At 33.3% G+C, this 110,656-nt stretch overlaps 14 protein-coding genes, 1 long non-coding RNA gene and 1 other non-coding gene across 18 annotated transcripts in view; 10 read left to right on the forward strand and 6 right to left on the reverse strand.

The window, feature by feature from the left end:
- The first annotated feature begins 12,388 nt into the window (after window positions 1-12,388).
- Window positions 12,389-21,751, forward strand: LOC123015433 (mycosubtilin synthase subunit C). Its single transcript, XM_044415150.1, has 12 exons — window positions 12,389-12,506; window positions 14,693-14,834; window positions 14,883-15,167; window positions 15,218-15,373; window positions 15,424-15,713; window positions 15,758-15,968; window positions 16,015-16,566; window positions 19,160-19,372; window positions 19,421-19,556; window positions 19,606-19,869; window positions 21,283-21,466; window positions 21,518-21,751. The coding sequence occupies exons 2-12, from the start codon at window positions 14,705-14,707 to the stop codon at window positions 21,677-21,679; spliced, it is 2,583 nt and encodes an 860-aa protein (XP_044271085.1). The 5' UTR covers window positions 12,389-12,506; window positions 14,693-14,704; the 3' UTR covers window positions 21,680-21,751.
- A 2,607-nt stretch (window positions 21,752-24,358) lies between these two features.
- LOC123016039 (negative elongation factor A) lies at window positions 24,359-26,566 on the reverse strand. The gene is made up of 6 exons (XM_044416230.1): window positions 26,322-26,566; window positions 25,936-26,190; window positions 25,710-25,887; window positions 25,315-25,659; window positions 24,949-25,268; window positions 24,359-24,897 (listed from the first exon to the last, which is right to left on the reverse strand). The coding sequence occupies exons 1-6, from the start codon at window positions 26,529-26,531 to the stop codon at window positions 24,571-24,573; spliced, it is 1,635 nt and encodes a 544-aa protein (XP_044272165.1). The 5' UTR covers window positions 26,532-26,566; the 3' UTR covers window positions 24,359-24,570.
- LOC123016041 lies at window positions 25,804-27,534 on the forward strand. Its single transcript, XR_006413420.1, has 2 exons — window positions 25,804-26,205; window positions 27,324-27,534. It is a non-coding gene; the product is annotated as an uncharacterized LOC123016041 (long non-coding RNA).
- Window positions 26,625-42,371, reverse strand: LOC123016038 (vacuolar protein sorting-associated protein 13B). The gene is made up of 27 exons (XM_044416229.1): window positions 42,232-42,371; window positions 42,092-42,185; window positions 41,863-42,040; window positions 41,727-41,817; window positions 41,497-41,678; window positions 41,102-41,449; window positions 40,661-41,053; window positions 40,382-40,616; window positions 39,682-40,337; window positions 39,497-39,634; window positions 39,239-39,449; window positions 39,017-39,195; window positions 38,575-38,741; window positions 38,233-38,524; window positions 36,772-38,185; window positions 36,391-36,718; window positions 35,327-35,491; window positions 32,886-35,274; window positions 32,569-32,830; window positions 32,149-32,521; window positions 31,940-32,101; window positions 31,507-31,890; window positions 29,126-29,417; window positions 28,835-29,070; window positions 27,597-28,784; window positions 27,272-27,458; window positions 26,625-27,221 (listed from the first exon to the last, which is right to left on the reverse strand). Exons 2-27 carry the CDS (start codon window positions 42,176-42,178, stop codon window positions 26,653-26,655), a joined length of 11,106 nt encoding a protein of 3,701 aa, XP_044272164.1. The 5' UTR covers window positions 42,179-42,185; window positions 42,232-42,371; the 3' UTR covers window positions 26,625-26,652.
- Window positions 42,372-42,513: 142 nt separating this feature from the next.
- Window positions 42,514-44,366, forward strand: LOC123009295 (ribosome biogenesis protein BRX1 homolog). The gene is made up of 4 exons (XM_044405500.1): window positions 42,514-42,684; window positions 42,732-43,008; window positions 43,290-43,573; window positions 43,623-44,366. The coding sequence occupies exons 1-4, from the start codon at window positions 42,577-42,579 to the stop codon at window positions 43,932-43,934; spliced, it is 981 nt and encodes a 326-aa protein (XP_044261435.1). The 5' UTR covers window positions 42,514-42,576; the 3' UTR covers window positions 43,935-44,366.
- LOC123009286 (choline transporter-like 1) lies at window positions 43,932-47,075 on the reverse strand. The gene is made up of 10 exons (XM_044405488.1): window positions 46,843-47,075; window positions 46,413-46,795; window positions 46,198-46,364; window positions 45,922-46,151; window positions 45,706-45,873; window positions 45,514-45,652; window positions 45,181-45,466; window positions 44,969-45,131; window positions 44,700-44,921; window positions 43,932-44,649 (listed from the first exon to the last, which is right to left on the reverse strand). Exons 1-10 carry the CDS (start codon window positions 46,948-46,950, stop codon window positions 44,515-44,517), a joined length of 2,001 nt encoding a protein of 666 aa, XP_044261423.1. The 5' UTR covers window positions 46,951-47,075; the 3' UTR covers window positions 43,932-44,514.
- Window positions 47,076-47,196: 121 nt separating this feature from the next.
- Window positions 47,197-48,173, forward strand: LOC123015029 (mediator of RNA polymerase II transcription subunit 19). Its single transcript, XM_044414447.1, has 3 exons — window positions 47,197-47,437; window positions 47,490-47,746; window positions 47,798-48,173. The coding sequence occupies exons 1-3, from the start codon at window positions 47,257-47,259 to the stop codon at window positions 48,071-48,073; spliced, it is 714 nt and encodes a 237-aa protein (XP_044270382.1). The 5' UTR covers window positions 47,197-47,256; the 3' UTR covers window positions 48,074-48,173.
- Window positions 48,174-48,464: 291 nt separating this feature from the next.
- On the forward strand, window positions 48,465-52,696 carry LOC123008964 (RNA-binding protein cabeza-like). The gene is made up of 9 exons (XM_044405049.1): window positions 48,465-48,590; window positions 48,775-48,948; window positions 49,213-49,314; window positions 49,365-49,422; window positions 49,945-49,973; window positions 51,266-51,384; window positions 51,582-51,843; window positions 52,048-52,405; window positions 52,455-52,696. Exons 1-9 carry the CDS (start codon window positions 48,581-48,583, stop codon window positions 52,498-52,500), a joined length of 1,158 nt encoding a protein of 385 aa, XP_044260984.1. The 5' UTR covers window positions 48,465-48,580; the 3' UTR covers window positions 52,501-52,696.
- Window positions 51,875-52,006, forward strand: LOC123016112. Its single transcript, XR_006413427.1, has one exon. It is a non-coding gene; the product is annotated as a small nucleolar RNA SNORA26 (small nucleolar RNA).
- Window positions 52,697-53,321: 625 nt separating the features above from the next.
- LOC123015513 lies at window positions 53,322-54,131 on the forward strand. The gene is made up of 3 exons (XM_044415278.1): window positions 53,322-53,493; window positions 53,552-53,827; window positions 53,884-54,131. The coding sequence occupies exons 1-3, from the start codon at window positions 53,376-53,378 to the stop codon at window positions 54,051-54,053; spliced, it is 564 nt and encodes a 187-aa protein (XP_044271213.1). The 5' UTR covers window positions 53,322-53,375; the 3' UTR covers window positions 54,054-54,131.
- Window positions 54,132-54,555: 424 nt separating this feature from the next.
- Window positions 54,556-55,923, forward strand: LOC123011513 (epidermal retinol dehydrogenase 2-like). 2 transcript variants are annotated; one of them, XM_044408974.1, is made up of 6 exons: window positions 54,556-54,662; window positions 54,712-54,874; window positions 54,920-55,074; window positions 55,123-55,300; window positions 55,354-55,724; window positions 55,778-55,923. In XM_044408974.1, the coding sequence occupies exons 1-6, from the start codon at window positions 54,655-54,657 to the stop codon at window positions 55,848-55,850; spliced, it is 948 nt and encodes a 315-aa protein (XP_044264909.1). In that variant the 5' UTR covers window positions 54,556-54,654; the 3' UTR covers window positions 55,851-55,923. The 2 variants fall into 2 exon arrangements, with proteins under 2 accessions (XP_044264909.1, XP_044264919.1); XM_044408984.1 differs by having other exon boundaries at window positions 54,590-54,662; window positions 54,718-54,874.
- A 31-nt stretch (window positions 55,924-55,954) lies between these two features.
- LOC123011507 (sterol O-acyltransferase 1-like) lies at window positions 55,955-58,732 on the forward strand. Its single transcript, XM_044408963.1, has 6 exons — window positions 55,955-56,116; window positions 56,166-56,324; window positions 56,378-56,526; window positions 57,600-57,733; window positions 57,786-58,220; window positions 58,268-58,732. Exons 1-6 carry the CDS (start codon window positions 56,082-56,084, stop codon window positions 58,697-58,699), a joined length of 1,344 nt encoding a protein of 447 aa, XP_044264898.1. The 5' UTR covers window positions 55,955-56,081; the 3' UTR covers window positions 58,700-58,732.
- A 1,393-nt stretch (window positions 58,733-60,125) lies between these two features.
- Window positions 60,126-61,470, reverse strand: LOC123013623 (leukocyte surface antigen CD53-like). The gene is made up of 5 exons (XM_044412290.1): window positions 61,368-61,470; window positions 61,128-61,316; window positions 60,904-61,077; window positions 60,675-60,851; window positions 60,126-60,629 (listed from the first exon to the last, which is right to left on the reverse strand). Exons 1-5 carry the CDS (start codon window positions 61,425-61,427, stop codon window positions 60,534-60,536), a joined length of 696 nt encoding a protein of 231 aa, XP_044268225.1. The 5' UTR covers window positions 61,428-61,470; the 3' UTR covers window positions 60,126-60,533.
- Window positions 61,471-61,527: 57 nt separating this feature from the next.
- Window positions 61,528-63,673, reverse strand: LOC123013621 (23 kDa integral membrane protein-like). Its single transcript, XM_044412275.1, has 6 exons — window positions 62,644-63,673; window positions 62,412-62,597; window positions 62,200-62,361; window positions 61,957-62,151; window positions 61,878-61,904; window positions 61,528-61,683 (listed from the first exon to the last, which is right to left on the reverse strand). Exons 1-6 carry the CDS (start codon window positions 62,701-62,703, stop codon window positions 61,615-61,617), a joined length of 699 nt encoding a protein of 232 aa, XP_044268210.1. The 5' UTR covers window positions 62,704-63,673; the 3' UTR covers window positions 61,528-61,614.
- Window positions 62,713-63,967, reverse strand: LOC123013612 (23 kDa integral membrane protein-like). Of its 2 annotated transcripts, none has more exons than XM_044412261.1 (5): window positions 63,773-63,967; window positions 63,586-63,723; window positions 63,305-63,490; window positions 63,060-63,254; window positions 62,713-62,940 (listed from the first exon to the last, which is right to left on the reverse strand). In XM_044412261.1, exons 1-5 carry the CDS (start codon window positions 63,830-63,832, stop codon window positions 62,863-62,865), a joined length of 657 nt encoding a protein of 218 aa, XP_044268196.1. In that variant the 5' UTR covers window positions 63,833-63,967; the 3' UTR covers window positions 62,713-62,862. The 2 variants fall into 2 exon arrangements, with proteins under 2 accessions (XP_044268196.1, XP_044268186.1); XM_044412251.1 differs by having other exon boundaries at window positions 63,538-63,723.
- Window positions 63,968-91,261: 27,294 nt separating this feature from the next.
- Window positions 91,262-110,656, forward strand: part of LOC123015528 — a 106,798-nt gene continuing 87,403 nt past the window's right edge. The window contains 2 exon segments of the mRNA XM_044415296.1: window positions 91,262-91,397; window positions 101,964-102,016. Coding sequence (XP_044271231.1) covers window positions 91,388-91,397; window positions 101,964-102,016 — 63 coding nt within the window. The 5' untranslated portion in view covers window positions 91,262-91,387.

Below are 110,656 nucleotides of genomic sequence, written 5' to 3' on the forward strand. Positions count from 1 at the left end.
AAGATTAATGCTACAATTTCAAATCAATTTTGTAATTACAACTTAATTTTAACTTAATTTACGTAATTCTAAAATAATTCTCATAATTTCAAGTTAATTCTCGCAATTTTCAAAAGAAATTATCTCCGATAATTCTAAAAAAAAATCAGTAATTCAAGAAAAAATTAATTAATTCACAAAAAATAATTATAGTGATTCCAGACAATCCAAAAATAATTAAAAATTTGTACAAGTAATTCTAGAGTTAACGGCTCCTCGACGAACATCAACAGTCTAAGTTTTAATAAAGAATTGAAATGTTGGTTTAACAGCTACAACTTTTTGCTAATGTATTCCAAACTTTCGAAATTCCATTAATATTAGACTCAAGAAAGTGACTTTCAGAATTTTAACTCTTAAACTCAAAATTCTGAGATCTGATCAAAATCTTAAAATTTAAGTAGGTAGAAATTTTTGAAATACAATTTTTTTTATTAATTTATATTTAATGGTATATTATTATGTTACTAAAATCAATAAAAAAACATACTCGTAATAAAAAAATTATTCAGCCGAGTCACATGATCCCTTTTTTATTCCGAATAACATATACTATTTTATCCGCAAACGTATTCAGATTGAGAGTAAATAGCAATATTATAATTAGCAAGTAAATGAACAAAATAATCAGGACGCTTTGCAATTAAATCAAATAAAAACTTATAAACAAACATCACGCGACAGTATCGGAATTTGTGTTAAGATTTTCAAAAATGTTTATTAACTAGTGTAGTTAGTAGAGCAAAACGTCAAATGCTGATGACTTCCAGAAATTGCTGAAGCAGCAAAAGAGACACAAGAAAGAATTAATATTGGTAAATGTCAATAATTTCATGGTAAAAGTAAAAACGCTTAGGCGCAAAAATAGAATTTTTACTCCATGGCTGAGAACTAAAACTTTTACTTGTGACATTTAGTCATAAAAGTAGTCACTTTTGTCACGTTTGTATAGATAAAAACCTTTTCCAATGTCAGTTAATTACTTTATTTACAAGTGAGAAAATTAATATTTGATATTCATTTCTAAATTCACCGTCTTTTAAATTCGGAGTACTAAATTAAATTCGCAATAATGAGTTTCAAAAGCTTGAATTTCTTATTTCCCTATTAAAATTACATATTTTTAATTTAAAATTTCCATTTTAGTAAACAAAATTTTGGGTTTGTTTATTTTCGAATTAAGTTTGAAATCGTTTTAGTGTTGACGTAACAGCAGTTTCGTAAAGTCCTATATGCAATAATTTTAAAATTTTTGTCTCGTAGTTAGTACGAATTTGTTTTAGCCATTTTAGAGTTTCTCTCTGATCCCTGTACCAATAAATAACCATACAATGGAAATGGTTGCACAACTGAGAAAACTCTCGTCTGATCTCGTTTCCTGCATACTTCATATTGGATTTTTTTTTTCAGTAATTGTATAATTTTCTCCTTATTTGTTCTAACGAGCAAGTTGAAACAAATAAATAGCTTGCTCGCTCCAAAACGGGCCACTAACCATTTAAATTTGTTCTTTTAAAAACACTGCCGGTTGAATTATTCCATCCAATTCTTAACAAATATGTTCTTCAACATAAAGATCGGCAAAGCACCGACCATTATTACATCTTCCCTTTACTCCCTTTATTCCACATAATAAGCTCTTCGTGTAAGCTAGCGTGGGTTCCGTTTTGCATCCTTAATTCGCAGTAACAATCTTTTCAAATTCAAATTAGGCGAGATTATGAATTTTTCTCCTCGAACCCTTGCCCAGCTCAAGTCCTGTTTGATATTCCGGAGATATTTATTAATAATAGTTGAGGTTTCGTCACAGATGTCCTCAAACGTGATTTGCTTCTTTTAAGGATAATTCAATCTCGGACGCCCACTTTGCAATTATTCAGCCCACAAATATTGCAAATTAAACAAACATTTTGAAAGCTCGTCATTTTTCAGTTTCCCATGGCATTTGATCGAAGAAAAACAACAAATGGTAGTGTCGCACTACCATAATAGTCCTGCTTTAAGGTTTCTTTGTAGTGTAAAAATACACCCACATTTTGAAAAGCGAAAAATCAATAAGTGGTCACCTCGAGGTAATTTATGCACTACATCTGTCAAGTTTCCCGTATTTCGTTTATTTTAAATTTGAAAATGGGATGAAATATAGTGGTCTGCTACTAATAAATGTCAAGAAACCATAAAATACAAGCGTTAACACATTTCTTGTATAACAAAATAGATACAAGGATCATTTTTGCTGCATGTTTTTAATGTATGTGTGAAACCACCCATTTGATTAAATTACGAGCTCGAAATGCGAATCGTAAAAAAGTTATCGGGTCATAATTTAAGGAAGACTGCCCGCTGAGCAGTCCGAAGAGTCTTTAAAAGCTTGAAAGGAATACTAAAGTAGGAAATATTATTCTGCGATTTGACACTTTTAGCCCGCTTCAAAAGCGACATCATTTTATTACAAGATGGAAGCTAAAACTGTAAAAATTTTAATATATTACTCGTTTACTTTTATTAATTTGTATTGAGTTCGAAATTACATAATTTAGAAGAGAATAATCAATATTAAGAAACAAAGAAAGTACTTGTAAATTGTAAAAAGAGCACAAAATTTCGATATAGAAATCCAAGTTTGAAAAAAAAAAGTTAAATATTTGAATATTTTAGTTTGAAACCATAAAATTAAAACAAAATAAATTCAAGACTCAAAATTTTCTTGAAATTGAGGCTTTTAGTCTCCAGTTTTGACCATTTTTTTTGCCAAAATCGGCATTTTCGTTAGATAATTTTCAGCAGACGGTAAATTTTCAGGGTTAAAATAAAAATCGGGTTAATAGCAAGTGCTAATCCGCTCAGAACGAAAAAGGTTTCCACTAACACAGCATGTATTTATACATAACAGGATTTGATCAGCAGGATAGAGTTCGAGCACTGCTGGATAAATTTCCTGCATTTCTTTACTTAACAACTGAACCAACAACAAGCTTATACTCTATTAATATTTATATTTAACAGTTACTAAATAATAATTGTGCTCGAATAAACTGCGACTCGTAGGTGGATAATTTATTCTACTCGAATATTAAATTCGTAATAAAAATTTCTGACTGGCATATACAGAGTGTAAAAATTATTTCGACCAAGTTTAATTAAATGGAAATTGTTTGTCCTGTATGTATGTTAATGTTAATCTCCTTGTGTTTTAATGGTTGCAGCATTAGGGGAAAAAGAAGAGACTTGTTTGCACAATTACGATTCTTTAATAAAATTCCAGCTTGTTTTTTTAATTAAATTTTTACTAATTAATTTGTGCAACACGTAAGTGTGGTAAGTTGTTTATTGTCATGTATTAAGTCTTATTTATTACCTTGTTATTAAAAATTGCACAATTTTGTTGGGATACGCATCAGTAATGCAGAACCTTTCCCAAGAAAACTGACCTTTCATAGACATGCAAATTAAAATGTATTCACTGTTATTTCTATTTTCCAAGCTTCCAGCTTGCAATTAATTGACTCGAGAAAATTACATATTGTCATATATGGGTACTTCATTTACATAAAATTTCCAGTGATGGGTTCACGTTTCAGCGAAACTGTCATTGCCAAATATTAGTTATTTATAACATAATAAAGCGGAATATGGCGTGTCAGGGTTATAAATATTTGAATAAAGATTATATTAAAAGTTTTCTCCCTTGCTTATCGTCTTTTGTTTTGCTGTAATGTAAACAAATAAAAAGAAAAGTGTTTGCTCTCTGTTGAGCCACTGTTTTAGTTGGTATCACTGAACTGAATTTTCAGTTTTCTTTATGACACTCAATTAATATGTAAAACGTGTCGGAAAAATTCTAAAGTCCATAATATATGATAAAATTAGTTTTTGTATTCTCCCCGCTGTTTCACCAAATGGCTGCACTGGGTGAAATTGCTGTTCGGTGAATCCCCAAACATTGTGCATATTTAATTAACTAAGCCTACTGCCAATGCTGTTGCTAAGTTAAGGATCGTTTCGCGATTATTATAATGCCTATAATTGCCCTCCATTGCAGTAATTAAATGAAAACGCAAAAGAAGTGGAGAAAACTATTAAGTTTTATATGACGCAAGACACGGCGGAATTGCAAAGATAGTTTTACCTTAATTAGAATGAGACTCTCTACGACTACTATATAAATATACACCTTTACAAGATAACATAACAGCAATTGTACTAAAAACTTCGAGTTAAATAGAAGGTTACTAAAACTAAAAAATATACAGAGTGTTTTACATAATTTTACGAGGCCTGCACCTGTAAGATACAATCAATAATACATATTCCGATACGAACTCGGTTACAAATTTTGAAAAATATGATAATCTTCTCTAGTTTGTTCACCCTTTCAAAAATTACAACATTTTTAGTTAGTTAGTGGTTAAGATAGATAAACTAAACTGAAGTTTATGACCATTAATGAATCAGTGGTTAGTTTGACAACTACTGTCATGGGTTTCCAAAATTTAAATAGTTAAATGTGTATTTTTTGTATCTAGTGTTTTGTGAATTTTGTATATTTGGGTGCGTACATAGGGCGCAAGCCTCGTAAAGTTGTGTGAAACACCCTGTAGATTATAAAGCGAGATTTAAGTTGTCACAAACTTTATTTGCACTAACAAAAATTTTATTTGCTAAAGTCGATTTCAACTCCAAATTTATTTTGGTCTTCTTTAGACGAGTGGAAATTAAAATAATTAGATTAAAATTTATGCTCGATAAGTTTAAAACATTTATAACCTTGAATTAAATAGTCAAGATTTTAGTAATAAGTGCTTATTTGATAGTTCTACGTTTTATCTAAAGAAATTTAAAAAATGGCTTGAGAATTTAAAAAAATCTGTTTCAAAGTACTGCTCCATTTTGTACCACATAAAAAACATGTAGGTTTGTTGGTGACATTGCAACATTTTTTAATTTATATTTTGACAACATAACATTTACTTGTAAAAAATTCGAATTTTAATATCACTGGTCATGTATTTGAACTTAAACTGATGTTTGCATTATAAAAAAATATATACTGGATGTTCGGAAAATAATGATGAAAAGTTTTGCGGGTGGTTTTCTAAGTCAAAATAATAAAAAAATCAATCTAGTTAAGGCGTAAAATTTTGCTTTAGAAGAAGTTTTTTTGAAATTTTTTTGCAGATTCGAATTTATTGGCCACTTTCCTTCGTCGAGTTACTGCTCTAACACTTTTAGAAATAAGTATTTCCGGGCATAGGTATATACCTACATATTGGTCAAGGCGTTTCCTTTTTAGTTAAAAAAATGTCAATGTCAATTTTTTCAAAAGTATTGGGGAAATTGAGATTATCTACAAATACTGTTTTAAAAAATCAAGGCTCGCAAAAAAATATTCTTAAAAAAATGTTCAAATGTAAATACATACAGAACTCGCGCCCCAGAGAAAATTTTCAAGTAAGGTAAGATACCAGGAAAATGAAAAAAAATGTTTAAAAAATTCTATCTGTCAAAAAATTTTGACATTTATTTTTTGACATTTGACATTTTTTATATATATTTTAGGATACTGATGATCTCGTATATGTTTTTTTACAATTATTTAGTAAAGGGACAAAAATTTTGCCAATAAAAGCCACAAAAAACATTGAACAGAGTTACAATTTAGGATACAGCTTCCTTGATTCCTCTTTTACTAGCGCCTATAGCAAAAAACTTGGAAAATTATTTTTCCAACAGAAATAAATAGAGTCAAAGTGCAAACTTTAAACCCTCATAACTTCGAAATTTTTATAGATAAAATTTTTATAACATTTTTTCCATGTTCCTGGTATCTTACCCTATATGGCATTTTTCTCTGGGCCGCGAGTTCTGGCGCACCCTGTATAAATAGACTGTTGCAAGAAATATCGGCTTAAAAACTTCAGACGTGCAACAAAACTGAAAACTTAAAGAAATTCTCAAAAATAAAAAACCGGCGCTGCAAACTGAAGTTGAGGAGTCTTAAGAAGTTGCCAGAGAAAAATCTTTTTGCTGAAATAATGTCATTTTTAACGATGCGTGGAAATTTAATTTGTTACATATTTAAGATGTGTTATGTGAATTCCAAAATCTTGTATAATACGTCGTGTTTGGGCTTTTTATTTATTTGTTGGGTAATTTGAGAACAGCTGGTAAAACTGCAAACTTTTTTAGATGCCTCTGCGACCACTTCAGTAATGTTCTAGACATATTTCACGCCTTTATGCAAGATTGCAATTAGCTTTTCAGCGCACCATTTGAGTCTCTGAAATGAAAAAAAGCCCGATTTCCATGTAATTTAGATGTAATCTGTAAATGGCACAATAAATTGAATGCCGCGAGTTTGAAGAACATTATGTCGTGTCTGTTGGCGTTCTAAAAACAGCGTAAACTTTGTTCCATTTCAGCGAATGCAACTCAACCAATTATTACAGTTTCCATTTCTCGTCGCGATATTTTAAAAGTTTGAGCTTCAATCGAGCGAACTTTTCCCACACGACATAAAACCAAATATTTTTCCATCGAAAGAGAAGATTGTTGTTTTAGAGGGAATCGCCTAATTTCACAATGAGGGCCGCGAACACCTCGTCATCTTCACAATCAGAAACAAACCGACTGGAAGTAAAGATTCGGGCAGGAATTGAGGGGTGAAAATTGGTAAAGTGCGTGCGGTCTTTCACCCCAAATACACATCAAGAGTGCAACGGACGTTTGTCTATTATACTTGTTGACCCACATATAAGATTGCATCGATAGAAAGAAAGAAAAAAACAGGCGCGGATCGGCGCATTTCAAGCCCCAAACGGCCGACTTGTCACATTTCAGGCCCCAAAACGGCCGCAACTCTTTGGCAATTCCATTACTTTGTGCTCAAATTCTATCAAATTTTCACAGCCGATGTTACCGATTTGCCTATTTTACTCCAATATTGGCCAAATCCGGACCTGTGCAGGTCCCTAATCTGTACTTAGATGCGAACAAATAACTGCGCTCTTTGATTACATCACGTACTTGTCGGCCATAAATAAAAGCGACAGAAATGCAATGAACGATCATACAGAAATATCGCCCAAAATCGCCTTTTTAGACCATTTCACCGAGTGATATGGCAGTTTACATTTCTATATAAAGTTTCCCTCAGAAAAAACCCTTTAAGCTCCTATTACACTCCTGGAAAACTTAGCGCAAGGCCAGATGTTCACGATCACACACTGTACATCCTGATTCAAGCACAAAAACACAACAGATGTTTTATTAGTTGTATTACAACTGATTTTTTTATACAACCAGTTATACAATTATTAATAAACTGAGCGAAATTAAAACTGTAACATTCTTTCAAACTATAAACAATAACCACCTTCGAGTGTATTAATTTTTTTTCTGAAATTAAAAAGAAAAGATGGAAAAATTGTTGCATTTCTAATGTCGTTGAGTGTAGATATGTTGTTTGGTATAGATATAAAGACATCTCGAGTAGAAACGGATGTATTTTAGTCTAATCAGCTTTGTTAAGAGATTATTTAAATTATTAAATGGAACGTTGCGAGCATATTAGAATTACTTATTCATTGCAATTTTCTTAGATCGTCACGTTTATTTTGTGAATAATTGAAACGTTTCTTCAGGCTTTTATCCATGTTATAGTGGACTATAAATAATTCATAAGCATTTGCAATAAAAAATATTGGTGTTTGCGCTCGTTTATTGGGATTATAAACAAGTTGGGAAGCACTGGTTAAGCCAAAGTTGAATAAGACGATAATATCTAATGCACATATATTTTATTAGATTATTGCCAAGACATAAACACAAGTATTTCCACCGACGGTCTAGACATCATCGTCATCGTTTGTGGATGTCGAAGCAATCAAGCAGAAAAATTGAAAAAAAATTCATTAGTTTTGCTAAATTAGAGATTTCAGATTGATTGTAATGTAGTCGATGAATTGACGTTAATTAACTTTTTTTGTTGCCTTGCGACCTTGGTTGAAATTAATTAAGCTGGTACATGATGAAGATACAAATACAAACATTTTTGCACTCCTAAATAAATCTGCAAATAATAAATATAAATTAGTTAAATTTGTATTGTAGTTTTAATTAACATAAGCAATGAAGTCAAGGTAAGGTAAATGTCATTAGTTCCTCTTTGGATTTATTTAAATTCTCTCTGATTTTTTATTTATTATATTTATAATTTTTAGGCATATTAACTCAAAATTTTTAATTCAAATGAATGCAATTTTGTAACATTTTGAAGTAAAATTGGTTCTTTCTTATAAAAAAAAATTAGCTGTTTTTTCGATTTTAATGTAATGATTTATTAGCGATGATTATACAGGGTGTTTCAGAACTCGTTCCCATATGCCATGTAAGGTAAGTAAGTTATCAGGAAAATAGAAAAATTCTGTCTGTGTTTAAATTTTGCACAAAAAGAGAAGCTACTAGTAAAAATTCCAAAATTTTTTACATTAGATATTTCCATGTTAATTAAATTTTTTTTGTTTATTTTGATCCTCCTTAAATATTTTACAATCTGTTTTTAACACCTTGTATTGTAGGAACGAGTAGAATAGCAATGATAATCTTGTATACAAATTTAATAAACTTCTATTTCGTGGGTTTTGCCGCCGGTTTTTCCCCACTCCCGAATATTTAAAAATTTAGATTAAATAAATAACTTCTCAGAAATAATCAATTTTGATGAAATATGGTGACAGTTTCTTATCTATTGTCACAGTGCATACCTTCTGTTCCATTATAACTGCACCTGATTTTTATCTAAATGAGAAATAGAGGGTGAGCTTTTGTAAGCTCGATGCTGTAATAAATATCTAATGTAAAGGATAAATTCCCGTAAAGTCATAAAGACGATAACAAAGCATTCTTTATCGATCTTATCTATCATATTTTATAGAATCAGAAATTGCATTTTAATAAAAATTTTCAATTCTGAAATAGGCAATTAGTTAGTCGGAAACTGATCCCGGAAACAAATTTGTTCTTATCAACAATAATTAACAGAAATTAATAGTAAGCGTTGAGAAACAGCAAGGCTACCTCAATAATTACACCACACAATGTCGTGTATATTTTTATTCAAAAAATAGCATTCGAATGTTTTTATGGTCACAATAAAATCAAGTCAAATATCGTATAAACGCCGAATTATTGGGTCATTTTCCTGACTTTTGATTTAGGAAAATCTACTTACTGGAGAATCTTGTTTCAACTAAGCCGAGCTCTCTCGAGAGAGAAAATTGGCGTTGATGGAAACGTTGTAATAGTAGTAGCTCATGTTAAACGCAGTAAAATGTAAATTAAACGGGAGAAAAATATGAGCTACTGGAGTAGGAAATCCCGCCTCAAAGGTCATCGCAAATTATGTAAACAATGATTTCTTTGCATTTTATCAATATTTCCAGTCCCCTCGTCTTGAAATAACACCAAGTGTCCTGTTTCCAGAGCCCAATTACCATTCTGATTTATAATTTCGCTTTAATTTGTTTGCTTTTCCTTTCGTCAAGCCGATTGAATTTCATTGAAATAATTACATTGATTTTCGTGGTTGTTTGTCCTTAAATGGGTTCATTGGCTCTTAATGCTCTTGTTTCAGGTGTAGATTAATAAGTCACCTTGTGTGTACGCGCGTTTTAACGTGGCAATTATAAGCCGTCCCTCACATTTCTGGCTCAGCCTTGATGCAAACAACAAGCGAGTCAAATATTCTGAAATGAGCAATTAACCAGGTCAAGATTTAGAAGTGCATCGGAGAGGGCCCACTGATTGCGCTATTATTTCGTTAATTAAATTAAAACAGGACGACATTAGTTAATTATTTGCAATTTTCCACTTCCTTATTTAACTAAATTTAAAGTTATGAGAGTTATTAATAATTATAAATTCATGGCGAACGTTTGTGCGAATGGATTTCTCGCAATTTACCTTGGATGGGAGGCAATTGAGAAATCAGTCAATTGTGTAACAAGACCATTCGCTAATATTTGTCAGGAAAATAGAAATTCTGGCATAAGCAAATAACCAAAACAATAAAACACATATTTTTTGAAAAGTCTCAATTGACATTTTTTATAATTCTCTAATGTTTTTTTTAAATCAAGACTTTTCAAGCCAAACATGTATAAACTTGAGACAAAAATTATACGTCGTAAAGACATTTTAGATTCAAATTTGGTTTTATATTTTAAAAATAGTTATTTATGTGAATTCCGGATTAACTCTTTTACTAAAGTAGATTACATTTTTTTATGTTATTTTTTTTATTACACTACCCAAAATTTTGTATTTTCTGTCAGGACCGCTGACATACTCAGCACGATATAGTTTTAACTTCTAGTTTCGATATTAAAGACGTTTAAATGATTTAATAAAAATAAAATAAATTTTTCATATGCTGTTATGTGTTTAAAAAGTTTTCAAGACAAATTTGCATTTTTTACTTGATTTTAAGTAAATTTACTAATCCAAGATAATTTTTAAAATTTACCAAAGGCTTTAAAAGTATAAAAAATATAGAACTATATAAGTATTGATGAAAAATATTCCTAAAAATTGCTTAAAATTTCTAAAATAGTAGGTTGTACAAGAGGTAGGTAGTAGGTTGTAATACAAATTAATAATTTTCAGTTGATTTTTCGTTTAGGAAGTGGAATTTCATGAAAAATTTAAAAAATACGAACTTATTTCGTTGCAAATAAATAAAAAAATAAGTGTAAAATATTACTTATTTGTGAATATATCGGGTGAATAAAAAGTATGGAATCAAGCGTTCTTTGCATAAACTAATTACTTTATGAAAAAAAATTATTAGTGCTGTTTAAAGTGTACTATAAAAGTCGTTTTTATAAAATAAAATTTAGCAAAATTCCTTTTAGTTTCCGAGTTTTGCAAAAAAAAATTAAATAGCAGCCCACCATGACAATTTTTTAATTAAAGATTATGATCTAAAAATGACCTCTAATTAAAAAAAAAATGTTTTCAACCAGTATTTTTTAAAATAAATTGTAGTCTCCTACGTCCAAATGCATGAAGCGACTACAAAAAGTCTTCGTGAGCTCGGAAGGAAATTTTAACAATTTATTAAAAAAAAAAAACTTCTCAATAAAAAACAATTTTATTTAACTAGAGGTCATTTTCAGATCATAGTTTTTAATTAAAAAAAATGTCAATAGTTCAAAAAACTAAAAGGAATTTCGAAACAATTTATTTTTGAAAAACAATCACATTCTTATAGAGGGTAACACTACACTACACTAATTATTTTTTTCGTAAAATAATTAATTTATGCAAAAAACGCTTGGTTCCTTGCTTTCTGTTCATCCGGTATAATGCATTACCACCTATAAAAATTGCATTATATCTGGACAACGATGTGTTGTCATTTCTTTAAAAAAAAATTGAGTGGCAAAAGTATTTTAAATGAAAAAAATTAAAAAAAATAATTATCAAAAGAAAAAGTCTTGAAACCATTTTTTTGAATAGATGGCCCGTATTTTTTGTTTTTGATCCCCGATTTGGCCTCTTCAAGGTCATATTTCGTTTGCTAGAATTTTTCAAAAAATTCAACATGAACAAAACATATTTTAAATGCGAATTTATAAAAAGTTTAAAGCAATTTAAATTGTTAATAATTTGCAAAATTTTATTTATTCTACAAATCACAAGATACATACATCGTAGAGACTTTTCAGCATATATTTGGGATTTTTTGCCCTGTGTTTTTTTTTTTTGTCTTAAAACAAAAAATTATATTTAGCAATGATTTGTTGACGAGTCGCCACTGCCTGAAAATCCTTCCCCCTTTCCAAGCTCTTGAATAGGCTGTTAATCAGGCGGTCAAGGAACCTTTTTGCAAATTTTGAACGCTCCGTAATCAGATGGAGCGAGGTTCGGCCTCGAAACTCGCATCGGAATTGAAAATCGTTGTGATAAAGCGGCAATGTCTCGTCCCATCAATCTTATCGACAATTTTGAAACAGCTCGAATAGTCAAATTATCGAGTCATCGCTCACGAGGCAACATCCCTTCATAAATCCTTCTCCTCAATTGCCATTTATCCTGGACCTAATTCCAATAAAGCGCAATGTTTCAATTATTGCATTGTGGCAAAAAATGGATTTTCCTGGGTCAAAAACCGGAAGATTGTCCCTCGAATGCAACTTCCAATAAGTGAATGAGTACAACAGAAGTCGTAATATCTCGGTGTGGGTTTTTACTCAAGAGGGGGACTACACGGTTTATTCAAAATTAAAATTAGTCCCCACTCTAAGTCATTTAAACAATAACCATCTCTTTTTATCACAGGGACCTTTCAACTTGTGTTTATATATTTTGCACATGGCAAGCCGCGCTTTTAGTTACCTTTTAAACCAACGGTCATCTTGTTCTTGTGTTAAACCAGTCTTGGATACTACACCGTGACCAAAGAGGTATTTATTTACAAAATTATTCCCCAATAAAAATAATTTCTAAATCTAGGTAAAGGCCGTTGCATTTGCATTCTATTCTATTACACCGAGTATTACACAGAATTTTTAATTTAAAAACAAATATTTCTATTTATTTCGAGTCAAGGTAAACACCCTTAGGAAATGTTACACAATTAATAATTCCATTTAGTTTTTCAACAATTCCTTTAATCCAGCAATAAACTCTTTGTGTTTGGCCCATTTCACAAAATGGCAAAATGTCACTCCACTTTTATTTGCTATTAAATCGCAATCGATCCAGAAATGTGTTTTTTATTGCCGTGCCGTCGTGAAATGAATTATAATGTGTTTGATATCAAAATTTCGCCGCTTATTGATGGCTTAGATAAAGGTGGCGAAATTTAATTATTGCCCTTTTCGAACGAAAGACAATGATTTGTAGACGTGTAATTAGTGTGGAATTTGACAAAAATTTAATTAGAGTGATAAGTTGTCGCTTCGATTTTTTTTCCGTCATTTTCTGTGTCAGATAAGTTTAATTACGGAGAGGTATTTACGATTTACGACCCGACTTGACTATTTTTCTATGGTAATCATGCTACTAACAGTCGTAAATTAATTAGTAATTACACCCAAGTGTAAATAATTACATTTGATCAATTTCTATGGATTGAGCGATTTTTATCCGAGATCTGAGACCTTCATAAAGTGGAATTAACTCTTAAAACAGCCACACACAAATATTTTTCAAATTTCATTTGAATCAATTTTTTTATATAAGATGTTGTATTTTTGACCTTGGGATGCCGGGTTTGTAGTTTCGTCTCCAAAAAAACACGAAAGAACTCAAAGATTTATTTATGAGGGGCCCGAAAGGTACAACTTTTTTCATTATGTATGGTGTAAAAATCTCATTCCAAGCAACGTTAAAAAATAGTGAAAAAAAATTTTTTGAAAAATATTAATACATACCTACTGAAAACAGTCATTGTTTAATAAATTAAAAATATATTTAGAGAGATTTACACGTTTTTGTAAAACTATAAAGAAAATAAAATTTTCCCTTTGTGATAAAACACCAACAGGAAAAAGGGTTTGTTTAAAAATCGTAGAAAATGTCAGAAGTACCTACCTGAAAATTTTTGCAGACTCACCCCGTGTATTTTTTGTCCTGATTTACTAAATTATGTTTTAAGTTTTAATAAAATTGTTTGTTTCTCACATTTTATTAACATTGTAGAGAATAAACAAAAAAGTAATAAAAACAGTTTGTGTCACATTTTTTGCAAACTTTGCACATAAATGATTCCAAATTACTATAATTATGTTAAAAGCAAAGGATATAAAGGTGGGGTTATGAAAATTATTATGTAAAAAGCTTTTACACAAAAGATAAAAAATAAAAACATTCCACAAACAAATAAAAATTTAAAAATAACAATATTAATAAATAATTTAACAATAGTAATTTAACAAACTAGTTTCTTAATTGGAGCAAAATATAACATCCCGGATATATAAGATTTTAATATTTAATTGAATTGTTTTTTTCTTTATTTTTATTCTTTTCTTCATAAAAAAAATAATTCTGAAAATCTTAAAAAGAAGGCTCTACTCCACCACTACCAAAACAAACATTTCTAAAACTTAATACGCATAAAATTTTGTTCTTTATTTCCATCAATTTGTGACGTATTTAATTTTTTTTATAAAAACTAAGCAAGTTATTTATTAAACTTATTACACTTATTTCCGGTGTAACCGTATTGACGTTATTTTTAGTATACTAATGTCGAAACGTAGTTTTCTACAAGGATGTTTGAAAATATATCACGATTCAAAAATTTTGAGCAATTTTGAACCATTTTAATATAGGATAGCGCGTCAGAAGAAACACATTAGAAAACATCCATTTTATAGCTGCATATTACTGTAATTATGTTAAAAGCAGAAGATGCGGTTATGGAAATCATGTAAAAATCACATTACACAAGCGATGACAAACAAAAACATTCCACAAGTAATTAAAATCTATTTAATAATTTTCTCAAAAAAATAGAAGCTAATTTTTTATTGCCACTCAAGGTCTAAGTAGTAACCTTCTACTTTTTAAAATATCGAAACTATGATTATTCTCGCCTTGATTAATTGCAATAAATCATTAAATTTTTTGCATAACAAATTAGTTACAGAAAAAAATGGGTTCCCTTCCCCAACTGTCAATCTTAAAGGGACCAACCCGGCCTTTGGTGGCCACCCAAGTGGGCCGAATTTTCGAAAAAGTTGCAGCCGGTCCTGCAGCCAGCAACATTGCCCTCATCTTCGAAGGTATTTTCCCCTCAAGACAATTCAAAATTTCATAAAAAAAAATTGCAGAAAATGGACAAATCCGGCAATTATCATACGCACAAGTCGACCAAGTCACCAACAAATTCGCTCGAGTTATATGCGAAACAATCAAAACGAAAAACCTGAAACCGAATTCGGATGGCGATCATATAATCGCCGTCAATATGCACCCTTCTGATCACTTAATCCTGGTTTTGTTATCAATTTGGAAATCCGGCTGTGCGTATTTACCTCTGGACCATTCTTTCCCGGCCTCAAGAATTGACCACATAATCCAGGAATCTAAACCTGTCATGGTTATTTATGACGAAGGTAAAGCCACCCCAAATCCTGAATATTTTCCCTGACGCAGTTATTATCAGATAGCAAAAATTTCCCGACAAAGCTGTCCTATCAGGAATTGTTAACTGCAAGTGACGGAAAGAGTGATAAGAGACTCGAGGATAAAGAGAAAATTTATCAAAAAGACGACCTGGCCATAGTTTTGTACACGTCAGGGAGCACGGGAATTCCCAAAGGTGAGAGCAGTGCTGAAAGTGATTAATATTCAAATTAAAATCGATTTCAGGAGTGAGAATCCCGCATAAAATTATCCTCAATCGGTTACAGTGGCAATTCAAAACATTCCCATTTTCTGAAACTGAAAAAGTTTGTGTTTTCAAAACGGCCCTTACTTTTGTTGACAGTGTTTGCGAAATATGGGGGCCACTAATAAGCGGACTTTCGATTTTAATCGTCCCCAAAAGTGTGACCCTTGATCCGGAAAAACTTATCAAAAATTTGGACAATTACAAGATTGAAAGACTAGTCCTGGTACCCTCACTTTTACGATCAATTCTGATGTGTCTCGAGTTAAAGGTACTGAAAATTTTTGGTCGAAATGACCTGAAATTTCTTTTCAGAAAAATCGCAGTTTGCTGAAAAACCTGAAACTGTGGGTGTGTTCCGGTGAAACTTTGACCACGAGTTTAGCCGAGGAGTTTTTCCGGTATTTTCCTGAAAATGATTACAAGTTGTGCAATTTTTACGGAAGTACTGAAATCATGGGTGATGTGACCTTTTACATAATTTCAGGGATGCAACAACTGAAAAATTTGCTCACGGTTCCCATTGGTACGTCCAAACTAATAAAGAAATGTTGTAAATTTATTTTCGATAGGTGCTCCGGTTGATAACACAATTATTTATTTGTTGGACCCGGAATTGCGTCCTGTGAAATCCGGTGAAATAGGCGAGCTCTTCGTCAGCGGTTTAAACCTGGCTTCCGGATACGTTAATAACCGCGATAAGGAAAAATTCTTGGAAAATCAGCTCGCCATAGACCCAATTTTCTCAAAATTGTACCGCACTGGCGATTTTGCTCGTTTGCAAAACGAGATTTTGTTATACGAAGGAAGAACCGACTCCCAGGTGAAAATCCGGGGTCACAGAGTTGACCTATCCGAGGTCGAAAAGGCGGTTAGTGGGGTCGAAGGTGTGGAAAAAGCTGTTGTTCTGTGCTACCAACCCGGGGAGATGAATCAAGCGCTTTTAGCATTCGTCAAAAGCAGCGCTTTGATGAACGAAAATCAAATCGAGAATATTTTGAGGACTAAGCTGACTTCGTATATGGTCCCGCAAGTTATATTAGTTGAAAGCATTCCTTTGTTGGTTAATGGCAAAATCGATAGACAGGCCCTGCTGAAGAGCTACGAAAATACTAACAATAACGGTACGTATGAACCTTGCAAAGAAAAAATAAAATCACAAAAAATAAATTAAAACAGGAAAATAAAAATGAATAACAATACCTGCTTGAAAATTTAAAAAAATTACATTTTCCGACTTAAAACACGGTTTTTTACACAGTTGTAATTATTATTGTTCAATAAAAATTTTACTACATATTATTCAAAGGAATTTCTAAAATCACAACAAAAGTGATTTCAAAAAAATCATTTTTTTGCTGATTCCCATACTAAGTTTTCAAACGTTTTTTGAAAAATTGTTAAAAATACAAACAAATACCTATACTTGTGTTTATTTAATGCGTTCTACGGAACTTACTAGATTTTTTCATAGCGAGTACTTTAATTGCCTAAATTATCAATCGCCGTATAATAAACGAGTTGTAATTTATTTTTCCTTTGACTGATTTGTCATTTTTGCTGACTTTTATACTAAACTATTAAACTTTTTTCAAAAGTTGTTAAAAAGTTCAAAAAATACCTATTCCTATGTTTATTTAATGCTCTCTGCAAAATTGATACTATTTTTTTAAGCGAGTGTGTTAAATTGTCTAGATTATCAATCGCCGTATAACAACGAATATAACGAGTTGTAGTTTTTTTTTTAATTAATAAGTCATTTTCTTTGTGATCCTTAGTATGAAAAATTGTTAAAAGGTACAAGAAATACTTACCCTACGTTTATTTAATGCGTTTTGCAAAATTTACTAATTTTTTTATAGCGAGTGCTTTAATTGTCTAGATTATCAATCGCCGTATAACAGATGAACTGTAGTTTATTTTTCTTTTGACTGATAAGTCATTTTTGTTCTGACTTTATACTTTTTTGGAAAGTTGTTAAAAAGTTCAAAATAGATGACAAGAGTTTTATAGACAGTTTAAGAATTAAATAATAGACCTAGATTTTTTAACTATAAAACTTATGTTTTGAAATTTTTCCCAACACTAATATTGAATAGAAATTTTACTAAATTTAGAAATTCTTACAAATAAAATTGTCAAAATAATGTCAAAAAGTCAAGATAAGAGTATTTTATGTATTTATAAAATACGTTGTGATTGACGACGTATTTTATAGAAAAGCCTATACAGGGTGTATGAGAAATACGAGTGTTAATTTTAACATGTAACACATCTCGATAATAATACATTTTTTCTATTTGTAATTTTTCAATAAAAGCTTTTAAATTTGATTTAAAATTTGGCAAAGATAACATATCAAAATGTATACCCGCCTGGGCATGGGTACCAAATTAAAAATTCCGAAATATTTTCGTTGTGATAGAAACGGAGCTATATTAAAAGAACTGCATTGTTGTGATTATTTAATAGCATTGAACGGCTCGTTTACACAACATTATGGGGAAAAACAATTAATAAGAATTTTGCAAAATGTTATATAATAAAGTTGTTTTACTTGGTAAGTTCTTGCACGTGGTAAAATTAATACACTTATTTCTGATACACCCTGTACACAGGCTGGATTATAAATAACGCCCAGAGTCATAATTTCATTACTTTTAAACACGTTACAATACTTCTTTGATCAAATTTGAACAGTTCTTTGTTATCACTGTTATCAGTAACGACTGCTAACAGGCAAACGTGCTTGTCTTAGATAAAATGAATAAAAATGAATTTTTAAATTTTAAAAAATAAAAAAAATAATAAATGGTGAGCTTATTGAAAGACAATTTAACGAAAAATATAAAAATAATAAAATATAAAGGGTGTTTCATTCATGTTTCATTCAAAAAAAAAATTGAAATCGATATCAGTTTTGGTGAAACAGGAAATAGCGTTGATTGAGCATTGAACGCAAAAAGTAAATGACAATAAACTGTGCAACTTTGTTATAGAAAGTATTGTCATTTCTTTAAAAATAATGCAGTTATGGCTTAGGGCGTTTTTCATAATCCAAGCTCTATTAACGACAATATAAGAGCTTAAATTAAAGAAAGAGTATAAAATATTAGTGTTGGAAAAAATACATATCCCTATGTTGATTTAATGCATTCTGTAAGATTTACTTACTATTTAGTTATTTAAAATTTAGACACAAAAAGATTGAATGCAAGATATTCTCGCAAATGACTTCAAAAGAATTGAAAAACTTTTTAAAAGGACTTTTATTAATAAATCTAATCTAAATACGTATACTCATACCTACCTATTTTTTCTAGTATTATGGATAGTTTAATTTTTTAAATCTTTGATTAATTAGCACTTTTATTCCATTTCACATTTTAATTATCGTAATTATTAATTGATAAAATATTAAATTTTAAAGTTTCAACAAAAAGAATTGAACTTGAATAACATCCGATTTTTAATAAAAGTCCGAAATCAGGTAAAAAAAGATAAGGAAACAATGTGTGAAAATTAAATGTTTATAAAAAGATAATGCAAAACACAATTATTAAAATATGAGGTAATTTTATATAGTATTGTATTATTTCTGGTTTAGTAACCAGAAATAAATTTGCATGTCAATCCAAACAAGTTTTGAAACTTTTTTTTCGAAAAAAATTATTAACATTAATTAACGATTTTTTATAATGTAAAAACCCATTTTAGACGATTCTTGTGTGGAAATCGATATCGACTATTCCGGCGTGAAGCCGTCTCAAATGGCCGCAGCTAAAGTTCTCTTCGATACTGTGGCTTCCGTTTTAAATAGATCGGCTCGTTCGGCGATTTCCCTCGATGCAAACTTTTACGAAATTGGGGGTAACTCACTCAACTCCATTTACACCATCACCCGACTCAACGAAGAGGGATATCACATAAGTAATCACAGCTTGGATTAATCGAAATTTCGCTCATTACCACTTCCAGGTATCGGAGATTTCCTATCAGCGATTGATTTAGGAGAAGTTTTGGAACGTATGACTTCGTCTAACGACATTCATTGTTCGCCGCCGACCTACACGGCCGAACTCCTCAAAAACGAGCACAAATCGGCGGTTCTCGAGTAAGATTTGAGTGAGTTTTTGAGTGAGGGGTTGACGGAATTGTTTTAGTATTATTACGACGAGTTTTCACCAAAAGGCCGACTTGGAGCAATGGCTAATGCCCGATATTTTCGAGTCAGACTATAAGGAGCTTATGGACGCTCTTTGGGAGCCTCTCGTTGAGAAAGCTTTAAGTTTCGTGGCGAAAGCAGAGTCGGGGAAAATAATCGGAGTGGGACTGAATTTCGATGCAAGGGATGAGCCCGATGTACAAATTACTTCGAAATTGACTGTGATATTTGAGTTCCTTGAAGCGGTTGAGGGTCCCGTGAGGTAAGCTTTTTTATACATCTAAACCATCCCACTTTTATCTACTCCAACTATTGTCTCACTTATTTTCAATCAATAATTGGAAAATGCGAATTTTTTAAATCTTATCTGCGCTTACACTGCATCTGAATTGATTTTGAATCCATTTTCCGGTTTTAGAAATTTTTTCAAAAAGAAATATTTTCCGGTTCTCTTGTCACCAATCAACTTCCCGCAACACTTTTCATAAATCTAATTTTTATAACGCTTTGATTGGTTTAGCCGAGAGGCTAAACAACTAATTCCAATTACAACAAGAAAAAAATCCACCAAAATTTTATTGTTTTTAGATTAATTTCTGTAATTCCAACTTAATTATCATAATTCCAAAATAATTCCTGCAATTCCAAATTAATTTCGATAGTTTTAAGAAGTTCAATGTAATTTTTAAAAGAATAAATTATCTCCGATAATTCCAAAAAGAATTCTAGTACTTCTAAAAAAATTCTAATAATTCTAGAAAAAGTTTAGTAATTTACAAATATTTAATTCTGGTAATTCAAATCCAGTAACTCTATTATTTCGTCGTAATTCCATTGGTTTTAGATTAATTTGTATAATTTCAAATTAATTTCTCTAAATACAACTTAATTCCAACTTAATAATTCCAGTAATTCGAAAAAGTTTTTTAGTAATTTCAAAAAAAATTAGTAATTCATAAATAATTACGATAAGTAATTAAAAAAAAATTGTCAAAATTTTTCAGTAATTCTACTGATTAGAAGTCGATATTGATTAATAATGGATTCATTCAAATTCAGTAATTTTATTAATTTTAAATTTTCAGATTAATTCCTAGACTTTCAAATTAATTCCTGTATTTCCAACTTATATTTCGTAATTCTTCTAAAACAATTTCTGTAATTTCAAATTCTTTCTGATAGTTTTAAGTTCAGCGCAATTTGCAAAAGAAATTATCTCCAAAAATTCTAAAAAAAACTGTAGTCATAGTGATTATAATTATAGTGATTCCAAACAACCCAATAATAACTTTAATAATTCCATAAATTTCCAAATTATTACAAGCAATTACAATTAAATTGAAAAAATTTGTATAACTCAATTCTCAAAATTTCAACGAATTGAAAACTTTTTTTTTACTATTTTTTTTCGTAAACTGTGAGCCTTATGATGAAATCCTTTTAGTATACATATATGTGCTCAGTTTTCTATCGAATTATAAAAACTCGTGGTCGAACAAAGCTATACTTTGCGTGGGCGAAATAATTTCAAAAGTAGAAAACCAATTTTCCGATTAGGTACTTAAACTAAAAATCCTCATGTTTTCTCACACAATTTCGCATGAGAAACCCAAAAGCGCATTTTGTAGGATATTAAAATAAAACTTAATATTTTTTTTATTTATTTAATTATTAGAGACAAGTATCTTCCTGGCGCTAAGGGCAAAATCCTGCACTCGTTTATGATGGGCACTCATTCAAGTTTATCGCCCAAAGAGAATGTAGCGGTTATGCAATTTATGGAAGACGAAGTGCTTAAGTTGGCGACAGAGAGACACTTCGAGGGAATATTTACGACGAATACGAGCCCTTTGACTCAGGTAAAAAATGATTTTAACTTATTTTTCGTCGTTTTTGACTCCAAATTTCAGCAATTGGGAACCGACGTTTATCATTACCAGACACTACTTGACTATCAAGTTAATCGATATGTTGCTTCGGATAATACAAGGCCGTTTGGAATGGCACCGGATTCGCAAAGAGTAATCGTGCATTGGAAGCCAATTAAAAGTGACATTGTGGTAGATGTTTAAGAGGATTCTATTTATTTTCAGTATTTTTGTGTATCTCAGACCACTATTGTAAATAAAGGCAATTAGTTTAGACGAGTAGTTGACTTTATTCGAAAAACTTGTCCCAGACTTTGATAAGAGCTACTGAAAAGTGGTTCTACAAGTGAGCAAACCGGGGTTTTATTTCAAGGTAATTTTGTCTTATTCAAGGAAAATGGCTGAAAATAAGTTTTTAGTAAAAAATTTATGAAATTGAAGACCTTGGCTGACGATTTAGAACGTTTCGATGAGACACTAATTTATGCAAAGGTTAAGTAATTGCCAAATAGTGTTTCAATGTCATGAGAAAATTCAAACAAAAATACTACTAAGTTCCCACAAATGACTTATGAAACAAGTTTTTTTATGAAGTTTTGTATTTTGCGCGTTTTACATCTTTTTTTGACATAAAAGTCAATTTTTCAAAATTTAAACTAAATTTTTAACTTTTGCCTTAATAAGATGGTGGTTGGTAATAAATGTCACAAAGTTTAAAAAATTCGTTCTTCGAAGTGTCAAGTCTCGAATAATTATCAAAAATTTGTTGAATTAACTATGAATACTGCAAATATTTCATGCCAACCACCTGAAATGAGAGAAATGCCCAAAACACCGCTGAAAATCACCATTACCAACTTCTAGAAACTAAATTGTACTAGTCTATTTCAGCACAAGAATCGGTGTTAAAATGGCTCGGTTTTGGTATGGAGCTTTCTTTCGGACGCAAAATAGAAAAAATAAGTTTTTGTAGCCTAAAATTTCGTGACTGTGTACATAATAGAACAAATGTCAATTCAACGAATCGATTTGGTGTCGAACAATAAACGAAAAGTATCACTTTCAAATCCGGTTATTTATAAGCTCCCAATAAGCTTTTTATTGAAGAAACTTTGATACAATCTGAAAGATCAATAAAGTAACAGTCAATTTTTTTGTTTCTCCTTTTAAACCCCGTTTATCTAATGCTCCAAATCTCGGAAAATTATCCACGTGTGCATCTTCCACAACCCTCGCATGGATTTTCTCCATTCAGAAGTGCACTTAAATAGAAATAGGGCAAATCCTAGTGCAACAATAGAGCATAAAACGTTCTCGCTTCACCCCATGCATTACGATTGTTATTTCCACACATACATATTTGCAGATGGAGGAGATGTTCGAGTTGAAATTTGAGACGGGCAAAGTGGTTACGTGACGTTGTTCACCACTAGAGCATCAGTGTTTTTAAACGAAACAACGGGAGATTTAGCTTTTATTACAGGAAAATCGACCAGCAGTGTGGGCGAACACAAACACAACTCTTATTTTGAGCAATTGTGTATAAAATAAAAATAAACAGTACGGAGAAGTGGCTAATTTGTGCGAATAAATAATTTCGCATGTGGGTGCTTGTATTCCGATCGAACGGTCTTTATGGCGGAGGTGCCGGAATACTATTAAACTTTCCCCTTCAAACTCCGAACTAACTGATCGTTAGATTTACAAACTAATTTTTTATCTCAAAATTTCGGAATTTGTAGCGATATTTATGTCGCAGTAAGGGTGCAAAAGCCAAACTTTATGAAAACACTTGGTGCGTCTAGACTACACCATATCTTGGATCTGTAAATTTCGCCAAGCCACAGACCTGAGAAATCTGCAATATGTGACTTCGCAACAGAAATGTACCCCTTACACACCTACAAAAATTCGCAATTAAGTCTTTGCTGTGATTTATCACTAAAACACCCCTTGTAATTAATTACACGTGGCTTAATTGTAAACTTTAGAGATGTTATTGAGTTAATAGAATTGTGACGATCGATGAATTGTTTCCACTTGATTGCAGACGACGAAGTTTATATAAAAGGAATAAAAGATTGTAATGAGGAGAGATCGACTCTAGCTTTGCGCTTATCACAAAATGGTGGCTTTTTAGGGAAAACTATGGGAGTATTATTAATTAAAAATTGCGTGGGGAGGAAGGAAAGTTTGAGGTACTTTGACTTCTTTTGCACTATTACAACTTGTGATATTGCATAAAGAAGCAATTAAATTGTCCTACGACAAAATAAAACTACTATAATCCACCCCAAACTCTCATTTTTTCCGCTAAAACAAATATCCAGAATTTCAAACTTTTGTCGCTAAAAACACTCCCTACTCGTAACAGCCCGAACTTTTTTGCCATAACACCCCGAAATATCATTTCGCTTTTTAGCATCGGAATAATTCGTTACATAAATATCAAAACGGGTCATCGAGGAGGCTTTTTGTCCCTCATTTCACACTTTTTACTCTCGTTTCATTTATTTTTTAGTTTTTTTCAGGACGAGTGTGCTTTATATCTGAAATGCAGTTTGTTGCGTCTACACCAAACAATGCCGTCCCCAGAGACACATATTCCATTTATGTTTTGTTCTGGTGCACATTATCGTCGCCAGTGTTTACATTTTTATCGCATTAATAAATTACCGAAAAAATAAGTAAACGACTTACAACCTTGAAATTTATTGTTGTTGTAATGAGTTCATCTTAATGGAAAATTTAGGTTTTACATGGGATGTGGGATGCTTGTGTCCCGGTGGGAGTCAAACTGACGGTTTGTGATGTTACTTCAAACGAGAAAATGGATGTTTCTTGTTAATCTTTTTGTGTGAAGTGTGTGAAGAAAAATCAAAATGGCGCTTAGCTTTTTATTCAGTTATTTACAAATTAGAATATTTACAAAATATGTACAGCAAACTTAACGTCCAGTTTATCAAACTGGTCACCTAACATAACGTTACATTCGATTTTTTTTTAAACTTTATAAATCGTAAATAAATATTTCTTTCTTACGAATTACAATAAAAAACACAATTCTTATATTTAAATAAATAACAAAAAATCTCTTAATTCCCAATGACAGCAGGAGCTGGTGCATTTTGTGGCATCTGATTAACAACATTATCAATATGTTTGTACTTTTTTATCCTTTTCCACTCTCCATTATTGTAATTCATCTGGAAATGAGTCTCTGCCACCATAGTGAGATAAGTATCGTCAGGTTGCAAGACATTTTCCTGATCCTCTGACAACTTAATAGTAACAATATTCCCTAAATGAGGACAAGGATTATCCCTTGATCCTGCCATGAATCCCAAAATCAACGCCTTCTCGGGTCTTGTCACTTTGTTCGCAGTTCTGAACATATCCTGAGCTTCCAACATTTGCTCCCTCTGGTGAAAAAATTCAAGATAGAAATTTTTTGACACTTATAAAAAACCCACCGTTAAGGCTAGCCCCCGCCTTTGCAAAGCATTTGACGTCGTCTGTGGCTGAATCCTGATATGCGTCACAGTAGGCGTGGCCTGAGTCGTCCTCTGCGCAATCGCAATATTTGACACTTGTCCCACAGCCTTCACGGATTGGTCCGTTAAAATCGTCCTCTGTCCAGTTGGCGTAGTTGCCAATAGTGGCGGCACAGGTCGCATAGTTGGCAACTGTGTAGCCGCCACTGTTGCCAGTTTTACAGTGGGTGTTGCAATTTGTGCCGTCGTTACTGTGGTCACTGGCGCCGTTGCCACAGTTGTCAAAATGGAAGACGCGGCTGGAGATAAATAAATTGATGGAAAAACACACTTGATTATACTTACTGGTCGGTGTGAGAATGGGTTGTGGCGTGGGAGGGGCGTATGCCGGGGTGGAGCTTAGGCCAGCTGCGTAATCGGGAGTAGTGGTAGTGCCTGAAACAGGCGGGGGGCTTTGTAAGGCAGCGTTTTCTGTGTTCTTCTTCGCATCTTCAATTTCTTGCATCTTTTTGCGTTTTTTAGCCGCAGCGTATCCGAGAGGTTGATCAGCGATGTCGAGAAGTTTAACTCCGCCTTCTTTACGTCCGGCCGGGGGGCGGGCCAATGGAGGCCGATTGTTTATATTATTGTTTAATGCGCCGGATCGGAAGCCCGATGTGGGGACTCTACTTGGGATTCCTTTCAGGGGTGCTATAAAAAACAATGTTACCAACTGTCTATCAAATGACAGTCATACATACTTGTATCAGTCATTTTACGCGGCATGCCTCTTGAACGCACTGGAATGACCGGAGCTGACGACTTTTTGAGATTAGATGCAGCATCTGATGACTTTTGTAATAAATCAGCTCGTAAAGTCGCCGATTTTTGTTTCTTTTTGATGGTGAAATGTTTAGTAGGCTCTGGTTTATGACCAACCTGACAAAAATAAAATTATAACAGTGACAAGTGACGTATGTCACTTACAACAGAGACAAGGGCTGATTTATTTAAATAGTGGCACTCCATTGGTAGCATAACATTCTCAGCTTGTTTGCGAACTAGTTTCCGAAGATCTGTAACTAAATCTGTGAAGATTGGTCTCACTTCGTCCAAATCTGAAATTTCTGTGTTCAAAGACCCAGTCGAAGGATACGTCTTTAAAGCCTCAGCTAACATCGCGACCCACAATTCCGAATCTGCGACGGCCACATCGAGGATTTGCTCCAACTCTAACTTCCACTAAAAAAACAGCAGGTGAGTACGTCATAACCTCAAACAACTTTATTTTGATAATAAAGTTAAAAACAGCACAACTAAAGGGTTAATAACGACAAATGAAAACTGTGAGGGCTTTTATTTTGTAAACATACTTCTTCGAGGTTCCTGCGCGGGATGTGAAAAAAGCTCAACAAAAGCTTTAATTTCACTTGTGTTTGAAGATCGGGAAAACAGTCTTTGATATTGCGTAACACTTCGGCGTTCAATTGCGAGCATATTGAGCCCCCCGTCCAGGAATCGTTCGAAATTCCGAGTTTATTGTGTAACCATAAAGACGTATCGCTGTCACGCACATTCGCCATTTTGCGTTTGGAGCAGTGCTACCGCCACCAGCTGACTAGCACCAAAACCACTACATCAACATTTCCTACAGCGGGAAATTTAAACACATCAATTAATTCGATTTTTTTTTATTAAAACAATTTATAACACGGGAAAATTGTAATTACTGTTCATTTGTTTAGCTAGTGACAGCAGACAAACAAAATAATTCCGACTTTGCGGATTCACATAACAATTAATCTGTTCGTTGATATCGTCCATAATTACGGAATGTTGGTTAACTTCAGGAAGTTGCAACAAACTCGCTGTGCTTCTAACATAATCGGCGACCCGGGCCCTCGACGCCGGGTCCATCTCAATCACACACTCCTCTTCACACTTTTGTTTCATAATCCTGAAGGATAAATAAGTGGGGTCGTTATCACTCGCAACGACTTGAATTTGCCCTAAACTAATTATCCGTTTCACATTATCATCATCAAGATTCACAATAATCAAAGCATCGAGTGTTAAAACCAACCCAATTCCTTTGAAATCTGAATCGTTGAAAATCGTTGCTTCAGTCGCAAAAAGCACATTTTTATAAGTCAGTGAGTTTAGTAGTTTCCATTCGTATTTTAACACTGAGTTTGAATCTAGGAGAGTCAGGTTGCTGACAAGGTCACTCCTAGGTTGCGGTAGGGGGTTCCAACCTGCTCCTTGCAATAAACCTGCAATCGGAATTTTTAATTCCAAAACTGTAAATATAAAATCATTATACCTTGACCAGTCAAGGCCACCAGTTCGGCAGCCCCACTCAAAGGCTTTGTTAGAACTCCCACTAGCCCCAATCCTACACCTGCTGCGAGAGACCGCGGCGATGCCCCATCGGCCATTATACTCTGAAGCGGATGATGAGCGATGCCTCCCACAGCCCCCAAAAGACTGATACCAAGCCCGGTCAAACCCTAAACAAAAATTGTAATACTTTTGTTGTATTCAAAAATTCTTACAGAAATTATAAATAAATGATTTTTATGCCTTTTTGGTTTCTTATTTTATGGGATACAGTTTAGGGGGTTCCCCAATTTAAATAATGAAAATACCTGCATAAATCCTTGAGTCACCCCTTGGGGCTTCTGCCTCCTCTGTTCCTCAGTCCGTCTCAAATGTTCCTCATCTAGAGTCAATCTGTCCAAATTCCTTGCAACACTAGAAGCCAATTTCGTCACAGATTGCAACGTTCCAGCTGTCACGTGTTTCATAAGGGAGGCCGAGCCATGCGTCACACCAGTAAGAAAAGCCCAGGGGCCCTGTATAAGCCCTCGATAAGGCAAATTGATAAAGTCGCGAAGTCCTATACCCATAGCGCGGGCAAGTCCACTGGGACTTCCAAGCAGTTCTAGGGAACTGACGACCCAACCGGCCCCAAAAATGGCCCCCGAAAGGTAATGCATGGTCATTGCGTGCCCCAAGCGATAGGGGGTCGTCAAAAGTCGGCGTCTTTCGAAACGGGCAAACTGGAGAGGGGACTGGTCTAGGGCTATATACATTTTTAGGGAACAATGGACGGACAAAAGGAGCGACAATGGCTCCACTGTGATGTTTTTGAGACTCAAAGGCCTCGCGATTACTGAAGAGTTCCAGAAAACCAACTCGGGGACTCTAACTGAGACGCTTTTGGACGTTGCTTTGGACTCTAGTTTTGGCCCCCCTGCCAGTCGCATGGGAAACAAATGAGTGAAATACTCCACCAATTTATTAATATACAAATCTTCGACGTATATAGAAAGTGAATTTAATTTCACCTTAACTTCTTTTACTCCTGTCACATTTTTTTTTCGCAAATCATCAAACCAAGTCTCTACTATCAGATCCAAAATCAACACACTGTCACTGTCTCTGATCAATTCTTTCGCATTTTTTTCTATGATGTTGGTACTACTTTTTGGTTTTTGGTCCTGACCTACCACAACCACCGGAAAGTCGAATGATTCTTTCGAGTATAACTCATTGTCAAATTGGATGTCTAGTACAGAAAGTGACACTTTCAAATCGTCACTTTGCCGAAGCTCAACTCCCAAATCGTCAAAACTAAAACTCGCAACTCCTTGCTTTTCTAAATCATTGTTATGATCAGCGAGAAATACGAGACTGAAGGATTTAAGAAATGCGAAAATTTCGATCGATTCCCAATTATTTTGCAAAGGGAGAGTTGGTTTGAATAATGACTGGTAGAGAGATAAATTTGGGAGTACTTTTGGTGAATTTTGGTAATTATCAGTGACAACACCCTAAATAAGTTAAAATAAGTCAAGTGATTTAAGTAGGCATGGAAACTTACTTTGTGCCGATTGTCATTTTTTCCAAGTACTGTCTCCATTTCATGGCGCGATAAGCGCCCCCTGATGTCAATCGCGTTAATTTCGACCTCACTTACCGACTCTATCGACAACAGAGTGGTGTAAGATGTGACTTTAACCACCAATCTGACGTCGCCAAAATTAGGTATTTTGACGAACTGTTCCGAATCGTTGACGATACTCACGGCACTTGACCACTCAAAATTATCATTTTCGCCTTAAAAAAATTCAAATTAGTTTCAACTTTATAAGAATCATGAATGGTTGGGTACTTTTCGGTCCTATTGCAAATACTATTTTTTCACTGAAGCAAGTCTGAGGTAATTCTGGGAATTTTTCCGAAACGAAAGGCATGGTGTAGTAAACGCTGGTCCCACATTCGAGTTTCGAGACCCATTTGAAATGTTTTGATTCCGGTACTGCAGCCCCACCCTCGCCAACTGCTTGTCCGCAGTACAGAGATACCGGACTTTTATTTTCTATAAGGGTTTGAGGGCAATCGTCGTGGAATAACGAGAGGTAAGTCTGGCCTTTGCGTTCTTGTGAAGTCAACACGAGAGGAATCTGTGCCAAAAATTAATACAAATAAAAATATTTATTTACAGAAAAATCTGTTCAATTTCGAGTAAGGAGAAGATAGCCAAAAAAATAATAATTGAAGATAGAAATTTTGCAGTTCTCAAATGATTGTACACTCGGGGAAAAAACTATTCACCAGTCTAACTTTGTACTCGGGCTGGGCTTTGTCGCAATAGCGTTTCAGACTAGTTGAAGAGTTGGAAAGCAGGTAATATGTAGAAAAACCCTTATTTAGGAAGTTGGTCCGGACCCGAAAAATGTCTTTTTGTGAAAATTACTTCAATGAGCATTGATTATAACGTATACATTAAATTGTAATTATAATAAACAAGCTTGCTCAAATTATCAAATTACAAATACATAAATTTATTTAAGAAATGTATTTTGCAAGTACACAGTATGTTCCCGGATTAAGTTTACAAGAGGAAAAAAAAATTTATCTTCGACTTTCTGCCAAAACTGCAAAGAAAAAACATTTTTAGCTCGACTTGACTTTTAAGGTTCTTTATCTACAGCTTTCAAAAATCAATATTGTAGGACTAGTTTTAAATGCCAGAATTTTTTAATAAACTGTGAATTTTGCCAATTTCTATCCAGTTATTTCTTTATAATCAAAATTCTGAACTTAATAATACATTTTATAATAGCCAGTCAAAAGGAAACAAATTTTTACCTTTGATTTTACGCCAAAAAAAGCAAAGGAAATACTTTTTTTTCTATAGCAGATGTTAAACTATTTCTTTGACAACTCTTTTAAGTAGATAAAGTAACAATTTAACAGCAAGGGTTGTTTTTGCTTTATCTGAAACCAGCAAATCTGTAATCAAAACTTCATTATTCTGACTCAGTGGAAAGAAAAGTTTTTTTTTTTTGTTACTTTTGGACTTGTAACAATAATCTTTCTTTGCCTTTCAAGTCCCATCACATTGGCGATTTTATTTTTTTAACAACGATGTCATTTTGACAATTAATTAATTAATTGAATAATAATTGTTTTTGTTAAAAATGCCTTTTTCAAGGAGCTATTTTTTGACTTGCCATTTATTAAAATTATGTTTTTTACAAACATTTTTGTTATTTAACTTGCGCTAATAACTCATCTGTCAAAACGACATCAGTGTCAAAAAAATAAAACGCCAATGTGGGATTTAAAACGAAGAGAAAAAATTACTCTAGTTTACACGATTTTTATACCTTAATTTTTTTATAGATTTTGAGTTAAAAAAACTATTTAAAAAAGTCCACCACGTTTAAAAAATATGTAATTAACAAAAATATAAAAACCGCCAAAAAACATATTAAATGTGAGTTATTTTACTTGGTTTTATTATTATACTTTTTGGGTCAGTTTTCTTTATAACAATCCAACAGTAATCTACTAACATATTTTCATCCCAAAAACCTTCGTGTCAATCTTTGAAAACCCTTTTGATCTTGATTAAAACGCTCGTCTTGTTTGTCACTCATGCTCCCTAAATTTTTAGAAAAGAAGTCCAAATGGGAGTGAAATGTTTTTAAGACCTATTTAGACCCATATAGCAATAATTTTGCAATAATTCAGCAACAATTTGAATTTAAATAAATTTTAAATCGGAGGCATTTGTGCAGAAAGCAGGAAAATTAAATTTTCTTTCCATTGAGTGAAAATAATGAACTTTTAAAATTACAGACTTACTGGTTTCAGGTGAAGCAAAAAATGTTTTTCTTTTGCAGTGTTAGCGTAAAATAAAAAAATCCGGGGACATACTTTATAATATTAGTTATTATTATTATTATTATTACGGCATTAAATTTACCACTTTGGGTTTTTTGCTTTGTTTAGAAGTAATAAAAATAAATATAAAAAACGGAAGAAACTAGCTATTTGTTAATAAAATTAAAAGTAAATCACAAAAATTTTGTTAAGATAATGAAATACATGGGCATGCATTTTTTTCTCTAGTTAGTCGGAAACACTATTGTAACAAAGCGCAGTGTTAGCAAAAAATTAGACTGGTGAATAGTTTTTTTCCCTGGGTGTACGTTTCCGAACAGATTTTCGGTGAATTTTTCTTAAATATTACAAAATCCTTACCCACTTTTTCCCCGAAGTCCTAACCGACAAACTCCTTCTTGAGACATTATCGTCGACCCTCACCGGACACGACCATCCAAACTCATATTGCAAACAGAATGAAACATAAAAGGCATAATTCGTACTCGAGTCCGAATTTTCCGCCTCTAGGGCATACCACCGAATTATCGAAATCCCGGAATTAGTCTTATCCAATTGTGGGGCGACCGAAAACGACAACTTTTCGATATTCACGGGTACATTAAACACTTTATCACAGTCAGAAACGGCAAAACAAACAACCTGAATTTGATTCAGCAGATAATTACTAAAAACATGGGACGAGGAGATTTTCAAGAGACGAATCTGATCCGAAATAACGCTTGTGAGTGACACCATTGCGACCTTGAATCATTTTTTGTTAATCTAAGAAGAAAAATTTAAAAAATCATACATCAGATCCGCACTTGACTGTAGTTTTAATGCTGCCCTCTGGCGGTAAAGTGCCCGAAATTTTCGGCATGTAAAACGTCTGACTCCAATCAGACGTCGACAATTGGAGAGGCGGCGAATAGGATAAACCACCCCCAGTATCAACACCCAGATGAAAATTGTCCTGGAAAAAAACTTAAGGCCGGGTTATCCCACTTTGTGGTTACTTACGTCAAGTTTAGGTGGGGCTACTATCCCGTATTGCGGGATTCGACACAGTTCAGTCCCATTCATGAATAACGAAACGGGACAACCGAAAGTATTCACCATTAAGCACCAGGGTAACAATTCGACTGATAAAGCACTTGAATACTGACAAGCATTTTGGTATCGGACTTGAATAGTTGTTTGGGGTTGTTCCTCGACTATCCATTCAACTTTTTCTAAGTCTTCCCCAAAGTAGGGCCACTTCGAAACGTCAAAATTCCTCAAACTGTCTAAAATATCGTCGATGTTCTCCTTATCAGCCTTCTTAAAAAATTTCTGTTGATCGACTAAACTATAATTTAGAGGGATATAAGGGTCCGAAATGGATGTCCCATCACTAAAAAAAAAATTTGTAGAATTGTAACGCCTCAAAGCTTGATTTACTGTAATTTGAAAGTCAATTGGTGCGAATGATCGATAGTTCCAGGACAGTAGAGTTGCTGTAACTCGCCTTTGCCTCGCACACTCGAATCGAGATGTACATTCAGAGTCGGTGTTTCAATATGAATGTTTGACGTTATGGGGAGATTGGATTTAACCATAAATAAAGGCCACAACATTGCCAGAATTCGTTTGCCCTTTTGGCAATCCTGGACCACAATGCGACACCAAATGCTTAAAAATTGCCCACGTTCCTGCAACGGGACTAAAAAAAAATATTATAAGGTTTACGACTTGGCTAATTTTACTAGAATCTATACCTTTGACCAGCCACGGTTGGGCCCCTTTCGTGTGCTCCTTGAGGGGAATGTCGCCAGTCCACGCCGAATCCAACCCGAAAAACCTCAACCGAAAGAAATAATTCAACCGACTGTCGATAAACATAGATGGCGTGATAGTCTTGCCACCCAAGACATGAACCGGTGCTCTTTTCAACTCCTTATCATCCCTCGATTCGGGAATGATTTTAAACTCGAAATGCTCCAATAGCATGTTAGCAATGACAAATTGTCCCCCGATCGTCACTTGTTTTTGACTCGTCGACAGCGCCTTGATCGTCACAATCACATTTAAATTATTTTCTAAATTCAGAGCCACAAAATGTGTACCTTCTTCGTCTATTCGAAACGGTTTCGACCACAACCATCCTCTCTCTTCGAATGCCACTTTCAACTTTCTTTTGCTTTTCGACGATCTCCAACAATACAAGTGAAAAGATCGACTCGGTAATAGAATGTCTTCGTCGGTTCCGACTTGTCCGAACCTCAGATTGATATTTGTGTCGTTACAAATGACATATCGTGTGAAAATCACCAAGTCGTGGTCCGACTCGAGTGATTTTTGGGCCCACATTTGCGAATTTACTGTCAAAGTGTGTGCTACTGTAGGTCCGAAAATGATCCGAATCGGGTTTGAAACCACTCCCAATGTCAGTTTTTTGGCCAAATTCAACTCAAGTTTAAACATGAATTGGTCAACTAGACTTTGTTCGGTGAGAAAAGTATAATCGATGGTTGAGCAACTCAGATGTGAGGTAAGATCGCAATAGAGCATGTTCGAATCCCAGTGGGCCATGTGGAGCCTCAAATTAGTCGAAGTAACCTTCAGGAATGTATGGTTGGCAGGAATGGCTTGATCTGGGGTGAAATGTCGGAAACTTAACGGCACCAGTGACATACCCTTGTCAAAGTTATTCACCAATGAGAGTTCGAGTTTGGAAACATACAACACTGCAGTGAAGTTAGGCACTATAGCTTTATTGAAATAGGAATCAATTCGCATGCAAGCCGCTAGGGCGCGTGGCGAAATCACATTCCGGTTGATTTTTCTCCCGTTTGAGTCTAAACTGGTCAAAACAACCCTCCAAATATACGCTACCGCCCTCTGGGGTTCGCTTTTGGGTAAATCAAGGTAGCACACTTCACTTTCGGATAGACTAAACTGGGCATAGGGTATATAACTGCAGTGATAATCGGACCAATACTGGAGGCTACAAGTCACTTGGGTCGGTTCCGGGTCTATAGAAATCTCAAGTGGGACCGGAAAAATCCGGACTTTGGTCAAAGCCCGCGGTTGGGGGTATCTCCAAGCCATGGCACTCGTCTCTTTACAATTCCAAAACATGACCTGATAGGGGAGTGGCAATTCCTCGCTGTTGGCACCACTGGCTTCGATAAATTGGAAAGCACCAGCTCTTAGATCATCTTTGTAGTGTTGGTCTTTTTCCGGGATTACTATTTTAGGGTCCGAAGGGGTACTTGGACTTACATATGAGGTGAATTCAGACAATTCTTTGGTGATTTTTTCCATGCAAATGATTTGTTCAGGGCTTATATCTAATAATAAACAATCGCTATCGATGCTCAAGTGGATTTGGGGCTCAGTATCGTCGCGCTGCCATGACTCGACAAGAGCACCAAATTCAAAAGTTACAGTCCAAGGGTTGAGAAGTAGTCTTTTCACATTGTTACTTGTCACAGACAAAGTCATACATTCTAAAGTAGAAAAACTTTGAATTTTCTCCGGTCTCTCACTCAAAAAAAGCCGATTCTTGCTCTTATTTATTGTAAAAGTGGCATCTAGATTGTTTTCGGTCTCCACAACTACGACCAATTGATCAGTTTTAAACTGTATGGTGTCTATTCCTTTCAAATTATCTTTGACACGTCTAAACCAACCCAAATCGGGTTCAACTTCCTTCACCTCACTCACTAGTGGGAAAGTTTCAAGAATTTTATTTTTTATAGTAAGTAGAGACGTAATTTTTGTCGGTGAGCAAGCCAATTTGGTCGGCCTTGAAACGTCAATAAAAAAATTCGCCATTTTTCCGTGCTCTTTAGTGTATTTCAAAGTAAAAAAAGCAGGGGGAATCCCCGTGACAAGATCAGGGTGTCCCGACCGCGTCACTACTAAGTCAACCGGGAAATCCTGTATGGTCGGTACGGATGAAACCGGGACATTTTTAGAGTCGTTGAGTTTAATACCCACATCAAAACACGACAAATGCACGTTATTCGCAAATTGCTGCTTCGACGAATACACATTTGGTTGTGACACGAAGAAATAAAGCAAAGGGACGTATTTTTTGTGGCTTCGAATCGCTTCGTCGACACTTTCTTCCTCAGAAGCCTCGTAATTGCGGTCTTCTTCCTGATGAGGTAAAAATTGGGATTTCGATTTGGGATTAATTGGAATTGCTTACGTCAACATATTTCGTTTTTTTAGTGCGATGGCTGCTTTGAAGGGATTGAGTAATGCAGAATTGGTACAGACAACAGGAGATCTTGCCGGCGGTGAAGAGGATTTCAGATGGTGTTTCGTTGAAACTCTGGGATGGTACGGAAACTTTGTGTTTTTCTTTGGTCGGCTGAAAAATTTCAATGCAAGATAAAACAAGAACTAAGCTAGGCTTTTTTTAATTTTCAAGTAGAAACGAAAATCGTCCTCATCAATGTTCCGTTTTTTTGTTACAAATTTAAACAGGAGATAGTATATTCAATTTTAAGAGAAAAGTTTCCTATGAACATGTATCGAAAAATGCTACGCAAGGGAGCTACACCCTCTCCAAGGGGGTGATAACCAGATGATAACCTTTATACACCTAAGCAAATTCAAAGAAAAAAATGTTCAAATTTTTAATCAGGAGCTTCCTAAACTGAGTGGGTTTAAGGTAAAAAGTACTCTATTTTGGCTGTAGTTTCTTGCCACTTTCAGCAACAAAATAATAAATTTCATAGTTTTTCATGAAAAGGTCTTCCGATACAACTTACTGATTTTGAGTAAAACCAGTTTCAGATTTTGAGTAAAACCAGTTTCAAAATTTATATTACAAACCACAAAGCATAAAAATTAAAAATTAAATTCGTTTTACCAAAAAATGAAAACTTCTGTCTTAAAATTGAATAATCTATCATCTATTTAAATTTGTAACAATAACACTGTATAATAAAAAAAAATCCCGGCGCATCCACCATTCTTATCGTACATTTTCATTCAATTTGAGATTAAAAATCACAATTAGACACGCTTTTTTTGAATTAGATAACCCTCAATGTTACCAAATAGCAACAAAAATTTCTTGTAAAGCATTGGAAACTTTTCTATTTAATTTATAAAACACTTCTTAACAATTTTTGCTTCCGAAATTTATTTTTGCTTTCTTTAATCGTGACAAAGTTGTGTTTTTTTGTGTTTGTGGGTTGTGTTTTTGATCAATATTTTTATTTACAAAAAATACAATTAAAAAATAAAACAACTGGTGCTTACCTGTACTGGCGACTTTGACGATAAAACACTCCGAATTTCCGACGTATCAATCCCTGAATCCTTATAAAATTCCGTCAGCTCCGTTTCTAAATCATCCTTAAAAATATCAAATCTGGTGTAAGGATATGTAATTTCCATCCGTTCTTTGACCAAATTTCCACTAATAGGAAACTTGAATTCGTTAATTAAGGCCGAAACCAACTTCAATTGATCCAATGACAAGAAAATCGCAATATCTGTCACAAAATTAATCTCAAACGAACTACAACAAACAATAATTTCGTTCTTATAAACCATCGTCGGTGCCGCAACTACACTGATATCAAACCTAAAAAAAAAACAAAAATCAAATAGCAAAACCTTAACAGAATCGAACATTACTTTTCAACAACTTGCTTCAAATTAAGTATTGGTACAATACTCAACTTCCCCTGTTTCAAATTATTCCATTCCAGGGCCGGATTCTCATTAATCCCTCGGGAATTCCCCCGCATGTTCAAAACCTGCTCCAAATCCTTCCAACTGGTGCTGCTAACCGACATCCCAGTCACATCCAACTGATACTGTCTATCCTCCAACTCGCTCCCGGGGATGGTCAAAATCCTGGCTTGGGCGGCTTGTCGGTAAATATCGGGTCTGATCGGAGTCCGACATATCGGATTCGGAACAGTTGGGCTTAGTCCGATTTTCTCGACTTGAAGCACAAAAACATCATGGTTGCCACCCCCTGCCAACTCACTCGACGGCACCAACAATCGAATATCGTGACATTCAAGATACGCAAGCGGGAGGGCTTGATTCGTAAAAGTCGGCTTGTTTTTGGTGGGGATTTCAGTTACACTTGTCTCATCAAAACCCTCTAAAAAGGGGGCTATAATCGAGTAGAAACCCATGAGTGTCTTAATCGAAACAACGACATCTATCGGTTGGACACTAATGACAATTTCAGTGATGTAACGCGACGTTGCCAGATTTGTTTTTTTTGTTTTTTGAACGGTCCCCCATAGGTTATGGGTGTGTTGACTGCTGGCCCTTGTGATTGTCATTCCAATAAAACCGCTCTCTTCGGGTCGCTTCTCGACAACATCCTCTCTCAGTCGTACCACAACCCCGGAAAAAGACCCCCTTTGCCACTTATTACGGTCCTTATATTTTTTATAGTGTTGTACAGAAATCGAGCCGATTTTACTCTTCATTTTCAAGTAAACATTCTGATAGTCGAGACTACTAACAATATCTTCGACGTCTATCACCAGTTTCAATTGACAGTCACTTGTTTCGTGTGCTAGTAATTCGATTGAAAATTTCGTTACGGTCCATTGTATCCACGCGGTGAGTTTAATATTTTCGTTGGGGTCACTCGAGTCCGGCCCTGGAATCGTCCCACTTGACTCCAAAGTCTGATCTTTGACCGTCGGGGACAGGGACGGACTGGCTACGGTGACTATGGAAGGCAAGTCGGGTTGTTTTTGCACTTCAATTGTTTTTTTCGGTACTAAACTGTTGAAAAATTCAGTTAAACCGTAAATTAAGCTCGCCAAGAGGTACATCTGGGCTTCCGAAACCGAAATAATAATCGGAGTAACATCAATGTGGACGTAAACCCCGAGACTGCCGAGTGTGCTTTCAGCAGGGGTATAATCTGGTGCTTTACCATCGGTTATAACCGGTTTGGTTGAGAGGCCGACCGTTGCATTGATGCGTACTGTTTTTAAAAACGCGACTTCTTTACCATTTTCCATGGAGTAGCAATTTAAATCCGAAATGGACATCGTCCAAGGGAAACTTGACCTGTCTGAAAATTCGGTTATAACACTTTCGGTTAAAAAAATCGAAACGTACCAGCATTCCAAACTGTTTCCGGCAATTTGACCGGCAATTTTTTCAAATATTTCACAACATTTTGTTTTTGGGCGCTGTGTATATTGGCAAAAGGCAAAGTGATGACCATTACGTTTGGTACCAATTTTTTATTCAAAGCCTCTCTGATGGCCTCCTCGACACCTTGAGAACCGACAGCCGAGATCGAAGCCATCGGAAAATAAATAATACATTGGGAAATGTGACCACTCAAAAGCATGCTTTTCCAAACCGGATGCCAGGTTTTCAAAAATTCGTAAATTTTTTCTTGTAACTGGAAATAAATTGACAGGTCAATGTACCTCCAGACCGGATAAAACTCACATCGACTTGTTCTTCTTCTTCAATCAGTGGTAATTTTTGTTGAGGTGCATAAATAATCTCTCGGTCGGAACTGCTATGAATTGAACCGATTTGAGCACTTCGCCGAGGAGTTTCGGAAGTGCTTCCGTAAACTTCCGAGTAACTCAAACTCTTATAATGGACACGTTCTGAAACATTTTGCTAAACATGGGTCCCACACTACTTGACATCATTTGTAAAACATTAAAATTGCCCTTGTTTGTATTCTTAAATGCGGAGTATTTTATTATTTTGCAAAAAAACATAGTTGCCATCTTACTGTTACACAAATTGTACGGCAAAATCTTTTTTTTAAATAAGATTATCACATTCAACAGGAAAAACAAAATAAAAGAGAAAGCAAAATGAGTAGACAATATATTAGTCAAGTCGCAAACCTAACCAGACTTGATTTCTACTGTACCTTCTGCCCTATAAGCACCGATTTTGATTGGATGGTACAACAACCATTTGCACACGAGAGGATCCACACACACATTAATTTCTTGCAAATTAAAAATAACCAACGACGGATGCGTCTGCGATTCCGGTTTCAATGGATATTGAATAGTGGCAATAAAAAGAGGCAAATCCTCTGAAAAACTGCCCTGGATTTAAAAAAATACTAGTCATAAATCACACTCACCTTGATTTTTTTGTAGTCTTCGGTTCAGGTCCTGACAAAAATAAAACTTGTTGAATATCAGAAACCGAGTTGATTTTTTTACTGTCATTCTCGTACGATTCAAAAATAAAGGCTTTTATTGATTCGAGAGCCAAGTCTATTGAGACCGTGCTATTCGTACAGACTTTTTTAAACCTGAGACCTTCAACGGATAATTCTAAATACGGCATTGCTAAAAAAATTCACGATAAATTATTACAAAATTTTTTATTTTGTTACCATAATCTTTGCTGGCGTCGTACAGCAACGACGTATACCGCAAACTCTTAAGCCCCGTTGTATCTTTTTTAAAAATATTGTTAATCAAGTGTGACACCACAATCAACTTAGCTTTCGTACAATTAAAAGTCAGACTTTCTAAAACACAACGAATCGAGAAAATTCACAATTTAATCGTTTCTAACCTGACTGAAAATTAATTTCGCTGTGCATCACATTCGGATTGACCCAATACTGCGGACTCAAAATACTCCTACTTTGATACGACAAATTAAAAGGGACCACGAGAGTCGTATAATTATTCTGTTTAAGAATTAAACGACTACACAAACCCACTATATTAACATTCAATTTTGTGAAACACGCCTCAAACATTTTTTGAGGAGGTTCCGGGAGCTGACAAGTCGTGTGAACTAGTCGGTTCACATACATCGGATTACTGAGACAAATTTCGATCAATTTGCACTCAATTGTGACTTTCGGGAGTTTATGGAGTTGAATCACAGGCAAAGAAGTTGAATGTTTTTTCATTTTTTTAAACAAAGAGCCTTTGGCCGGCTCAAAAAACGGATGATCCATAAATTGCAATTCAACAACAGGTTGGAATAACATAATTTTGACTGTTCTAGTCGGTATGAATTCATTCAAAGCATCAAAATCCTCCTCCGATGGAGGCAACAACTCTGTTAAAACCGGTTCCGGTTTGGGGACATAATAGGGGGGATAGTCGTACATAGATGACGCCATTTGGAGCGAACTAGTCCGGTGAAAAAACCCAGAACACACCCGGAACTTCAACGGACCGATGTAGACCCTCACGTTTGCTTTTTCGGTCAAATTACTAGGAAAAAATTATTTTTTGGTAAAACTAATTAACCGAGTTACCTATACTCCAAGTTGCTCCCTAAATCGGATAAAATATCACTAGAAGTATCATCGGGGATCTCCATTTGATACAAATAATCACAAGCAAAAGCTGGGGTACGTTCCAGGAGCACCGCTTCCGTATTTGTAAACATGTGAAACTCCCAATTCGTGTTATAATTTCTGTACTGGCCCTGATTCTCGACCGCTTGGGCGTCAAATAACGAGTTACTTTTGTGATTTGATGACTGGCTACCTGCATTTGTTTATTAAACGAGTTTGGGGATTTTTCATACTAACCTATGGCTAAATAGGGGAATAACCCTTCGGCCGATTCAGGGTGGGCACAACTGCACGGCCCCACTGGCAATAACATGATTTCGCTGACTCCAAACCCCACATTCGACCATTTCCTCCCAACCGAAATCAATTCTGAGTAAATCCCCTGAAGTTGGAGGGTCAGTAGTGAATAATAACGGATTTTTTTCTGGCTGTAATATCCCTTATCATGACTAGTCTCAGATACTTTAAACGTCAATGAAGCATTATCAACGTAAAACCCGATTTGGATTATATGCCCCGATTGGTTGAAAAATTGCTCATTTTCCAGACTTTCATCCCATTGGGTTGGCAAGACTGATGAAACGTATGACCACGCCCACCCGGTCCATGTCTCAGTGTTGCCACCGCTATCTAAACAATAATTTAGCAAAAATCCCAACATTTATACCAATCAGAAACCTTTACTGTCTTGCGTTTGAGCTGAGTTCTCCTGTGCGTCACTATTCGACTTCAATTGTTTTTGTTGCAAGGCAGAGAGTAAAACAAGGAGGCGGAGGAACATAGGGACTTGTTGTTCAGTCATGCTGAATTCCATTTTGTTACAATAGACGTCTAAACGAGTCAATGAAGTTTTGTTTGAGGTTGAGGAATGATAAGTTCTTAGTAAATGCATAGTCATTGAGCAACGGTAAAGCATGGGTTCTTGGTAAAAGTCGATTTTTCCGGACGCGTTTCTTTTGTCTAAACACACTGTTAGGTCGTTTACGCCGATCACTTTTCTCATTACGACCTGAGTTGGGGAAATGTCTGGAAATTTTTCATGAAACAATTTTTTTGGGGGGAGAAATCACTACCTGTGTAAGCAGCTTCCCATTTCTCATTACAGGACTCTACTTTCAAATGTTTTACATTCATAGACAAGACTATATCTTCTTCTACATATTTGAGAATTAAATTATTACAAAATATCCTAATATTGCTCACTATTTTATTTATTAATAATTGCACGTAGTTTGGGGGCGCCTCTACTTCTTGCCTAAAAAATTGCTTTTTATTTATGTATTTCAAATTTCTTGATGTCAACCTGTGGCCAGAGCTTTTTTTATGTTTGTCTCTAGTTGGGGACGTATCAGAAGCTACGCTATCGTTGGCGTCTTTCAATTTTAAAACGCATTCTGAAATTATGGTTGTGAAAGAAATAAGTTCATTTTAATTGGTACCAATGGTATTGATGGTGATTGTGATGGGTTCCGAGGTCAATTTCGTCCATGGTACATGAATCAAAAGCTCCCTGATATGACCAGAAATAAAGCTAAAAGGCGACTGTAATTCCTGTTCAAGCACTTCTAATCTTAAATCTAAGTTATGAAAGGATGCATCACCGCCCCATAAAGAAACCTGCAAACAAAAATTATTACGGGGCCTCTAGTGGGATGTAAACTGAGGCACCTGAGAGTCTTCCAACCGGAAGTTTTTGATGTACTTATCAACATAACTAAGCAAAATTGGTGCAATGTATGACTCTAACTTGAACATTTTTTACCTGAAAAATACATTTTATTAATAAATTGATAAGGATACAACCGTACAACAAAGTGACGAATCACTTTAATCCTCTTGTTTATTCCATTGTGAAAGAGTTGGCAAAAACTGATAATCAAATCGATTAAAAAAATTAAAATATTTACAATAACACAAAAAATGTTTTTACGTCAGATTCTTATGACAGTTGACAGCTTTTTTGTAGTGGCAACCTTGGGAAAACGAACAAGTAGACCAGCTGAATGTAGCACTATCGGTGTAATGTACCACATTCAATATTTTTCTGGTCGATAGTAAAAAAGTTAAATTTAAAGTGCGCATGTGCTAAAATCCTAACTAGATTTCAAAAATTGAGGTTAGGTTTAATTGTAATTCACGTGTCTAATGAAAATATGAAAAAACCGGTCAAACGCCGTCGTAATGCTAGTGAAAATGAAAAAAAGGCCGAACCAGAGCCTTTGCCTGCTGTGCGACATTCAGACGAGCCTCTACCGAAAAAAGTAATATTTTTGTGTGCTTATTTTTTTTTCCAAAGTCGGGTTTTTAGGCCAAATGGGTGAACAAACAGCGAGTTCTTGTCTTCAGTTCTCGTGGAATCAATCACAGAGACAGGCATTTAATGGAAGATTTAAAAAAACTGATGCCACACCACAAACCCGAATCAAAAATGGAGAGGAGCAAAAATTTATCAATTGTCAATGAGATGTGTGAAATGAAAAATTGTAACAAGGCCGTTATGTTTGAAGGGAGGAAGAAAATGGATTTGTACATGTGGATGGCCAATGTTCCAAATGGGCCTAGTGCGAAATTTTTGGTCGAGAATGGTAATATTTCAATTAATTTATTTTTTAATGATAGTAGAGTATGAATGGGGGGTACACAACACAACCTTGGCCTTGAGACTGTCAAGGTCACACTGTATCCATCACTATATCCGTCTCACACTTTTTTCAAGGCCAACTACTCTCAGTCGTCTTGAAAAAAAAGCAAAAGAGAGTGGTTGGCCTTGAAAAGTGTGGGAGGGAGATGTTGTGACCTTGACAGTCTCAAGGCCAAGGTTGTGTTGTATACCCCCCATTCATACTCTACTAATGGTTTATTGTAGTGTACACAATGAGTGAATTAAAACTGACTGGGAATTGCTTGAGGGGTTCTAGACCTCTACTCAGCTTTGACCCTAGTTTCACAGAGAAGCCCCACTACACCCTCCTGAAAGAACTTCTAAGCCAAACATTTGGGGTCCCCAAACACCACCCAAAAAGCCAACCTTTCTTTGACCACGTTTACACTTTCACAGTTTTGGATAACCGAATTTGGTTTAGAAATTTCCAGATTTTGTCGGAAGACGGCGCTTTGGCTGAAGTGGGGCCCAGATTTGTCCTAAATCCAGTAATAATACCCACAAACTCGTTATAAAATTCTAATTGTTAAATTCTAGGTAAAAATATTTTCAGGAAGTTTTGGTGGTGCCTCACTTTGGGAGAACCCGTTTTATGTGAGTCCCGCAAAATACAGGCAACAAATACGTCTCTCTGCCAAAAACAAATATCTCAATCGTGTACAACAGAAAGCACACGCGAGTACAATAGACTCAGGCGAAGGTTACAAAATGAAACCTTTGGATGATATTTTCGAAGGGGACCCGCTTGAAAAAGCCCAACAAATTGAGGAAGAAAAGACGCAAATAGAAGAAAAACCGAAGAATGTTTTGAGGAAAAAGAAATTCGGGAAGAAGAAAAAACAGAAATGAGTTGCTTGTAACAGGTTTATTTTCATTAAAATTTATAAAAACAGCGCGTTTTTTGTACAACATACATATAAAAATACTTTTTGCTCCTAGGTGCGTAAGTGGGAATGGTGCTAGTAATTCAATTCTTATAAAAATATTGCTATAAGAAATGTTATGATCTAAATTAAAAATGTTCACAACCTGTTGGTCCAATAAACAGATAATGAGTATATTTGTTAATAAAAATCTCAAAATGTAAAAATCTCTGAAACAGTCTTTAGTGCGATTAATTTTCTGCTATATTAAGTGCGTGAATTTTTAATTGTATCAGTTTAGGCCATTACAGGGGGCAGCGTTGTTTTTTATATATTTTTTTGGTCTACAAGTTGGAAGATAAATATTTTTAGAGCCTAATTACGCAATGTTTCATAATTTATACACCAATTAATGTCAATATAAATATTTATCTATTCTACACCTACATTATTAAAAAAATTAAAGCTGCCTTAAATACAGACTTATAGCTTAGTACATCATAAAACAGTTGCAATTCTTTTACCCTTGCAGTAAACTTAAGCACTTTTGCCAACATTAGAACCGATTACTTGATTGGTTCCAACTCATTTGGTTGCGCATTCAGATTGCCAACATTTCGAACTCCAAGATTTTCCATTTGAATCCCTTCTACACTTTCCCCGTTTTGACAAATACACAAATAAACCGTATCCAAGACCATCTGAAACTCATCAAAATTAGTCATAAATTTGGCAAATATGAGCAAGTCACCTCATACAAGGAGAGAATACAATGGGCCACGAAAAAGGCAAAAATGCACACAACCAAAGTAGGGGCGGCGTAAAATTCCAGATCCGGGTTCCGGCGAAATATGAAAAGGCCTACACAACCAGTTAGGACCGTAACGAGACACTTGCCCAAAAACAGAATAAAGTCGCCCAGACCGTTAATCGTGGCCACTTGCAGGGCGTGCGATGACAGGACTTGAAACGCCTTAAAAAATTGTTACTGTTTTTAGAAAAAATGGTTTTGAGACGTACCGTCCCCGCAGCTGAGCAGAAATTAACCCCGTCGATGGCGATAACAGTATAAGCATTGTGGTTTAAATATCGGATGAATTTTTCCAAACACCAGAAACAACAAATGCAACACTTCAGAAAACAAGATGCGCATTCGCTGCCTTTATCCGAATTGTATTTCAGCCTGAAAAAAAATTCCCGTTTGATGAAATTTCAAAAATTGCGAAACCTACTTTTCATGCAAAAACATTAAAATCAGTCTCGGGACTTTGAAAATCGTTATCAAGAGTGATCCAATCGCCACCGACCCTAAATGGTACTTTATTAATTTACAAATGGCGTACGACACGTGCGAGTTGTCTTTGTATTTGTGCCGGTAGAACCAATGGGCGACCGCCCCTGCGATTACCATTTGTTGGCAACCCATGATAAACTCGCAGGTCCATATGAGACCGATGAAGTAGACCCACCACATGTATTTCACCCAAGTTGGGTCAGTGAACTCGACAACTGTCATTTCTAAAATCAATTAATAAAAAATCAAATAAAAAACGTGAAATCAATACTTTCAAGAATTTTTTCTGTCAACGAAATGTTGCCCAGCTTGGCCACCGGCTCCGTGTTACTCACAGGAGTGGTGAAAGATTCATTAGAGAAGCGATTAATACGAGAGGTTCCAGGGTAGTAAGCAGTGGCCAAGCATAACTGGAATTTTTTTTATTAATTTAAAAGAAAAAAAAATGGTCAAAGTGACGCACCACGACGAAAATCCAGAACATGAAGAATAAAACAAGGATAATAAATGTTAAAATCGGTTGGAAAAACAGGGCTGGGAGATGAAGTAAACATTTAGAAGTTTCTTTGAACAAGTCGGCCAAAAAATTCACCTGTTTTCGCATCACAACAACAATTAATAAAATAACGACCTAAAAAATATATTTACTCCTGGTTATCTACCAACTACTTTAACTTACTGTGATAACAGTGGCCACGATTGAATACCAGAAAAAAGCCGTTTCATTACGAACTGACTCCATCAAAAGCATGTTTTTGTTCGTTTTATCCAAATCATACTTAATATCAAAGTAAGTGTACCACAAAAACGCGGTCCCCAATATGCTCGCAATTGTGAACAAAATCATGATTATGTAAGACACTAAATGGGCCAGTAGGTGCAGTATTGAGATTGTCACAAGTGACAAAACTGGAAATTAATTGTGAGGTTGTTTTTTGGCTATCCAGAGACTCACATAGTGATAAAAACGTTAAATAGAGGATTTCCTTCCATGTGCTGTATATGTCGCCTAAAATTTGCTCAAGTGTGTCCCAACTGTTCAGAGCTTCATAAAAATTGCTCAAAATAGCTTCGCTTGCCTCTTGGAACGATTTAGGAACGCAACGGTTGAGGACTGGGGTGCTTAAAATTCAATTTTAATTTTTTTCAATTCAAATTGTGGAAATGTACCTTTCGTAAATGGGGAGAGCAGGACACGGCCCCAAATAACTACTAAGAATCTCCTTATTCGCAATACTCTTATTTTTAAAATCGTCATAATTAAAATCATATCTACACAAACTGACACCTGTTTTTTGGTAATATTTGTGGATGTCTTCTACTTTCTTTAAAGTCTCCGTTGGACATTGTTTTACGCATATCTTCAATGACTGTTTCAGTTCTTTAATGTCGTAGAAAAGTAAAAATGGTTTGTCCGAAGTATCTAGTCCTGATACTTCCAAACTGGACATTTTTCTGTTATTTTTTGTACCGCAAATGTTACCAAATGAGTCATAGCCGTTTATAATCCTTATGGGATTGCCATAGACGAAGGAGAATGCCGCAATTAAAACCTAAAAATATTAATGAGGCAAATTACACACCAATCAAGGTTATTTACCATTAGTAACCAAAACGCAATGTACAAACACAACCAAAACACATCGGTGCACCCTCTTTGAACGGGTTCTTCCCGTTCCGGTTCCTTTTTGGACTCACAACAACCCATTTCTCGTTATTTCAAAATACTTGTTTTCACAAAAGACACATGTTTTTTCTCTGGGAAAATCAGTAATGTTTTGGGGGCGGCGGCTTCGACGCGGTATCTTAGCAACAGTAACAATTGCACAATTTCGCCAACTAAACTACCTTCAAAGTTACTAAGTTGTCAAGCTGACAAAGGTTTGAGCACGAAAATTACTAAAGTAATAATTGATTTGTTTGTTTGTTTCGTCATTTTGTGTTGGTACGGGATGCTGAAGTGACATTTACCATTTCCAGCTCCATCGTTGTTGCAAAACGATGAAGTTGTAAGATGATGGGCGATCAGTTTCGTAAAGTGGAACAATATTCGCCCAAATCTTCGCCTAGAGGGGCTCGTTCCCCTGTCGTTTCGCGTCAGGATTCGTCAGGAACATTAAAAACGACAATTTTGTTAGGAAAGAACCCTTCAATTGTCCCTAGTGGACCTTTCTATTTGATGAAAGAGCCTCCAGGTAAGCAAAACAGGGCTTGAAGTTGCTTAAATTCATGCGAATTGGGTTGTAGGAGAGTCGGAACTAACAGGAGCGACGAATTTGATGGCCTATTATGGCCTTGAGCACTCTTACAGTAAATTCAGTGGAAAAAAGCTTAAAGAACAGTTATCTTCGTTTTTGCCAACATTACCTGGTGTTATTGACTCTCCTGGACAGCATGATAACAGTTCATTAAGGTCAGTGATTGAAAAGCCCCCAATTGGGGGCAAGGAATTGTTACCGTTGACAAGCATCCAACTGGATGGCTTTAGACTACACCCTGGGGCGGTAAACATAATAATTTTTATTAAGAAAACATTATTGACAATTGGATTTCAGCTGCCTGAACAATATCGTTATGCAAATGCGGCGCCTATGAAAAAGCATAAAAATAAACATAAAAAACACAAACACAAAGATGGGGGGCTTCCAAGTCAGGAGACTACCATTACTGATGCTGGAAGTGATACACATGAAAAGAAGCATAAAAAGCAAAAACGGCACGATGAAGATAAAGAAAGGAAGAAAAGAAAAAAGGAAAAGAAGAGAAAAAAGCAGAAACACAGTCCTGAGCACAGTGGTGGCTTGACGCCCAGCCAACACTCAAATTCGTGAAGATCTTCAAGTGGATTGCGAATAATTCCAACTTACCCTAGGTTTAAGCTCTATTATTTATTGTTTATTATTTTGGAAAATAAACAGACTGTTATTTTTATTAAGTTTTTATAACATTTTTTGCAAAGCTAAAGGAAAAACAACAAAATAGTCTCAAGGCCTAACAAAACGGCAAGTGGCCTTAAGCCGGCCCTGAATTCTGATAAGCTTTTCAGTGCTGCCACAACAACTTTTCTACATTATTACACCAAAGATGTACACTAACATAGAATTATAATTACTTTTTTAACACAAATATTGTCTTTAAAACCCATTTGTGTTGATTTTGTAGACTTGGGATTGTAAATTAAATCTGATTCTTAAAAAAAATTGCTTTATGTAGTGTATTTTATTTGGTGGGGTTTGCAGAGCTGTAAACGCCGACCAATCACAGGTCTCCAATCCGTGGCGTCTTTTTCCCTCGAATCCATTTTCTTTCTGTTTGTTCGATTATCCCAACAGCAGAACATGGGCGACCGTAAGTATCCTTATTTTACAAAAATCCCAGTCATCCCTTCAACAAATCACCGGGTTTATTAATATTTCTACTCTAAAATATATTGCGAACTTGTTGTTACCGCATTTTTTATGTTGGCTTGTCCTGATTTCACAATAATCGATTTTTCCATTATTTGGGTCATTTACAAATTGTACTTTTGTAGGATCATACGCCGATTATTCTCAACCGCCCCCCAGCACTGCTTACCCAAATACTTACGGGGCACCACCGGCCGGCGGTTTTAATCCACAAGGAGGCGGTGGCGGAGGTGCCGGTGGCGGCGGCGGATCCTGGAATCAAGGACGATCGTCTGGAGGCGGTTATGGCGGCGGCCAAGGTAATAATTTGTGATTTGGGGCGACATAGGCATGGTTTGAGTTTGTTCAATTAGCTTATAACCTCCTACTATGTCGCAGAGCAATTAGGGAATTGATAGTCCCTTCTTATCTAAATATGAGAAGGGGTAGACTTTCACCTATACATTGTTTTGAAACAATTCTTTATTTTAGTCCCTTCTTATTTAAATATGAGAAGTAGACTTTCGTCTATGCATTGTTTTTGAAACATGTTTTCATTTTTCTACTATTGTCAATTGTTTCAGGTGGCGGCGGCGGCGGTTATAACCAAGGAGGTGGTTACAACTCTGGCGGCGGCGGAGGTTATGGCAATAGTGGCGGTTATGGCGGCGGTGGTGGCTATGGAGGTACCTTGACTGGTAAATTTGCATTCTATTACTAATTATTCTTGATTTAGGAGGCCGAGATCGTGGCGATTTTGACAAAAGGCCTCTAGATCGACGTGATTCTTATGGGTAAGTTATCGTTTTTTTTTTACACTTTTGGTATTATACTTTGGATGGGAGGTATTAAAATGATACAAAAAGTGAATGAATGGGTATTTATTGTCAAGAAATCGTTGAAACTGTATTAATATCAGTTTGCTTACAGAGTTTAAATAGTGTAAGTATTTTGTTGTAATACACACGTCTGTGTTTGTTGTTGGTGGTCGAAAATGGCCGTAAAAATCTTAAGTTAAATTATAAAACAGGTGGTTTTCCTGAGGTATTTATTTTTGGGACGGTTCTTAAAGGTTTTGAGATGGTTGTTATTAGAATTAAATGGTTTTCGTTTGTTGTTATTGACAAAGGTATATAATAAAATGTTTGAGAGTTTATAAATAAGGTAAACATCGTACATAGACGTGACAACAACTAGAAATAGGTGATCTTCCTGGATGAAGACAATGTGTATGCCAACAAAATGGTTGGTGAAGTGTGTGTTTTTCACCCCCCTCCATTCTCTCGACAACTACTGATGTTTTACTTCTGTTTTAGAGGCGGCAACAGGGGTGGTTATAACAAAGGTAAAAGCACTGAGTCACTGTGACCAGTGCATTTTTGTACACTTTTTAATTGGTATTTTTTATTGGTTTTTGGAAGAGCTGCATTCTTTCTTTTTACTTTGTAGCATTTTTACACATTTTGATTATTTGGTGTTCCATTATTGTACTTATTTCAAAACTTAGACTCGCGATTATAATGCGAATACTTAATAATCAAACATTAACAGCTCTTCCACTATTCACCTGCGAATGTTAGGGTGCGTTGTTATAATATTTCGATAAGTTTTACGTTTGAAATTTTTGATTACAACATTTACATAGTCTTTGTTTGCTACACTAGATGATAACTTCTTTTTATTTCACATTACGTGCAGTTTTGTGTACATTTACACATTAATGTGTAACTAATTTGTAAATGGAAGAAAAAGTAAAAAGAAAATATTGATTGCTTTAAATAGAATTTTAATTTAAAAAAAGTTAAACACCTTATAATAGTTATTAAAATCACTGCAACGACTTTGTTTTCATTACATGAATAATTTTTATAAAAAATTGCACATTTTTGTTGATTATTATTTTTTCTTATTCAAGCAAACTCAAATATTTTTTTACTTTTGTGTTAGAAATAAAAAATTGCTTTATTACTTTCTTCCTTGTAATTTTTTTAACGTTTATATATTTTTTTAATGGTCTCAAAGAAATCTCTTCAATGTTCTGTCTAATCAGGTTTTATTTTTTGAGTTCTAAGATTGATTGGTTCTAAGATTGATATTTAGTGAGTTAACCAAGTTTCTTATTAACACAGAGTTAAGGTAAAAAAAAGTACATGAAAGTATTTTTTCTTTTATTTTGGTTGGTAGTAGATAAGCCAGGAAACAGGTTTTATTGCGTATATTGTGATAAATATTTGACGAATTTGGGTTAAATATGTCTTTTTATATCGCTGTGAGCGCTAAATATGATGTTTATACTTATTGGAGGAATTTTTGCTCACTTACAAACCATTCAATAAAGGGAAAATGGTACCAAAAAAGGATGCGTTCTTAAATTTAAAGATTAAAGATGGTATTTACTTCAAGGTGGGTTGTGGTCAAGTTTAAGACTTTTACAGAGTGACAAAAATAACAGAAAAAGGTGTACAATATGGTTTTTACAGTCTTGGTTTAGGTGTTTTGATAAAATATGGATTTTTGAGTAAAATGAGTGCAAATCAGAAATGAAATAAATGATTACGATAATGTTGGCGTAACAATTAAATTTTAGTAAAATTATTATTTTGCACTCCCGACATCATTTTTCGTATTAATTTCCAGATAATGGAGGCGGCAGTAACCTAGTGGTTCAAGTCGACACGATTTTTGTGTCTGGAATGAATCCGAATCTTACAGAAGATGAAATTGCTCAACACTTCGGTTCGATTGGAGTGATCAAAGTAAGTGATTTGACTAAAAGCAGCGACCTGCACTCTGTGCTTGGATTCTATTCCTTGACCAAGTTCAATTTTGAAGTGTCGCAATATTATGACAGATGCTATTCCTTGATTGCAAAACATGTTTGCAAACAAGTGTATTCAATCTGTTACAAAGAATTCAATATTTGACAAATATTAAATGTTTACGTTGCGTTTAGATGGACAAGAAGACACAAAAACGAAAGATTTGGTTGTACAAAGATAAACAGACTGGACTTTCAAAAGGCGAAGCCACTGTTACGTACGATGATTCTAATGCAGCCCAATCAGCAATCTCGTGGTTCGACGGTAAAGAATTCGGTGGTACTCAGATAAGAGTACAACTGGCTACGAAAAAGGATAATTGGAGTGGAAGTCGTGGTGGGGGAAGAGGTGGTGGCCGCGGGGGCGGTTTTGGCGGGCCAAGAGGCCGTGATGGAGGTAAATATTACAACATTTCAAAAAGAAATTGGTACCCCTTCCGACCCAGATTTGTCTAAAATAGGCTAAAATCTGTTTTTTTTTCAAGGGGCATATTAATTCCCCATTAAACACACAGAAGCAGTTTGGTTGCTTCTGATGTATCCTGTCTAGGGAAACATTTTTTTTTTTTTGTTATAAGCAAGCAATAATTATGTGGTATAGGTTTTGGAGGTGGTGGTGGCGGCGGAGGCGGCGGCGGCGGTGGTGGAGGCGGTGGCCGAGACCGAGAAAGCCGTGAAGGTGATTGGAAGTGTCCAAACCCCGACTGTGGGAACACAAATTTTGCCTGGAGGAATCAGTGTAATAGATGCAGTGAAGATAAACCGGAAGGTGCCGGTTCCGGGGGTGAAGAACGCAGAGGAGGCGGTGGTGGTGGTGGCGGTAGAGATCGTGACCGGGGAAGAGATCGAAGAGGCGGTGGCGGCGGTTTCCGCGGTGGTGATCGAGGAGGTCGTGGATTTGGAGGTGGAAGAGGAGGCCGAGGCGGTTTCGGCGGTGGACGAGGAGGAGGAGGCGGAAGGTATTTTCAGCTGAATTTCATGTAAAAAGATTTTATTTTTGATGTTTAGGGACCGTGGCGGCGGTCGCGATGGAGGACGTTCGAGGCCGTATTAGAAGATTTTTTCCAAATAACATTCACGAGTGTTTTATTTTCATTACAGTATCATTATTCATTTCAGTTTTATTAAGAAGATCGATAAGATATAAAAGCTTTGTGTTTTTATAATTAGAACACAAAATTTGTGTGGTCACAAGTATGGCGTGTTTAGTGCATGATTATTTATGTATAATACATTTTTTTAAGTACAAATAATTGTTTGAAGCACAACCTTTCATAATTTCCATAATCCCAGATTTCCTATAAAATTTAAAAAATAAGTAACATTTAGTAAAAGTATATTATGTGCGTTCATTATTTATTTAAATTTTATTTAAATGAAAAGCAATTTCTTATTGTTGCTTTGATAATTTGAGCTCAAATATTAAGAGGTGATAGTCCTGCTGGTGTAAAGTCAAGATACATCATTCTATCAGTTTACAATTTTCACTGGTCAGATCAAGGCGGTCAAATTTGAATTTATTTGGAGACTGCAATCTTATGGTTATTTCGACTTCTTTTAATCTACAATTATCTTCCACAATTATTAGTGAGCCTGTACATTACTCGCTTTTACTTCAATGAAAAAAAGATTGAATATGTTAAACACTTTCTTACGAGAAACAAGACAGCATTCTGAACTTCTCCGAAAATTATTCAGTCAAAATTAAAAAGCCTTTGCAATTATTCTGTACAATAACAAATAAGGTAATAAGCTGATTGTAAAAATCAATTAAAAAGGAATTATTTTTGTGTTATGACCTGGACATAAATTGATAACCACTTGAGAGCATTTAAATTTATGATTTATGTTTCACATTTTTACTTATGCCAGTATTTAAAGAACAGATTTCGATTCGTGTAGTCTGCATGTTACCATGAAGATTTATTTATGTTTCTAGTTTTGTTGCAGATTTCGATTTGTGTAGTCTATGTTACCATGAGGATTAATTTATATTTGTGGTTTTGTTCTATTTTTTTCATCCATTTGAATATTACACCTACAATTGGTAAGCGGAAATCAATTAACTAATGATAATCTAAAGTTATGATTCATACTATTTCCAGCCTCTCAAAGTGAAGATGACATTTTTAAATTACCATTTCTCAAAAGAGTAGAAACATGCTACAATTTACTTTTATCTCAGTTACCTTTTGAAAACTCAAAAAAGGAGACTAGCAATCGAAATTTTTTGTCACAGCCTTTGGCACGACTTTATAGTCAAAAAAAAGAACCTTCCAATGGGTTAACATCTTATTTTTTTTCAAAATCTGATCCATCCAAACAAATGAACGATAGCTCATTATGCACTGCTTTAACATGGATTGTTCCAGGGGCGCGTGGTACGTAGAATAATAAAAATCGAATATTTTTATTTAAATATCACTAATATTAACAGAAATATACGACCTATATACAAAAGCAATAAAAATAAAGGATGTCATATCAGGTAAAATGCTTGAAATTTGGGATAGCTTATTGCAGATTCCTGGTAAATTATTAGGAACAGAAGAGAAAAGGTCCCTAAGCACAGAACTCTGGAAAATTTTTTCACAAATCTTTGGATAAACCATGGAAAATAAAGGTTGAAGGACAATCAAATCAACTTAAATATTTATTGTTGATAAATAAATTTGTTGCATGAAATTTTTTTATTCCCAACTAAACCTCCACTCATCGTATGCCACTGATTTTGTGACGATTTTTGAAACTACGAGTACATATTTTTGATAAAAAATAAATCTAATCTCAATTTCAATAGAGCGGCTACAGATTTTTTTCACCGCATTTATTTGATTCAAATCACAATAAGTGTCAGTAATAACTGATAAATCAAATTTTTGAGAGCATTGTTAAGCACTTTATGGTCTCCATTTCGATTTACCGTTGCAAAATAGATAACTCTAATCTCTGGTTATGTATTGCTTCTCCAAAATTTTGTAAATCATTGTTTTTACACACGCAGTATAATAATAAATTATTTGACCGATAAATCAAAAACATTATCTTTAGGTGAGACATTTTTGATTCGTCAAAGGTCGATAAAAAATATTAAACCGAACCAATCAAGACTGGCGATAACACTTCAACATTATCTAACAAAGTTAAAACATTCAAAACAAATTTACGTCTTAGTTTTCGAAGCCTTAGTGGAAGAAGTACTAGTAAAATGCCAACGTAAGTAAATATTTAACTAAAAAAATTCTTTTAATTCAATTCATTGAAGAAATAGTGAAGTCCCAGACTGCGGTACACTCGTTGTACAAGTAGCGCAAGTTACCGTAGACATCCTAATTCTAATCGTGCAAGTTTTGTACTCATATATTTTGAGTTTAGTCAGTTTAATAGTTCGGAAGCAGCCAAAATCGGTCCGGGGAGAGATCGTTTTGGTAAGTCCTGAAATTTGGTAAAATTTTGCAATACAGAAATTGAAGATAACAGGTGCTGGGCATGGCATTGGTAAAGAATTGGCTCTCCTATATGCTTCCCAAGGTGCTACCGTTGTTATTTGGGACATCAACGAGAAAAACGGTACCCAAACCGTGAAAGAAATCGAACAACTTGGATACCCCAAAGCCTATTTCTTCCTGTAAGTTTAAATACTTTTCTCAAAATGTTAGGCATTTACTCTGATTAGGTGTGACGTTTCCAATCGCGAAAACGTCCTAACCGTGGCCAAAGACGTTCAACAAAGCGTCGGTGACGTCACAATCCTCATCAACAATGCCGGGATCATGCCCACCCATCCCTTCCTCGACCATACCAAAGACGAAATTCAGAGAATCATGGATATCAACGTCATGGCTCACTTTTGGGTAATGTTATAGATAACACAGGTCAAAAGCCAAGTGACGTAATGCTTTCGTAGACGCTTGAAGCGTTCCTCCCTGCAATGAAAAGACACAATTATGGACACATTGTCTCGCTCTCGTCATCAGCAGGAATATTCGGAATACCAAATTTGGTGCCTTATTGTTGCTCAAAGTACGCAGTTCGAGGCTTGATGGAAGCCCTCTTCCAGGAATGCAGAGCCGACAAAAAGAACGAAATCAAGTTCACTTCGATTTACCCCTACATGGTTGACACAGGGTTGTGCAAAAAACCCGTCATCAAGTTTCATAATTTAATGCCTTTGGTTAACCCCAAAGAAGCAGCGGCCGAGATTATGGACGCGCAGAGAAGGGAACAGAATGAGATTACTATTCCGAGATATATTTTCTACGCTCATAACTTGTGCCGGTATTTGGATTATTTTTGTCGAAATTTTGGGGTAATAATTTGACTTTTTATAGGATGCTCCCCCTCAAGGCCCAGTTGTTCATTTTTGATTTTATTGGAGTCGCATTGGAGTCAGACTTGTCGTAAAAATTGTTTTTGTTTCTTGTTGTTAGTATAGGGTAGATAGTGACCAGTGATAATAAAATTATTAATAGATAAATGCTTTCTCATTGGAAAAACATTGAAAAACGTTGTCTCGGCAGTCTTGTCGATGTTTCTTCTACGGTTATCGTTCTTATCAGTTGCCTAGTGGCCGCCGCTAGTTAATGAATGTCCCAAGATAATTTTTTGTGATTAGTTCCGTGCATCACGTGTGTCATGTCTTCGAGTTCGAACAATAACACAAAAATTAAGTATGCAACTCCGGTAATCATTATTAGTGTCTCACTTATCATTTTGTAGAAGTAAACAGTTTGAAAAAGTCTTTAAAATACGCAACTCTCCATTGACGGACCGCTTTGAAAACAGTGAAGATATCAAAACAATTTATAATTTGTTCGCGATAATTCTTATCAGCTTGTTGACCAACACTGTAATACATGATTATTCCAAGACCGGCCAGTACGTCCTTCAATTATTTCCTCAAATTAATTTAATTTCCGGTTGCTTTCTAGGTTACATTTCGGGTTGAGACTCATTGTGAGAGGATTTAATAAATTTGGTTGGGTTGTTGCGATTTGGGGAGTTTTAAATGTTTTGGCCCTCGCGCTATTCAGCGTGTTCAAGTTTTGGGCCAAAATTTATCTAATTCTACAACCAAAAAGTACGTAAATAGACCTACATACACCTCCTTTTTTTAAAAAAGCAATATTTTTTTTTTTTTAATAATTTCTATATTTTCTAAACAGTTTTTTTTCCTAGATTGTATTACTTATTTAATATAGTAATAATATACAGCACTTCTCAGGTAAGACTGAGTTTTGAATAATACTTGACATAAATTTTTCTACAGGTGCGCCAGAACTCGCGCCCCAGAGATAAATAAGGTAAGATATATACCACAAACATGGAAAAAATGTTTAAAAAATTGTATCTTTAAAAATTTAGAAGTTATGAGAGTTTAAATTTTGCACTTTGACTATTTATTTCTATTGGAAAAAAAATTCCAATTTTTTTTGCTACAAGCCATTAAAAGAGGATACAATAAGGAAGCTCTTTCCTAAACTGTAACTCTGTTTAATGTTATTTGTGGCTTTTATTAACAAATTTTTTGTACTTTACTGTCATTAACTAAACATGAAAAAATGTCAAATGTCAAAAAATAAATGTAAAAATTTTTTGACAGATAGAATTTTTTAAACATTTTTTTCATGTTCCTGGTATCTTATCTTACTCGAAATTTTTCTCGGCGCGAGTTCTGGCGCACCCTGTATTGTTAATGACGTTTTTTGCTTGTATTTAGTAAAATGTACCGTGCGGTCAAAAAAAAAATTAATTACAGTAGGCGGTGAAGTCCTTCAGATGGCAATCCTAATTTTTGACATCAAATGTCAGCGGAAACTTTGAGAAGTTTGCGTTTTATTCCTTTTGAGTGAAATAATGTTCACTTTAGAACAGAAAATTTTTATTGCTGTACAAGAGGAAAACGGTTGATGGTCATTTTCGCTTTCAGTTTGTGGGAAAAATTTCCAGCCCAGATTCCCAACCAATGTGTTGCCAACTGTAGAATTTAATCGACGCCTACTCTAATTTATTTTTTATTTGATCGCACGGTAGAACAGCACATAAATTAATGTAATATTTGTAATAATTAATGTTTGTAACAATATTGGTCGAGGAAATTTTGTGGGTCACTCTGTGTAACGCCCCTTTCTAAGGTCACCTCACTTATTTTAGGTCAAAAATTCTGGAACAAGATATGGGTCACAACGCTGATTTTGTACTACGTCCTGTCGTTATATTCCATTCAAAAAGGGGTCGATTTTATGGAGTTTGCGCCCGGATCTGCGGCCGTTTTATTCCTCGAAGAAGTAGTTAAAAAAATTTCTGTTAAAACCCCAAAAAATAATTTTCCAATTCGAGGTCCGACTTTTAATGAAACAGCACGCTTTCATCCGAAGAAACGCCCCCAAAGTCAATCAATACAAGCCTCACAGCGACACAAAACTAATCCTCCCAACGTTCCAAAATTTCTTTTATTTTCTCTTCGCCCCTACGTTTGTCTACAGGGATGAATACCCCCGGACTAGGACGATACGTTGGGGTTTCGTTCTATACAATTTAGGGGAGGTTTTGGGCATAATTTGGCTGTTGAGCCTCGTCGTGGAGCGATTCCTAGTGCCCCCATTCGAGGACATTTGCATCAGGAAATACACTTTGAGCGAAATTGTGATTCCGGTGGTTGCAAATTCGTTCCCTGGAATTTTATTCATGTTGTGTGGATTTTACTCGGTTTTGCATTCATTTCAGAATGCTTTTGCCGAAATGCTCAGATTTGGAGACAGACTTTTTTACAAGGTTGCAATTTTTTAAAAAATGATCAAAAGTTTGAATGTTTTTTTCAGGAATGGTGGACGTCTAGGTCACTTTCAGAATACTATCGAACGTGGAATGTAATAGTGCACGATTGGTTATTTATCCACATTTATAAAGACGTGTATGAAATAGTTGTCCCCAGGAACAAAATGGCGGCTAAATTGGCCGTTTTTCTGATTTCAGCACTGGTGCATGAATGGATTTTGACACACGTTTTAAAATTATTTCTTCCAATTCAATTCATTGAATTTTTTATCGCGGGAGCCGTTTTAGCTCTATTCAACATTTTGGACTTGTCCGTTGGTAATTTATTCGTTTGGTATTTGATGGTTTTTGGGTCAGGAATGCAGGTCAATTTATACACACTTGAATTTTTTGCACGTGCAAACTGCCCTTTGGAGACAAACACTACGATTGATTTCTTGAAACCTAGATTTATTACATGTGGTTGTATTCTATAATTTTTAATGCAAAAATACATTTATATTTTATTATAAAAATCATTTGATTCAATTTTACTTATTTAAAAAAAAACTAGATGCAGGCAACCAATTATACAAGCGTTCCGCTTTTTCGCGGTGAAAATCCAAGCGTCACCACGACTCATCTCTTTCTCCTTCTGTAACCCTGGTAGCGAAGAGCGTTTTGAAAGTCCGTTTGACGACGTTGTCGTGATATCGAGCGTGTATGATGGGGGGCCGAATTGCGACGATTCGATTTTTCCTCCTTTTTTAAATTTTCTCTTTCTAAAGTGACCGTTGGGGTCATTCGAATGGTCAATGTAAATAGAAACGGTGCTCTCACTCAAACACATGCGATTTCAAGCGATAGCCTGTGTCCGGTCTCGATTAAATTCCCTCACAGCTATTTCAAATAAACGTGTTTACGACGAGGGGGGAAAATCGGGTTACGGCTCTAGGGTGAAAAATGGTTTTTTAAACAGGGACGAGACAGATAGAAAGAAGGCCTTGACAAATGACAAGTGGTGTCATTTTTTTACAATAAAAATAATACATGCAGATTATTTTGGGCCCAAGTCATAATTCTTATGCTAATTGGTTATAATCAATCGCAAAGTAATTTTGTGTGCACCTAAAACCTGTATTATGTCAAAATTTCAGCCATTATATCATTTGTTATAGTTTCCTAATGTCAAATTATCTAGCAACCATTAAAATGGCCGTTGTGAAATTACATACTATTTAGATATTTTAGTTTAATTCTAATTCAACTAATTGGGTGTCGTAAGTCGTAATGAGTAATTATAACGTGTTGAAACGTGACTATTAGATAACTAAAAAGAAAATGGTTGTCTCTTCCATAGCCTAAATTGACTTAATCTGTATTTCTATTGCAAATAAAAAATACTTTATTGCTAAAAATCTTATTTCAGCAATATTTAAATACAAAAGAATTAATTATTTCCAACACTATTGATTTTATTTATTGGCCCATATTTTGCCATATGTAATTTGCCGCCTTTGATAATGAGGGTATTTAATCTAGTTGTCAACCAATCAGAGCTGAGAAAAATTATGAACATTAAAATATGCAACACCTACCGTCTATATTCTGTCACTCTCTACACTTCTTCGCTTTTATGATGCCTTGTGAGTTAAGCCCTCTTAGTTATGAATTATGAGAAATAGTAATAAATCCAATATGGCTGACATAATTTCATAGATAATCCAATATGGCTTACCACCTGTATTTACCGAGAAGTGCGCCCCAATTGTTAATTTATCTAATCCTAAGTTGAACATATTTATTAATTTATTTGAAATTCCAAGGAAATATTCTGTTGGGAATGCTGTTAGAATTAGAAACATTATTTTGAGTTAATTTTACTAAAAAAATTATTTATTTCATTTGTTATTTATTATTTATTGACATTCTTCATAAGCATTAGAAAGAAATCCCAGTGACAATCTAATCTAAATAATAAACACCATGACCTATTCCCCAGTTGGGGAAATTGTTTGTTGGTTGGTTGACATTTTTGAATTGTAATTTTTTTCAAATGGGGCATAAAACCCCACCACCCACTTTTATGCCTCTTATTGCGTCAAGTTATCAAACGAGAGCTCCACGTATCAGGAGGCCATGAAGGCCGAGAGGTGACGACTAGAACCGATCGTAGCGTAGCCGAAACTCTCACAATCTCCACAACCTCCTGCGATCCTGTCAATAAGACCGCCAATTTTGCGCCTAAACAGTCAGAGAGTGCCATGGAACGGCGTGAAGCCATTTTGTTGCGTGTCTAGAGGGCGCCACTGGCTTAATACGAAATTTGAATCAAGTTTGAGAAGTCTGAGGAGTGTTTGGAGTGTCTTGTGGAGGACACGGAATGTTATTGTTTTTCAAAATTAAAGACAGACAAGAGGCACCAATCTGAAATTGATAAATGAAATAAAATTAAATTAAACTGGAACTTACATGAGGTAGGGAAAATACGAGCGAAATGTAGGCAATTTCTTTGATGAGTTTTCTAAAATCTTGGGCGTAACTTGCGGCACAGCCGTTTCTGTAGTAGTTTTTGCAATTGTTTTCACAGCAAGTTTTCGGTACTGTTGTGTTGTAGTCGGTGGATCCTCTAATACCGCAACATTTGTACTACAATCTTTGTGAAAATGAATATTATTGAACTGAAGTTTCACGTATTTACGTTGAGCTCAATTTTGTTTAAAATTGTTTGAAACTCGGAATTGTTTCGCTTGAAAGGTGCTTCGAATCGTTGTTCCACTCTTTGGGTTAAATTGTTTGCAGGATGGAGTGTAACGGCGGCGAAGAGGCCCAAAGTAATTTGAGAAAGGAAGACAATTGTTAAAAACGTGGAATACTGGAAGTAAATTTTTACAATAAAGAAACAAATAACACTGTTACTTTTACCCGAAATAGGCAACAACTTCTTTTCCTAATCGTTGCATTTATTCCAAAAGACACAATTACCAACAGGAGAGAACCGACACAAAACGACCAACTTCCTACTGATAAGAGCACACTATCAAATATGTTAACATACTTTGATTCTTTCAAGAGAAGAATAATTCCTAAGGTTAGTAAAGTAAGTCCACACACCTAAAATTGTCAAGTCTTGACGAAGCATTAAAATTTTATAATATATGTTACCCCGAGAAGACAATTACAAACATAAAGAACAATTGTTACAGCTTCTGTGGTAGAATTCATAGGAAAAAAACTGTTTTTGGACAAAAATGTGTCAAAACGACAATAAGTGTCAAACGAGAAAAAAAACACAAATTATTTCGAACTAAATTTTTATTATAAATAATTAATATTTACATATTTTAAAGGCAGTCTTTATTCTTTTTTAAGATTCACGCTATAGCAATCTTGTATTGCAATATTCTTCATTTTAAATCGAAGTTTCTTCTACAGAGCGTTCTAAGAATTTCACTTTGTTTCGTATGTGGACGTGCCGGAGCTGAAATTTATTTATTGAATTAAAAATAGCAACAATTATGTAAGAATGCATGATTAGAGTGATTCTAATCTCGTGTTTTTACAAAGATTTAAAGATTTTTTCCTAAATTCGTTGTAAGCTATTGAGATAACAGATAAGACACTTTTTACAAGATTGATAAGTTTGAGATTTTAAATAAATTTATTGTTACTTACCACGAAAGAGAAAGCTGCCCCTAGAAGCTACAAAACTTTGTGTTTAGCTTCATATTTGTCAAAAAAAAAATTAATTTACCTCTGCAACTCCGAAAGCAATAGCAGCGTATCCGATTATTTGAATATATTGCAAAACAGTGTCGGTGAAAGCTTGAACACAACCAGTTTCAAAAGGATAAAAACAAGGACTTTTCTCCTTTTCGCAACAACTTTTGGGAAAAGGGCCCACTGTTGTGTTGTAATCAATGAAATTGTTGACTCCACAACACTCGAACTGAAAGTTTTTTTAGCGAGAGAGAACATTTAGAAATTAAAGGATTACTTTTTTCTGAATGTCATAGAAAGATTTTGTATCGTTATTGAACAACTCCTCAATTGTGCTTTTAACATTGTTTTTAAACTCCTGTTCGTCACTGATTTTCAACGCTACATATATTCCAAAAATCAGTTGGACTATAAAAAGGAATATCAAAATAAATCCATACTGGGGAAAAATAATTAATTAGTTTGTTGTTGTTTTGAAATTCTACTTACAGTCGTTAGAAGACAAGTGTTCTTGTGGAGGGCCCCACAGCACCCGAAACCAGCGACAAAAATGAGAAACCCTCCCATACATATTGAGATAATCCCAAGTGAATAGATTTCTTCAAAAATGTTAACTCCTGTTGATTCTTCAAAAAAATAAATGATTCCGAAAATAATTAAAATTAGGGCACAACTCTGAAATGTTGTTTTTAGATCAAGTTTCGTGTAGCTTGGGACTTACCGAAATTATAACATTGAATAAAAATATCACATATTTAGAAAATTGAGTAATGCAACTCATTTTGATGGAATTGACAAATGCTGTGCTACAACGGATTTTTGAACTGATAAAGACGAGAGGTAGCGTTTTGATAACTGATACAATAGTAGAGATAGTGAGAAAGATTAAATGAAATTATTATTATTTAATCCGTTTTTAATTAAATTATAATAAAAAAAATTATTCGTCATAGACTCTCACTTCTAGTTGCTGCAATTTTTTCTTGGACAACAGAAACACGAAAACAGTACCAACTCCCTACAACAGTTGTTATCATTGACAAAAATTAATTCCACTCCAGATAATAATAATAATAATCAAGTCGTGACGTTTTTACAAATTGGAATCTGGATGATAAATCCAGTGATAAACTATACCGCAAAAATAGCAGCAATGACGCTAAAACTGGCCGAAAATTTCAAATCATATTTGTGCAAATCTGCAATTAATTGGGCACAACCATGCGGGTACGGATCTGTTTTACTTTCCGCTCTTTCGTAACAGCTTTCTGGAATTTGCTTAACTTTGTGGAGGGCGTAATCGCTAGGTCCATGAGCCCCGCAACACTTTAACTGCAATTTTTAGGTGTTGATTTTCATTTTTGCAAAAAGTTGAGCCAAACTTTGGTTTGTAGATTTTTCAGACACATTTTCGCGTCGGAGTCGTTCTTGTTGAACGCCAAATGAATGTTCCTATCAATTTTGGTCGCATACTTCGGGACTTGCTCGTCGACTTTGTGTTTGTCTAGAAAATCATAAATTCCGACGCTCAATTCCAAAGCTGTGATTGACATTAGCACAGCCCCGTACTGGAAAGAATTATTGTTTTTCTTGAAAGCGATTAAAAATACGTAACTAGGACTAGTAGGGCTAGATTTTTTCGTCTAATTGCAGTCAAGCCTACCCAAGAACTAACAACTATAATTGCGCCTGTAATTAGAGTCAATGAAGCGTTTCTGATTATTGATTCGACTAAGATTCCACAATTTGCGATGCTGATTAGCCAGCTTAACCCGACTGAAAACATGACAAGGCCAAGAATCTAAAAGTTTAATTTACTGATTTTGAAGATTAGATAAAATATTTCTTACCGCTAAAACCAAGGCAGCGCCACTTATAATGTATTTCGAGTATTTGAGGCTAAAATCCATGCTAATTTAACGTACATGTTTTTTTATTGTTGAAATTAATAATTGTCAAAAACTTGTCATTTTTTTATTTTTATGACAATTGTTCTGATTTTTTTGCATATTTTATATTTCTAATAACACAATACCTGTTTTTAATGAGGCACTACTAATGATCTGTTAAAATTATTACTTTTTCATAATTTTATAATAAAAAGCTATGCAATTAACAATACAGACTATGCAACCTGCAATACAAGCATGTATTTAGAGTAGCCGCAGTAACGTGTATATTTTGAATTTGAAAAACTTTTTAATTCTAATATTCTAATGTTATTTATGTAAGCACATTTTTTTTCTATTTATGATTAAAAAATCAATAAAATGAGAAATGTCAACCGCTAGTTCAAAAACTACTTATTGTCGAGCATTTTATGTATGGGAGCCTAATAAGTCATTTACATTTTCTGAGCAATTTGTTACCTAAGCTGCTTTAAACTTAAGTACTCCAATTTTCTTTAGTTCACGTTGAGCTATTTTGTACATTAATTTCTTCATTTGGTTGCAATAATTATGTAAATACGGTTTTTTTTAATATTTCTTTTTATACATGTTTTTACTCTAGAAAAAATCATTATGTTTTACAACCTTATGTTTATGTTCTTATGTTAACAAATATAAATAAAAATCTAAAAGTAACCTAGTTGTAGAAATTTTAATATTTTTAGTTCTAATAAATATATAAAAAAGGATAAACATACAATCCTACTTTTATATTTCTATGCTCTGAACATTCTTATTATTTAAGTATAGTTTTAGGTTTATACAGGGTGAATAGAAAGTATGGAACCAAGCGGGTTTTTTTTTATCATTTGCCTCCAGAAAATAATAATTAATATAAAAAATGTGATCGTATTTTGAGAACGAAATCTTGTTTTGTTTTTGAGTTATGCGATTTTTTTGTCAAAAAATTTTTATGTAAATTTTTTTTTTTTTGAAAAACTTAAATGTAAAGTTGTGATCCTTAGATCATAATCTTCATGAGAAAAATGGTTTTATAGTAAAAATACTTTTTAATCTCCTGGTATATTCTTATGAACACGTTTTTACGTTTGTGTATTTCTGTTTCCGTTTATGTTTACGTCTACGTTTAAAAAATTAAGTTCTTACTTCCTTACAATAGATTCATTATAAAAATAAAGAGAAAATAACTGTAAATTAATTCAATATTTGTTTTTGTCGTTTATATCTTTACGTTTTTACTAGCCAAATGTCAGATGGCTTTGTGTTACATTTTAGTATCTGTTTTTATTAATTAAGTTGGACATAATTAGAAAATAGCTATTTATGTAATAAATAGACTGCAAAAATTTAATGCTTTGGACACGCGATTTTGTGACGAATATCATACCTATATTTTTTCATACTTCATTAAAGTTTTGCAATGGATTATAAAAAATAAATAACAATTTTGGGTAAATCTTATTCACTTATACAAATTTTCAATATTTTTTTGTTATGCTCGCAACAATTTCAAGCTTTTCTTCCAAACAGGAACAGGGAATAAAGTGACGCTTTATTCCCTCATTTTTGACTAATAAGATGGTACTTTATTTCTTTTAGAATAAAACAAATTAAATATCGATTTTAGCTTTAGAAGACTAGAAATATAAACCGTATGAACATTGAATGAATTAAATCTTTTGTGTGTTTTTTGACATAAACAAACATTTTGATAGAGTTTTACTCTTAAAATTGCAATGAATTAACTGAATATTTTCACACATTATTTGATGAATTTATAATTTTCTCCTGTTATTATTATTACTTTAGTCTATTGGGAGAAAAGTTTTGTGTGTATCTCTGGAATAAATATCGTTAATACTTCGAATGAAAATGCCTATACATTATACATACAGGGACATATACGTATAGGAATACGTTCTCGGGATTAAAATAGTTGTTTATTCCTTTGATACCATATCATAAGTAACTAGATAACTAACTCTAGGTAAAGTAACTACTAAAAGTGACAATTCTAGTGTGTAAAATATTCAGAATGTCTGGAAAAGGTGATTCCTTAATACAATACTCTGGAAAAAAAAAAGAAAAATTTCAAGTTTCATGTTTTTTCTGAACATTTTGTACCTTTGCAACGCAAGAGGCCTGCCTATTGGTATACTGACAGTTTCTTGTAATGTCAGCCCGCCCCTGCACAATGGCCGGCAACATGCCGTAATAATTCAATCAAGCGGCCGTTCAAGCCGTGACCTTTGGCCCTAAACCTCGTGCACGCAGACTAATAAACTCCCATCCTTAGTTTGAGAGCTTCAGCGATTTCGTCTGAAGGACACTCTAGAAGGCGTAAAAAGTCGTACTTTTTCCTGGTGTAATTGGCGTAATTATGTCATTTTCACAGCGATTAGCAACTTACTGTGAACGTTATCAATATTAATCAGACTTAATTGCGGCAAAAGCCAATGAGAAAAGTGAAACCGTTGCATAAAAAGTTGAAAAAACCTTGCTCCGATAGTTATCCGATGATCTCTTGGAGCGTCCGTAAGGATGACGTCAGGCAAAACTCGTCCTTGATGGACCTTGAAGAACACTGAACTCGACCAGTTCAAGAGAAAAGGAATACACATTTGTTGGTGGATGCTACACCCACTTGGTGCCATCTCGGTGTAATTATATTGAACGTGATGTTCTCGCTCCACGATATTATTGTTTTATAATCGAAATGTGCGAAAAAATCGCCTAATAATGGATAATTTTGCGCTGGATTATCGCAAAGGAATGTCGAAAAAAATTTCAATAGGCGAAATCGAGAAAATCGAGTTCAATGATTGTCAGAAGAAAAAATTAACCGCAATGACTCAACACTACATCCACACACTGACATTTTCCGAAAAATTCTCCGATTCGCAAAAATCATTTCACGTCGATAAAACGCGACATAACAAGAAATGTAACTGGAAAACCATTGCTACATTCTTTGATGTTATGATGACCTAAGTTATTGCATCTCTTCTTAGACAATTGTTAACATTTCTCTGTAGGTTGTTCTGGGTTTTTATGGCCAAATGACAAATAACGTATCTCGCAGAGACATAAATTTGATATTCCTTTTGCATGGAAACAATAGTAATTTTAGAGCTGATGTTATTTTACTGGCTACATTTTTTATTTTTAGGAGGCAGTTAAAGCGACAAACCTGTAAACTAATTTGAATAAAAAATTACTACTCATTTTTTAACACACAATAATTTTAGATTTTATTAGCAAATCATGATGAATCATAATAATCAAAAGATTTATCCCTATTTATTTTTTTATTGTTGTCGCGGCCCAAAGTAATTAACAAAATTTGAAATGAAATTTCAAGTTGTGACAGTTTTAGGCTTATTTAGAAAAAAACATTTTAAAGGTTTATTAATTTTTGGTGGGAATTCTTGCCAATGTTGATATTATGTACCAAGATAATTTTTATTTAAGATTTTATTTAAGATTTAATGTCTATTCTAAATGACTAAAAGATATATAAATATATAAAATAAAGAAGAAACAAAATTCACCCCAAATTCTGTCATTTTTCTTCAATAATTGAAAGCAATAGAAAAAAAGTTAATTGCAAATTGTTGTAAATGATGAAAGCTCGATGTGCCATTATTACTTTCATTTTGTACTCAATGTTAAAGAGTGCTTTTATCAACTAATTTCAGTAAATAAAGTAGTCCTTTATCGTATAGTGAGATAAAGTAATTTTTATCTACTGTTTAAATATTCAAAAAATTCTGGCAGATGAGTACAAAATAAAACGAAATATTGTACACGGTGATAAAGATTGTTTATCTACTTGTGAAAAAAGTCCATTCGTGACTTCGTCACTCGTAAACTTAACCCTTTCACTCGTAGCTAAACAATTTTTTTATCGTCTTGTATAATAAATAACTATTATTTTGTACTCAATGTTAAAGAGTGCTTTTATCGACTAATTTCAGTAGATAAAGTAGTCTTTTATCGTCTTGTGAAATAAAGTAATTTTTATCTACTGTTTAAAAAATTCTGATAGATGAGTACCTACAAAATAAAGCGAAATATGACACATGACGATAAAGATTGTTTATCTACTCGTGAAAAAACAATTTTTTTATCGTCTTGTATACTAAATATCTATTGTTACATTTTTTTAGTTCTCTTTACATTTTCATTATTAATTTTATTTAAATGTTTGGTTCCAAGTATTGGGTTTTTGAAAATCTGAATAATTTAAGAAATTTTATTATTATAAGTAATGTTTATGTCTAATTTTGTAGAAATTCAATTATCACATGTTTGAGTTTTATAAACTAAAAATAAAGTTTAAATTAATTAAAATACCTAGATATTCTTCAAGGGTTGGAGATTTAAGAATGAAATTTTGGAAAAAACGGAATTTTTTTACCAACATTGTTTTGTTTTTTTAATCGTTTTTCTCTTTTATTCTAAATGCCCCTTGTGATTAAGATAATAGAAAATAAATGCTAGACACCAGTAAAACACTTCTTAAAAGTGAACTTGAAGAACTTTGGAGTAACACTTTAAAAAATCTCCACTTATATTTTGAAGTTTTCTTCAATAAAATTTTGAGAAAAAGACCAGATTTTGATCAACTCTATTGTTTCAAATCTTTTTGTAAAATCTTCATATTTCACACAATAAATAAATCATTTTTCAATAGTGATCTTTAAAACTTTTGAAAGTATTTACTAAATTAAAACTGAAATCGACATAAATACAAGATCAAAAGTTATTTTTAATTGTCTCTTACTTCATGACTAAATACCACAACATTGTAATAAAGTTCAAGGCAGATCTACTCGTTTTCTCAGCACGTACCAAATTAGAAGTCTCAAATGTGAGAAAATTCTAAAATAACTAATTTTTCTATGCACAAAACCCAAAGAGTCCAAGGATGCAAACCCGACAAACAATACCCAAATAACTTTCTAGCCTTGAGACGCCACCCATTTCACAATTTAGAATTTTGCAAAAACGACATTTTTCCTCAAAATCGTGGAGATATACATATCCCGTCCAAAATTCATATTATTAAATAAATTGCCGTTAATTGATGGTTTCGTTATTACCGCAATATCGCAAGGTGAAGCTTGCATAAGTGGGCAATATCGAGTGGGAACCTTCGTACAATCTAAGCAAATTCTACATATTCTACCATCAAAACGCTAATCCTGTGGGCGTCTGTCATCTCATCTCGCATAAAGCCCAGCCTTAATTAAGTCGAGTGTTTTGACGGTGCATTTTTCCACCGACAACAACAATAATTACGCTGATAGCTATAGCAAAATTGATGCTTTGTGGTCATTACATCGTTGCGAAAAAATTAAATCACTGCTATTCCCGAGGTATGTTTTGCATGCGTTTAATGGGATGAAAATTACGGAGATTCTGCACTTTGCACACAACTCGGGAGATAAGAAGACGAGATGTGTCATTAAAACGTTGCTGTTTAACGTTTAAAGACCTCACAGGATCAGAATATCGGAAAAAATGACCTCTCAAGGGTCAAACGTGACACAAAAAATCAACTAATAACAGGTTCATATTTCCGAAAATTTGTCGGGGAAAACCTCTCAACCTGAGCAAAATTTTAATAAGTTTTCGCGGGTTTGGGCATGTACAGAATTTTAAAATGCCTATAAATAGGCGTGATTTTGTCTGCACTTTATTTTTATTCTTTTTACCACAATAAATTCTCAATGTCGATGGTTGACACAGCCTGACATCACTTAAACAAATAGCAATTATTGCAAAAATAATTAACCACAAGTATGGTAATTGTTTTACGCATATTGTGGTTTACGAGAAGATTCCTGAAAAAAATAATTTTAATTTATTAATTATTCATTAAACAAACTACCAGATAGTAAATGATTGTTTCACGATAATTATGCCTAATTGTAACATTAAGTAAACACAAAGTAATTTATGTCGTTGTAGAAAGTTACAGGATGAAGGTAAGTGGTTTAAGTATTTTTTAAATTGATGGTTACATGTCTCTAATTTGGGAAATTAGGAGAGATAGGCTGCCGGAATTACTCGAGGAATTTGGAACAGGGTTTGAATAGACAAGTAAAGTGATTATTAAAAAAATAAGATCCTTGAAACGCGAGGAAGAGAAAGAAATGCAGGCCGAAATACATACAAATTCAAACTTTCTTATCATTACAATTGAATTGCAAAAACCGTTTTTTAAAAACGGTTAGTTTCGAAATATATACAGGGTGAATATAAAATATGGAACCAAGCGGTTTTTTTAATCATTTGCCTCCAGAAAATAATAATTAATATAAAAAATGTGATCGTATTTTGAGAAAAAAATTTGTTTTGTATTTGAGTTATGCAATTTATTTGTCAAAATTGCAATTTATGTAAAAAAATTTAAAAAAAAAACAAATATAAAGTAGATAGTTGTAATCCTTAGATCATAACCTTTATGAGAAAAATAATTTTATATTTATAGTGGGTTGCCATTTAAAAAAATAAAAAATTTTGTAGAACTAAAAAACAAGAGAAAAATTTTATTCTTGATAAAACACATTTTTATAGTACTTTATTATTTATTCATCTATTAGTTTTTCCAAAAAATATATAGTTTAAGCAAAAACGTTTATTTTCATACTTTCTATTCTCCTGATGGTACATATTGAATAATAATTGATAAGATTATTTGTATTATGAAAGGAAAAAAGGAAAGTGTATCTTTTCCTCCCACAAGTGGAAAAAACACTTTTCTACAATGTAATGGATATAATTTTTCCTATGATCCAGAGAAAGATTTGCCAGTTTTACCATTAAATCTAGCAGCATGTTTTCCCGTTTCTATGGAGGAGGTAAAATTTTTACGTCCCTGAGAGGTTACATATATTTTTCTCGTAATTTTGTTGATGAGGGAGGTAATTGGTCACTTTCTTTTCTGAAATTACGGTCGAAAAACTTACTTTTGTTAAGGTCGTAAGAAAATTATATTTTCGGAAACTGTAACTACCAAATGAAATTATAAGTGATAAAAAAGTAGTAACTCTTTGATATAAAAGGACTACAATTCTACATTTAAAAATTTCCATTTTAACTTTCTTAATGAATTAAAATTGTTTTAATTTTAGTTAATTCTCGACTCCTTTTGTAATGAAAGGTATATCAGGAGTTACTCCAATCTCAAGTTCAAGTTTTTTGTGGATACTGATAACTCTTACATGCAACTGGGATCCCTGAAGAGGATTTTGCACCACTAAAAAGCGAATAATCAGCACAAACACGATTCATTGTGCTTTCGTTCAAATATGTGTATTTATTTTGATTTCACCTTGTATTTTCAACAGAAAAAAGAGAACACGAAAGAAAATACAGATTAGCCTACAGAAGCGCCCAAAATTTTGACTCTTTGAAATCACTATTTATTAATTACTCGAAAACTATTAATTTTATTTTTTATTCCAAATTGATTTAGTCGCTTGGGTAGCCAGAAAGACAGAAACGACCAAAAATCGGTATCTAATCTGGGCTATAAACTATTTATCACAAAATCTATTTGCTCTTTAGTCCGGCTCTGTTCTAAAACCTCCGATTCCAAGTAGTAATAAGGAACACCCAAATCGACTAAAACGTCTCTCTTTGTTTATCTTCCCATGTCCGAAGTGTTAATTTTGCCATATTCGTCCGAGTCGAGGTCTGAAAGCGAAGTTGTTTGACCCGTCGGAAAACACCTACCGATTTCCAAAAGGGTTAAGCGAGTTAATGTGGGCTTCGAACCCACAAAAAGTGGGTGGTGAACTTTTACTTTCTGTTATAGAAAAGATGAAATACCGTTGCGTGTATTTCGTTGTTTATTACGCCAGCGAAATGATTCCCACGTTGTTTGCATGATGGAGAGACTGTTTGCGGATTAAAGGGGCATTAGTATTGCACGACTCCGCTAAGACAAAAAGCTCAAAAGCAATAAGCATAAACTCGGTGAATTATTCTATGCAAATTGTGCGATGTAAATCTTTACACGGCATTAATGTCAAGGTGGAAAATGATAAAAATTCGGAGCGGTTTGGGAAGTTTAACATGAAACGTTAAATTTAAACGATTATTGGATTTGATACGCCTCTCAGACGCCATATTGAGAATGAATAACAATCAGAAAATGGTTTTGTTGGGTTGGAGGAAGATAAGCTTCGCGACTCAGTGGGACGCGGCTTTTATTACTTCAAATTTATTTTTACCAATAAATTATTTTAATTATAGAGGCAGTAATGAGAAATGTCAATACGAGTGATGACAAAACCTGATAAAAGAATGAAATTCTGGCTTATACCAACCAACGAAGCTTATCCAGGAAAAAAAATTGAATTTTGTAGGCGATAGAGAAAGTTGTTTTTTTAATTTTTATTGCAACTAGATTTGTGACAATTTTTTATAATTTAATCCAAGTCCAAGTTTCTTCTCATTAGCAATAAATACAACTAATCTTATAAGCAGCTTCTGTATCTAATCAACGTTATCCCAGCGCCAATCTATTAAAAGATTCAAGAAAATTTATAACCCAATTTACCGGCCTTTAATTACAAAATTATTTGTCACTGTTCTAACCCACACTATACATAAATTAATAAAAGTAACAAAATAATTTATTTCGTAGGCGAATAGCATTGATGTGTAAATTGCGACAAATTTGGAGGGCCCCGACCCATAAATCATAATTTTTCGCCCATACGAGAACTTGACTAGTTTTTTTCTTGCAAAACATTGACCGTACACTTCCGACATGATTTTCTCATTTGTCCGTATAATGATTAATGATCGCAATGATTCGAACTCACCTTTATTTATTTTAGTCTTACAGGATAGTAACTAATTGTGGTTATTTCGAGATATTACAAGCAACAATAAAAAATTGCTCCTCCCATAAATTAATTGCAACCAAAATCGAGTCTATTTTTAAAACTCATTAGTGGAATGAATAGTGGATGATTGATGACTGGCTTTTAAATAAATCACAAAAAATGAGCAATGGCTATTTATATTAATTACACAAAGCGCCATCACCGCATCATTGTTTTAAATTACTTGGATGGCTAATTTCAATAAAAAAATGACGGAGGCATGATAATAACAGTTTAGAAAGGGACTGTTTCAAATATAGAAATTACCAAAGCATTGTCGGTGCTTTTGATGGGTCTCCATTGTCTCGGGTGGAAAAAACACAGACCCAACTACCAGGCTGGGTTTATGGCGTCTTCCTGCCGCGTAAAGTCCCTGATTACCATAAATCGACCATCGAATTAGAATTATCGCAATTGAGCTTCTGTTTTCTTCAATATGGATTCGTTTTCGCAGTGATTTATTCGAGACAACTCGTAGGCGACTGTTTTAGCCATCGATTATGGGCAAGTGACTTTTAACAAAAATCCCAAGTAAATTAATACCGACGCAAAATCGTTAGCGAATATCTAATTATTATTATTACCGACGTGCAATGTTCGGTTTAATGAGAAGGCTTTAGCAGTGGCAAGCGCAATTCGTCAAATCTGTCAACGGCTTTTGCAGTACCTTTCACGTATACGTGTATGAAATAAATAGTTGCATTATTCATAGTCGAGGGTTTTTTTAGGACCAAATGTGGCTAAACGGCTTGCCGGCCAACTACGTGAGGATAGAAGCGGCAGGTTTCATTCGGGTTAATCAGTTCTTGCCATTTGTGATGTTAGGGATTTTTATGCGGGAAATATTACACCTGCATCAAGTACGGACACTAATAGCCTGAGATGCATACTTCTTCCACCACTCCTAAAACGTAAACTAGCACAAAAATACGATTGGGGATAAATATTGTGATTTTTTGACGTTTAGTGGTCATTGACCCTGTTACCAACACCAAAGGGTTCATTACAGCGTTAGTGTTTTTGAAAGCCTGGATTTGAGAAGTTAATGCAAAGCTATGAGACATCATCAGTGGCGTAACTAGAAATTTTGGGCCCCCCCGCAAAAGACGTGTGTTGGGCCCCTCTCTTCTCCGGTTCCCTATTAATAAAGTATAAGAAGAAACTAAAAAATTATATAAATATATATTTTTTATTTTGCTAACGAACAATAATTCTCAAATAAACAATAGTAAAACAATTTAACAAAACAAATAACAATAAAAACTTTTTAAAAGCAATAATAGCAGAATAACACAATTTCAGCTTACGTTTACTTAGGTAATTTGTTTTTTCCTTGCTTTTAAATTTGCAAAATTTTGGATAACATTGTCCATGTTTAGTTTTTTAGCAACATCGTATTCTATTGACAAAATGGACAAATTTGTAAGCCTTTCCTGATTCATAGAGTTCCGTAAATAGTTTTTTATTAATTTTAATTTGGAAAAGGATCTTTCCACTGATGCGACGGTGACAGGCAGAGTTAAATAGAGTAAAACAGCAGTTATGACATTAGGAAAACTAGATGACAACTCATTTTCTAGTATTAAAAATTCTGCAAATTCTTTTACCGATTTTGTTGTCTTTAATTTCTCTTTTATGTACGAATTTTTAACAAGTGATGCCAATTCACAGGAAAAGGTGTTTTTGACTATGTCGTTTTTATAAAAATTTCCAAAATTTGTTGTGTTGACAACAACTTCTTCATCATTAAGTTCCGCCAAACCTTTAGGGTTTAAAATGTTAAACAGTTCAGAAATTTGAAAGAGAGAATTGAACCTTATTTCTAACTGGGTTTGTAGAATATCCATTACTCTATAAAATACGTTAATCTTAAAATATTCTTTAGGATCATTAAAACGATGGTCCTCGACAAGTTCATCAAAAAATTTTTTTACCTTGACTTTTCTTTTATTTTTGAAATCCGTAGTTATTTTTAATCTGGTAGCTGCAGTTGTTGCATCATCATATATAAAATTGTCAAAATTATTTCTTAATTCTTTTACAGACTGCAAGGGAGCTAAAGCTGGTAGCTTGTGATAAATCTATATCAATTTTCTGAAGCAATTTTGATGAAATATCAATTTCTGCGAATATTTTATGTAAAAATGTACACATAAAAACAAATTCAAAATTCTCCAATTTTAACAATAAAGATTTAGCTTCGTCGGTTTCCTGTTTTTTTTCGGAAGTTAAAATAATTCTGTTTAACGCTGTAATTATGTCATATAAACGTAGCTTTACCGCTGTGATTGTCTGAAGCCGAGAAGACCATCGGGTAGGATTTAATTTCTTAATTGTAATGGTAGATTCATCTGTTATTTTACTCAAAAGGTCCCAACGTTTAATACTTAAACCAAAAAATGTATAAATTTCCTGAAGAGTACAAAAAAAATGATTGGATTTCAGGAACACCTTTTACAGCGTCGTTAATAACTAAATTTAAATTATGTGCAGCACAATGAATGTAAATCGCAGTTTCTTCTTGTTCACGAATTTTTTTCTGCACCCCCCATAAACTCCGCTCATATCGTTTGCACCGTCGTATCCTTGCCCTCTACATTTTTAATGTCAATATTAAGACTTTCTAAAAAATGTATAATGATATTTACAAGACCGTCAGCGGTTTGCAAATCTGCTTTTACAAAGCCTAAAAACGATTCTTTAATATGTAAATTATTGTTATTGCTACCGCTATCTACATATCGGATGATTATACTTATTTGATCTGTCTTTGCAATGTCCTGTGTAGACAAAAATTAATGAATAAAAGGAAGCATTATTAATTTCATCAACAATATGATTCAATACATGATTACCCAAACAAGTAATGATTTCGTTTTGAATATTTGGACTTAGATACTTTATTATGTTAAAGTGATGCTGAACAATCTTTCTAAAACTTTCTTCCAAAAAGAGGACTCTTCTTCAATTTGTTTCTTCGTCAATACATCAATATTTTCTGTCTTCTTCCATTGACTGTAAATGTATACACAATTAATATGGTAGTCGATGGTAGAATGTATACTATTTTTTTTTGATAATCCTTGCCAATCGCTAATTCCTTCCGTGCTCCAAGATGATTTTTTTTTGCAACCAACAAGGCTCATGTTAATTTGATGTTAAAAAAATTTGCAAAATCAGTTGGATATGCTTGTTTAAATATTTAGTCAACCTCAATGGCCTCTTCCTGATTTTGATGATGGTCAACGGAAGCAGACGATGTGGAAGGAACAGATAACTGATCAGTGACTTGTTGTTCAACTTTAATATCAGGAGCATTTGATTCTTGATTTTGATGGTCAACGGAAGCAGAAGCARATGATGTGGATGTGGAAGCAACAGATAATGGATTAGTGATTTGTTGTTCAACTACAATATCCGGAGCATTTGATGCAGGTTCATCATTGTTGCTGGAGTCACTATCAACAACTTGATTCTCGACATTGGCGAATTCTTTTTTTTGAATAAAGTTGGAAATTTTTTGAAATTTACTTTCGATAAACTTCTTCTTCTCTTCTTTTCGTTTTCTTTTGGCACTACCACTAAGTACATTTGCTTTCTTCATATTTTTTTAGATTAATTTTGACGTTATAAAAATATATGCACCTATTATGACCAAAATTCAAATTAAAATTGATGCAGGAAATAGCATTAACAGCTTGTGCGAACTGAAAAAAATTATAACCCAAAACAATTTCTTGCCAGGATTGCAGTTCCTCGAAATGTTTTGTCTTCCGCGGCGTTTGGACCCGGCGTATAGCGCCCGGCTCGACACTTGATATGCTCAAAGTGAACAAGAGAATATTCTGCCGTTTTATTTTTTTTTTGCATTGGCCTATAATAATTTTCGTACATCTTTAAAAAATTATAAACTAGTACTATTTCTACTATTATTTTTAATTTGGAAAGGGCCCTTTATCCCAAGGGCCCCCCCGAGGCCGCGGGCTCTGGCGGGTGGGTAGTTACGCCACTGGACTTCATGCAATTACAGATGGTAAACACAACTATAAAATGATTTTTTTGCAACGAACCATTAAAACATTTACTTAAGTAATTAGAAATAACTACTTAATAACTAATTTTATTTCTTTACGAGCTTATTGATAATTTAGTTTTACGAAATAAAAGTAATAGTTTGGGTAGACTCGCAGTGGCGTAGCCAGAGATAGAGTTTATGGGGGGTTTACCTACGTAAAAAATTTCGTGCATTTATTTAAACGTCATTTCAAAAAGACGATGTGGTATGGGCTTAATTGTCATAACACTCACAACTGTCTTTATGACGGATATTTTTAATGACAAATCAGCATGATATGCCTGTTATAAAAGACGTTTCACACGTAATTTTCTGGAAAAAATGGAACAGCAATGTCATTCATTTGACATTTCATGCATAACGGCCCTTAGATAATAACTTCACTTTGCAATTTTCACTGATGTAATTTATTATGTGTTCAAATAAAAAGTTCATCAAGTTAACTTTAACTTGTTGATAGAACAAGACGTAGTAAAAAACGAATGTGTTTTCTTGTTTCGAATTACCTAATCTAAATTTTAATGACACTTTACGAGTGACATTTCATCAAAATTTTTGTATCATTTCGTTCAGTTGTGGTTTAATCTTTTCTTGTTTTTTTTTGGCGAATAAATCAACTATATGTAGTTAAATACAAATTATTTTTTAGCTTTGAAAAATCAAGTATGTCTTGGAAATTTTCAGTAAAATCTATTTTTTTGTAAAGTATCTATTGTGTAAATACGACAAAAATAGTATAAAGAAAGTAGTTTAGAATCAACATCTAGGCTTTTATACCAAATTTCAAAATCATCGATCAACTAGGATTTCAATATTATGTTCCTACAGACTTACACAAAATTTTTCAAAAATTTATTTCTTGCATTTTTACAACATTTTTGTACTTTCCTAAGTCTCTTGAACTACCAAGAGTGTAAATTGGTTCAATTTTGAAGTTTTTCGATTTGTGTCGAAATTTTGGTCGATTTTCGGTACCCTGAGCGCTTTATTGCTAATATCTTTTGAATTATTGACGCTAGTCCTTTTCAAAAAGTTAAATTTGTAAAGCAAATTTAGTTTTTTATCGTATAAAAAAAGATAATTAGAGAGTTACCGCACAGCATACGATAAATTTCCGAAAACAATAAAAATCACGTGACAAGTTAACTATACATATATTTATTTTATATATTTCCGATATAACTAGTTATATCGGAAATTGACAAAAATAGTTACCGCAATGATTTTTCGGGCACCCATAAAAAAACTTCAAAATCTGAGCGAATAATGTTAGTATTGTTAATGTGTGCTCATAATATGGAAGAAATATTAGAAGTCGTTGTTTTAGCTCAAAAACTAAAAAATGTCAGTGCAATTATCACTGTCACTAAACGTCACATATGTCACAAAATGTGATTATCGTAATGAAAACAAAGACCGATAACTTTTAAAGTTATCGTAATCCCATACGATACCGAAAAGTTTTATGGTTCCGATACACACGACGCATGCGCATTTTAATATTTTTATCGTTTTCGTAGCCGATAGCGTATCGTATGCTGTGCGGTAACTCCCTATTGTCTTACGTGAAATAGTTATCGAGAAAATTGCCGATAAAGTCAAAAATAATCAAAATTTTAAACGATCAAGATTTTTGCAGTTTTCTCGACGCCAATCGAGATTGGAGATACAGTTTTGCCGCAATTTAAAAATAAAAAAAGTAAAAACTTGTGAACTTCTGAAATTATGACAAAATTCCCTCGAAACCCCCCCTCGCTGCGGCACTGTAGACTCGTAAAATATTTCATTGCCTTGATTGTGGTGTAATAATTAAAATCCTGTTGAGGCCGCCTTTATATTTTATTCATTTCAAATAAAAACATTACATTCCAAGATAAAACTACTAATTGAGTCATCTTTGGGCGACTATAAATCCTTGGTCTAGATAAGTAAACAATCCGAATTTGGTAATTCCGAGTATTTAATTTGTTTCGATTATATTGCAAAGTTTTGCTTTTTCAGAGTCAGATAGTCAGAAGTCAATATCAAAATGATTGATAAATTGCAACTATCATTACTTTAGCGACTATTAATCAAATTAATGTTTATTAAAAATTATTTTACAGAGCATGTTTAACAATTTTAATCATAACTTATGACTTATTAGGAATCAACACTTGAGTGAATTGATGTCTATAATAATTTATGGATTGTTTGATGTTTACGATGGGTCGTAAAACGTTTTTTTGGGCATTATTATTTATTATTAAATCTTCTGAGTACAGTCTATACATTAATTTAATAGTTTTTTAACAAGTGTCTACTTTTTGGATTAAAATAAGAAGCACAGAATATCCTTGTGGCTGGTTGACAATTTTTGCTCTTTATTTTAATCTGTGTGAATTTGAGCTAACTTGAATTCTCTTAGAGTTAGTTTTTCCGCAGCTCAATATTCCTCTCACGTATTAGAATAAGTTCTTTGTATCAAAAATAGTGGCTGCTTTGGATGTACGGGTCGTAAATGTGCCATGGGCAGGTGTATCCGCTGAAAACACATAAAACGAAGCTCGAGATTTACTCCGTTGCAAGTCCGGTATTCCGTTTTTTGAAAATTCAGCGTAAAAGTGGCAACCGTCATTAGACATTTCCCTTTCATCGCTTAAAAAGTTTAACGAGTGTGCGTACAAAAACCGTTAAATACACAATTAGGATGTTTTTTCCCGACAATCAATTTATGAATTTTACAAAACATTAGCACTAATGATAATTACTCTGTTGCAAAAAGCCCGACTTCTTGGTAATTCGTGACCTTGTTTTTTTCATCGAATTCATTGTCCTTTGAGCTGTGGAGGCACATAAATGCATTTTCACTAGTGTCGGATGCGTGCAGTTGAAAATTTCAAGCCTTTTCACCGCCGATAAAAGAGCACAGTTAGCGTTTATTGTTTTTAAATGATTTTTATTACATTTTCTTATCCGCAATAAAGCATCTCCGACTTGCCGTAACAGCACTTATCCCACACAAAGGCAGAAAACGATAATTAATTCCGTACGAGTGTACGTTTGGTTTTTACGACGAGAGTTCGAATCGTTGGAATTTCAAAGACAAGATATGAAATGCACCTAATTTATTTGATACTAGGATAGTTTCTATTATCGTGATTAAATTACTTCATTACCTTGACATACAAAACGCGTATTATAATTTTAAATAATTTGAATGGTTTCATTGTTGTTGCAAGTGGAATCCTCCGTTAATTATTCTGAACTTGATGGGATGTTACGAATTTAATTATTCCCGAGAGTACGCGTCTAGGCATGGTAAAAGGTGACGAGTTTGTAGGACAGACATTGTATTTTCTTGTGGAACGTGTCAAATTGGAATTTCCGAGTTTTTGGAGCAGAGGTGTCAACGAGAAAGTTGTAGACAATATTTGAAATCAGTTAAGTTAAATGTTTATATAATAAGCCGTTTAGTTTCTTTATTTGCTTGACAATTCAATTATTTACTTTCGCAAGAATAATTCGGTGCAATCCATCGGATGTTCATATTTATAAAAACACGAGGTTATAACTTGAACGCAAAATTCCAAAACTAGATGAAAAAATTCATCTAAATACTAGATTAAGTAATGGAGGAAGTAGGTTAGTTTGCTCATACCGATTGAGACTTTCTGACGAACGATAAAAATTCTTGTTTTCGTACGGAATGTAGACAGAAATTGCTTTAATTAAATTAATTGCCCACCTTGAGGCTAACTAGAGCAATTGATTTAAGCTTAATTTGCTTTGACAAACTCACATTTAGAGGGTGACTCATTAGTAATTATTTCCTCATTATTTCTTTTGGTTTAATTTTATTAATAAATTTTAAATCTTTTTTATAAGTTTTCTTTTATTTTTTTGTTCTTGAAACAGTCAAGAATTTACTTTATTTAGTACCTACCATGGGGAGCCAAGTTTATAATAAAAGATTATTAAATGAAATGTTAAATGCATGCTTGTCGAATTAAGCAGAAAAAAGTGCAGTTTTCAATTTTTTGTTTTGTTTTTCAAATGTAATGATTTTAAGGAAAAAAATACTTTTATTTTGTACTCAATGTTAAAGAGTGCTTTTATCAACTAATTTCAGTAGATAAAGTAGTCTTTTATCGTTTTGTGAAATAAAATAATTTTTATCTACTGTTTATATTCAAGAAATTCTGGTAGGTGAATACAAAATAAAACTAAATATTATACACGACGATAAAGAGTCTTGTATAATAAATAACTATTAGTATATCGAAAAAAGTAAAAATAACACATTTCAGACTTAATATACAGGTTTTTCAGCTTTGCTTTGTCAAAGACTATTAAATTTTGTACATTTTTCTCTGAAAATCGTAAATAACAAGCAGAAACAACGCATTTCAATTTTATAGAAAATTAATTTATTTCAAGTTGGGACTTAATTTAGCAATTTTTCTGCTTTGTTTTGCCAAAATCTTGCTTAAAAGCGCTCTAAATCTATCGAAATGACCAAAAATAATCCATCTTAAACTGTATTAATGTAATAAAAAATAATATATTTAGACAAAAATTATTAACAATTTTCTGCTTCGTTTTGTTAAAATATTTCAAATTTGTCAAGTTGCTCAGAAGAAAGCTCTAAATTCATCAAAATATGCGCGAAAAACGCGTTCTAGACTTATTTTTGCAACTTAATAAAATTCTTTATCAATTTCTCTCTGAAAATCGTTCTAAATCCATCAGAATTTGCAGTTTTGCAGTTTGTGAATTTTTTATTTTCTATTATGAAATGAAAATGAAAAGGCAAAACCGGAATTGCCAACAGTGTTAAAAAAAATGTGTAAAAGTAATTCCAATTCCAAAAAAAAATTACCGAAATTCCAGTAATTCCAAATTTATTTTTAACGAAATTCTATTGTTTTCAGATTAATTCCAAATTAATTCCTGGAATTTCAACTAGATTCCAACTGAATGTCCGTAATTTCAATTTAATTTTCGTATTTCCAAAATAATCTCTGTACTTCCAAATTAATTCTGATAGGTTTAAAAAATTTAACGTAATATTTAAAAGTAATTATTTTCGATACTTAATTCCCAAAAGAATTCCAGTAATTCCAGAAAAAATCCAGTAGTTTCAAACATTCCATAGTAATTAATATTTTAATTTAATTTTAATTTAATTTTAATATCTCTAAATGCTTTCAAAAAATTCTAGGTAATTTCGTTAATTCCAAAAATTGTACAACTCATTGCCCCTCGTTTAAGTCTGTTTGATTGTTAAAAACAGATTATTTCAACAAACATTTTTCCGATTATGTCGTTGAACCTTTTTGGGCGTTATATTTTCTCTAAGTGATCACATTCGACTCAAAATCTCTCAGCATGGGGCTTTTATTGTGCAATGACTTAGCACTCGATTTGCAGTCTCATCCTTCTCAGCCGAATTCTCCCAAGTTCCGTAGATTTTTCTCAGAAACGTTGCTCGCGAGTTGAACTTAAACCTCTCCGACCCAATGTAAAACAAATAAAACTCCTCACTTAATGAAACCAAATTAAAGATGAGAAGCCCAAGAGCCATCTTAATGCAAACTTGTCTCGACACTATCTCAGCTTGTCCCATTAATTGCCTCTTGAGATTTTTCTTCTTTAGCAAAACACGCTGCAGAATGTGTTTTCTTATTTCAACAAGATTTTGTGAATCTCGTCACTAATTACGATAATTAAAAGCGCTTTTTCTGACATAATTGAGCAAATATTTGCATTTTTCTATCCCAAACAATCGAAATAGTTATCTTGAAATCGCTAGAGTCACGATTTCATGGCCGTCATGCCATCACCGACGACAAAAATAAATCAGATTTGAATAAAAGGAAGTCTCCAAGGATTTTTTAAAACATCGAATTAAGCACTCGGTTTGTTTGTCTTCTTCACGTTGACAGTCTCCCGCAGTTTCGGCTTCATTGTACAATTTTATAGGGAAAAAATTGTTCCATTGTTAAATTGTTACGTCGACCGTTATATTTAAAGATTGATAGGCGCGCGGTTGACCTTTATTGGGTGGTTAAATGGGCAATATGTGAAGGTCTCCACCAAGGTGTCAACCACCCACTTACACCCATTTGCACAAAATCGGGTTTTGCAACGCTGAGTCATTCTGTGGGAGGATTTTCGAAAAGTTTTCGCGGAACTGAGAATTGAAGTCAAATAGATTGGAATCTTCATTTTCAATTCCGCTTTGACCCGGGGCTTATTAAAGATTCCTGAAAGCATATTACGATCTGTCGTAAATCGTAATTACTCTCTTTTCCTGAAGAGCGTAACAAACTCTTCGCCTTAGGTCTACGAAATCGCTCCAAAAATAGACAAGCTTTGACTTACTGTTACGAGACTGTTATTATAGGCCAACATGAGATGCTTTGTGCAAAATAACGGCTATCACATCCACTTAATTAAATAGACCTCACCTGAAATCACTTTTGCGTGTCTCACAGATGCTCCAAATTATACACTTCAGAATTCGGTGTAAATTTTAACCATTCATGTGAAAGTCTATTAGGGATTCGCCCAAAGGCATTTTATTTTTAATGAATATTTAAATTTATTCTTCCAGTTCTTATTTATTGCTTCGCTTTTATTGTTTTTGTGCTTTTAATTAACGCCCACTTCCTCCCAACCACCTTGATTAGAAAAAGGCAAAATAGTCAAGATTTTAATTCGTAGGTGGTAAAAAATTATAAACATAATTTTGTGATGTTCAAGGAACAAGTAATAAAATAATTGATCATAGAGAAAAAATTGTTTGTTTGATTTTTACATAAATTAGTTTTGATTATATCATTTATAACAAAAACTGTGTCATTGACGGTTTTAAAAATTGTTAAATGTTCCTGTCAAGTGAAGAATAAACCACCTTAATCTCTCTTTAATGATGTTTAATGTAATTGCATAGTTGCAAATTTTGGTATTACAAAAATTTGCACTTAGTACCGTGAAATACATTGTTCTGCTAATAAATCCTTGGAAAAGTGCGTAAACTATACTTAATAAACATTATAAGACAAATTTGAATACACTCAAGGCCGTAAACAAGATTCACTAATTTTTAGGAAGAACAGAAAACGCATAATTATGTTGTCACGACTTTTGAAAATTTTACAAAACTGTAATTTTAGGTGTCTATTTTTTGTGTTTTTATATAAGAAAAAAAAAACTATGAAAATTACAATTTTTTCTAAATAACTAAATACTATAATTTCAATTTTATACTTGAATTAATAATTTCGTAACTGTATTAGCAACTAAACTAACTGTTTCTAAAAATTAGTAATAATCTGAGTTTAAAACGTTAAATCAATATTTTTGGGCAATTAACGATTAAAATAATATTATGAAACGACTATTTATTATTTGTAAAACTGAGAAACACCATTTTCAGTAAAAGATACTTAAAAACCAATCTTTTGTATACGCTACCGAAAACAGCTGTTTTAGGGACTCATTTAGATCCCTAAAATGAGTCTTTTCATAAAAAAAAAATTTCATAAATTTTATAAAATAGTACGTAAAACGGTTACTTTAAGTACTCAGTTCTCAAAAACAGTTACTATGGTAAACGAAACTTTTTTAATCAGTAAGAGGTGTGAATTCGTGTTTTGGGAGCTTTAACAAAAAAATCTTCGGCTCCTACGTCGCAAGGGCGGATCCAGGGGAGGGGCCCAGGGGGCCAGGGCCCCCTCCACACTTGCCACCAAAAGCTTCAATCTTTTATATTTAAATTTTAATATAAAAACTTTTAAATAAAAACATTAGAATTCTTTTTAAATCACACTTATTAATACAAATCATACATATACCGAGAGATCAAAATAATTTGTAATCATTTTTGGATCCGAAAACATACAGTTCGGAATTAAAATTTCGGGCAGTACTGTCATTTTCATAATATAAACTCTAAAACAACCTTTATATTAATAACCTCTTTTTTAGTCTTGTCATATTTATGTCATTTTGACTTATTTACTTTCAAAAATAGTGATTTGTGGCATAATAACGGGTAGGCAGCAGATCTTAATAAATTTCCTAAGACAGACAAATTGTTTATTTAACAAATTTAACAACAAATAAAAATAAATTTAATTGTCAAATGTCAGTCATGATGACAGTAAAAGGTAGTTTTCGAACTAAATGCACGTGAAATGTTAAATAAAATGACAAGTCGAAAATGGCAAAATGGGCTGGAATTAGTTGCCGACGTATAATAATAAGACCGTTCTTTTTTGATCATCATCATCATAAATTTAGTTATCTTTTTGATCATGGAATTTTACCTTTTCACTTGTCATTTTATTTGACGTTTCACAGACATACGCACAGGACATACGTTTTCGGATACAAGGACAAATTATCTTGATCTCTTGATACTTCCTTAGTTTTTATTAATTTAAAAAGAAATCATCAATTGTAATTTTCTTTGGGCCACATCTTAGGTATCTAATTAAATTAAGTTTATATCTTTTTGAATAATGAACTTTACCAACTCGCTACAACACCTAATACACAATTTTCAACTTGTTTTAAAATTCTACACTTTTTGGTTTTTGGGTAATGACGGCAGCGACATTTTTTTTTAAAGGAAACTCCCATTTTTTTAGCGAATTCGATAGATAATTGTCGAAATGGCAACACCAAAATATTATAAATTACATAGTTTTTTTTTAATTATCCAAAAAGTGAAATAATATCAATAAAAACAAAGATAGAATTTTAAATCAAGTTAAAATTTTTGAATTTTTTAAAAAGAAAATTGACCTGTTCGAGCATTTTTCCAAAACAAAATATTTTCGGTTTTAATAAATAAGATTATTATATAATTTTGCCGCTCACTGTATACCCTCATCATTTAAAAAATTTTTAGATAGCCCCCCCCCCAAAATTAATTCCTGGATCCGCCCCTGCTACGTCGCCTCGTCATTAATTACGATTCGTCCCCTAAAACCCTATTTTGCGTACTTGATACATAAATAGTTCTAAAAAACTGAAAAAATAAAAAAAAATATATTTGGTATTGAAATATTTAAAAAATATATTTTCAGGTTAATATTTTTATTTTATTGTTTGTTTTTGTTTTACTTAAAATATTCTTGTTTTGAAAATGTTTCAGAAATATTTTGTCTTTATTGTGCTGTTCTCAGCTTGAATACCTATTATTTTTTACCTCTATTGGGTAATAAAATCCATTAATTTATTTTGTTTTTTAATCTATCATCTCCAAATTGTGAACAACAAGGCCACCGACTATAATTGAATAATTAAAATGGAAAATCTTGTGAAATACGAAGAATTCACTTGTAGTTCTAATCAGATTGAATTTTATTTTTAGTTTGCACTAAATATGACTAAGCTTGAACCTCCATTATCCCCATTAGTGTTGTTTGCTTTGTATTTACGATGAAACCGATAAAAAGCAGCAACAGCCTTAAATGCATCTGACCGAATTAACGTTATCCAAGCCTTAGAAACATAATAATTAGATGCAATTATAAAAATTCGTTAAAAACTCCTTAAGGCACTTAGTACTTTATAATTATTTAAGATAGTGCCGGTCGCTGTTAATCTCCCTCTTAAAGTAAATTGTTCATCTCTGACTTTGGCCAGATAACCGAAAAAGACCACAATCTGAATAATAGTGACCTTGCGGCGACTAACGAGATCTGCGAGTGCGATAACCGACGTAATTTTGCGAGACGCATCTATAAATCAATTATTTGTATTTTCAGTCCTGATAATTCAGTGACTTAACACTTGAGAGGAAATTGCTTTGCACAAGAGCGAATTCCGACGAATTGTGGCGGCCTTGGAGGGGCAAGGCCGCACTCAGGTGGATCTTTAATCGACAATAACGGTCATGTTTTTAATCGATCATTATTTTTCGTGAGTTTGTTTTTCATGTACGAACTAATGAAGCTAGTAAAATTGATAGCCGGTTGAATAATAAATGTGGCGATTGCAAGCAAAAATTAATTATTACGCTCTCATTTAATATTTAAATGAAGCTTTGCAACTCGGATGTCATTTAATTAAGATTCTTGAAAACCATTCTTCGAAATGCTTCGCGAGATATTTATAGGTTTGATCAAACCGTGCAGGAGGAAGGGAATAAAAACCAAACCTGTTTTGCCAACGAGAGGGACTAAAATAGAATTTGCTAAGAAAGCTCAGTGTTTGAGGAGCTTTGGATTAATCAGGAAACGTTTAATTCGCTGTGAAACTGTAGGAGTCGTTTAATTTCCATAAGAAGATGAAAAATTAAGATTCTGGAATTACTTACGTTTTATGACAGTTTTTATGACTGACATTAAACAGGTACAGTTGGAAGTAAAGCAGATAGAATTCTGTTGCAAATGACTGAAATTTTGTTGTTGATTTTATCGTTTATGACCTCTGGTGATTTATCTTCAGTCAAAAATCGTACAATGTTGCGAGTAATTAACTCTTATCTTTTATAAAAATTAATTTCAACTTAATTATTTTTTAATTAGTGAGGATGCTTGAGATTGCAGGAATTCGATGCATGGCGTGAAATGAGATATAGAAAAGCCGCAAATTATATAACAGATGATTTATCATCAATTTATCAAATTTTGTGTTGTGTTTGTGTGCAAATACATAATTAGATTTTTACGATGAAAGAAATCCTCATTTCAGAAAACCGCGTTGTAAATTTTACAAAGACTTTTATGGTTCATTGGCGGTGGGGGACTAAAGAATGTCTTGTCGAAAAAAATCGAGTGTTGTTTGTCCTACTACAAATACTAATATTTGGCACTTTTAAACTGAACATTTATGAATAGACAAACATAAACATGACAGCTGGGCAAATTTATAGAAAATCTTCGTTTTGTTGTCTAATACAGCGTTGATATCTCTCAACACAAATTTTTGTCAACACATCAAGGACAATAAATGAAGACAGTCGCCTCTAACGCAGCTTGTCTCTGCCATCACTCCTGCTATACAATTGGAACAAAATATTGACTCCTTCTACTTGTCTACTCCAGCATTAATATCTCTTACAACCACTCTTTTTGTATCAACTTTTTTACCTTTATTGTAGGTATAAAATTGTTTTAAAATTATAATTTTTCTATTTGTTTTGAATTTTTGTGTTTTTTTTTCAAAAATTTCTCGTTTAATGCAGCATCGAGTTTCTTGTTTCCTGCTGTGCGTTGGGAAAAACGTGTTTAGGCATTTTTTCAAAAATCCTGTTGTCGGAATAGTTTGTAATTTTGTTTTTGATTGTTTTTATAAACTTTGATAAAATGTACACACTACATTTGTGATTAATTCGAATTAAACTTTTTAAGAACATTTTATTAAAAGATTGTTTTCTGTTATACATTTTAATTATAATAAATAGATGTTTGATAGATATTTTACTCAATTTTCTCAAAAAAAATTCTGCTGCAGCGAGATTTTGCATTGCATTGTCATCTTTTTAAAAATCCTGTCGAATAATTGAAATTACAGCGCTAGTTTTTATTCTTTGTATTATTTTTTAAAGATTTCACGTGTTTTAAAATTGTTACTTGCTTAACGCAGCATCGCCATTCCTGCCAACCGTTTCCCTATGCGCCTTCAAACATTTCCTGCTGCCATCATAGCTCATTCACTGTCGTTTTTTATTTAATACTTTTCAATATTTTTTACAAACGTGAAAAAATCGCTATTGAGCAACTATCGGCACTTAGTGCTAACTAAAAGTGCAATAAAATTGATTATACCATCATTATTTAAAGTTTATGACATGTGCAATTTTTCGAAACCCACCTATAACGGAAGGCCTTTTCATCTTATTTTACAACTATTATCATGCAAAAACCTTGAATACTACTTTTTATCAGGAACAAGATGCAAAATCACGGAGGTCGTTAAAGATTTTTCCAAAAAAATGCCAATCGACTCGTTAATCAAACAAAACATAAGCACAGATGACATTAACACACTTAACAGTAATTAATTCCGTTCTGTGATGTCATCTTGAAAGCTTTTAACCCTTTGTTACACGCCAGAAATGCAATAAAATCTAAAATTAGCACTTGCATCTATAATAAGCTATTTTAGGTCCGATAATTATTACTGCATTAACAGCTTTCGACAGGTGCGGACTGTGTCAGCATCAAGTGAAATTTTTCGCTGCGTCTGACGCAGCGATCAAATCTTCGGCCAAAATCCTGTTGTGGGCCACAAATTGGACTAAAAACCCTGCGCAAAGTCATTATTTTTTTCAGCAGGAATCCGTTGCAAAAAATTAAAAAAAAAAGTAATTTTTCAATTTCTTAACTAAACCATTCTATTTTTAACATTACAATTCAATTTTGCTTTTCTTTTATTTATAATTTTTTTGGTAATTGGCTGAAAAGTTTCTTGTACGACATCATTAATGTCTTAATTGTCTTAATTTGTATTTTTTTTTATAAAAATTGGGAAACCCCTCTTTCGTTTTTTAATATGTTGTTAATGCAGCTATATAATCCTAAAATATTTGTCACTTTTTTGTAAATAATAAAAAAAAAGGAAATGTAATTTAATTTTGTTTGTTTAAGTTATTTTAATAGAATATAAAAATAAATAAAAAAATTCTTGCCTCATCTAACATTGATATTCCCCACCCTTAGATTTATTGAATATTAAAGAACAAAGGTACTAATTTTAAAGTTGCAGTTTTTCTTCGCTCTTTCTTTTTTATTATTATTCAGGTAATTTAAGTTGTCTTTTTGCGTTTGATGTAGCGTTAAAGTCTCTGGCAAAAATCCTGCTGTGGCTCCAAAATGGAGTAAAAACCCTGCCCAAAGTTATTATTTTCCTTTAGCAGGAATCAATTGCAATAAATTTAAATAAAAAAGGGTAATTTTTTGATTTCAAAATTAACCATCCCATTTTCAACATTACAATTCAATTTTGCTTCTCATTTATTTATAATTTTTTGGTAATTAATTGAAAGGTTTCTTGTATGACATCATTAATGGCTGTTGTCTTAATTTGTATTTTTTTATAAAAATTGGAAATCCCCACTTTGGTTTTTTCATTTCTTGTTAATGTAGCCATATAATTCAAAAATGTCACTCACTTTTTTGTAAATAATTAAAAAAAAAGTAATTGTAATTTATTTTTGTTTGTGATTAAGTTATTTTACTAAAATATGAAAATAAACAAAAATTTCTTGTCGCATCTAACATCTCACCCTTAGATTTCATGAATATCAAAGTTTTTAGTTGAAAAAAATTTAATTTTAAAGTTGCAGTTTTTCTTCGCTCTTTCTTTTTTATTATTATTCAGGTAATCTAAATTGTTTTTTGCGTCTGATGTAGCGTTAAGGTCTCCGGCAAAAATTTACATTTCATTTTTTTGTTATTTTTGTGAATTAATTTTTTTGATGTGTTAATTATACAGTGTTCCATTTTTATTGTTAGGTACAAATTTAAATAGATGATAGAAGACTCAATTTTAAAACAAAAATTCTATGTAAAGGAGCCACACCCCCTAAAAAGGGTGCGTTTTTTAAAGGATTTTTTTCTAATATTACAGAATAGATAAAATTACAAAATTTGGTACAGCTGATAATCTTTATATGTAATCAGGGGCGTCCTAAACAAATCAAAACATATTGAATTTTTTGCTGTTTATGGTCTGTAACATAAATTTTTAAACCGATTTTACTGAAAATCGGTAAATTGTACCTATCGGAAAATCGTCAAAGACCTTTTTTTTTGAAAAGCTATGAAATTTAGAATTTTGTTGCTGAAAGTGGCAGGAAAGCACAGGCAAAATTGTTCTCTTTTATTTATTTTCTCTTAATCTTTTGGTAATTATAGTTGAAAAACATTAATGGCTGTAATTTCTAACTTTTTTTACAAAAATTGGAAAAACCCGTCTTTGGTTTTTTAATATCTTGTTAATACAGCTATATAATTCTAAAATATCTTTGTAAATATTTTTGTAAATAAAAAAAATATAGACAATTTAATTTTGTTTGAATTTAAGTTATTTTAGTAAAATATGAAAATAAACAAAAAATGTCTTTCTTTCTTAAGATTGATATCCCTCATCCTTAGATTTGTTGAATATCAAAGTTTTTAGTTTAAAAAAACGAAGGTAATTTTAAAGTTGCAGTTTCTCTTCTCTCTTTTTTTTCTATTATTATTCAGGTAATTTAAGTTGTTTTTTGCGTCTGATGTAGCGTTGAAGTCTCCGTCAAAAATCCTGCTGCGGGCCATTCATTCTGTCCTGCAAGTCGGGGTGAGCTCCCTGCTGCGCGGTCGTAATTTCGGCAAAGCCATTATCCTGCCGTAGCAGGAATCGACTGCAGAAAAATCCGTGGGCTCCGGTCTGTATCCGAAGTGAGTGACTTCGCTATTCTCACATACGCGCTCTAGCCAATGAAATCTCTTGTCTCACGGTCGAGTCGTTCGCCAAGACGCTCGAACTCTTGGAGCACTCAGTCTAGTAGAAGACTTTCGCGTGAGTAGCAGTGCCCCAAAATCTAAAGTGGAGTGATAAGGGGCCGAATAGCCCTGGCAACGTACAGCCATGGCGACTGGTAAGTACCAAACAGCCCTATCGCCGGCCAACTTAAACCAAGTGCGAAGTGCAGTGGCTTGTGCAGTGCTGAGTGCAACCGAAGAAATTGAGAGAATGGCGTTGCATTGAGAGAAAATATGCGACCTAAATAAACTACTCAAGTGTTTAAATCGAGTCCCACGTTGGCCGGCGATTTGCCCTTTAACACTTTGAGGTGCACCGAAAGCTAACGGTGGCGTTGGAGGGAACGTTTGACACAATTGCAGGAACGGTATTGCAGAACGAGGTCCACTCGAGATCGGCTAATCTCTGACGTAAACACTTTCTCTGCGCGGGGGCGATTATGAGGGCTTGCATATGGTCGAAAATTTGCACCAAAATCAACCCCTTGTCACACTATCAGTACGCAAACTTGACCTCTAATCAATCAAAATTTTGAAAAAGGACGATTTAAGGAGTTTTGTCAATTTCCTGCTGAGATTCCTGCTCCATTCTGGAATTGTAGTGGCCGTGAAAGGCTCTCAAATGTAGAAAGCAAAGTAAATATCGAAAAACTAGTTCGTTTTCCAAAAGAAAAATCGGAACGTGGGCACTGTTCACGATTATTTTTACCTTTAACATTTTGAAGCAAGGACGTCTTAAATGTTAGCAAGTTGATTTCCTTTGGTCAGTTTCCAAATAAAATTGGCGTGAGCGAGATTTACATCGAGAGTAAAACTACTGGTTAATTGGCTTATTATAGTAGAAAAAAAATCCTATGGGACTTTAATTAACCAAAATTGTGTCATAAATATTTATTTTGTCTAGGTACATAAGATAAAATTACTCTTAACTAAATGTAATATTTAATAATGAAAAATACCGACAAAAAACTTACAAACAATAGCTTAAAAAAACAAAATAAAATAAGAAATTAATAAAAAATCTGAAATTTTGTTTTGTTTTTGAGTTATACGATTTTTTGTCAGAATTGCAATTTATATACTTTTTTGGAAAAATTAAATATAAAAGTAGATAGTTTGTTGTAATACTTAGATCATAACCTTCATGAGAAAAATGGTTTTATAGTGAGTTGCCTTTTAAAAAAATATTTTTTTTGTAGAACTCAAAAACAAGAAAATTTCGAAAAAAATTATTCTTGATAAAACATCACATCTTTTAAGTACTTTATCATTCAATAATTAGTTTTACCAAAAAATAAATAGTTTAAGCAAACAACGTTTGATTCCATACTTTTTATTCATCTGGTATTTTTTTTTTACGATCTAGCAAGAAAAACTAACAATTTCTCTTGAACATACTTTCTGTTAGGGTCGTAGAAAAATCAGATTATTCAAAAAAATATATTTCTAGTGTGCAATACTGGTATGAATTATGGTATGGTAAAAATATTATAAGTCGTAGTCTGTAAAAAATACCGGATATTTCTAAAGTATAAATTTAATTAAAATCTGAAATTGCAGATTTTTTATGTCATTTGCAGCAAACTAAAATTGAGATTAGAACATAGAAATAAAAACTTGCAAAAAAGTAACATGATGTTTATTATTTTTAATTAAAATATACATACGTACTTTTAAATTACATACATGATTTTTTTTACAGCTGTAACAGTTCTGAATTAAAAAAAAATTCAAAAATGTTTTTGGTCTTTGCATGTTTGCAAAGTACAAGAATTTATTAACCACTTTTGAATATTTTAAAACAAACAGTTTCCTTTTGAATTCTATTTTGTAAATTTAATTTTTACGATTACTTTACTTTAGGAAAAATATAAAAATGCCTGGTTTTTCCTTAAGATGCACTGGGGCAATTTTGGAAAAAAATATTGATAAAGAATTTTGCTCTCCTATTGAAATATTTTTAGGCGTTTTTTGAGTTTTCAATAATTATTGTCCTATTAGAAATTTGTAGTTGAATTTTGTTCAATTGAGAAATATATTTATATCTATTTTTAAAAATCTTATAAACTGCCAGTCTGTTAAAAAAAAAATAAGTTTACATACAAAGACTTATAATTTTTGGATTTCTATTACTTTTACTTCTCTTGTAAGGTGTATTGATATTAAAGACCTTCCTTTACAATTTTATGGTGACTATAAAAAAATAATAGCGACAAATTTCTCTTAACAATTATTATTATTTTTTAAACTGCAACAAATGGATACGATTTTTGTTTTAAAAAAACCGCTTAGAACAAAATATTATTTTTATTCAATCCTCTATGTTAAAATTGAATTTTATCTACTCTTTTCTTCATGTTAAAATAAAATTTTGTCGTCTAGATGATAAAAAATACATCCATTGTTGTATATCTTCGGTTGTGAGTTGCTAACGATCTTTGACATTAGATTTCATTGTTGAATTCTACTTTGACGTTTATAAATATTGACCAAATTGACTACAAAATTAGTGAGTACTGAATAAAATCTTATATTGTACACGACGATAAAATTTTCATTATCTTTTCGAGCATATTGCTCTCAAAGATAAAATTCAATTTTATCGTCTTGTATAATAAATAACTATTATTGACAGCAAAAATATTTTTTCATCTTTGAGAAATTAGTTTTTTCCTTAAATAGGTACCAAATTTTAGTATTAGGTAGTTATTGTTCTTAATTTTGCAATAGAAAAATATTGTGATTAAGAAAGTTGAGTTTAGTGACGATATTTTTCTTGCTATAAATATCAAAATCTTTGTTTTAATTAAATATTCCCGTCTGACGGCTTACTTTTACTCCTCGCTAAACTTTAGCATTTTAAAAGCTCATGATGGATATACAAGAGAGAAACTCCCAATGGCCTCGCCGACATTTGAATACCTAACAATAAGTCATTTTTTAGACGACACCTATTGTCGATTGTCACGTGTCAAGTCGTTATTTCCAGTCAAAAACACTTTCACTGGCTTTCATCAAGCCCAAAAATCACTCACATCCACATGAGAGCCGAATAAATTCAACACATGTTTCGTGTATCTTTCGTGTTAACACAGCTTATCTGTTCATAGCAGGTAGATAGGCTGTTTTTTATGCTAGACAATAAAGGTAAGGCGAGAGGAATGCCTTACATGTTTAATTTTCTTGGATCATTAACCCCACACAGAGATGCATTATCCCTTCTCGTATCAACGATTTATCCAATTAGAACTCTTCGTAATTCAATAAAACACCTTTCGATTTTTCGGCCGGTGAATTATTCCCGCCGTAAAAATTTATTGCAAGATGGTCGTTAGTATCCTAGCGAGCCGTAGAATTTTTATTAGTTTTAGTTTACATGCATGGAATGCGTTCAAATAAAAGCAAATTCTGCTTTAATAGCGTATTGCATTCATTAAGTTTGTTTTAAATGCACTAAATTAGACCGAGATATAATTAGAAATAAAAATTTATCGACGCATATATCAATAATTCTAATTCGGTTTCTTGTTTGTTTTGCCTTCGATTAGAATTACTACCACATTAATAGATGCAATTACTGATTTATACCTCATTATTATGACTCGAGACTACTGAAAAAACTGCAAAATTATATTAATTAATAGAGTTAAAAGCGTCTTCATCATTGTCTATTAAATCCAAGCTTTATTACGTCAGTTACTCGTAATTTTTTAAGCAAATTACTGTAAGGAACGTCGCGAGTAATTTCTATGCAAATAGTGTCTTGAAAAAAATTAACAATAAATTACGTAATTGATGTAAAAAACACGTTAGATAACATCGATTTTTTTAGAAAAATTATGATAAACGCGAACAAGTTAAACACTTGTGATGATACATATGAAGGCAGTGTTGCATGTAAATGCCCATTTATTACGGTAATAAGGTGGAACTACTCACACAAAACAAGTCGACACTTTGAAATGACATTTATTTGTTAGTTTTAAAGTCATTATCAATTTATAAATTACTTTTCACTTGGTTGGCCATGGAAAACTAAAGAAATCGCTTAAACAAGTTCAGAAAATGTGAAGAAGAATCTCGACTAATAAAATTTTGCTTTGAATGTAATTTTTTGCAAGGTTGGTACCTGTGTCAATGACCAGGAAATGTCAAGCGACCCTTGAAACAGCCCACTTTAGTTTTGAAGTGATGAAAATCAATTAAAACATTACCAACAATGGGAGTTTTAAATTATTAAAACCAGGAACTTTTATTACTTAATGTTTGTGTAACCAAGGTAACGATTCAATTACCATGTCCACATGACAATTAAATTATTTGTCGTTTGATTAAAGTGTCACATTGGTGGAAATTTAACAACTACCAACCTGAAAAAAATAAAGTCATGGCCAACCGAGTTGTAAATATGAAATCTAAGAAAATTAGTCATTTATTATGACTTCTGTAATCGTAGAAAAGTCACGGACAAAATACTTCGAACCATTTGTAACAATAATACAGTTGATGTGATTGAAAAAATTTAGTTAATAAATTCTGTTTGGATCTTCTTAATCGTGATAAATCTCTAGTAAGAATTTAGACTTTATTAAAAAATTCAAAACATTTGCCTGGTTTAATCTCTCATAAATTCTAAAAATAAAAAGATCAATCTTTTGTCGACGTGGCACTAACCCATTCATACCAACCTATAAATCACTCGAAATTTCTTAGTGGGTGGTTTAATTTTTTTAAGTTTGTTGAGGCGTTAACAATTACTCCCCAAGGTGGGGCTATAACTCATTTTCTATATATTTAGAAAATTTTATAATAAAGATTGAGTCGAGATAATGGTCAGCAGCCGGTTTTGTAACAACTTCCTTCGCTGACCCATGGCTTATTAGCGTACATTTAAGGCGAAAAATGTCAAAAGAAATGTCACTGGGTCTTCTCTAATCAGCTTTCGTGTTGTCCAAATATGCTAATTTGTTGCAAATTTTCGCGGAGGTGTTTCTAATTAATCGGCAATCTTCAGGGAGAAAGTATCACCATATAGGGACCGAAAATCAAAATTTCTCTTCCTTTTTGCTCGCAATTTCTGTTCCAATTTCGCGCATCTTCTCTTACATCATTGTTATTGAATAACCTGGGAATCACAAAGTGGGCCATGAAGGCGAGATGGTAATCACGTTACCGCTTGTGCCACTTCACCCAAAACCGATGCATTCTTCAACGAAACAAAACACCATCGCCGCTTCTTATTTGTTTTACCATTTGACAGGTAAAAAAAGGCCCAGCAGGTGGCGTAATTATGTCCGAACCCCCATCGCCAAGCCATCTACAGGGTGTGAATAAAAAAATTCGCACCTGGCTTTTGTACCATCGAATTCTTGAAAGTTGTTGCAGTTGACATTTAAAAGTCCGGTTTACAAGGCGCAAGCATGGTCATGGCCGACTTTGGTGATTTTTTGGTGATCTCAACGGGAGACTAGACTGGATCGTTTGTTTTGTAACGGTTGGGAGTATTGGTTTTAAGTGAAAGTCGACCATATGGTCAACATTAGAAACGACTTAATAAAATGATTTTTATTCGAGTTCCTTTGAGACTGATATTTAAAAGGTCAAGTCATGACTCTTCTTTTATTACATTCTTTCCTCTTGCAACATCTTCATTATCAAGCAATTAAATCAGATCCTGGATTAAAAACTCAAATGTCATTCGATGTTGGTACCTCTGCTTCAATGGTAATGAGGCAATTGCAATTTTTTATTTCATTTAGACCTGTTTATACTCGAGATAGCCGTCGATAATCGTTCAATTTCTACAAAAACTGATTTTATTTTGCTACTGTTGAGTCTTTTTAGTCCTTGTTACAGTTCCGGACAATTTCATTTAATTACGAACAAGCAAGGGTCATTTAACTTTTACGAAGCAAAGACCGGCAACAAAAGTACTCACATTGTACATAAAATTTTCAATTCTGGTTTTAAAACAAGGTGATAATTGACTTAGCCGCTTGAAGTAACCTATAATTTGTGATTTTTTAAGACCCAAAATCGATCTAATTAAGTCATTCGCCCACGTGCCTTGATCCAAAAATAAGTCTCTCAACTGATTAAAACCCGTTTAAAGGTCACGCTGCACTGGACCAATTTTACTCAAAAATTGCAACAATGAGACTAAACCGTGAAATAATTAGGACTCAACAACCGAAAAATCGCCAAAAGAACCGCAAATGATAATCAAAAAGCTGTGGACCACCAATGGTTGTTTTTGGAATGACAGGAAATTCAGCTTTCGCGAATTGGACATTGAACTCTTTTAATTGTTTACTTGGAGCCAGAGTGAAACCGTTTTGTGTGTCAGTCTTAAATGGCACTTGACACTTTGATACCATCAAAAACATTGTTTTTGTCGAAATTAATAACCAGTTTTGTTAAGTATCGAATATTTCATTTAAAATTCAAATTTGTTTATTAATAAAATTGAAAGTGATGCCCACACTAGAACCAAAACTGGCAATCGATAAATAAATAAATAAATGTTAAAAATGAAGTTTCCTAAATTATTCTGACCACACAAGAATGCGACAATTATAAGAACGTTTCAAGAAGCTGTTGGAATAATTAAAACAGTGTGTACTTAAATACCAGCGCTATAAATAGCATTTGTCGTGAAAATGAAAGACCGATAAAATGTTACTCCAAGTACTAGTTTGTTAAGATTAGCATAAATTAACGATCAATTAATTTTTATCTCAAAGTAAATAAACCTTGAATGGTTTTTTGAGAAAAGTAAGCTGCTTATATAACACGAATTAAAGTTTTAAAATAATTTTAAATTAATAAAGCCAGACATAGACCAAAAATCAACCATTTGTTATTTTCCCAGGTAAATATGTCAGATTCTAACTTGTAATTTGTACGATTAGGGTCTGACTGATGTATTCTGAAAATACGCCCCTTCATAATAATTTCAGAACCATAATGCCAAAATTACGTTTTTTTATTGTTTCTGGAGAAGTCTTTTTATGTTTTGTCGACTTTTTTCTCAAAAATACGCCTAGGTACATAAATAATTAATAAATTAATTATAATTTTGGAAGACATTTTATTAACTTCTAAATTTGTAAAAAACACTGAAATTATTATAATTTCTTAGGCATTCTTTTGATATTATCGTAAGAAATATGTAATTTATTATGTGATATGGTTATTTTTGCCACAAGTATACCTAAAATACCTAAAATACGGTCCGCAAAAACGTTTTAGGTACGTGTTACAAACTACATTTTTTTGTTAAAGCTCCAACAAAACGAAGTTACACCTCATATTAATTAAAAAAATTTCGCCACCATGGTAACCAAACTGACTTTTTACTCCGGAAAAACTGTTTTTGGGGCTAAGTACCTAAAATAACCATTTTATGTACTATTTTATTGAGTCTAGAAAAGACTCAAATGAGTCTTTAAACAGCTATTTTCGAAAGCAAATACAAAAAAAAACAAATTTTTGTTAAAGCTCCCAAAAACACATTCACACCTCTTATTATTTATGATTAATGTGATGAGAGCAAATATTTCTTAAAATTATATTGAGCTTCGAAGTCCAAAAAATCTTCATTTAAGGGGAGCGTATACAAAAAAATAAAAAGGAGTATGTGTAAAGCTATTTTTATTTATGAGAATGTTAAAAAAATAAGTTAATTTTATAAATAAAAAAAACGAAAATGTACGACTCTTATTTACTATATTATAGCATAACGTTATTTCCTATTTCCATACTTCCTATTTCGGTAATTTTCAGCAGTACATAGAATACAAAATTCACCAAAACAATAATTCACTTTGTGTACATACATTTTAATAAAATCTAATTTTCTGATAAATATTCAGATGTTAAAAACCAAAAGTGTTAAAAATAATTAATTGTCCCAGAGTGATTAGAACTGGTGTTAAACTACCATTGCAGGTATTGTAGTTTGAGCAAAATTAATCAGAATGTGTAACACTCATTTTGTATAGGTTCTAATAGGTAATATCAATAAAAAGTATCTTTTCCAGTTGTTCATTCAAAAAAGGCCAAAAAGGATATAATTATTTGAACAAAATTTATGAAAGCATAAAGTGTTTATTTTTTTGTTGTTTTATGTGTTGAAAAAATTCTTAACACTTTGTAATCCATCTCGTGGTGCAAAACTGGTTTTAATTTACCCCTGGAACCAAAGCACACTTTCCATCATAAATATTTCACCTCCACCTTATAATTTGTAGGGTCAGGGGCGTCCGAAGAAATTTGATGCGGCGATGGTGCAGATACCTGATGATTTATCTCTCGAAACGCCTCTCATCCCATTATCATTAATCCAGTCGTACTTTCATCAAATCAGACGTCCTTGCCCATATTATGTATCGGATATGCACTGAAATACTACGTGAAAGGATTTGGCGACCTCGGGGTCGCCTCCACTAAACTCTTGCAAAGTATCAAAGCGTAACTGTAAACTTGACGACAGTTTTGTTTTATGTGTGATAAATTTTTCACGCGAGCAGAACTCATTTCTAATTACCATAACCCAGCACGTGGTCACTTACTCGATTAAAACTCACGCAAACTTTCATATTTTTTGCGTAATCATTTCTCCAGTCCAGTTTTGCGAAGGTGAGCGCGGGAAATTGACCCTCCATAGTGGAATTACACGATTCTTACTACGAAACGTGCAATATTCCAGAACCTATTTATTATACACAAAAATCTGAAAATTTATTCTTCAAGCGCCGGTAATTGCGATTGAATTAGATACTCCAAAATAGAAAGTGGCATTACGTAATTAGGTTTGGGAGCAATTGTCGACACTTTAATCACAACAGTTAATAAGAAAATTTGCTCCTGGCAAGACTTTAACTGTGATGGCGCCTTATTATTACGAGGAAGAGGAGTTGACGTGAAATAGAGGGACGTTTTTTCGAGTAATTGGACAGGAAACTGATTCGGGTTAAAAAATATCAAGCCGTGAGATTGTACGGTTTGAAAGATCTTCACAGATGATACTGATTGCTGCTCCACTTACCAACACATTATTCGAACTAATTTTCTTCTGTTATTCAGTTTTGTCGTTGCTTTATTTGTTACTTTTTATTACTCTATAGAGTAAACTGTTTCTCGTCCTATTTGAACTCTATTCTCGATTTGTATCCAAAGGAAAAAATAATACACAACGATACACCACATTTTCTTTACTACGAGTATTGTTTGTGATAATTATAGCCTAAATGAATATGTATAGCGCTTTGTTATTTTTTACCGTTGCCGTCATTGTATAAAAATTAGACAAAACACATTTTTATTGAAGTTTTGCTTAACATTTTAGACTAAAAGAAGTAAGAATAAAAAAACTTAAACGTCTATTTTTGTTTCTTAGAATTATTAGAAAAATTATCAATTCATTTTATTTTAAAACAAGATACAAGAAAAACTGTAAACAAAAGTTCAAACAAAATTATTGAAGAAATAAATGTTGGTAACTGTACTGGGTGTCCCAAGATTTAGGGTCGGCGCAAAAATAAATATTTCGAATTGATTAAAAAAGAATTTTGATAGAGGATTAAATACACTTTAATTTGATGTTTTAATATTGTAAAAATATGGCAGTGAGACCTTAAAAATTAAATTTGGAATATTTTCTACATGATAAAATTCTTTGATTTTCTGTGGTATTTGTGAAAATAATGTGAGAATAATGATAAAGTTACTCGATTTTAATACAGAATTAATTCAAAATTAATGTATTTTATAAAAATAATTGCTTCAATCTCAATTTTAGGCTGAAATAAAGCAATTTGTGATATTTTCAATCGATTTGGCTCAATTTTAAGCCTGAAATCAACCTGAATCAAAGTATTTCAACAAAATAATGGCTTGAATAAGAGTTTTCTTCTAAAATAAAGCAATTTTAGCTATTTTCAATTCAATTTTTCTCGATTTTAATACAGAATTAATTCAAAATTAATTTATTTTATTATAATAATTGCTTAAATCCTAATTTTAGGCTGAAATAAAGCAATTTGTGTTATTTTAAATCGATTTGGCTCAAGTTTAAGCCGGTAATCAACCTGAATCAAAGTATTTCAACAAAATAATGGCTTGAATAAGAGTTTTCTTGCAAAATAAAGCACTTTAGGGTCTCACTACCACACGCAAAAATGTTTGTACAATATCAAAACATCAAATCAAAGTGTATTTAATTCTCTATCGTTTACAGTATCATTTTTTTTTTATTAATTAGAAATATTTATTTTTGCACCGCTCTTAAAACTTGAAACACTCTGTACAAAATGTGTGAAGCTTCCAAGCAGTAACTTTCTTCAAAAATTTATCTACATACCTTCGATGTATCTTGTTAATGGCAAATTGTTTCACCTGTTTGCGAATACTCCAAGAGAAACGAGGTTGTCATTTGCTTGCAATTACAGGAAATTGAAGTAAGCCAAATATGTACAGTCGGGTAAAATTTCATTTCTTTTTGTTTACCATATGGAAGAAAGTCGGCGACCCAAAAACCCTACAGACATCCACGCTTCGCTGCTATTCAGCCCTGGGCGAAAATGCAAAACGGAGAAAGACAATTCAATGCCACCAAAATAATTAATTTTTTCGGTGCACCTCAACCCACTTGTCCTTTACTAAATGAATTGATTTTTCAGCAAAAATGAAGATAATACTTCCGCTAGTCGTTTGGATGTGGCTGCACACGACGGTGAGTACAAGCTTAACCCCTGAAATAACCATTTTTACGACGCTATAAACTCCCAGAATTATTGACGCAATTTATGCAAAAATAAATACTTGGATTTCATGGGAAGCAGAAATATAATTACTGACGAAAAAATCGTTACTTTGATATAATTAAATCGACCCACGATGAAGCATAATTCACAGTGGGAAATTTCTCGACTTTTTTAGACTTTTGTAGGCGTTAGCAACACCAAAACTGCTGAAACTAATGATTGAAGTATAAATTATCCTCCTAATGACTTAACGGTTAAACTGGGGCATAGTCCCAAGGCGAGACATAATGTCACTCTCTTTGTATGTTAATTCAGATAAAGTTGGCACGACTGAATCATGGGTGGAGTCATTTTCGAAAGTCGGCTCTATATAGAGCCTCACTTTTTCCCTGCACCTGTAATGCACTCATGGCGGTATTTCCGTTTTTTTAATTCATATCCGGTGTCTCCGGAGGAAGATCACGTACTTCCTGTTCTTCACTATTGTGTCTCAAAGTCATTGACGTTGGAAGAATTGTTAATAGAGAGATGAGTGATCACCAAATTCCAAGAATTGCAAATTGTTTAAACACTGAAAAGTAAAAAATCAATGCTTTCATTTTTTCGACAATTAATCACACTTGTTCACCCATTCGGAAACTGAATGCCGATTAATTCAACAATACGAATTCTATTTGTTCAAATTTAAACACTTTTACTTCCTTTTTCGGTCACTCTTGATTTTTTGAGACAGTTATGTTATGTGCAGATCAAGGCTAAACTCTGACCCAATATTTTCAGCAATGCAGTTTAGAGAACAATAACACCCACACAAGGTTGCAAAATAATCACCGGAATTGGCAGAGCTTTCTCTTGAGCCAATCAAAAAGGCACTTTGTGATTGGGGAAACACGATTTTGCCATTAAAGCGAAATTTCCAATATTATCCTTAGCCAGGATAACAGGAAAATCATTTAAGCGAGTATTTAAATCGACTTTTTAACGACTACTTTCGTATTTCGATGATTTGTGTTGAGAGACTTCGACGATCGGTTAAACGACGAGCACAAAAAATGTATTAAACTGAAATTTTGAATATTATCCTTCGTTGTGGTAACAGGAGAATCAATCGGACGAGTATTTAAATCGACTCCCGTGTCTTTTTAACGGTTATTCTCGAGTTTTATTTATTCGTGTTGGAGCCTTCGATGATCGGTTAAGCGACGAACTCGCCGTAAGTTAGCTGGAAAAATCTTTATGACGTCTTGATTCAATGAACTTTGTTGCATTCTAATTTACATAAGTCGATAGAATAGCTTTCTGGTGTAGTTGATTCTTTATCAGCGCCATAAATGTTAATGCATCGATCAATCTGAACACTGCAATGATTAACATATTAGGTTGCGATTTTAAGACTCAAGGCCGATTCAAATATTTCTTAAGTAAAGAAGCCACGAATCTGGCTTAGTCAGTTTCTATTCTTACCACTTTACGCTACTTATGTAATACGCTTTAGAAATTAACGAAACCAAATCACTGAAGCGAGGTGTTAACGTTTATTTATAAAACGAGATGAGTCTGATGTCACGACTAAATCCTGTTAGAAAAATTAATTGTCTATACGAAAACAACAATGACTAATAGATGACCATTGTGTCGTCATTAATATTCCGACTTGTCCACTCGAAGAAAGTTACAAGTTACAAATCGTGGCGTTGGTATAACCACAGCAACGATAATTGCATCACTGCAGTTTGATTGGAAAAAAGAAACCATTCTTTGAACTTTCATGGGTCATTATTTATATAATTGACCGTGATTATAACAGTCTGCAGCCTTGTACATTAATAGATAAGTTACAAGCATTGTATTTTACTCTTTTGTAAGTTTCAAATTCTATAAATGTTCGATTAATTCGAGAACAATCTGTTTAAAGTGAAAGAAATCGGTTAGTTGTTGCAAAATTCTGGACATGACTCATCGGCTAAGAGAACGTGTTTGCGATTCGCCGCTTTGTAAAAATTGTGATCGGAATAAATAACACGAAAGTAGTAGCTTTATTTAATTAAAAAAGCAAAAACCTGCTCATTTAAAAAAGCTATTTCAGTTATTCAAAGGTACAGCAAAAAATAAAAAAATACAAAAAAATATCACTTTATAATTGAGACTTGAAGAGATTTTGTAAAACTGTAAAAGCCATATAGGTATTGGAAATTAAAAGCTGATTCTAATTTATATTTTAATTTAAATTTAATCCGGATTTGTCTGGCTTTTATTTTCATTTCATTTAATCCGGATTTCACTTCAAAACGGAGTAAAATTTTGTCAAAGTTGAAAAATAAGTTTCAGGTTTCAACCATTCACAAATTATGTCGAGTTTGGTTGCTGCTAACGGTTCCGTTTGAGCATTTTTCCAATTCAGTGCCTACTTCCACTTGAGTTTTTTCCCGATTTCGCCTTGTGTAAAATAATAGCATTAAAACGCAAATAACAGCTCAGAATCCTTCGCGTCGAATCAATACATTTATAATTCATCTAACGGTCCAGCATAACCCGAAGTCAACGTCTTCTCATTTGCTAAAAATCCAGCAACAAAGTGGCCACTTTTCCATTTTCCCAACACAATTTGTGATAACCACTTCCCGTTACGCTCTTCTTCATTTTGTGGCACTTTTGTTTTTCGTACCGTTAGTACCGTGAGAGCACATGTTTATTTATTCTGATTTTTTAACGGTACTGAAATGTAAATAAAGCAGTTTTTGGCACATGTGTCGGAATGCTGCTCTTTCAAGGTGGCAGCGATTAGCATGTGGATTTTTACACTAGGAGATATATTGAGGATAATTGATAGAGTGCGAGATTTATTCGTCATAAGAAATGCAGCGTTCGCATTATGTGAGGCTGAAAGCTGCAATTACAAAGTCGAAATGTTATCGCGGCCGAAGCATAAATTTATCTATGAAAACATAATTGTTGGCTTGGGTTAAATGCATAAAATTCGAGTGACATTTCAATAGGACTAAACGGAATACATAATGGAGATTTTATCGAGCAGCTACTGGAAGTATCTCTTTTGTTACTCCTCTAATTTATTACTTTTGCCAATTTTTTGGCTCGGGATAGGTTCAAGGATAACACAACGATTCCTCAGTTCAAAATCCTCTTTTTTCTTGTTTTACTAATGAAATTGAAGTGTATAGACACGGAACATGGAAACACGTGTTACGAGAAGGTTTTATCTGAAAGTGAGATCAAAACGTGATGGTTTCGTCAGAGGCAAAAAGGATGAGACATTTGTAACAGTAAAATATGAAGAATGTCACAGAGCAGAAAGTTTGTTGACCGATCGTAAGGTGGCAAAAAGCCGTTTGCATAAGTTTATGACTGAATAAATAGAAATTTTATACAAAGCACACATCCGCTCGGCGGGACAATTACTATTTTCAGAAAAAATTACCAAAGATTGAAGCCAACGGTGATTCGAATAAATATACTCACATTTAAGCAGGTTGTTGTTATTCAAAAAAGGTTCCTTTAATTTTTTGTTTATTCAACTGACCGTTGAATCTAATTTTACTTCATTTTGTTTTTCATCATGATAATTTAATTTTATTGACTTATCTATACCTTGTCTATAACTGACCCACATTCCTAACTATTTTTACTATCTAAACACTCACGTCTGTCTTGTAATAAGACAAGTTTTACAAGTTGGATTAAGCCAACAGATCAAAATAAAATCCGGTTCAAACCTACTGAAAAAAGAAGCTACTTTATTTTGAGAAACTTGACAAATCCAGCTTAAATCTAGATTAAAATATAAATTTTAAATTCAGTTATTCAATTTAAATCCAATCAGTTAAAGTATTTACTTGAATAATCAAGTTAGGGGGATAAATGTTTTGATTACTTTTTAAGTGATGCATTTTTGGGAAACTTAAACACTACAGGGTGTTTTATAGAAACACAAATAATAAAAAAATACCAAGTAAGATAAGATACCAGGTACATTAAAAAATGTTAAAAAATTCTGTCAAAATTTTTTGACATTTATTTTTTGACATTTGACATTTGTATGTATCCTACAGTCCACATTATTAAGTGACAACTTTCTTATTGTATAGGAATAAGTTTTAATTTAATTTGCTAAAAAACAAATACAACAATCATGGAATTTTGATTAGGTACTTAGGTACTTCACGTTTAAATATGAGTACGTTTAGCTGGATTTTTGAGAACTAAAATGCTCTTTTAATTCACTTTACAGGTTTTGCTCGAGCTTATCAAATACCTGATATTAAAATAAAAACGAGCTTTAGAAGCTTTAGAACCTACTTCAGGATTTTTTTTATTAATTAAATCACGCACTTCAGTGCATTTGCAACTTAAAATAAACTCTGGGTTAAATCTAATAAACATAAATCCAAGTGTGGGAAACTTCTACAAATCCGGATTAAATCTAGATTAAAATACAACTTGGAATTGATTCCCAATTTCCTACTGGTTTTAAAACCTCTTACAAAAAAATCAACGTTAATTTGAGTTAAATTAAGTTGCTAAAAATATAGAGCAACTAATTGGTTTGATTACTTTTTTTCAAAACATAAATTTTGCTGCATTCTCTATAAAGTTAAAATTGCTCTTTTAATTGACCTTTCGAGTCTTTGCTATGAGATAATCAAAGCCCTGACATTAAGAAAACAATTTCACAGCATCTTAGAGCTTTTCTAAAAAAATTACCGATAACAGGAAATTATATCACACATTAAACAGTCGAATATGTTTAATTAATTTTTTGCATTCACCAAGTCTAAATATTTTAAAAGAACAAACCTAGAAGAAAATTTCAAAATGTCAATTTTAGAGAACGTAATTGCAAAAATGTTTTTTAATATATGAATGAAAAATCATGTTTGAAAGTTCCCTTTCAATTCACTCCACTTGTGGCGAGTGTTAGTAAAAGCAATTGCCTTTTATTAAGTCTCCTCAACAATACTAATAATGGTTTACTTTCATGCGATCGCCCGATCTGAAAAATCAAAAACAAGTACAGTTACGGTAAAGAAATTCGAATTCTATCTGCAATCTTTATTGTCTCGTCCCGTTATAATCCTTATTAATTGATTGGTCATAACCGCTCGTGCCGATTCATTCACTAATATGCAAACAGGTGGTCTTTTTGTTCCGATACCGATGAATGAAATTTCCTCTTTGTGGTCGAGAAAATGCGAGATTTTTCCGAGATTCGTAAATAACGGCATTGCTAGTTTCGCACGTTTACTACAAATTGTGGTTGCTTGAACTACGCCATCGCTAGAGTCATCGACCATCCACACATGAACGCAAAAAGAAGATCCATTTACAACATATTTGAACGCATTGTTATTGGTTCCGGTTTCGTGCTGTGTGCCTTCAACTGCTTCATTATTTTCATCTAACATTTATTTTCGAAAAAATACGACTATTGTTCTTATTAAAAGCCTGGGAACATGCATATTTATACAGTAGTTTATTAATAATATTTTATGTTGGTACGGGTCGTTACTCGAAGTGACTCCTTACCAGCCTAGGGCGAAAAGCATTGGTTTGTGACGGCGGCCGTGATGGAAACAGATCGACTTCTATTTACATACCGTGCAACTTCATTAACTTTGACTGATGCCAAAATAGCCACTTTCTCGATTGTTCGAATGAAAAAAAGCCACTTTTGCCAATCATGAATTTTTATCTAATCTGCATGCCTCCTAATTTCACACTGTTTGAGTTTCTGGTATGACGCGAGGCTCGGTTTAACATACAGTTTTATTATTTCAAAAAAATTTACATCTATTAAGCACATGATTTATTTGTTTTCCTAACGTTATTATAACGGAATTGGCTGGCTTTGTTGCTTTATGATGTGCAAAAACTCATAATTATTTTTATAATTTGAAATTTTAGATACAATGGCTGAAATTTAAAAAGCGAGGCAATTAGATGTGTAACTGTTAAGTCTGGCCCCCGGCTTTTCCGGAGTCATATGTGAATGGAATTTACGAGTCTGTTCTCGGAAATACTTTATGGACATTTCTTAGCAACATTTGAAAAAAGAATATTTCAAAAAAAGAAACCGCATCTTTTTTTACTCTAATAAAACTGCAATAAAATGTCTTTCTCTTATTTGAATTATTCAAATTGAAATTCTGAGTGTAAAAGTCAGAATTTAGTGTTTGAAATTAAATAATTAAATTCTTAATTCGAGAATCGGAATTTTCAAAGTCAAACCTGAAAGTAATACTAACTTCAGTCCTGAATTCTGGTTGCTAAAACTCGATATTTTGTGTTATTAAAAAATTTACACGTTAAAACACCCTCTTTTGGCCTCAATTTTTTTCAGCCTTACTCATCAATTTCCATAATCGCCTTACAACAGAGAAACTCAATTTTACGATATATTCATCATTGTTGTTCTCCTGGTATTGCTTCCATTTTTCACAGCCCACGTCTCGTGCTACATTTACAGAAGTTAATATTCCTATTCATAAACGAGAGATTACTCATACTGAAGGCAAAAGAAAGTGAATTTTTGAATTTAATAAGGTTAAACACAAGATTGCAGGTATCGAACAAGAAAAATTCTTTAATATTATTTAACACAAGAATAACAATTAAGTTGAACGTAACGAATATGAAAGCCGGTAAATTTCTCCTTGTAATTAATCCGGGTGTTTGGGCAAAAATACTTTCAGTATCTGATTCTAGTTCTACTTGACTAAGTTTTAAAAGTTTAACTGGTTATCTCTCGATCTGGATTTTTCAGTTCAATTCCGAAAAACAGGAAAGAGCCAACTGCAAATTAAAACCACTTCGAGTAATAACTGTTTGGACAGAAGTTGTAATTTCGTTGTAAACCGTCGATTGGCATAAGCATGATCTTAAACGATCCTCGCGATATTATCTCCTCGCAATCGTCTTTTTGTTTCGTTTCAAGTTTCATTACTTGATTCTAATTTAATATACGTGATAAGACATGTTGGGAGTTTTCACTCGAGTTATTACACTAGATAAAGATGAATTCAATTAGGTTTGATTGTGGCACATTTTTAAGTCACGCATGCGCACATTCGCTTCAATTAAGTCAAGTTTTTGTATCTCGATCTGAACTCTCCCATAATCAGCGAATTCAGGCTTTTTCTCGGTTTTAATCTCGGGTAAACATGTCTTCTTCTGCAGTTAAGTGAAGAGTGAGTTAATTGCATTGTGGCCAACCATGCGTTACAAGAATTTGAGCGAATCTGTCTCTATTTTCACTTTCAGTGTTCCTAGAATCGATCACCACCTACTTGCACCATTTTGGGAGATGCAGTTATGAAATAAAAACGAGAGTCGATGATGAAAATTCGGTAATTAAAACCCACAATCGATGGCCTTTAGAGTCATACAGGGCGTTCACTGGCCCACCTACGACTACTGAAGATGCTCGAGTGGGCTGCAAAAATTCCCCTGCAAATACTGACCCATAACGGGACCGTTTCGTCTATGTTTTTTCTCGTAAATGTCAAGGCCCGGCTACCGTATGTTGTTAATGATGATGATAAAAATTGCACTGTCGTTAAGTTAATGTAGTGCAACTATCCCGTAATTGTTTTGAAAATCGACTTCCTGGTATAATCTCTGCATTATGTAATGCCGGAGCAGTTTCTATTACCATTTAAAACAAGATGTTGCTTTTTCTGACGATAACTTGTATTAAAATTGAAACAGGAAAATTCTATCAGCATATGTCGATGATAGCAGGATTGCACGCTGGTACTTCCTGCTTACAATTGACATTGTCACTGAGGAAAAATTGATTTCTGGGAAGTGTTAATTTATTACTGACGCAACTGAGACCTTTAGGAGTATTATAGGCGTGGCACGGTTTGACAGAGAGAAATTGGTGCTTAAATCGTAAAATAGAGGAGTTAAACAGTGGTTTGAAAGTTATTTACAAGCAAGTTTAGAAACTAAATCAGTTATAAAGAACTTGGAATAAAAAAAAATTAAATTAAGAATTAAAAAATTCTTCTAAAGTACAAGATTGACAATTTCAGAATATTTTTCTTTTTGGCGTAGTTTCAATTTTTCAAAATTTAATATTTTCTTCCGACGTTCTAATCAAAAATTCTTATGATTTTTAACTTTTCATACAACAATACTGAAAATTAGAAAATTTTCATTCAAATTCAAAAATTTGGCTTCTGAAGTTAAAGTTTTATTGTCGTAGTTTCAATTTTAAAAATGCCAAATCTGTAAAAGCAGAACTTTGAATTCAAAAGTAAAAAACTTGGAGTATAAAAGTTTTCAAATAAAGAATAGAAAAACACTCACCATTACAAACAAAACTCCATATAAAAACAATATTGAAAATTCCAGATTCAAAAAATTCTCTTTCAGATTCAAGAATTTGACTTCTGTAGTCAAGCTTTATTGTCGTAGTTTCAGTTTTTTAATTTTATATTCCCCACAATATTCAAATTAAAAATTCCATTATTGCACACAAAATTCATATGCATATAACAATACTGAAAATTAGAAAATTATCTTTCAGATTCAAGAATTTTTTTATTGTTATTACTGCCGTAGTTTCAATTTTAAAAATTTTATATTTT

This window comes from Tribolium madens, unplaced genomic scaffold (genome assembly GCF_015345945.1).
Source record: "Tribolium madens isolate multiple individuals breed KSU strain unplaced genomic scaffold, Tmad_KSU_1.1 Scaffold_19;HRSCAF=116;Tcas5.2_LG9, whole genome shotgun sequence".
NCBI classification, from domain to species: Eukaryota; Metazoa; Arthropoda; class Insecta; order Coleoptera; family Tenebrionidae; genus Tribolium; species Tribolium madens.

What these genes read in the sequence shown, in the direction of transcription:
- LOC123015433 (XM_044415150.1), top strand. Translation starts at nt 14,705, where the DNA reads ATGGGTTCCCTTCCCCAACTGTCAATCTTAAAGGGACCAACCCGGCCT. An exon ending in CATTGCCCTCATCTTCGAAG is followed by an intron (nt 14,835 to 14,882) that starts GTATTTTCCCCT and finishes AAAAAATTGCAG; the next exon opens with AAAATGGACAAATCCGGCAA. An exon ending in CACAAATCGGCGGTTCTCGA is followed by an intron (nt 19,557 to 19,605) that starts GTAAGATTTGAG and finishes GAATTGTTTTAG; the next exon opens with TATTATTACGACGAGTTTTC.
- LOC123016039 (XM_044416230.1), bottom strand. Translation starts at nt 26,531, where the DNA reads ATGGCGAATGTGCGTGACAGCGATACGTCTTTATGGTTACACAATAAA. An exon ending in AATCAGCCCTTGTCTCTGTT is followed by an intron (nt 25,888 to 25,935) that starts GTAAGTGACATA and finishes TATTTTTGTCAG; the next exon opens with GTTGGTCATAAACCAGAGCC. An exon ending in GCGTAAAATGACTGATACAA is followed by an intron (nt 25,660 to 25,709) that starts GTATGTATGACT and finishes TGTTTTTTATAG; the next exon opens with CACCCCTGAAAGGAATCCCA.
- LOC123016038 (XM_044416229.1), bottom strand. Translation starts at nt 42,178, where the DNA reads ATGTTCAAGTTAGAGTCATACATTGCACCAATTTTGCTTAGTTATGTT. An exon ending in AAAAAACGAAATATGTTGAC is followed by an intron (nt 35,275 to 35,326) that starts GTAAGCAATTCC and finishes TTACCTCATCAG; the next exon opens with GAAGAAGACCGCAATTACGA. An exon ending in TGACTCAAGGATTTATGCAG is followed by an intron (nt 27,459 to 27,596) that starts GTATTTTCATTA and finishes ATTTTTGTTTAG; the next exon opens with GGTTTGACCGGGCTTGGTAT.
- LOC123009295 (XM_044405500.1), top strand. Translation starts at nt 42,577, where the DNA reads ATGAAAAAACCGGTCAAACGCCGTCGTAATGCTAGTGAAAATGAAAAA. An exon ending in ACGAGCCTCTACCGAAAAAA is followed by an intron (nt 42,685 to 42,731) that starts GTAATATTTTTG and finishes TCGGGTTTTTAG; the next exon opens with GCCAAATGGGTGAACAAACA. An exon ending in CCAGATTTGTCCTAAATCCA is followed by an intron (nt 43,574 to 43,622) that starts GTAATAATACCC and finishes GTTAAATTCTAG; the next exon opens with GTAAAAATATTTTCAGGAAG.
- LOC123009286 (XM_044405488.1), bottom strand. Translation starts at nt 46,950, where the DNA reads ATGGGTTGTTGTGAGTCCAAAAAGGAACCGGAACGGGAAGAACCCGTT. An exon ending in TCTGCTCAGCTGCGGGGACG is followed by an intron (nt 44,922 to 44,968) that starts GTACGTCTCAAA and finishes CAATTTTTTAAG; the next exon opens with GCGTTTCAAGTCCTGTCATC. An exon ending in GTATTCTCTCCTTGTATGAG is followed by an intron (nt 44,650 to 44,699) that starts GTGACTTGCTCA and finishes GATGAGTTTCAG; the next exon opens with ATGGTCTTGGATACGGTTTA.
- LOC123015029 (XM_044414447.1), top strand. Translation starts at nt 47,257, where the DNA reads ATGATGGGCGATCAGTTTCGTAAAGTGGAACAATATTCGCCCAAATCT. An exon ending in TTTGATGAAAGAGCCTCCAG is followed by an intron (nt 47,438 to 47,489) that starts GTAAGCAAAACA and finishes ATTGGGTTGTAG; the next exon opens with GAGAGTCGGAACTAACAGGA. An exon ending in TTAGACTACACCCTGGGGCG is followed by an intron (nt 47,747 to 47,797) that starts GTAAACATAATA and finishes ATTGGATTTCAG; the next exon opens with CTGCCTGAACAATATCGTTA.
- LOC123008964 (XM_044405049.1), top strand. An exon ending in CGGTTATGGCGGCGGCCAAG is followed by an intron (nt 48,949 to 49,212) that starts GTAATAATTTGT and finishes CAATTGTTTCAG; the next exon opens with GTGGCGGCGGCGGCGGTTAT. An exon ending in CGAGGAGGAGGAGGCGGAAG is followed by an intron (nt 52,406 to 52,454) that starts GTATTTTCAGCT and finishes TTTGATGTTTAG; the next exon opens with GGACCGTGGCGGCGGTCGCG.
- LOC123015513 (XM_044415278.1), top strand. Translation starts at nt 53,376, where the DNA reads ATGTTTCTAGTTTTGTTGCAGATTTCGATTTGTGTAGTCTATGTTACC. An exon ending in GAATATTACACCTACAATTG is followed by an intron (nt 53,494 to 53,551) that starts GTAAGCGGAAAT and finishes TACTATTTCCAG; the next exon opens with CCTCTCAAAGTGAAGATGAC. An exon ending in GATTGTTCCAGGGGCGCGTG is followed by an intron (nt 53,828 to 53,883) that starts GTACGTAGAATA and finishes TAATATTAACAG; the next exon opens with AAATATACGACCTATATACA.
- LOC123011513 (XM_044408974.1), top strand. An exon ending in TCCGGGGAGAGATCGTTTTG is followed by an intron (nt 54,875 to 54,919) that starts GTAAGTCCTGAA and finishes CAGAAATTGAAG; the next exon opens with ATAACAGGTGCTGGGCATGG. An exon ending in ACGTCATGGCTCACTTTTGG is followed by an intron (nt 55,301 to 55,353) that starts GTAATGTTATAG and finishes ATGCTTTCGTAG; the next exon opens with ACGCTTGAAGCGTTCCTCCC.
- LOC123011507 (XM_044408963.1), top strand. Translation starts at nt 56,082, where the DNA reads ATGTCTTCGAGTTCGAACAATAACACAAAAATTAA. An exon ending in CCGTTTTATTCCTCGAAGAA is followed by an intron (nt 57,734 to 57,785) that starts GTAGTTAAAAAA and finishes TTCCAATTCGAG; the next exon opens with GTCCGACTTTTAATGAAACA. An exon ending in GAGACAGACTTTTTTACAAG is followed by an intron (nt 58,221 to 58,267) that starts GTTGCAATTTTT and finishes TGTTTTTTTCAG; the next exon opens with GAATGGTGGACGTCTAGGTC.
- LOC123013623 (XM_044412290.1), bottom strand. Translation starts at nt 61,427, where the DNA reads ATGAATTCTACCACAGAAGCTGTAACAATTGTTCTTTATGTTTGTAAT. An exon ending in TTTGTAATTGTCTTCTCGGG is followed by an intron (nt 61,317 to 61,367) that starts GTAACATATATT and finishes TGACAATTTTAG; the next exon opens with GTGTGTGGACTTACTTTACT. An exon ending in TCGTATTTTCCCTACCTCAT is followed by an intron (nt 60,630 to 60,674) that starts GTAAGTTCCAGT and finishes TATCAATTTCAG; the next exon opens with ATTGGTGCCTCTTGTCTGTC.
- LOC123013621 (XM_044412275.1), bottom strand. Translation starts at nt 62,703, where the DNA reads ATGAGTTGCATTACTCAATTTTCTAAATATGTGATATTTTTATTCAAT. An exon ending in TATTCAATGTTATAATTTCG is followed by an intron (nt 62,598 to 62,643) that starts GTAAGTCCCAAG and finishes ACAACATTTCAG; the next exon opens with AGTTGTGCCCTAATTTTAAT. An exon ending in GGGCAGCTTTCTCTTTCGTG is followed by an intron (nt 61,684 to 61,877) that starts GTAAGTAACAAT and finishes AATAAATTTCAG; the next exon opens with CTCCGGCACGTCCACATACG.
- LOC123013612 (XM_044412251.1), bottom strand. Translation starts at nt 63,832, where the DNA reads ATGGATTTTAGCCTCAAATACTCGAAATACATTATAAGTGGCGCTGCC. An exon ending in TGAAAAATCTACAAACCAAA is followed by an intron (nt 63,255 to 63,304) that starts GTTTGGCTCAAC and finishes TAAAAATTGCAG; the next exon opens with TTAAAGTGTTGCGGGGCTCA. An exon ending in TCATTGCTGCTATTTTTGCG is followed by an intron (nt 62,941 to 63,059) that starts GTATAGTTTATC and finishes CAACTGTTGTAG; the next exon opens with GGAGTTGGTACTGTTTTCGT.